This window comes from Arctopsyche grandis, chromosome 12 (genome assembly GCF_051622035.1).
Source record: "Arctopsyche grandis isolate Sample6627 chromosome 12, ASM5162203v2, whole genome shotgun sequence".
In the NCBI taxonomy this organism is placed as follows: domain Eukaryota; kingdom Metazoa; phylum Arthropoda; class Insecta; order Trichoptera; family Hydropsychidae; genus Arctopsyche; species Arctopsyche grandis.
In genome coordinates this window covers 28,584,876-28,706,771 of record NC_135366.1, presented here as the reverse complement: position 1 = coordinate 28,706,771, position 121,896 = coordinate 28,584,876, and the positions used below count along the sequence as shown (strand labels likewise).

General features: G+C 32.6%; 3 protein-coding genes across 10 annotated transcripts; all 3 read left to right on the top strand.

Annotated features, from left to right (window-relative positions):
* The first annotated feature begins 1,686 nt into the window (after positions 1 to 1,686).
* LOC143920123 (peptidyl-prolyl cis-trans isomerase D-like) lies at positions 1,687 to 8,982 on the top strand. The gene is made up of 7 exons (XM_077442835.1): positions 1,687 to 1,875; positions 4,109 to 4,249; positions 4,355 to 4,461; positions 5,612 to 5,803; positions 5,888 to 6,010; positions 6,122 to 6,400; positions 7,841 to 8,982. Exons 1-7 carry the CDS (start codon positions 1,806 to 1,808, stop codon positions 8,060 to 8,062), a joined length of 1,134 nt encoding a protein of 377 aa, XP_077298961.1. The 5' UTR covers positions 1,687 to 1,805; the 3' UTR covers positions 8,063 to 8,982.
* Positions 8,983 to 19,959: 10,977 nt separating this feature from the next.
* LOC143920574 (uncharacterized) lies at positions 19,960 to 60,404 on the top strand. 8 transcript variants are annotated; one of them, XM_077443500.1, is made up of 8 exons: positions 19,962 to 20,386; positions 25,963 to 26,007; positions 26,094 to 26,164; positions 26,253 to 26,338; positions 42,986 to 43,451; positions 52,953 to 53,072; positions 55,718 to 55,822; positions 55,930 to 60,404. In XM_077443500.1, the coding sequence occupies exon 8, from the start codon at positions 56,031 to 56,033 to the stop codon at positions 60,150 to 60,152; it is 4,122 nt and encodes a 1,373-aa protein (XP_077299626.1). In that variant the 5' UTR covers positions 19,962 to 20,386; positions 25,963 to 26,007; positions 26,094 to 26,164; positions 26,253 to 26,338; positions 42,986 to 43,451; positions 52,953 to 53,072; positions 55,718 to 55,822; positions 55,930 to 56,030; the 3' UTR covers positions 60,153 to 60,404. The 8 variants fall into 8 exon arrangements, with proteins under 8 accessions (XP_077299625.1, XP_077299626.1, XP_077299628.1 ...); XM_077443502.1 differs by having other exon boundaries at positions 19,962 to 20,505; XM_077443499.1 differs by lacking the exon at positions 42,986 to 43,451 and having other exon boundaries at positions 19,960 to 20,386.
* Positions 60,405 to 78,157: 17,753 nt separating this feature from the next.
* Positions 78,158 to 91,363, top strand: LOC143920572 (uncharacterized). Its single transcript, XM_077443498.1, has 3 exons — positions 78,158 to 78,367; positions 83,950 to 89,487; positions 90,239 to 91,363. The coding sequence occupies exons 2-3, from the start codon at positions 84,072 to 84,074 to the stop codon at positions 90,277 to 90,279; spliced, it is 5,457 nt and encodes a 1,818-aa protein (XP_077299624.1). The 5' UTR covers positions 78,158 to 78,367; positions 83,950 to 84,071; the 3' UTR covers positions 90,280 to 91,363.
* The last annotated feature ends 30,533 nt before the right edge of the window (positions 91,364 to 121,896 follow it).

Sequence of the window (121,896 nt, the reverse complement as noted above, 5' to 3'; positions counted from 1 at the left end):
CAAAAATATTATAAAGTGTATAATACAAATATTCAACAGCATCACCAGTATTCATGAGGTACATTTGGCGCCAGTCAATTGAACGAAACCAGTCAATTGAATTGGAAATGAAACGTGCGTTTCAATAGATAAGATTAGATAAAACGTGAGATTAAACATATGCTGTGGGATAAATCACATAAAAGTCTTAGAACGTTTGAGATACTCAAAGTCTAATAAATAATAAGATATAAATTTAAGAGGAAACTTCAATAGTGTTCATTGTACATAAGAGAAAATGCCAAAAGATAAAAGAGAATTAAAATATCTGAGACGGTAACACAATAACTAAAAGAAAACAAAAATATAGAAAAGATATTTGAAAAGAAGAATTACAAAAATCTTCAGGTTTAAAAAATGCTTCTTAAGGTTTTCAGAATTTACTACGTTGTTGGGAAGACTATTCCAAACTTTAACCACTCTGTTTGAAAAGAAGGAATCTCTGATCAATTTATTCGATTTTTCTTTTTGGAGTTTGAGAGTGTGACCTCTAAGATGAGTGTTTTCATTGAACGTAATGAGTTTGGACATAGGACAATTATTATGATTATTTGCTATTTTAAAGACTTCGATTAAGTCGCCTCTTATTCTTTTCCTTTTCCTATTAATATTAGCCAAAATATTTTTAAAGTTTACTCATAAAACAATTTTCATATCAATCAAAGTGCCAGGGCGGCGACCTGCCCCGACCTGGCCCGACTACACTACTGGACATACCACATAACAATAGATAGTGTTAAAGCTTTATTTGGGATTATTATGTGGGCACACAGAGAAGTATCTATCGTTGTTTGTACAGTATAATTTAGTATTTTAATTCAAATTCATAAGTATTTTAGTTCAAATTCATAATAATACATTAAACAACATGGATAATCCCGTTCAAATCTAGATCTTTTTTTATCTTTCGACTTAAGATCTTTCGATTTTCGATCTTTGCCTTCTAATATTGAACCCGATATCGATTTATTATGTAAAAACATGTGACCTCATCTATCGTATTAAATTGTTTCATGTGTGTATAGTTTTTATTTTAAAAAAAAGTTTTTAAGCGAGTTCCTATAATTTTGTGCTGAATATAAATATGTCGACGCGGTGCAAACGATCGAAAAGCGCCAGACAGACTGAACCACAGATTAACTGTATGTGTACCTTATGCGTGCGCACTGCTCGCACTTACACTAAGCGAAATCTACCCGAAGTCCCAACATACTTACCCTGTATACGTCCTGTGCTTCTGATACTTATGTTCCGAATTTTGCCTTATTAAACTCGCCAGAAAGACCCAACTCAATTTTAATAATTACCATCGAAAGATTACTCGTCATCTGATGTGCAATTTTTCATTCGTGAAGTCGAGAATTGCGTTTAAAGCAGCCATCTAGTTAACCTGTGGTTCAATCTGTCTGGCGCTCTTCGATCGTTTGCACAAAACCCAAATATGTGTATTATAATTGTAATAATTACTGCCAAATAATCCTTTTCACTAGAAAAAAAATTTTTTTAGGGAATTAATTCTTTCAGACTTAGGGGGTCGTGACATGAAAGTAATTGGGAAGCACTGATATAGAGGGTTTATTTTCGTCGAGAGGAGAGATTGCGCAACAACACAATGGCTGCGAAACGAGCTGTTAAGTTCCCGCTGTCAGTTTAGTGTTTAGTGTGAGTGCGAGAGTGGGCGGGTTCGGTTGACTCGCCGGGTCGCTCTCGCTCTTGGACTCGAGCTGGTCTCCAGGTCTCCAGGTTAGCCGAGGATATCCACAGCCATGAAGGATCCCATGAAGCGGCTGGACAACCCCATCGTCTACATGGACATCGCCATCGAAGGGGAGAAGGGTAACGCAACACTTCCTTCTCGTACATTACATTACATTACACTACATTACATTACATTACGATGACTAATGTCTTTCGCTATCGCAATGTAAACATTCCAACGAAGAAGCGAACCGAAAAGAACCACATCAGGGCTGTGGAGTTGGAGTCGTGGCTCCGTTTTCGCGCATTTTTCCTTTCACTTAATGTGTCCATGTACATATATTGAATAATCAACCAATACCAAATGTATGCAGATTCGAGGCAGTGTTTCTATTTCCGTCGTTTTCTCATGTTCAGATCGAACAAAGGAGATTGCTCGGTATACAAATCAGCTCTGCAAAATGCGCACATTCTATTAGTTTATGTATGTATTCACAAATTAAAAAAAATATGTGTCGATATTCCGAGTCATGTTTTTCGACTGTTTTTTTGTGTGTATTATCGCTTTGACCCATCTCTGCCCAGCATTGCATTGATTTGCTCACACAAAATAAAGCTCGTATAAAATAAACGCAAATTTATTCTAGAATACATGAATTTTGTATGTAATATATGCGTATGTATATGATTGAAGTCTTTCTTCTATTTATATAAAGTTAAATATTTGTTTTTGGTCCACTATGCAATTCTAGACTCGCGTTGTATCACATAGTCCAATTTATGTATTTTACATTTTAAATTTTCGTCCGTTTGAATGAATCAAACTGAGCAGTTCTCGGATACAATATTTATATAAGGTAATGAGAACGGGGCGGCTGGAAAGTATAACGATTTATTATGACTACTTTATGTATAAATAGTGTGGGATTTAGTTTTGTAGCCTAGAAGATTGCATATAGACTATATATTGCATATAATAGAGTGGTCTCAGGTTCAAATCCCACTGGTTTCCGCTGGCCTGCCCTTGGATTTCCTATCAGAGTTTGCCAATTCGTGTGATTTTCATTGAAACGATTCCAATGAATTGGCATCCTCGTCCATTTTCTTGAAAATCTCGAGTTTTCAGCAACCTCGGATTTCGCTGAATTGTATAAAATGCTGCAAATTTAGAAATTTGACCATAGATGTCTCTGTGGATGCTAATTTATGTATTTACTTGTATCAAAAGTGCATTGGTTAACTGTTAGGCCTTCCTGATTTAAATTAATAATAAATAAATATACGAATGGTTAGGTTGGCATGCATGAGTTGAAGAATGGTTGAGTTGTAATCTTGTACATATGTACATGTAACGCGTCAAGCGATTTAGTTCGTTGCGGCTCTCCGACTATTAAACAATGTCTTAAACCGAACAACGAGTCTTATTTTACTCTATTGCGTATGTCTCCTGACGATCAGATCCTGCCGTAGTCAAAATAAAACCAGCAACATAGTGGTTAGCGTATAACAACTGAGTGGTCATGAGTTCGAGCCCTAATTCATTGTTGCTAGCCAGACCTTAGATATATTTTATTATTTTATTTTATTTCATACAACACTAATTTTCTTTAAACAGATAAATACAGTCAATCAATACAATATATAAGCATTTTATACAATGCGAATTCATACAAACATCCACAGTGACATCTATGGAGAAATTCTTACAGCATTTTATAGTCAAATTGGCGAACCTCAAGACGCTGAATAACTTGAGATTAGAAAGAGAGATAAGGAAGGAGATGCCAATTTTACAGGAACCGTTTCAAAGAAAATCAAAAAAATTGGCAAACTCTGATTAGAAACAATCGAGCTGGAGTCACAAACCAAAGTCTGGCCAGCAGCGGGACTCTAGTGGTAATCGAACCTTTGACACTCTGCTCGAAAGCATAATAATATGCTAAACACTAGTCCATATCACTGGTTGTGCCGCTATGTGACTCCAGGTCGATCGTTTCATATCAGAGTTTGTCAATGTATCTGATTTAATTTTTGAAACGGTTCCTATAAAATTGGCCACCTATTCTCATTTTTCACTATTATTTAAAATTTATAATAATATAAAAACATTTTTATACAAAGTTGGCTATAGATATCGCATTGGGACAATTCACTTTGATCCAAATAGTATCTTATAATTATATCTCACTTTATAGCATTTGAAATTCGAAGAACTTGCATTTTGAGCAATATGACATTCGAGAAATTCGTTTTAGAGCAATATGACATTCGAGAACTTCGCTTTCGAGCAATTTGCTTCGAATATATCTGAAATATCCACTATTTTTTTTGATCTACATGCATATAACTCATTTAAACATATGTATTTCAGTTGGACGAGTTATTATCCTTCTAAGGAAAGACATCGTTCCAAAAACGTGCGAGAACTTCAGAGCATTATGCACCGGCGAACGTGGGCTAGGAGCCCACTCCGGAAAGCCTTTGCATTTTAAAGGTTCAAGATTCCATAAAGGTATATGAGTATAATATATACATATATTATCTGATTTTTGTTTATATTTTTCAACTATTATATGTATGTAATATATTATACAATAACCATTCTATTTTTTTTTAGCCATAACTCAATTTATGGTACAAGGCGGTGATATTGTGGCAAAGACGGGTAGCAGTGGTGAAAGTATATATGGACCAGCATTCGAAGATGAAAATTTTACATTACCGGTATGTTATAGAGATCCAATACCGACACTACTGAAACCGGTAGTACCGGTTTTTGGTCAGAAATTGGTTTTTCGGTACTATGTTGCATCAGCTAATTTGTATGGATTAACCCCCCCCCCTCCACTCACCGAAGTGGGGTATGCAAGTGCCCCATTTTTTACGTTTTTCGTAATAACTATGTGGTTTCCAAAGCTAATACACCCTATATTTCTTGTATTCCTAGAATGAACTACAAGAAATTTATTTTAATAGATTTTGTATGATTAAGAAAAGGGATACATCGTAAAAAAATACATTTCTACGTTTCAAAGTATGATTTAAAGGCGGTAGCGATAAGTCATGTTTTTGACTGCTCGCTAGCATACTCTTGTTGATCTATGAATCAATGCGAGACAAAGAGACAGCTATATTTTCGTAAGCTATTGTTTTCGTCGCTTTCGGCGCGTGGCTATTGAGTTGTGCTGTCGCCTGTTGGCCTTACCTATGCGTGTTGATGCTTGTCATTATTTTTTAATACAAAAATAGTTAAAAACATGCTATATGACTGAAACTTTTTTATGTTGATGTATAAAATGACTAATAAGATATATATTGAACCCATTTGTATTGAGAAAAGCCGTATTTTGATTAAAAAATACTGGTCTTACTCGACCTCGGTTCGGGACACTCGTTCGATCTCGACGCTCCGTCCTTCAAAGGTTAAGTTCTGTTGATACAGGCACAGCATATACCGGCTCTGCTCTCATTGGGTGTGTGTCCACGCGTCTGCCACATACCCACACATGTTTCGTCCGTTTTTTTATATTATATATATTCCAATAATTAACCTCGCAGATTTTGTATTATTTTAGCTCTTAAACATACATTTTCAACTGGACGCTTGGCGTCCACCACGGTGGCTAGCGGATTTTTTTTAGCACAGCATAGCAAGTGTTTAATGTCTTCATAAATATGTCAGCTATGCATTTTTTAATTATTGGTTTTTCAAACAACATAAGCAGTAACGTATTCTTGGATCTCAATACTGATTGTAAATAGGGTTTTTGTACCTGCAGTATGTATCGGAATAAATGTTGGAAACTTGCTCTTTTATGCAATATTGAAAGGAATTGAATTTAATTATTCTAAAATGACATTTAAATGATTTTAGCACTGTGTCGGTGCGGTTAGTATGGCCAACGAGGATAAACCTCACACGAATTCGTCTCAGTTCTTCATCACGACTGTGCCGTGTTCTCATTTGAACGGTAGGAACGTCGTGTTCGGAAGGGTGCTCAAAGGCATGAATATCATCTTGGAGATAGACAAGTGCGAACAAAACGAGAATAATATGCTTTTGGAGGTGAGGAATTCTCATCTGAGATGTTTTTGTTCTGTAGTCCGACGTGTCCGAATTGTATGTAAATAATCGCGGTTTGTTTGGCAGCATTGTGTTATACACTCCTGCGGTGAAATTCCGTCTGGAGGCGATTGGAATATCGGCGATAATGATGCTACTGGCGATACTCTGCCGCCGTATCCTGAAGACTTGGACATCAGAGATATCGAAGTAAATATATATATAATATTTAAGCACTACTTTTATCGTGCATTGTTGTTTTTTTGGGTGCTGTTTTAATTTATGAATCTCGTCACATTTAATTTTTTATCGTAATTTCAGGAGATGGAATTCAGAGCAAAGGTGTTGGCCGTCAAAGATAGCGGAAACACATTCTACACTCTCGGCTACTATAAGATTGCTTCACGCAAATACATGAAATCCGTAAGATACCTCAAATGGATGTCTACAAACATGTCCAAAAAGTACAATTATGCCAATCTTAAATTATCGATGATAGCTCCCGAGTATCAAAAATTGATACTCAACTCTTTATCAAATTTGTCTGCATCCAGACTTAAGCTGTTGAAGTATAAGGAAGTCACCAAAATATGTAATGAGGTAAGTCATCATTTGCTCAATCCTATTCTTCTTCTTCTCAATGCCCTGTCCGCATCTGGACGTTGTCGACCACCTCGTCGATTATTTGAAGATATCCGCATCGGTCATCAGCGGCTCAGAACAGATCTTCGGTGCTCATATCGGTCCATATGCGCATGTTTCGAAGCCAAGACAGTTTTTTCCTGCCTATCCATTTTTTACCTTCTATTTTCCCCATGGTTATCGAATGGAGAAATTCTTATTTTGGACCCCGCATCATGTGTCCGAGGTACTCCATCTTTCTCCGCTTGATGACAGAAACAAGTTCCCTGCCTCTCCCTATCATGCCGAGGACAGCTTCATTTGATATTTTTTTGATCCACGGGATCTTCAGCATACGCCTGTAGACTCACATCTCAAAAGTTTCGATGCGGCTGATCATCCTGGTCTTCAGAGTCCACGTCTCACATCCGTGTAGTAATAATGTCCAGACGTAGCTCTTCGCGAATCTCAACCGCGTGCAAAGATTTAGATGCTTGTTTGTAAGCGCCGCCTCCATTTTGATAAATGCTGTTCTAGCCATCTCGATGCGGATTCTTAGATCTTCATCTGGGTCCATCTCTTCATTCAGCCAGGTACCCAGGTATTTTAATCTTTTCACTCTTTCTAACACCTCTCCATCCAACGTTAGATCACCGGTGTCTGTTTGCATTCTATCTACTATCATAAACTTTGTCTTCTTTAGATTTATGCGCAGATCTCTTCGATTGCTTTCTTGATGTACACGGTCTAGAGATCTTTGCAGGTCTGCTAAATTTTCAGCGACTAGTGCCGTGTCATCAGCATATCTTATATTGGTGATCGTCTCGCCGCCCACCTTGATACCCTCCGCTTCTTGGAGAGCATCGTGGAAGATGGATTCGGTGTAGGTGTTAAAAATAGTAGGTGATAGGATGCATCCTTGCCTGATGCCTCGCCCTATAGGAATCTCATCAGTGAATTGATCATCGACGCGCACTACTGCAGTCTGATTCCAATAAATATTTCGTAGCAATCTGACATATCTGTCATTCAGGCCAATATTTTCATCAGGCGAGCGTGTTGAACACGATCAAACGCCTTTTCAAAGTCTATAAAGCTGATGTACACAGGTTTACGGACTTCTCTGCATCTTTGGAGTAGTGTTTTCATGCAGAAATGGGCCTCTCGGGTACCCGAGCCTCGTCTGAATCCAAATTGCTCTGCCAATCGCCTCTTCACACCGTGGGTAAATTCTGCCCAATCCTTTACTTATGTATAAACGAGCAATTCACGTAAGATTTTGGTTAAATTATTCTTACTACCCTTTTCTGACTTGAAAAATCCATTGAAATAGGTATTGACTTTGGGAAAACTTGTTTTGGGGCGATATTACTTAGTCCAGCACCCAAATGAATATATTATACGTTTTGACTGTTGCAGATTTTACAGTTCGAGCCTAGTAATCCGAAGGTTCTGTTCAGACGAGGGCGAGCGCATATGATGCTCAATAATTACACCAAGGGAATCAACGATCTGATCTACGCCAAGACTTTGTGTCCGAACGACGTCCTGATACAGAGGGAGCTGAAGAATTTTTTGAAGATCAATGGCAAATACAGGGAATACGAAAGGAAAGCTTACAAGAAAATGTTCAAATATTAACTACATATATTGGTACATATGTATTCAATATGTACATACATATATATATATATATATATATATATATATATATATATATATATATATATATTTTTTTTTATTTGAATCTCTAAAGGCGAAAACACACTGAGTGGTACGTGTTACGTGATTTTTTTTAGATACTTTTAAACATGCCGCACCCCTAACCCATATACATACATGGTACGCAGTTCCAAAAATCACCCCCTGGAGTGTTTCCGGTGTTATTTTATCCTTGCTTGACAGTGATCGATAACGGTGAATCCCATATTTGAAGAAATATAGGAGTAACATATGCACTCTGCACGTGCAACTATACCCGAATTCGGTTTGGGGAGACATTCCATGCCACTCAGTGTGTTTTCGCCCTAAATGTAATTGACTATACCGGGAGCATCTAACTATACATATATATTTAAAAAAATATGTATTATACGATACATTCAAATTAAGACTAATATAAATGTATTTTTGATATTATATTGAGGATATTTTTTAGTGATTAATGTAATGTTTTTTTTTTATTGGTACGTTTTACTTGAAGATATTTTTACTGTTTAATTGGAGCATTTTATTCGTTAGTTTTTTATTTTTAATTTTAAGGTACATATATTTTAATTTATGTTTGTTCCTTTACATTTTTTAAGCGTGCCAATTTGTATTTTTTTTAAATTGGTGTGTAAATTGTCGTCTCTGAACGTTTTACATGTCATACGCTGAAGCTAAATGTTAAATGTTTGTTCTCAATATGTTCTCATTATGGATAAATGTAATATTATATTATAATACAACTATGAATTAATATAATTTCTTATTGTTATATATACGATTCCTATGTTACTTAATATTTAATTTTTGGAATTTTAGTACCTTGAAGTTCTAAATAAAGTTTAATAAAAATTTTTCAATGTTTTTATTTTGTTGTGATTTTTTTGTGAACTTCTGAAGGGATGGTAAATTCATACAGGATTTACATCATGACACGTAAAACCTATGCAATACGAAATATCTATCGCGCTGCCTTGCGGTTGTTTAGAGAAGTTCGACAATTTCCGCTTGGTATAACAATATGGTAATAAAATAATATAAATAATATGTTCAAGCAACATTATTTGGATAAACTTAAAAGAAAAACACGCCTCAGCCGAAATATTTCAAAAAGACGTGTCAGGCCACATTCAAAGTGGAAATTTGGCAGTTTGTGGTCACTGAGTTGAAAAGAAACAAAGGAGGTATGTAAAAATAGCAGAGGACACATCCCCCCTATTCTCGTTCCTTACAATATTTTTCGTCCTTTTGGCCTGGTGCTTGTGCTAATGCACCTGATAATATTAATTTCACAGCTGTTTGCACGGAGAAAAATACTTGATTCCTATAGATCGGACAATATTTATTTCATTTATTTATTTTTAAGTTTGTATCGTTGTGGCACTACAGATAATAAATACATAAAGCGTGGCACTTTATGTATTAATGGTCTAAAATAAATCATAAGAAAAAAATGCTAAAAGAATAAACATACATATGTATGTATGTAGGGTTAGAATTGAACGAAAAGCTGATGTATGGGCTATTGCTGATGGTGAGAAGGGGATGAAAAGGTGTAGATATGTAACGGTTAGTTGCAGTTGGACCTGTGCTCCGCGCGGTTGGTCGTTAAGTCTCTTAATAAACAACATGACTGAAAACGCACGTGTTTGGTCTTCGCCTCAACCGCCACATCCTAACCGTGGTCCTGAACAGCGTCATCTGTCAGGATTCTCTACCACATGTATGTAGGAACTTAGTACAATTTGTACTATCCCGAATCGAGGTCGATGATCTCATCTACTTATTAAACTACTAAAAATAAGTCGCACAATTGAATCAGCCGACCTTGTCCGAAATATCTTCGTTCACACGAGATAAAAGACAAGATTCGAATTGCTCTATATAAACAACTTCGAGCCTAAAGGAATCCCTGAAAGCATGATCTCACCATACAGCTACGCACAAAACAACATTGATCACACCAGGAAGCTACACATTGCACAACCAACCAGGATATATGTAAACCAGCACACCAGCCACGGATGGCAGTGAACTTCTGAAGTTCAGCCTGCTCACTCCTAAGAAGTCGAGCAACTACCTTCTTCGTCGTACATACAATAATTAACACTTGTATCGACTGAAAATACTCTTCCAAACATATACGTGTTCCTATAGGTTGCAACACTGGGCAACACACCTCTCAGCCTAAATGTATATAAGAAAAACATAAGCTGCATTAAACATTAAACATTTTTCGCCAGGCCCAAGTGGAAGAATGTAGATCATAGATGTTCTCGTGAATAGTGCATCTATAAATGATTTAATTAAACAAGATTTATAGGGCTAAACGAGTCTCATTGACTACCCACCGCGTGCTCATCATGAACTGAATCTTATGTACATTTATGTATGCTTATAATCAAAGTCATGGATGTCGATGTGAAAATTGGACATTTAGTGTAAGAATTTTGTTTAAAATTTAGTGCCATCATGGATGAATGCAGTGTCAGTCAAATTTCCGTAAAACGGCTTCCAACAAAAAATTCTTCCTATATTTTTAATCAGACCAGGAAGGCCTAACAGGTAGCACAAATGTGCTTTCCTGGCCAGAAAGATTATACATTTGATACAAGTATTATAGAAAGTAAATACATATTGATTAACACCCACAGAGACATCTTTGGTCAAATTAACATTAACGGTCAAATTTGTGCATTTTATACAATTCAGCGAATTAAAAATTCACTATAATTTTAATTGCTGAATTTAATTCAGCAAATTAAATTCAGCAATTAAAAATACAGTACTATTTACCTTTAATTCACTTTTCCACAAAAATATTACCAATAGTTCAAAAATACATTGTTTTACAAGAAAACGCTTATTGATGTTTAATAACACTGTTCGACACGAAAAATGGTTCAGAGTCGAGATATGACTTTTCTTAGTAGATCCCTTTTCTTATACTAGATCTATGCCCAGTAAACACGAATCTGGTAATAAATAATGTTGATTGGCTCGATATTCGGAGATATATGTGTTTTTTAAATCACGTGATTTTTCTATATCTTGGTGTTGTTCGGTCGATGTCTCAAAATCTGTCAATTTCCTGTTCAAAATGAATATTGCAAACTATAGTCGGGTATTTTATCTTTCATTTGTAGTACTTTTCAGCTTTCAAATCTCTCTAAGTAGTCGTCCAGTTCAAATCAAAAGTCAAAAGTACGTATTTTCACTTGGGATTTTTTCCCACTGTTAATACTATTCATCACATTGATACCAGAATTATACTTGAATTTTTTCGTGAAGAACACACATGTTTACATAACTTGGTATTACGCTTGAACTTCTAGATATGAAATTTCAGTTGAATAAGCCAAAAGTTTTCTGAGAAAAACATAAAAAACCTCGATTCTCTAGAGCAGTGGTTCTTAACCTGGGTTCGATCGAACCCCAGGGGTTCGGTGAGTCAGTCTCAGGGGTTCGGCGGAAGTCAAGTCACACAACCGAATCATATGATTCAGGTGCCAATTAGGTAAACGGACTACTAGTCATCTGTGAACCAGTCACAGGACAACCGGTCGCTCTAGATCGGTCACACGTGATCACCCGTCACACTAAAACTGGTCACGAGAAAACTGGTCACACCCTAAAACTGGTCACGAGAAAACTGGTCACACCCTAAAATTGGTCAACCACTTTTCTCGTGACCAGTTTTAGGGTGTGACCAGTTTTCTCGTGAACAGTTTTAGTGTGACGGGTGATCACGTGTGACCGATCTAGAGCGACCGGTTGTCCTGTGACCGGTTCACATTTGACTAGTAATCACCGAACCGCCAATTAAGAAGGGTTCGGTGAATGCGCATATGAAAATGGTGGGGTTCAGTACCTCCAACAAGGTTAAGAAACACTGCTCTAGAGTAAAAGTACTACTTCCGGTTCAGATAAAAATATTTAAAAAATATTGAGTTATAAAGCTTATTATTTCTATTACATGTAAAAAAATTCAGTCCGATTCAGTTAGTTGGGAGATAATTGAATTCAAAAACTTTAAAAAAGAGGACACCTATAAGGGGTGGTACCATTTTCGGTCGTATCGATAAGAATTTCAGTAACCGATACTAAGTTTCAGTTCGATAGGACTAACGGTGTTCAAAAAATCCCCAAAATACACAGACACACACACACACATATTTCTATATCATGAAAACGTGATCAGTATTCGATTCTGAGTTCGAATCAGTCAAAATGTCGAGTTGGAATTTTCGCATGATTACAAAACTTCATCTATTGTTACTACGTACATAGTAAGGCTTCCAATCCCGGGATCCCGGTGTTTTCTGGTACCATGAATCCCGGTGCTGAAACTAGTCTAAATACCGGGATTACGGTGCTGGCAGAAATTTCTTTAAAAATATTATTTTTACAAAAATAATATGGAAAAAAGACGAAACAACACTATATAATAAACAATGGTGGGATGAGCAATGAGTCATAGTCCATTTGTTTGCCACCCATTTCTTCCACCCGTTTCGATGCCGGCTCGCCGTTTCCACGAAATGGTATGAAAGTAGTACTTTTAATTTAAAGAATCAAGCTTTTTTATATTTTTCTAAGAAATCCTTTAATTTATTGAACTGAAATTTTATATCTAGAGTTTTAAGTTTAATACCAAGTTATATATATATATATATATATATATATATATATATATATATATATATATATATATATATATATATATATATATATATATATATATATATATATATATATATATATATATATATATATATATATATATATATATATATATATATATATATATATATATAAAAGTTAGTAATCAGCCATCAACCGGAAGTGGCAGTTTACTCTTGTTCAATTTTATCTTCCACTATTTTTTTCGACCCCTTTAACATGTGTGCTCTTCACGTAAAAAATTAAGTATAATTGTTGTAGCGGGATTTTATCCTCTTAGAAAAGTCAAAAATGTTGTGACAACGATTCTTTCCACGCCCTGAACATATTTAGCTGAAAAATTATATTTGTATTCTTTTTTGGTCGGAATTCGTAAGCCGGAAGTAGAACTTTTGTCTTGTGTAAGTTTTCCTACATTTGTGTTCAATTTGTATTGAAAATGCTCATAGCCGGTATGTGTGAACATGTATGTACATACATATGTATGTATGTTCGATTATCGAATTGTGTTTTTTATCCTTCTTATATTCCTCAAATACATAGATAAAGTCGTAGGTTGGTCACATCCGAATTTTTTACATAAAGTAAATGTAATTGAAGTTTTTTTTATATTAGGTGGGTTGTTTCGATGAATAATTACTAGACGGTACAAACTATTTGTAAAAAACGAATCAATGAATCAAAGCGATGTTTTTTACTTTATTTAATTACATTTTCGGATGTGTTTTATTTAATCTTAGAAATTTATGGATGCGAACCGAAAATTTAAAGAATGTAGCCAAACTCCCAAAATTAGTACGCCAATATGGGGGTATGTTTTGCGTGAAACATCGGGTGAGTTTGCAAAATGCAATTGAACGTTTTTGAAATATGAAAACATGCAATTGAACTTATTTTTCTTATACATTTGAAATCCCGGTGCTAGCACCGGGATCCCGGGATCGGAAATTCCCAGCACCGCAATCTCGGTGCTGAAGTAACCTTCCGGGATTGGAAGCCCTAGTACATAGTAAAAAGTAGGTACATATGCATTTCTCGACTTTAACCAGTTGAAATACAGGAACGGCCGATGAAATGATTTGAAGTGAGAGTTTCGATGTTGAATTTACAATTGAGCTTTTAGTTTCAATATGAAACGATGATTTTAGTGTTCGAATAGTTTACATATGGCGCCACCAGATAGCGTCGTTGTCGTCGACTACCATCTTGATTTAACCTCAAATTGTTACGACATAACCTCTAATCCCTGTTTTTGATAGTTTGCGCATTCTATTCGTTTAGTTACGGCCTCGTTTGACCCGTTAGCCTCCACCTACTACCCACCTTCTCCCCTCGACCTCTTCGCCGCCGTCTCGGCCTCATTACGCGCAGTTGTACAAAATTTATGATAACACAAAAGTTTGCGAATCTCGAGACGAGAAATGGAATGCTCAAGTTTCTCAACGAGTTTCACCCCCTCGGATACATTTGTTGCGGCCGCCGTCGTCGTTGGAACAACCCCTTACCCCCCCCCCCTTTAGGTACCTACCCTAAGACCCCTTCACCCTCCCAAGCCGGCACTTTCTCTCCACGTTTCACTTCCGGCGTTCGCCCCCGTTTCCACACTTCACTTTCATATTTAAATAGAACCTAAAAAGTCATTTTCGATCGGAGGACTGAAATAGAAAGGGAAGAAAAAAAAATGGAGCAACGGAAGCGAAGTTGGTAATTACCTGCCTTTTTTGCTTATGGAATTTTCCAATTTCCCGATTCAGCTTCTCCCACTCTTTACCTTTACACGGCTGGAAAAGGTGTAGCATAATTTCGTTTACCCCTTGTTCGAGGAGCGAACGTGAGAAATCTGATCAGACGCCATTTTTTAATAACAGTTTGTTTTGATGGGCGAAGAATCGTTTTGACAAGCGGGTGAACTTAAATACGTCAAACGTGAATGATTACACCGATAAGATCAATACATATATGCATATTCTACATATACAATCTCGTTCCGTTTACTCGACAAATGTGGACATCGATTTGCATTGGTCGACGATTTTTATTGTGAACTTCGCACACAATCTAAATAAATTTTCATTGTCTAGTGTTATGGGGAGTGTACATACATACAATGAAAGGAATAATATTTTTTGCACGGCTCTAAAATAAATAACACGACATACATTCCGCGCAAAGCGAATCTTATGGGTCATACATTTTAACCGGAACGACACGCCGAAATTGTTCGCCCTGTTGAGTCTCACTTTCTTGCAATTTTGTTTTTATATTTTTACAATTGTTTTCAACATATATCAACGTATCGTTAACAAAAAGTTTTAAGGTCAGTTTCTTCCAGACTTTCAAGTAGTGCGTGTCTTTTTGTAGTGGTTTGAGTGTTGAGTTTAAAATGACATTTTTGTCGATCGTCGAGAAATCAAAATTTGTCACTTTTTGGGAGGAAAATAATTATTTTGCGGAAATTTCTCGACGAACGGGGATGCATTTGACCTATAATAAGTATACTTATTAAGAAGTATATAAAAACAAAGTACCTAACACCTGCCAAAAGAGGAAAAACGGCGAGAAAACTGACTTAGCGAGACGAACGAATTTAAAGAGAATCTCACTTGAAAACAGTTTTAAAACTGCGTCTGAAAATAGGTCTGAGTTTATAAGTCGGGAAAAATGTTTAGCCTTAGAAAATTTCAACATAAATTTAATGAACTATGGCTAATTTCATGGCGCCGTGCAAAAAAACCACTCCCCATGAAGAAAATGAAGTATATTCGTCTTCGGTGGGCCAAGGAGAAGAAAAATTATGTATGTGTGAACATGTATGTATGAGTCACAAAACCTCCAAATCTAACCAGCAGTTTTTTGGCGGATTGAACCAGTGATCGCAGAGGTGCTAAATATATACGCTACTATTCAGCCAAACTGCCGGTTATATATGTATTTAATTATATTTAATTGTATATTTAATTATCGAATTTTGTTTTGTGACCTTCTTATATTCCTGAAATACATAGATTAAGTCATGGGTTGGTCCCATCCGAATTTTTTACATAATCTGATAAATACCTTTCGAATGAAATAATTAATGAAGTTAATGTAAAATTTTTGTTTTATAAGGATATTTTTTTCAATTGTTTTGTATCATAATACAATGCCATAATATTACCTTTTTGTTACTTTCAAAATTTCCGTTAAATTACCGGTGAACTGGTAATGACTGATATTTTTTTATAGATTTACCGGTAATGCAAATTTTCGGTAATTAGCATGTCCTAAAAATCATGCCATATGACGGGTTGAAAACCAGACTGGAACAAGTGACATTTTTAAAAAAAATCTGGTTTAAGTGCTAAAATAATAGCATATATGAAATGCTATTATTTTAGCACTTAAACCAGCTTTTTTTTTAAATTTCACTTGTACCAGTCTGGTTTTCAGCGCGTCATATGAAGTTTTACTTTGACCGTGCTTTAGTGTCACACACACACAAGCACTTGATCATTTTCAAAATCGCCATTTTATGAGTCTGGTGTCATTTTGTAAGTTGGGCGCCATTTTGTGAGTGAAACGTCGCCTTGCGATTTGGTTTGTTGAATAACGTTCTGTGCGATTTACCGATTCGGGTCGACCTTTTAATTTTGCAACGCGAAAATGCGATGGTGCTGTTGTCGGAGATTTAAGGGCAATTGGCCCTCTCTGTAAAAAACAGGTAATATTAAGGGATGGGGCCCTGGAAATGGGAGAGGGGGTGGATAGTAAATGGATTCAGGTTCCTCCCCTCCTCCGTCTTTGCATTTCAGCTTCAAAGATAATTTCGTTCAGTGTACTGTGGTGGGTAGTAGCTGGTGAAAAAAAACGTGAAGAAATGTTACGAATGTGCTCACTTTAAACTTTAAGATTGCTTTAACTTTCGCCTGAGATCATTTCGTGTTGGATTTTTTCCTTCAGGTGGGAGGGGGTGGTTCTGAAGAAAGAGTCTGAACCTTACTGTATCTATTATACATACATATACCACTATACATTTGAAAAATATCAATGAAAATAAAATATTTCGTAAATAATTTTCTCGTAAAGTGAATTCCCCGAAGAGAAAAAATAATATTTTAATATGGTGCTTTCGCGAAAATTTTGTTATCATAAAAATTCTTATGTTGTCTTTAATGTTATATTTAGCAACGGATTGGCAAGTGAAACAAATATTCTTATTTTGTATTGTATTAGTTAATAATAATTTTATTATATTGTGTTAATGAAATAAATAGACGAATTTTCAATTTATGTATGTAAATAAAATATCAATAACACTGTTCGACACGAAAAATGGTTCAGAGACGAGATATGACTTTTCTTATAGATATATGCCCAGTGAACACGAATCTGGTAATAAAAAATGTCGATTCGGAGATACATATGTATGTGTTTTTTAAATCGCGCGATTTTTCTATATCTTGGTGTTGTTCGGTCGATGTCTCAAAATGGATGCGGTGCGTCCGCTCTAAAATCGCTCTAAAATCGCTCTAAAATCGCCAGACAAATTGAACGACAGATTGACGGACGGCTGCTTTAAATGCAATTCTCATCTTCTCGAATGATAGATTGCACATCAGATGACGGGTAACCTTTCGATGTGCACAGATGCAATTATTAAAATGGTAATAATTAAAATTGAGTTGGATCTTTCAGGCGAGTTTAATAAGGCAAGATTCGATAAGTTCCGAATCTTGCCTTATTAAACTCGCCAGAAAGATCCAACTCAATTTTAATAATTGCATCTGTACACATCGAAAGGTTACTCGTCATCTGATGTGCAATCTATCATTTGAGAAAACGAGAATTACGTTTAAAGCTGCCGTTCTGTTAATCTGGCGATTTTAGAGCGGATGCACCAAACCCCTCAAAATCTGTCAATTTCCTGTTCAAAATGAATATTGCAAACTATAGTCGGGTATTTTATCTTTCATTTATAGTACTTTTCAGCTTTTAAATCTCTCTAAGTAGTCGTCCAGTTAAAATCAAAAGTCAAAAGTACGTATTTTTACTTCTGTTAATTTTTTTGATTTTTTTCCCGCTGTTAATAATATTTTATATTGAGTATTTTCTATTGAAACATGTTTATTGGGATAGTTTTCTGGCCATAATATTTTTTGTTTCCGTTTAAAAGGGTTAATTGGAAGTGTGCTGAATTTTAAATCGATAATATTTCGAGCTAAAAGCTCGTACTAGTATTTACTCGTATTTACACGAATCTGAATTGAATTAATAGGGATAATATAATAAATTGTCTTTATATGAGAATTAAATAAAATTCCATTTAGAAAAATCATATTTCGACTATTATTGCGGATTAATAACAAAAATTCGTTTATTTTATCGAGGTAAGCCAATTTTCAACAGAATTTTTGTTATTAATTCACTAGAATAGTCGAAATATGTGGAATTTTACATAATTATTACATACATACACATGTAAATCGAAACAACACCTGAAATCTATGGTCAGACATTACAAATATCGTGAAGAATACGATCAATAACATTTTTCATGTAACAATACGATTTTTACATTCAATAATCATCCACAGAGACATCTATGGAGAGAGCCTGGCGAAACCTGAGATATAACAATAACTCAAAGTTTGCAATAGAGAATTGGATAGGAAAAGCCAATTTTACAGGAACCGTTTCAATGACAATCAGAAAAATTGGCTAATTCTGATAAACCAAAGTTTGGCCGACAGCGAGACTCTAGTGGGAATCAAACCCGTGACACCTTGCACGAAAGAATACAATATTCACCACTAGACCACGCTGCTGGTTTCTGCTGGTCTAGTTTCTCGTTTCCCATCCATTTCCAATATCCATGTGGTTTTTAACGAAATTGAACTCTTAACTTAAAGTAACCTGTTTAATCAACTTTAAAATGTGGTCATTTAATCTTTTGGACGAATGACAAGACATTGGACAAGTCCAAAACTTACCTTAAGTCTTTAGCTCATTTGGATTATATTATATAAACTTCCGGGTAACCGTTCACTCTCTATCTTCCTTTGCACACAATTTATAGAACATAACAAGCATGTAGTTAAAACCGAAGCTTGCAGCCTTTTTAATTTGCTACTCTCTGCTTTAGGTGATCGACTTTAGAGAGTCTTTAATTAATATTATGTATTAGATGTATTATGAGCATTTATAAGAATTGTAAATAGGTGTTTGAGCTCTTTTTCCTATTAAGCTGTACATTAAAATTAGAATAATATAATACTATGATTACTAACCAAATTAAATTAAATTGTAAAATAGAAAATGATCAGTAGATCAGTAGCTATTAAAATAGATATAAGATGCATTGTGAACATAATTCGTAATTATAAAAAGCATTTAAAAATAAAAAATAAATAAAATTTGCTACTTATTTTTTCTAGAACAGTCCTTGCTTTCTTAGCAAATGAACTTTTCGCTCCTTTAGCTCTGTAGTTAAAATTGGAGTTAGAAGTTTCTTTAATTTGTTTATTTCTACTTTCGAGTGATTGTCATCTTCTTCGTTTGCCCCGAACACAATTTAGTCATCTATGTACATAAGTTTGCAGCTAATTTGACTTCCGTAACTTCCTTCATATTTTGGTTGACAGTCATCAGTTTCACTAGCTTCCCTGTCTTGTCAGTGCTAACTTAAGGTCTGTAATCTTTTTCATTTGGAACTTACATCTTCCGAGTTCTTTACGTCATAATTGTAATCTTGTACAATGTCTACATATACATAGGTATATTTTACAGCAATAAAGTTTGTTTATTTCATATGTTGGGTGATTGTTTTCTTTCTCAATTTCCTAGAACATAATTTAATCATGCTAATATCTACCCAGTCTATAATATCAATGCATCTTCTGAGTGGCTGTCCTATTATTTACTTGCAAACTTGGTATTTAAATCATCTTGTCTAAGGTTTGAGTATTTCGATCTGTCACATATTTATTTCTGTCACTTAATCTGCTGGGTATGTCTTATTCCTCGCTTCCACAATCGTCATTTAAAGTTACTGGAAGAATTTTTGTTGCGTTCGATGACCTCCCACAGTTTGAGACACCTTGGAGCGTGCGAAACTATGGGAGGAGGGGGTCGGACAATTATTATAAATAGCGTGCGCACCAATAAATCAATCAGTCACGGTTAAGGCCGCACGCTCGTGCCACCTCTCCGGCGTCGGGCTCTACTGCCGCGACGTCCGTGTCTCACCCCCCCTCACCCGCTCCTCGTACTCCTTCCCCCCCTCACACCCCCCCGGTGTCGCCACCCCTTCACGTGTTGTATCTTCGCCCCAGCCATCTTTGGCTTTCTTGGTGCTCGCCCGCCACCATCTTTGAAACCATGTGTGTGTGTTATTCTGTGACAATAAACGACGAGTACAAAACCCGCAATATCTTTTACTTCTCTACATCTTCTACTCCACGAGCCGCCGATTCTGGATGAACTTTCACCCGTTAAGAAAGCGGAAACCAGCAACCTATCAAAATACAGTCCACACCAATCCATCTACACCACCTACGAAGAACCCCACACCAACCCCCTGTGCAGTCAACACGAACGGTAAATTTGACTGTCCAGTTCCCTTGATTATATATAGCCCCACTCAACAGCGCTTGGACAACACAGTTCCAACGTCTGATTTTATCATCGTTAAATAGAAAATGCGGCCAGCAGAGAGGGTGAACAAATTAAATTTAAAAGTTTACACCCCCCCCTCCACAGAGGACCCTCTGTCGACCCTACACCTAGGACCACCATTCCGATATGACGAGCTCGTTTTATCGAGTTATCTCGTAAACACGCGCCCCACCGAATCAAGACCTCACGAAGAGTAGCGTCACTTTTTTGCCGTCAACCCTCATTTGGGTCCGAAGCTGCGAGACGGGCCATCTCAAATATTTGGCCTCGTTAATGGGGCAGCATCCCCATAGAGTCCCCACCCCCTATTTAACCCGTCGCCACCCCTTAACACTAGCCCGCCCCCGCGTTTAATTAGATCTTATTCACGAAGTTTTCGCCCTTCGAGCCCCCGCATTAATTCGATCATCCGAGCCGTGGAATTGAGAAGCGCCGATTTTACGCCGTCTTCTCTTTCTCATCCCCTTATTTGCACCCCCCCCCCTCCCACCCATTATTTTGGGGGTCATCTTCTCAATGGGGAATAAATAAACCTCTCTGGGTCGTTCGGTCGGTCGGCGCGTTCCTTTTGATTAGAAACTGATTACGTATGTGTGTCTAATGTGTACGAAATGATTATATTTTCGGCTCGGTGGAAATGTTGGGAAATTTCGGATCGCATCGGATTGCTTTTGACCCTTTAGAATCGCAAGCGTGTGTGCTTTGAGCGGTAATGTTCTATTTTATAATGATTCGATTTTGTAATTGAGTCGATAATGATGATAATAATAAGCGCTAAAGGATGTATACATTGAAATAAATAATGATGATATATTTATGTATATACTAATATACATATAGATTAATGGTTAGCATATTATGCGTTCGAGCAGAGTGATCACGGGTTCAAGTTCTACTAGAGTCCAACTGCTGGAAAGACTTTGGTTTGTGACTCCAGGTCGATTGTTTCATATCAGAGTTTGCCATATTGAAACGATTCCTGTAAAATTGACTTCTCCTCCCTACCTCTCTTCTTTATTTCAAGTTTTTCAGCGTCTTGAGGCTCGCCAATTTGATTATAAAATGCTGCAAAAAATTCTGCATAGATGTCACTGTGGATGTTTGTATGAATTCGCATTGTATACAATGCTTATGTATATTGACTGGATTGTATCTGTATAAGTGCACTCGTTGCTTTAGAGCGATTTGAAAAGGCGAGTGTTCATGTTCTATGAAATAAAAAATAAATAAATAGCATATGTATATACAATTGAATTATTTATATAAAGCTATCCGCTGATGGAAAGATTTGCTTGCGAAAAAATCAACAGACGGAATTGGAGTTGTGTAGTCGCAGCTTTATGGCTGAAGTCAGAATCGTTAAATATTCGAGCGACTGACTAAAGTTTCACGTTTAAATATCATACAATATATATTTTACTTAATAATTTACGTACATGAATATTGAATTACTAGCCAATAGTGACTCATTGGCTAGTAATTCAAAGATATGAGACTCAATGTTTCTATCTTTGTATTTTGTACATACCTCTTCTTATTTCATGTTTAAGTAAAATTTAGGAGATGCATGATATTTGACAAATTTTCTACGCCAAATGCGTACATTTTATTTGTTTTATTATTTATAAATAAAAATATACAAAAAAATCTAAGATTAACATTAGCTGAAAATATATTTCATTTTTTCGAATTTATATTTTTTTAAGTTCAATTCGATAGGACGAACGGTGTTCAAATATGTATATACATAGATAAAGTCATGGGTTTGTCACATCTGATTTATTTTAATGTACATACATATGTACATGAACATTGGGGAATTCAACTCGATATTCCCTTTTTACTTTCGAACGTGCTCACACGTACCTAACATTAGTAATAAAGCACCTCTGTAAAATTCAATTTATAAAATATATAATTACACAAATACCAACTTTTTGAGTATATGAAATTTTTACCATTTTAAATCGTAAGTGTTTCTTTTTATTTTTATTGTATTTTAAAATTAAATTATACAAAATGTATATAAAAAAACAATGTAGTGAGAGTTTCAAATTTATATTATTTCTTAACATATTTTTCAACGTCATTAATTAATGAGTGTTCATCATCTACATACAACAGCATTAGTACAAGTAAAGTCTACAGTAATAATACAGTAATCTGACCATTAAAATGAGCAAATACATACATATCTGTACATTTGATTTAAATCCTTTTTCATATTATATAATATTTATATTTATTTAAGTTTTAGGTATTATTTCTTAAGTCTTGACCATTGGCGTAGCGAAAGGGGAGGGGGGGGGGGGTTGAAGGTTTTCCACCATTTTAATTGAAGCTAAATATAGTAGAATATATTATTTTTGTTCAGTTATTTTTTTATCCCAAATACAAGACGGATATTTAGGACATAAAAACATACTTTCCGACGTATGTTTTATGATAGAAAAAGCACTCGGCCATCAAGCGTATTAAAAAAATCAGATAAAAACTTTGGGGGAAATTTACAACTAAGGTTCTAATAACAATGAATCTTTCCCACATTACGACGACTAAAAACAAATTTACAAACAAATACGATGTCCAAAAATTAGCTAAATAAAAATATAAAATATTAAAAATACTAAATATTAAATATTCACTGGGATGTAAATGCTCAGAATTATTAAAAAAAAATACTAGATACGTTTACAATAAAGACGCAAAGATTGGATATGTAAATTTGATAATTTTTTTAAGTATTTATTGTTTACTTTATTCGTATTTTGCTTATATGTAGCATATTTTTATGACGAATTCCTACATGCTGTAATTTTATATTGATTATAATTATGAAAATTGGTAAATATATTTCATTGAAAGTCCACGAGAAAATCTAACAGCCCTCGCCTAAGAACAAAAATAGTTAAATGGTCGAGATTGTTTTTTTAATTCATTCAATTAAATTAATTACACAGTGTATAGATCTTCAAAAAAAAATATGGATATAAATGAAATCGTAAAACCAATTATATTACCAATATGTTCAAGGTAGAACGTATGTAACTCTAATCTAATCTAATCTTATCAGTTGGCCCATATTTACCCACAGTTGCCCCATGTAATTACGCCAGCGGTTTCCAAACTGGGAGGCGCGCCTCCTTAGGGAGGCGCGGACTATTGCCAGGGGAGGCGCCAAAACTTGAGAACAATGTCCTATGGAAGCTAATTATACCTCACTTTTGTATTATTGTGAAGTTCGCTGGCTATCCCGTGCAAAATTGATTCAAAGGGTGTTTGAACTCAAAGAAGAAATAGCAACCTTTCTCGAAGAAAACCAACACGAAGAGGCACATTTGTGGACGAACGATAATTTTATTCTTAAACTTGCCTATTTGGTTGAAATTTTTGGAAAATTGTGCGGTTTAAATAAATCAATGCAGGGATCACAAACACATCCACTTGTTCAAAAAGACAAAGAAAAGCTTTCATTAAAAAATTAAAGTTATGGAAATCAAATTTACAAAAGAATGGGTTGGATGGGTTTTCACTTTCCAAAGATTTCTGGGCCACAGCCAATATTGAAGCAAGTAAAAATATTTTTACCAACCACTTGGATGTTGTAGTGCTGCATTTTTCCGATTATTTCAAAGACCTTGATTACTCAAAGTTTTTGTGGATATAGAATCCATTTAACTACAATGAAGAAGACGAATTCGAGCTGACAACCATCGAAAAATAAAAATTGATAGAATTATCATGCGATAGCTCACTAAAACAAAAGTTTCAAAATGAAACCATAATTAAATTTTGGATGAATCTTAGTGGAGAGTATGAATCTTTGTATTACAAAGCAATGTAAGTACTTCTACCGTTTGTAACGTCTTATTTATGCGAAACGGGCTTTTAGGCACTAGCTGCAATGAAAACCAAATATCAAGCCAGTTTAATAGTCGAAAAGGAGTTACGAGTGGCACTCTCCATATTGCCCCCAAGATTTGATAAACAACAACATCCTTCGCATTAAATTTTGATGTGTTAGATTTAGTTTAATTAGTAATTTAATATAAAAATAAATATACGCGTTCGTATAAATTTATGTTATAGCTAGGGTTGCCATAATTGTCAAGCATTGATACGGGACATTTAAGTGCTACATAAATAAAATATGGAAAAGTAGGTTGGTAATAGTTTATTTTAAAAAAATAGTATTTTTTAGACCAGTCGTATTTTAACGATGATTTAACTTTTATAATTAAATCGTTTTCTTCTTTTATATGATGATAAAATTGGGCGCAAGTCATTTTAAAATTATACTGGCAAACCAAAATTGCCTCAACTGTCTCAACTGCCAGCTTATTTCTTTCATCCGACCATTGTGTTGACATCAGGGAAAATATTCTCTCCACATTGGCATTGTAGGCTGGAATGGCAAATATATACTCACATAGTTTTATAAAACATGACTTCTGTTCAATATGCTTGGTATCTCTAAAAAACTTCAGCCGTTTCTCTTCCATACTCAATTTCAGCGTTGTCTCCCACTTTTCGTTGGTACTATTTTTATTTAAATAATCTTTTAAATATACGAACTGGTTGAAAAGAAGCTCATTGTTTCCAACATCGATGTTCCTTACTTTCATTTTTACATTAACGGTTCATTCTATTTCCCCCCATTCAGGAACTTGCTTGAGAGTCATCCAATCGAAAGCATTAAATTTTTTGAATGATTGGCACCACTTATCAATGCAGTGTTAAAGAAATCGACAGTCTGTTTTTGTAGAAAAGTTTAGGGAAAAAACGGGACAAATTTTAATACGGGACCGAGTAGTGAAATATGGCACGTATGGCAACCCTAGTTAAAACCTAGCAAAATCTTTTTATTATTCTGTCTATTGCAGTGTTCAGTATGTTTTTTTTAAATAAAGGTTTATTATTTAAAACGTGTTTATATTATTATATCTATTAAAAAATAAAAGGTAGGGAGGCGCGGAAAAAAAAATTTTTTTTTAGGGAGGCGCAGTAGCATAAAGTTTGGAAACCGCTGATTTACGCAAAAGCCATTTTACAGCAGTTTAGACACTACATATGCGCATTTCATCATTTTTAAATTAAGTAAATATGTCATTCAAAATGTGTGTGATATACATATGTAAATATATACTATTGTTTAGGCATGTACCCGGATATGAATTCTCACGAAATTCGCGTTGTCAGTTCTAAGAACTCCACGGGAATGTGACCGAGAGCCGTTACCGCCACTAAGTGCATTCGGGGGTATCTCATTGTTAGCCGACTTGCACTTAAGCCTGGAGATAATCCTCGAAATCAATTATAACGGCGGCTCCTTTTAGCATACGCTACACTATTTATTTGGACGATGGGGAATATTCTCCCTATCGTCTGGAATAAAAAAAGTTATTATTATTATAATTATTTAACATTACTTATTTACTAGACGTATTCTATTGAAACTTCAATTGTAATTCCAATTTCAATTGTTTTGAATATTTTAGCGATTTTCAGTCAGCAGCCATTGCCTTGTGAAAGAACAGTCTCAAGTATGTAGTAATATATATTTTTAACAAATTTACATCAATATTTTTATTATGGATTCTATTCTATGAAAAATATAATATTATTTCAGGTGTTGTCTCCATCAACGTCATTCAAAGTCAATACCTTGCCAATAGTTATCGCCCAATATATCAATTTGAGGTAAATATAGCACATTAGAGATATTACTTGCTTAATAAATTCAATTAACATTCAATATTCATTCAAATTTACTTATTAATTATTTCAGTAATATTGATTGTATCATCTGGCAGCCAACATCCATCACCTTGCCACAAAAATTCGAGTTAAGTTCAGCTCCGGCATTATTCTGAGGTAAGTCTCAAAGTTGAGTAATATTTTAAAAATTTTACTCGTATACTATGCCGAATAGAAATATAAAATATAACATTGTATGTAGATTAGGGTTTCTGATTTCCCGGACTTTTTCAATTCTCGGGACACGGGACGGAGCCCGGGGTCGTTCCCGGGATTCCCGGGATCCCGGGACACACGTAAAATTTTTTTTTCAATTTAATATATTTTTTATAAATAAAAAATATTTATTTATATATAATATATCTATTAACTCGAAAAAATGTAATTATAAAAGTAACTTATTTAAAATAGCTTCTTAAGAATACTAAAATATTTAAATGAGAATCTGAAAGTCTAATTCTAGATTTGGTACAAAAATTTCCAACAATATTAAAAATTCTTTCAGTTTCGGTCGAAGTCGGTTTTATTGTTAAAAATGAGGAAAACAATTTTTTTAAATTATCGGTTTTTTCTCCTGTCAGCATGTATATTTTAATTTCTTTTTTAAAGTCGAGGTTATCTTTATTTACGTTATTTTGTATATTCTTATTTGATAACTCCTTATTTAATTCTTCATTCATCGTTAAACACTCAATTGTTTCGTCTTCATCCAAATCTAAAAGAGTTTCTTCCATTGTGGAATCGTCAATACAAGAAGGATATACTCGCTTCATAATAACTATTGTGTGAAACTTCACCGTAGGATATATAATATAATACATTCAATTTTATTACAACATTGAAAGAATGTTTTGTTCGGTATAAAATCAGAATTATTTAAATTTTGTGTTAAAAAAATGAGTTTTAGGCTTCTTCTTTCTTCGATTTTAATTTTGAAGAATATTTTACGATTCTTTGTGTATTTGATTTATTATTTCCCTTCGTGCAGCCGTGAAAATGTTGTATGTTTAAAAGATTTTTTTAAATCCAATTCCCGGGATTCGAGATAAAAATTCCCGGGACGCGGGACAACAAAAATTCCGTGAATTCCCGGGAATGTCTGTCCCGGGTCGACCCGGGTCAGAAACCCTAATGTAGATATCATAAAATTTGAGTGTTCCCAAATCGATGATACTGTAGCGCGGACGTGCATTAAAATGAAGCTTACTAAGGGCGAAAACACACTGAGAGGTACTCGGTACGTGTTTATTTTATGATACTTTTAAACATGCGAAAAAAACGCATAAAAAACTCCTAGTTCATATACGAGGTACAAAGTCACGTGATATTTTATCCTTACAATCCCAAAAGTGTTTTCGGTTGTCCTACAAAGCAAGAGAGCAAAAACAAAGGTTGACAATAGTAATTGTCAATAATGAACCATTTTTTGTGGGCAAAAGAGTCTTGTTCGCCGATTTATGCTTATAAGCGCGTATTTGTAGCCAGCAGCGTGGTCTAGTGGTGAGTATTGTATTATTTCGTGCAAGGTATCACGGGTTCGATTCCCACTAGAGTCTCGTTGTCGGCCAGACCTTGGTTTGCCGAGGACGATCGTTTCTTCTCAGAATTTGCCAATTTTTCTGATTTTCATTTAAACAGTTCCTGTAAAATTGGCTTTTCCTCTCCAATTTTCTATTGAAAACCTTGAGTTGTTGTTATATCTCAAGTTTCGCCAGATTTCTCTCCATAAATGTCTCTGTGGATGTTTATTGAATGTAAAAATTCGTATTGTTACATGAAAAATGTTATTGATCGTATTGTATACGATGTTTGTAATGTCTGACCATAGATGTCAGGTATTGTTTCAATTTACACGTGTATGTATATAATAATTATGTATTTAATATATGTAATATATAGAGGTAGGATAGCCAAGGTGCCGCTCATTGTTCCATTGTTGTAAATCCTTTGTAAAAAAGGTTCGGCAAACCTTTAACAATGCATTTACAACATTTGAACAATATGCGGCACCCTCTTGGTCCGGGCTTTAGTAATATATCATTTCTAGAGTCTTTATCTGTTTAGCACACTCGAGTCTTAATCTGTTAGGCGAGTGTTTATGATTAATTGAAAAATAAAATAAAATTTGACCTTTTATAGCGAATGTTTGAAAATAAGTCAGTGTTAGTGAATTTCATTACATTTCATTTCCGCAACGACATTTTGTTGAATTGCTCGTTTAATATATATAAAAGTTTTTAAACAAAAAATTAAATTAAATTAAATTAAATTGTATTGCGAGTATTTTTATATAAATTCAATCGGTTTTGATGCGAGTATGAATCTTGTTGACCTGTGAAGCGCGCGCCTTCAAATTACGCGCATACTGAGAAAACTTCAATATTGCCTTCCATTATATTGAAAGCAGTAGAGGCGGTTGAGCTTCGATAGGTCTTATAATAGCGTGGGATGGGGTCGTTAATATCGCTCGGTGACAATGCGATTTTTCGCTAAATGTATCGGATATTTCGCGTCTCATTTTGCGCGGCGCGCACAAAAAGTCTAGCCGAGAAAACCATTAAAGTCGAATAACACACATGGGTGACTGATGGCAATAATATTATTCGACTTTCGGGTGATGTGAAATTTCACTATTATCCAAAAGAAAATGAAAAAAAAAATACATAAAATATAATATGAATATCGTATGTATCGATTTTTAAAAATTTATTTTTTTATACAGCATAAATCTGTAGTTAAAAGTTATTAATTCATTGAAACATCCTCTGATGGGATTGGTCGCAATACAGTTATGGATTTATTAGTGAATGTACAAACGACTTACTCAAAGTATGGAACGTTGTGTGCTTGGCATAAAGAGAAAAGACAGGAGGCAATATACATGGGTGATAAGTAAAGCGTGCTTTTTCCAGGAATTAGGGCGTTTTGGGTCTATTTACAAAGCTAGAGTGCAAAGAAAAAGGTACTTCATAAAATTGGACAAAGTACAGCGACCAATTAACAATGAACGGCACGCTTCCGGTCCGATCTCTAGTTATAAGTATGACAAGGGTAGTGGACATAGAGAATAGAATAAAGATATTGAAATGGCAATGGATAGGCCACGTGGCTAGAAGAATGGATTGAAGATTGGTGGACAAATGAAGTGTTAGAATGGTACCCGAGAGAATGCAAAAGGGAAAAAGGAAGACCGCAGGGAAGATGGGTAGACGAAATTAGGAAAATGTGTGGGGTGAGATGGATGAGAGTTGCGTAAAACAGAGATGAGTGGAAGCGTTTTGGCTGTAGATGATGATGATGATGATGTACAAACGACTCATGTAAATATGTACATATGTATGTATGTATATTTTACAGTTGAAGTGTTCACGCCGCACAGTGTGGCCGTTTGCAGATCTTCCTAGACATTAATGATTTTAATATTTTCCGAAAAACTAATAAAATATCATCGTTTTGTATAATATTTTTGAATATCTAGTATTTGATGCATTTTTAGTACAATTTTATCAAGTCTTGTCAAAAGTCCCTCACACTTAATCACACTTGTGACTCGTGATATGCAACGAAAGAAGTGTGTACTGGGTGTGTCTGTGTCTTCCAGATTGGAGATCAATTATGGTCTAATCGTAAGCTTTATTGCTACATTTTTGAAAGAATATTAGCCCTAATTTATGCTCTAATTTATTTCATTAAAATTTTACCGAAAATTTAATTTCTTTTGTAGAAATTCTGATTAGAGTATCTATCCCCATATTTTTTTGTACAAATTAAAAACTTCACAAAGATTTTTTAAAGTAAACCTCTGCTCGACTTCGCCATGGTTTTAATCAATTACACAGAACAAAAAAAATTCCAAAGTGGCATTTAATCAATTTATAAGTTTGGCCCACTAAATTCGAATATCAAAATGATTTTTATTGGCTTCTTCCCGTTTATGAGATATAAGGGTTTAAAAAAATTGGCGTTTGCAGTCGTTAACTCAAAATCTTTATTTATTACAGCTTTAAAATATATAATATATAATTAATTATTTAGCGAATTTTATAAGTCAAAAATATATTTTTTTATAATTATGATGAGCTTATTTCACTAATTTGTCACTTAACCACTTTTATAAGGATTGGTTTTTTATATTGATGTTTTTTTTATTGTTATATAAACTCACCAGTTCGAGCGGTAAATCATGAGTTAATGTATCAGATTGCTTAGAATCAAGAGCGAGATAAAGAATAGAGAGCGCATCACTCCATCTCACTCGCTCACGTTCACAAACTAACGAGTGATGATCGTCCCGCTTAGGAGATGTCATATTTTAATTTAAAATCAATAACCGCTTGAATTAGTACGTTCAGATAAAATAAAATAAAAAATTAGATTGAATCCCAATCCTTGAAAATGTAGTGAAATATGGAACTAGTCCAATAAATGCATGATGGCCCGAGAAAAAAAGTCGACTTTTAAAATTCGTTAGATAATTAATTATAAAGCAATAAAATATCACAATCAATAGAAAATTACATCTTTATACACTAAATTATTAAACTTTAAAAAACACGCAAACTTTTGTGGGAATATAACACAATTTGTACTATCCCGAATCGAGGTCGATGATCTCACCTATTTCCCCATCGAACTTGAGCTGTACAATTGCATCATCGTGACCTGTACGAACAGGTAAAATCAACCCCAGCCGAAATACCTTCGTCCAAACTAGTGCAAATACACTATTAACTCGCCCCAGATACGCAATCAAGAGTCTTAGGAGTTCAGCCTGCTCACTCTTCCGAAGCCGAGCGACTATCTCCTTTGTCGTATATACAATAACACTAGTATCAACTGAACAATAAACATCCTTTTCCAAACACACATGTGCTTCTATAGGCCGGGACACGGTTAACATACCTTCCCTGCCTATACTTTTATATACATACACTATAATTGGCTAGATGACAAAGTAGTATATGTATTCATTAACGAACGAAATGTAACATATATGTACATATGTACATATTTGGACTAGTGACTGATTATGACATCCAAATTAAAGCATCTCATCAAAATTTAAATCGTTTCCAAAGCTTTCGAAATCTATATGTATGAGAGTGTATGAAAAGAACGTTTTCTTTAATATGAAAATTTTTACTTATATCCAAGTATCGGTTTGAAGTGGCTGTCTGTAAATTACACAACGTAGTCAATTTCCTCCGGTGTCGTTATTTCGGTCAAAATATACGAATACACGTTTATTTATATGTATGTGTTATGTTTTATATATACATACATATATAATGTATAAAGTTGTCGAAGTTTACTGGCAACAGACCGTTCAGTGATATATTTCTCGATCGGCGCAACTTCTTACTTCCTACGTTTGATTTATTCACCGTGATTTATGGTTCAATTTATTTTTCCTCCAACAACTTTTAATCCTTCCTAATCTCGGGGAATAAACACGCGAAGAATCATTTGCGATTTTTCCTAAGAAATTTTCGCATTAGTGCACTTTTAATTTGATTTTTTTTATTTGAATCTTTAATATACATACAATACCAGTCGGAAAGTTTCCAACGTCGTGAAGAAGATTTAATCCTAGAATGGAACCCTCCTAGCCGCGAAGGTGGTTTCATGAGTGGACACCTTTATACTTTCACCACCTCATACAATCTTTTCAATCATCATTATATATATTTTAACAATAATAGAAAAACAAATAAATATAATCATCATTATATTTATTTGTTTTTCTATTATTGTTGTTTTATTTTTTCTTATGTATTTGATCTTTTATGTATTGTCTGGCCACAGTGTCATATTGGGGTGACCTGTAAAGACTCTGTGGTATACTTGTATATTAAAATAAATAAATAAATAAATATATATATATATATATATATATATATATATATATATATATATATATATATATATATATATATATATATATATATATATATATATATATATATATATATATATATATATATATATATATATATATATATATATATATATATATATATATATATATATATATATATATATATATATATATATATATATATATATATATATATATATATATATATATATATATATATATATATATATATATATATATATATATATATATATATATATATATATATATATATATATATATATATATATATATAGGAAGTCCGCTGGGTAGTAGGGAGGATTGCAGGAGAGAGACAAGTAAAAGTGATCTCAATTCAATCTTATACGTTTATTTAGAACAATAGGTACTCGATGCGCATACGCACCCGGACTGACGTCACAGCGCGACGCTACTGTCACTACCGGACAAGGTTCGGTAGTACCAACCTTAACATTAATACATACAGTGCATAATACCAACTGTTCGGCATGAGCCACATCATTATACATAATTATAATCATTTTATATTAATATCCTACATTCGGCCATATCTGACAAAACATTCGTCCTCGAATGACATTCATCATCTTTCATTCTTTATAATGTTTCATATTTCATTCAAATAAAACAGTATCACTTCAATCTCCAAGCATTCATCACTTCTATTGAAGATTTAACAAAATTTGACCTATCGAGTTCTCCCACTTCATATACATCATACTGATTGTTGTCTCTTACTTTACAATCAACCCGATACGGTCCCATGAATTTAGGTCATAGTTTCATTCCCGATTCAAATTGTGAATCCTTTTCTATTCCAACCAAATCTTCTTCTTTGTACTGCTTTTCTGATGTTCGTGTCTTATTGTATGTCCGTCTGTTTTTCTTCTTGAATTTATTATACAAAATATCTTTATTCGATAAAATATTTTTATCTGAAACATTTTCTTTCTGCACGCTGTTAGTCAATCTCTTTTTCCAAGTTTCTTTTTTTGAAACAGCATGCAATTCTCCCGGCTCCATCTAATATTCTGATATTTCAACAGACACCTCCGCCTGTAGATCAGTCTTCCTTCTCGGTATAATGCTTTTTGAAGAACACTCCTTGTTTGATATCAAGTCTTCAAGCTGTTCCAAGCGTAACTTCATAAAATTTCTCTCCGTTCTGAGCTGTGAAATTTCTTTGTTTCTCTCCGCTAGCTCTTCTTGTACTGTATTGAGATTCTCGCTGAGAACAATCAGTTCCTCACTATTATTCTTCTGTTTTTCTTCCGTTGACCCGACATCTCCGGTCATCGTTTGTTTTCTTTTCTCGGTGACAACTATGTTCGCAAATAGAATTTGTGTCATCTTCTTTTCTTCCTCATCGGTGACAAGTTCTTCACCAATATTCTCTCTTGGCAGTTTTTCCATATCGGACTCTATACAGATTTCCATTAAAGGTATATTTACATTATCTATTGTATTTACAGTAGATTCCGATACATCTTTTCCTTTTCTCATCGGACATTTTGCATATACATGTCCAAAGCTGTTGCATTTGTAACATTTCGGTCCTCTGTGCTTATTTCTACACTCTGATGACCTATGTCCTTTCCTGTTACAATTGAAACAAACTATACTGTATTTGTTTTCTTCTGTATCCTTCTTTTGATACATGTGTTTGTTTGACACTCCGTCGTCTTTCCTCAAATTCCAGGGAACATCTTTTCTAACATTAATTTTTTCATATGTCTCCGCTTTCTCTTTGAATTCTTTAAAGTTTTTAGCTCCATATAAAATTATTTTATTTGAGCTTTCGTCTTGAATACCATCAATAACATACTGGATGATTACTTCTGCTTCTAGGTTTATCCGACTACCTATTTCTCGCATATTTATTATATATTCTTTGATGCTCTCTTCTCGTCGTTTTACTCTAGTCATTAATAATTTATGTATCCATGCACTATTTGTAACTGTTTTGAATTCTTCTATTAGAATATTTTTCAATTTTCTCCATGTTGTTATTCCCCGTTGAGATTGTATTAACAACTTTGCTACTCCCGTCAATGACTTTTTGGCATACATGAGCTTCCTTAAGTCGTCCAAATTCGTCATCTGGGCCAGCTCTTCAAATTCTGCTATCCATTTCTCCACAGGATAGTCTTCATTTCCGTTAAACGGCGATATAGAGTCTTCTACATATCGAAATGACAATAAAGGCACATCTCGCCTTGATACTGGGATCTGCTTAAAACTTCCTAAGCTTTGTTCATCTTCTTGGTCGTTGTCCTCAGCTTGGTTCGATTCTTCATCGTCTTCATCTTGGACCAAATTTTTTAAGAATGATCCAATATGATCAGCAATATCGTTCATTGTCCCGATCATTTTTATATTTAAAATCCGACATATCATTATGAGATTATTTACAGGCATATTCTTTACTTTTTCTATTATCTTTTCATATTCTTCCGATGAAGTATCTAATCTATAACCCGAAAATGCTTTCAAATTCTTTTTCAACTGTCTCGATTGTCCAATTTCTCCAAACATAAACAAATATAACGCTCTTATCTCACTCAGTTCCGCTTCATTCAAACTCCGCTTAACATTCTCAAACGATTCTAACGTCGCCATTTTGCAAATAAAATTAAATACAATGACAAATGAACAAATAGAATGGTAAATAAACAAATAGAATGTCAATTATAACCTAAAGAGTTTCAACACAACTCATCAAAATCGTTGCACTAATATACGGTGGGGCATATAGACTTATGCACACAGCACTGAACCGTAATCACTGAACACACACACAAACACTGATATAGCATCAGGTGATCAGCTCTCGATGAAATCGTCGCAGCTGATATCCTCGTCGTGGTGGTGGTCATCGGTCATCAGTCATCAGGTCGTCTTAGCTAGTCATTTGCTAATGTGGTGAATTTCGGCGAAAGAAACCTTTCTTGACACAGCTGTCCTCGCGCCCATCTCGTGACAATAATAAAATGCTGCATTGTTTGTAATTAATTGTACAGGAAGGTGTATTGGGGTCTTCCTGTCAAGCCTTCCTGGTATACATATGTATATCTATGTAAAAAATAAAATAAATAAATGAAGTTTTGTGTTCGGGCTTTCACATTATATTTTATATTTCAAAATGAGCCTTTTTATTAGACTTGAACAGCATCGTTATACATACATTTACCGTGTAGTAGCAAATCTCGTTCATTCTAATATCCTAATTCCGCAAATTTGTAATTTGAATATATTATACAGTTAATAAGTACAGGGTGTAGAAGTAATAGGTGTCCATTGCCCAACGCTGCAGAGACCGTCGTCTAATAATAATTAAACTTCATTAACTTTAATTTATTAATCCAACTTTGCAACGTTACATTGTTTTAGCGCAATTAGATATTAAGGACGATTCCCCGCCACACCTCGCACCCCCTCCTCTCCAGACAAATATTAAATTCTTAGCCCATTATCTTAATTAAATTTTCACCGGGTGCTATTTCAAAAATAGCTTAGCTCAAAGCTTACAGCGGAGAAAAAAAATGTTCTAATTAATAATTCACTTCTTTTTTTCCTACCGTTTTCCATCCGAGTTGAATATAATGATTGCTTAAAGGCGGATGAGATTATTGTCAACTTTGACGACTCGTATATTGTTGAAAATAAATAACGAGAAGATTTTTGTGACAAAATTTAATATACATATACTATGTTCATTTTTATTGTATTTAAAAAAATAATAATTTGTTAATTTATATTAGAAAAATTTGGGATTTTCCACGGAGTAATTACGATGCAATTTGCTTATTTTAAACTTTAATTTATTTTTTTATTTTAATTTACATATAAGCCACAGTAGCATTTCTGAATAAACTAACGCGTCACTGACCAGACATACATATAAGCATAAATACAAATACTATATATATATATATAAGCAAATTAGCAATATGTCATAGATAAAAAAAAATTAAATCATATTCAAATAGTGGTGACATAGTGGGTATGATGGTTTTTGCAAATTCCATGGAGGAATCGCTTCAACAATGAAATCAGATAAATTGGCAAACTCTGATAGGAAATGATCGGCTTTGAGTCACAAATATCCAAGTCTGACCAGAAGCATTTAAAGATTATACTCAGAATAAATTCTTTTCAATTGCGGTCAGCTCGCGGGATTGAACCCGGTGACCTCTCTGTGCTTAGTATCAATGCAACCATTGAGCCACGCTACTGGCTAAATATATATGTATGTACATATATGTGTTAATTACGTATTTTGAAAATTTCGTAGTCTCTAAGATATGATGTGATGTACTAAATTTTATATTTTTTGAATCAAGATTTAAAATTGTAGATCTTGTACATCTTTAAATACATACAAACATACGTATGTGTTAGAATAAGGCTAGTAAAATTGTCCAGCACTGCCCAGGTCGGTGAAAATTGAAAGAAAAATAAAAAGCGATACTTTTTCAGAACTTATTGTAGACGGCTAAATTAAATCAGCTAAATATGAAAATTTTGTAAATTTGCATTTAGAATAAATAAACACATATGAAGCTTAATTTTAATCTTATTAGTAGACCGAATATTTGTCATGTATGTATATTTCTTTGGCACATTTTTTTTATATTTTAGTATTTTAATATACCATGTTTATAATTTTATACCAAATAGAATATTCAGTTTTAGCATATGTGCATGTATATTTCTTTTACATATACATAATTATAAAACTTATTGTACATCAATTTCAATGCTTTTTAGCACAATATTTGAAATACACACAGATTTGTACTTAAAATCAAAACGTAAAATGACAGAAAATATTGATATGAGAAGATATACAAATAAATGTGCTTACTAGCAGAAAAATGAAGCTAAATGATAAGAATGCAGTTTTAATCATTTACACAATCGGTTATTGAAGAAAAACTCAAGGCTTTCTCAAATAAAATTTGAAATTGAATATCAGACCCACCTTTCGTGTATTCATCGGTTCCCAACGGTTGAAAAACCTCAAAGTTTTCCCGGAAAATTCACGCATGGGGGTTGACTCCGACTGTTGACTCATCGACTGCAATAACCGACATAATGACGCACAAAGTCCGACACGAGGAAAAATCGACACTGCTCGTATTAGAGAGGACCCAAATTTGAATAAGCCAAGCCCCAAGACTTTGACGAGGGAGAAAAAAAGGCCAAACCGCACAACAATAGGGAACGGTAGAAGAAGAAGAAAAAAATGAGCACAAGAGGATAACTGAAATTATCATTTTTCTTCCCGAGAATACGTCTTTTATCCGGAGAGCCGCTGCCACGACAGCTGTGTCGCATTATAATGAGATATTTATATTTTTCCTCCTCTCTGTGGATATTTGAATTTTAAATAACGAATGGATCGCGAACGGCGGACAGTCGAGAGACGAATGGGCAGGCTCTTTGGGGAGGATATGGGGGGGGGGGGGGGGTAACCCCTTAATAGATTCGCATTTAGGGTATTATGTCCTTAATCAGGTTTTCCCCGTCTCGGCGTTTTGTTAAGGGGTTGTCGTCGTTCTTTGAAGCATTTTCTCCTCCCTCATCCCCCCATGTACCGATGAATATCGACAACGCCAGTCAAAGTGATCGGTTTATCTAGAGCAAATATTCGTACTGATAAAAACGTATCTTTGCATCTCTATTAAATTAAGTTTTACAATTTAATTTAATTTGGTTAGTAATTATAGTATTATATTATTCTAATGTTAATCTACAGCATAATAGGAAAAAGAGCTCAAAAACCTATTTACAATCCTTATAAATTCTCAAAATACATCTAATACATAATATTAATTAAAGACTCTCTAAAGTCGATGACCTAAAGCAGATTGTATTTAGGTAATCTGTGTTTATACCTGAAGCGTATAGACATTTTGTTGTAATCACCGAGTATAGACATTTCGTTGTAATAATTTGTTGTAACTATTTAGTAGTAGTATTGGTAAAACAAATTTAGAGAGTCATTTTTATCAATACTTTTAGATATTTTGTATTTTATTGGGCCAAAACTTTCCATATCTGCATATGTCTGAGCTGGAATATATTTTATATATTAATTATACAATAAAAAATACAACCCATACACAATTATTTAAAAAATTCGCCAATTCTATACTGAGAAATGCAACAATTATTGGGATTGATATCTACTTCGTTTTGGACTTTTGCACACATATGTACATAGATTATCAATTTCAACCAGTGTGCGTCGCTTTTATTTTGACTTATTTAATTTTTGAATTAAACTACAGTTTGTTGGATTTATGGGACTGAAATGATAATGAATATATTTCATAGAAAATATATACATACATATTGCCGTTTACCATGCATACACTTTTCAATCTTTCGACTTAAGATCTTAACATTTTCGATCTTTGCTTTTCGATCTTTCGACTGTTGATGCAGTGAACCAGACCCAATTATGTAAACGTGAAAATAAATTTAATATAATTTTTGGAATATTAAATTTGAAATGAAAAATATTTAGAGACGTAGACGTCTCTAAAAGTTAAAAACTTTTAGGGACGTCTACGGATAAATTTGATAAATTTATTCGAATTTCTATTAAACTCGATTTTTTGCGAGAAATAAATAGGACAGAGTTTCCAATTTGTTCGATTCCTTTCAACGAAACTAGATAAGTTGATAAACTGTGATGAGAAACATACAAGATCTGGCCAGCAGTACAGCCAGGGATTGAAGCCGTGACCATTCAGTTGAAAGCATTATACGCGTTAAAGCGTTTATTGCTGTCTATAAAAATCGGGCACAAATGTATGCAATCATCCAATATTATTAAAAAAACAAAATTCGTTAATGACAAAATCTAATTATTTCTGAGATGACACACAAAAAATATAAATTTAAATGTTGGCACAATCCGTTTAATAATGTAAAAATAAATTGTATGGTAGCTACCTTTTTGACTTTTATAGGAGGAAAAAGTTCCGGTTTACCTAATTTTTTGTATTTGTTTTTATTACCTGATATTAATGTAAAGGATTATACTGTAATTTTCTAGTGAAAAACACACACATGTTAACAGGAAAAATCTCCAAAGTCAATAGCAATAGTACTAAATTCGTTTGAGATAACTTCGGACGCTTAATCCAACCCGGAGACACTATTTGCAGGGCATATTTTACTTATTAGATGTTATCATAAGTTAAACCGTTAAATGTTAATAGTATTATCCATTAATTCAATTTAATTGTATTGTATGTATGTACAATTTAAACTTTTTTCATGTTAACATTCGGCAGTATATATCTCCGAATTTAATCTAATTGTTTTGTCTTTATAATGTAAGACTTGTCTCATGTTTATCACTCGGCAGTATTTATCTCCGAGTTAAAATTTACTGTTTAATTTCACCAGTTAAATTTCATACTCATGATCTTGGCAGCATTCGTCTCCAAGCTAATTCAATGTAGCATTGTAATCAGTTCATGTTTACATGTTTATAACCTGACGGTAGTTATCCGCAGGTATTATGAATACATAGGTTAAATTTTACTGTTTACATTATCTATGTGACTCATAGAGTAGATAAATGTCATAACAAGGAACATCTCAATTTTTAATGTCGAGATACATATTTGTAATCATAGCTCACATTTATGTCCTGTTTGTAGGAATGAACTGGTTAACGTTCTAACGTTTACTTTTAATTCAGCAACGTTGTTTTGCGGATTTATGAAATTTGAAATCAATTTTAACTTTTTTTTTAACTTTTTGATCATTACACTCACTCGTTAATGTTTAAAGGGTTGTAGTGGTTTCACTGTTTGTATTATCTAAGTTAACACTCAAGATTAAGAATGCTTTAATGTTTTAAATCATATTCAATTACGGTCCACTTGCTTTTACTCAAAGTATACTTATTTTGGAAGACTTACTCATAGCTTCATTAAGGATTTCAAAAATTTTAATGTAAATAAAAAAATATAATATTCAAACAGAGGTATATTTCATATTCTAAATGTTATTGAATCAATAAATTAATTTTATCCTCTCATTGGATGAGGCAAAAGGTTTCATTTCCCATCCTCTATTGAATTATTGTAAGAACTATATAACTTGTTGTAAACGATTCACCAGTGATGCTATAACTCTTTGTAGATGAACTGTATTAAAAACAGGTCTTCTAAGTGGGACTATGTTCCGACTTGGTTTGACGTGTTGCAGTAGACTGTCGGGTCAATGCATTTGTTTCGAGGAAAATTATTTCATTGGATCTCTTCGTATATACTAAATCGTCACCAAATCATAATTCTCAATGGTTTTAAATCATCACTTAGACATATTCCTTCCGGTGTTCCACAAGGGTCGCATTTAGGTCCCTTATTCTTTTTACTCTATATTAATGATATCTCATACATCTCCAAACATTCCTTTATACTTCTTTACGCTGATGATTTAAAAATTTACAAACCAATATACACCATAGACGATTGTCTATATGTTGTTTAAAAAGTGATCTTTTTATTAATCTAGAAAAATGCTCTATTTTAAATTTCACTAGAAATTATTACCAATCACTATCAATTAAATCATTCAATCCTTAACACGTCATCTTCTATTAAGGATCTTGGTGTAATACTCAATAATAAACTAGATTTCTCTGAACATATGTATTTCTTTTATTACCAACAAATCATTTAAATCTCTTGGATTCCTACTCCGCTCAACAAAACCCTTTAATGATCCTTATGTACTTAAATTACTTTATTTTTCCTTTGTAAGGTCTCACCTTGAATTTGCCTCAATTATCTGGTCACTTTTTTATTTATCCCATATTAATTGTATTGAGATAGTTCAACTTAAATTTATTAAATCCTTACGCTACCTTTTTCCTACCTATACCCATTCTACTGTTTCCGACACTTTTAAAATCCTATCTTTTAACAATCTTTCTGTCAGGCGACGACATACTGATGCTATATTCTTCTTTAAGCTCATAAATGGTTTCCTTGATTGTTCTGATTTACTGAATAAGCTTAATTTCAGAATCCCAGTTCGGTACTCTAGATACGTTGCACTCTTTTCACTTGATCCTTTCAATACTAATTCCCAAAAATATTCTTATCTGCAGCGCGTTTATCTTATGTTTAATGGAGAGCTGAATGAGGTTGATCTATTTGGTATTTCCCTACATCAATTCAGGTCTAACATCAAGAGAATCTTGACCGATTGATTAATTTCTTCTCCTATTCTATTATATTTCATATAATAGATCACGCTGGGGCGCATTGTGCCCGAGAATGATGCGGACTCATATTCCCCACGTGTAAATTTTATATCTCAATAAATCTTCATCAAAACCAATTACCGAAGGCTACAATATATTTAAAAAAATAAATTGAATGAAACTTATGATACCTATTATACAAGTATAAAAAGTTTTAGCTCAATAAATCGAGCGATTTAGGAGACAATTAAATTCAAAGAAATATATAAAAGGAGACCCACAGGAAGGAATCACATTCATTGGTATTTCAGTAACTGATAAGTTTCAATTTGATAAGATTAGTGGTGTTCAAATATGTAATCTACAAAATACACACACACATCAGTCAAAGCCATGGGGTCGAATTTTCTAAAACTCAACGCCTCTGTCTAAATTTAAAATCACGACCAATAAGTGGACCATATCGGCGTTTGTAACTTCCGGGTCCTTATTTGAGCTCTGATTCAATTTGGATCAGAGTTGTGGGCAAAGCTGGATGGGATGGGTGTGTGCGTTCTCCGCACAGGGCTCGTATTTCACCGTTAGCGCGCCAAAACCACCCCTTTGGCTGAGCTATAAAACAAATAAACTACCCCTGAGTGGGTGGTTGGGCATGAGGAGGGAGGGGGGTGGTAGGGGGTAGTAAGTAACTGCGATCTTTGGAAAACTACTTCGCAGGAAACTAACCAATCGGCCTCGGGGCCAATTGAAACACTTGTACGGTCGTCAAGCAATCTTCATACCTGAGCTCGTCTCACATGGTTTAAAATAATTTTCAAAATTTGAAAATTTCATTCGGTCCGGGGGGTTGCGAAAGTCCACTAAAACCTTGGCACGTGCCTAGGGCGCCATAGACAAGGGGCGCTGCGAGGCACCCCCAATTTCTTTTTTTGATTATTTAAATGAAAAAATAATTTGGCTTTCTTTGAACCTGTAAAACATTCTATATTTAACTTAATTTTCCTACTCGAAGTAATAATACCTATGGTAAAAAATTATAAGTTTCGAGTAACGCAGGATGTTGACTGTCAAATATCATCGACTCACGAAAAAACTACAAACTGTCGTCGGTACACATGGTAATTTGGAATTTTATTTTATATAAAATACAACTAAAATATATGTATGTATATATATACATGTGTTTGGATGGATTTGCTTCACGAAATTAAATATCTTGACCAATCATATTCGAAAGAAGAAATGTTACTCTACAAAATTTTTCAATTCATTGTTTAATATAAATTAATGTCTAGAGTACGGATAGCCAAGGTGCCGCTCCTTGTTCCGTTGTTGTAAATGCTTTGTAAAAAAGGTTCGGCAAACCTTTAACAATACATTTACAACATTTGAACAATAAACGGCACCTTGGTTATCCGGGCTCTATTAATATCTTCATTTCGGAATTGATTCACAATATTTTTTTTTCTTTTCTTTTAATTTCTTTTCTAATAATGCCAAAACTACGCTTTTCCAACGGTGCAAATTAATAAATACATGGGAACTGTGTCATCATGTGAATTATTGACAAACATGTCAACTTATAATTGCGTCATTTGAGTATAGAAGTGTTTCCTCTTCCCTAAAGGACTCTACATCGAGGAGAATAATCGAATACATCAAAACGCGGAATAAAGACAGGAAAATGGAATATTTTGAATGTAGCTGGCTGGAAAGGCAGAGTAACGTTTAGCAAGGCGTGGTTTGTAATAAGACAAACGTTGTTGCGGCGGGCGGCTGCCTCCCACCACCCACTGCTCTCAGCCCATTGCCCACAGCCCACAGCCAACGCCCACAACTGCCGATCGTCTCGGAGACAAGACCCTCGCGTTTGCAACGTCTGCCCCAGGGATAACGAGACGTTCGCCATCGTCGAAGAGGACATCTTTGAGTGCTAAATCCCATGCCCGAGTCATCACATCGGCATCCGAGTCATCACATCGGCATCCGAGTCATCAACTCGGGCCACCACATTTAATTGAACGCGTCAACACGTGCGGTCCCGACATAAACTTTTGTAGTTTATTTAATATTTTTTAACGCATTGTAACCGAGTGAGTATCATTAGTCATTACAACATTGACAATGTGAAACGCGAAAGATTTAACTTTTTCCATTACCATAATAGTTTCGAAATTAAATCTATCCAGTGATTGAAAAAGATGTATTCTATGTATCTACACAAATAACTGGTATATAGGTACTTGGGTACTAATTGGAAAAAGTCCACAAATATTTCTGTCGGTTTCTCTACTTTAAAATGTACGGATGCTCCATCCAAAGTATATTTTGTGATCGCAATTGCAAGAATGTCGCTATAAATATCGTTCTTAATCGGACTCTTTATTGAGAATTCAATACTTGATACAGCCTCGTTTGATCATTTTCGGTAACTTTTCTTCAAATACGTGTCTTAACCAGCTTAATTGTAAAGGGCTTGTGTATCGATTTCAAAGTTTGGATCCTAAATCACTGTCCCCAAGGACAATTTTGGGACTTCAAAATGTCCGGTTTTCAAAAAGAGAGCAACCACTGTAACAATTAAAAAAAAAGTTCGAGAAATCCGGCGGTTCTTAAAGCAATGTTAGTTACCAAAATAAATTTCTGCAATTTCATTACAAGGCTCTTTTTTATTTTAGTTTTACTTCGCCTTTTGGTCTGACACTATTTCCTACATTTTTCCAATCGGTTTTATCTTATTTGAAATCAACACCAATAAAAAAAAATGTTTTTTAAAAACTAACCTCTTCTAAGTTTTGTATATAATATTAAGATATATAAAAATAATTATAAAATGAAAATAATGTACTAAAATAACAAAAAACAATTATTAAATAATTAAATAAAATAAAAAGGCAATTTAAACAATATTTCAACAACAAATGCGACCTGTTATTAAGACAAGCGATTCGCTGGTTTATCTCTACTCTTGTGTGACCCCCGGCATTATCGCCAAAACCACACCAGACCTCTAAGGTCAGTCGAAATCTATACGATGGTATGTATTTTTAATTATTTATTCGATTTATTGTAACATGTGTTTGTGAATTTTGTAGATTTTTTGATCACCGTTAGTCCTATCGATAAGAATTATATTTTGACCTCAACCAGAAGTAGTATTTTTACTCTAAAGCAGGCCTGGGCAAACTTTTTGGATGAAGGGCCACATTAGAAATTAAAAATGAGCGGCGGGCCGCAAGTAAAATACTGTTTTTAGATATACATCGTAAAAGGAATTAGAACATAATTTTTTTTTAAATTTCATACAAAAAATAATTTAATTTGACGAATGAAACTGTTTTACGTCTTTAACAGTTTTTTTTAATTTCGGGAGGAAATTTTGTAGTTGAAATTCTTAAAAATGCTTGTAAAATTTCATCTGTGATGCTTTATTGTAAAGAATTTTTATTAATATTCACGATTGAAAATGTTTGTTTACATATGTATGTAGGTTGAGCAAAATCTCTAAGTTTGTCGAATTTTTCCGTATTAGGGCGTTGTAAAATTTTTAAAATTTCTTCATGATGGTGTAATTCTCTTAAATCAGCTGTAAATATATAATCTTAATTTATATCTCCGTCGATACGCTGTCAATATATATTGACATATGCAATTGATTGCTTATAATTCTCAAGCCTATCTCAATTTTTCAGAAGTCGCCAAATCTTCATGGAAACTCACCACTTAAATCGTTGATAATTTCACCATATTCTTCAAATTTATTTTCTGCTATCATCAACAATTTCATGGTTGAAAAGTGGTCTACCCGTTTAATAAATAAATAGTGAAGAAACAGTCGTAGTCTTAATTTAGATCCATTCAAACTTTTCACCATATCATGGACATATAAATTTTTCCCTTGGAACACTGTGTTGAAAGTATTTAAATGTTTCACGATGTCCAAAGTAAATGCAAAATCACGCAGTCAGTAATTATCAGTTAATTCTGGAAAGTCGATAGTATTTTCATTTTTAAAAATAGAACGATTTCTTCTTTTGTATCTCATACTCGGCCTCGAATAAACCACGGCCCCGAGTCTCCGGCGTCCCTTCAATGGGACAGGGGTGCTAAGAATCCCCGGACTCAAAGTGGTGAACGTACGAAAAATTGGTACATGGAACGTTAGGACCATGTATCAAGCAGGTGAAATTGAAAATCTGCAAATAGAAATGAAAAAAAAACCAAATACAGATGCCAAATACAGAAACTTTATTCCGTTATCTGAACGAGTCATGATGATACAATTAGCAGGAAAACCTATAAATATTAACATAATATAAGTGTATGCCCCCACTTTCGATAAAGAAGAAAATGAGATTGAAGAATTTTATCAACAAATCAAAGAATTGATGACATATACGAAAAAACATGATGTTAACATTATAATGGGAGATTTAAACGCCAAAGTTGGAGACGAAGAAACAATGGGTATAAATGGTCGCTTCGGACTTGGAGAAAGAAATGAGAGAGGAGACAGACTAGTTCAGTTTTGCCAGGAAGAGCAGTATGTTATCTTGAATACTTTCTTTAAGCTACCTAAAAGAAGATTATACACATGGAAATCCCCAATGGACTGTCCTGAAAATATTGTGCGAAACCAAATTGACTTTATTTTGATAAACAGTAGATTTAAAAATAGTATAAAATCGGTGAAAACCTACCCTGGTGCAGACGTGGCATCCGATCATAATCTACTTTGTGGGAAATTGAAGATAAGACTTAAAAAAAATATTTTAAGAGCATCAAAACCTAAACCAAGATTGGATTTAGAGCTGCTTAAAAATCTTACGACCCACGAACAATTTACAAAAGATCTCAATAAAAATTTAAAAAAAAAATGTATTGAAGAAAATAGTAATGTAAACTTTAAGTGGGAAGGTATGAAATCAGCAATGACCCAATCTGGGAAAAAGTTTCTTGAAACAAATCAAATAATTAATAAAAAACAACCTTGGATGACGGATGAAATTATACATTTAATGGAAGAACGTAGAAAACACAAACATAATAATCCAACACAATATAAAAATATTCACCGCCAAATTCAAAGGAAAATTAAAGAAATCAAAGAAAAATGGATGGAAAATAAATGTAACGAAATTGAAAAATTACAAGAAAAACACGACGAATTTAACGTACATAAAAAACTAAAAGAAGCAACAGAATCATTCAGAAAAAAAGATTTCATACTCCTTAGGAATAAAAATGGAAAAATCATTTTAAATATGGATGAGAAGAAATCAGAATGGACGAGTACACAAAATTGCTCTTTAAAGACAATAGAGAAACCGGAGGGCATATTGAAGATCCAGAAACGGGACCATATATATTGAAATCCGAAGTGGAACATGCTATAAAACTAGCAAAGAGTCGGAAAGCTACTGGACCGGATCTGATTCCTGCCGAATTTCTCAAGTTATTGGACGAAGATAACATAGAAGATCTAACAAAACTCTTCAATAAAATATATTTATCAGGCGAAGTACCTAGCGATTGGTTACAAGCCATATTTATCCCGTTGCCCAAAAAGAGTAACGCGAGGACGTGTAGCGACTTCAGAATAATTAGCCTAATGAGTCACACATTGAAGATAATACAGGGCAGAATTTACTCACGGTGTGAAGAGGCGATTAGCAGAGCTAACAAGGCTTGGGTACCCGAGAGGCCCTTTTCTGTATGAAAACACTACTCCAAAGATGCAGAGAAGTCCGTAAACCTGTGTACATCTGCTTTATAGACTTTGAAAAGGCCTTTGACCGTGTCCAACACGCTCGCCTGATGGAAACATTAAAAAATATTGGCCTGGATGACAGAGATGTCAGATTGCTACGAAATATTTATTGGAATCAGACTGCAGTAGTACGTGTCGATGATCAATTCACTGATGAGATTCCTATAGAACGGGGCGTCAGGCAAGGATGCATCCTATCACCTACTCTTTTTAACACCTGCACCGAATCCATCTTCCACGATGCTCTCCAAGAGGCAGAGGGCATCAAGGTGGGCGGCGAGACGATCACCAATATAAGATATGCTGATGACACGGCACTAGTCGCTGAAAATTTAGCAGACCTGCAAACATCTCTAGACCGTGTACATCAAGAAAGCAATCGAAGAGGTCTGCGCATAAATCTAAAGAAGACAAAATTTATGATAGTAGATAGAATGCAAACAGACACCGGGAATCTAACCTTGGATGGAGAGGTGATAGAAAGAGTAAAAAGATTCAAATACCTGGGTACCTGGCTGAATGAAGAGATGGACCCAGATGAAGATTTAAGAATCCGCATCGAGATGGCTAGAACAGCATTTGTAAAAATGAAGGCGGCGCTTACAAACAAGCATCTCAATCTTCATACGCGGTTGAGATTCGCGAAGAGCTACGTCTGGACAGTATTACTACACGGATGTGAGACGTGGACTTTTGAGATGTGGGTCTATAGGCGTATGCTGAAGATTCCGTGGACCAAAAAGATATCAAACGAAGCTGTCCTCGGCATGATGGGGAGAGGCAGGGAACTTGTTTCTGTCATTAAGCGGAGAAAGATGGAGTACCTCGGACACATGATACGGGGTCCAAAATACGAATTTCTCCGTTTGATAACCATGGGGAAAATAGAAGGAAAAAAATGGATTGGCAGGAAAAAGTTATCTTGGCTTCGAAACATGTGCATGTGGACCGATATGAGCGCCGAAGATCTGTTCCGAGCCGCTGAAGACCGATGCGGATATATTCAAATAATCGACGAGGTGGTCGCCAACGTCCGGATGCGGACAAGGCATTAACAAGAAGAAGAATCTCATACTCGCCGAAGTATTTTTCCTAGGCTAAGCCATCGAATATGATAAATAACATCTGTGAACTCAGATTCAATATCTTGAAGAAAATCAATGAATTGTCTGTGTTTCAAGCCACTCGATCGTATTAAATTTACGAGTTTAATAATACAAGATATCACATGTTCAACTTTTAACACATTTTTGTACAATACTTGTTGATGTGTAATACAATGATTTATAATTAAATTGTAATCAGGACAATTTTCGCAAATTTTATCCTAGATAAAATTTGATCTTTAAGTGATTCCAATGACAAAACTCTTCAATAATTTCAAATTTAGAGTTACATCCGCGTATGAAAATTAATAACTGTGCGGTATCCTTTCGATCATTAATTTCGTCGAGAGCTATCGAGTACCTTGTGATCGATTATAATATTGATGATAATTGATCATTAAAGTTTGTGGTCTAGTTTGGCCTAAATTCGAATTGTATCTTATGTCAGAAACGATAAAACATTTAACAAATCAACATAAAAAATTTTAGATCAGAAAATAGTCAATTTTTTTGAATTTTGCTCGTGAGCTGCACCAAAATACTTGGCGGGCCGCATGCTCTAGAGAATCTATGTTATCAAAATCCTTTAGATGTATTGAACTGAAATATATGTAAAATTTGGTGAACCGGAAGTGGCAGTTTACCCTTAAAACATGCGTTTTTTTTTCACACCACTGAACGTATTGAACTGAAAATTTATATTTGTATTTTTTATGTACTTTTTAAGAGTTTAAAAGGTTTTGGGTAGATAGCATAAACCGGAAGTAGTAATTTTTTTTAAAAATAATATTTCATTATTTTATTTTGACCTTTTAAATTATTTTAATATTCTTGATATTTACTGTGTATAGTATTGATACTGATTTTAAGTAATAAAAAAAATTTGAACAAAATCCGACAATCGGAAGTAGAAGTTTTGTCTTGTGCAAGTTTCCATACATTTGCACTCAATATGTATCGAAAATGCTGTCATAGTTATTAGTATTTCATAATCTGTCTGTACGGTTCAATATCGAATTTTGTTTTAAAACTTTCTTATATTCCTCATATAGATAAAGTCATGGGTTGGTCATACTCGAATTTTTTTTTTAATGACCTAATGCATATTAGAGTTGATTCTGACTGTGAGGTCATTCAGAATAATTTAAACTCTTTGTGCGGTTGGGCGACTGGAGACCAGACCCTCGTGTCTGCAACGTCTGTCCCAGGGACTACGAGACACTCGCCACTGTCGAAGAAGACATCTTCATGGTGAGTGCTAATCCCATGCCCAAGACATCGTATAGACATCCCAGTTCAGGCCCCCCACATCGAATCGTACGGTCAGCACGTGCAACCTTGGCCCGACATTCCACAAGATACTGCTACTGATTCAATAATAGCCAAAATCATCACAACGAAAAAAAAATCGGATGTGACCAACCTACGACTTTATCTATGTATTCGATGAATATAAGAAGGTTACAAAACAAAATTCGATAATTAAACATACATACACGTTCATATATACTGGCTATGAGAGTGTTTTCGATAAAAATTGAGCGCAAATGTAGGGGAACTTACAAAAGACAAAAGTTTTACTTCAGGTTAACTGATTTTGTATTAATTACTTAAAATTTCTATAAATATTATACACATTTAAATATCAAGATGGTCAAAATAATTTAAAAGGTCAAAATAAAATAATGAAATATTGTTTTAAAAAAAATTACGACTTCCGAATTACGAATTCTGATCAAAACCGTATCAAATCTAAATACATAAAGAATACAAATATAAATTTTCAGCTTGATGCGTTCAGCGGTGCGGAAAAACCCGTGTGGTCACAACATGTTCAACTTTTCTTAGAAGAAAATATCTCTAAATATTTTTTTGTTTTCCATAACATTGATATAAGGATTAAATAAACTTGAATTTTCTCGTGAAGAGCACACATATTAAAATGGTCTAAAAAATAGTGGAAGAAAAATCAAACAAGAGTAAACTGCCACTTTTTATATATAATTTGGTATTAAAAAATGTTTATAATATTTAATATATTATTTATTTAAAATACTTGGGGGAGGCGGCAAAGCCGATAGACCCAAGGGATATATACATATTTTATCAATTTATGCAGAATTGCAGATTAAATGAGAAACAAATATATACATATATTAAAAATGACAATATTAAAATAAAAATAAAAATAAGAACTAATAATTATATAAGATTTTGTGAAAGAAGAATTACAGAAATCCTTTAGTTTTAAAAAATATATCAAGCTTATTCTTAAAAATATTAACGTTATCAGAGATTACCATATCATTGGGATGACTATTCCAAACTGAAACCACTTTGTTTGAAAATAAGGAATCTCTGATCAATTAATTAGATTTTTACTAACCTCTTCTTACTTTTTCATTTTGGAGTTTAAGCGAGTGACCTCTGAGGTGAGTGTTTTCGTTGAACGTAATAAAATTGGACATATGACGTTTATAATGATTATTTAGTAGTTTAAAGACTTTGATTTAGTCGCCTCTTGTTCTTCTCGTCTCCAGGTGTAGTGAGATTCATTCTTTTCAATCTTTCGTTATAAGAAAGTGACTTGAAAGTGAAAGTTCGGAAGGAATCTTTGTAATTCTCCTTTGTACCCTTTCGATACATGTAATATATTTTAAAATGAGGATTCCATATGCTAAAAGAGTATTCTAATAAAGTTTTGTATATTTTTGATAAAATAGTTAAGGTCAGAAAATTGAATACACGTTTTATTACATACAAAAAATTAATTTATTACTTCATTACTTACAATATGGTTTTATTTGCTCGCCACAGAAAAGAGTTTTGTCTATAATTAGAGCTCGCATGCGGAATTGAAATTGGGGCATAGGTACGCAACGATCTGCTCGCAATTTTAAAATATAGTTTAGATAGGAGTAACGGAAAATTGATTAAACCAGATAATATTTTCATAAGATATGTAATATCTGCTATTTCTCTTCTATGCTCGAGTGGAAGAATGTGATGATTTTTACATACATCTAAGTAATTATTGGAATGATATATATCTTTAGTGCGATAACAAAAGTAGCGTATAAATTTCTTTTGAACGTTCTCAATTCTATCAATGTAGGTGGCATATCTCGGATTCCACGCTTGGGACTCATATTCTGATTTTGATTTTTAAATGCTTTTTATTATTACGAAATTATGTTCACAATACATCTTATATCTTTTTTAATAGCTACTGATCTACTGATCATTTTCTATTTTACAATTTGATTTAATTTGGTTAGTAATCACAGTATTATATTATTCTAATGTTAATCTAAAGCATAATAGGAAAAAGAGCTCAAAAACCTATTTACAATCCTTATAAATGTTCATAATACATCTAATACATAATATTAATTAAAGACTCTCTAAAGTCAATGACCTAAAGCAGATTGTGTTTAGGTAATCTGTGTTTATACCTGAAGGGTATAGACATTTTGTTGTAATCAGTAATCACCGAGACTCTTGACAAGTGTGTTAGTATGGTTATTAGTGATTCTGTCATAGAATCTACTGGTTAGTTTGTTAGTAATGTCTCTAACAAACGGAATATTATATATGGCATGCAGTTTTTTCAGGTTAGTATATATGGGTGTATTATAAATTATTTTTAGGGATTTATTTTGTATTACTTGGAGCTTGGAAAGGTTAGTATTCGAGGCGTTATTCCATACAGGTGAAGCATAGGTTAATAATGGTAATATGAGCGCGCGATATAATTTTATTTTATTTAGCGTTGATAAAGAACTATGGCGATTAAATATTGGATATATTGAGGATATACCCCGCATCGCCTTGCATTTCGCTGCCTCAATGTGAGATGCCCATCTCATTCTTTTATCAAACGTTGCTCCTAAATATTTTATTACTGACTGCCATTTCAGACTTTCTCCAGAGGGGGTTTTCAGATCTGAACTTGGACTCATATTCTAAATTACTTCGAACCAAGGCATAATATAATATTTTGATGGATTTTAAACATTTAAAATCTGTAAAAAGACGTAAGATAAACCGTAATGACTGAAGCGCCTTCGAGACGATATAATCGGTGTGTTTATCGAACAGTAAGTGCGAATCATGGAGCACACCCAGGTCACGAATTACCGTGTTTCTTTACAAACGTTCTCCCTTTAGTATATAACCGTTCTATAAGGGATCATGTTTTCGACTGAAAGTGACAACGCTGCATTTGGTGGGATTGACTTCCAGTTGATTAAAGGTGTAGTGTTTCTCTAGATTAATAATATCAGATTGAAGAGCCTTGACATCTTCAGAAGATGCAACGGCCGATTATATTTATATCACAATCATAAAAAAATACGTCGTATCGATAAGCATTTCAGTATCTGATACAAGTTTCAGTCCGATAGAACAACGGTATTCAAAATATCTCCAAAATACACATCCACACATACTAACACACACAGCCAAATATAACTTGTATCGAAAATGCTCTCATAGCCGGTATGTGTGTTTCATTATCAAATTTTGTTGATTATACTTCTTATATTCCCTAAAAACAGACACGAGTCCTGGGTTGTTCACAGTCGCATTTCTTTTTACACATATTATTACGTATTTAAATTCAATTGCTTCGTATATGTATGTTTTATATGTAGCATTAAAATGTATATACTGCAATGTTTCACTTGTAATTAAATTTTAATCATTTAATATTTCAGCTCTATTTACTGCAACATCGTATCTTCATTTCTCAGCCAGTGAATGAACATAAATTTGGACAAAGGTCACGAATCGAACCCTTTCCAGTCTTACTTCTACATTTATGCATCCAATTTGAGGTGAGTTTGACAAATATGTATGTAGATAATAATTTAGCAATCGCAATCGTTTAAAAGCAGGTAGGTTCAAGTCCGTGTCTTTATTTTCTCTTAGTATAAAAAAAAGTGCAAACCACTATAACAATGTTTACTATTTCTAATATACCTACGGTGACCATGTTTTTTTGAAGAAAATGAAGGACAACAAAGAATCGTTTTATAGCTTAAAAAATGCTCTTTAAGTTTAAATTATTCATTATGATATACTAACAAACAAAATTTAGAATTTTAAACAATCATATTAATGATACATTGTTGATATATTGAATTTAAGACAATTTGATAATTTTCACATTCTTAACCTTTTTATAATGATGTAACTTTAAAAAATCAAAAAAAAGTATGTATATATACAGCTCATTTGAAATTTTTATTTGGTAAAAATGCATGCTTCTAATGGGTCTATTTTTAATTGGTTCACGTATTGTTACGATACAGTGAATAAAACGATTAAGATACTTTTTCGTTACATCTAATATATTTACATATATATTTATTCAAGTTATCGTATAAAAATAACAATTTTAATTTCAATAAACGTCAGATGGGATGTTTCTTTACTTTGCCAAGGTGTGAAAAAAAATTTAAAATTTTGACACGTGTACTTACCTACCTCAAGCGACAGTATCGGCAAGTCACCAGTGCAATGTGAATTTTTCTTAAACGTTTATTACGTCTACTATTTACTAAATATAATATTATTTTCAAATAATTTAATATTTTAAAAAAACCAAATTTAATTTTTAATATAAAACGATTAAAATGAATAATGGCGCATCAAAATACTATAGTACATTGTTTCAATATGTGTAATACATTGTTCGGATAGAAGAACATTATGACAGTTAAATGAATTATAAAATAAAAAAAAAACTCGAGTAAAAAAAAACTGTAGTAAAAAATAAATGTATTTAATAAAACTGTAGTAATAAAATAATGTACTAAAATATAAATAAAATAAAAAGGCAATTTAAACAATATTTCAACAACAAATGTACAAATATGTGGGATTTCATGATAAATATTTCAATCAAAGGGTTTTCAATGATTGGGGTTTCAATCAAAATTATGATCCTGGCTCCTGACTCTTTTATTACCAACAAAGCATTTAAATCTCTTGGATTCCTACTCCGCTCAACAAAACCTTTAATGATCCTTATGTACTTAAATTACTTTATTTTTCCTTTGTAAGGTCTCACCTTGAATTTGCCTCAATTATCTGGTCACCTTTTTATTTATCCCATATTAATTGTATTGAGAAAGTTCAACTTAAATTTATTAAATCCTTACGCTACCTTTTTCCTACCTATACCCATTCTACTGTTTCCGACATTTTAAAAATCCTATCTTTTAACAATCTTTCTGTCAGGCGACGACATACTGATGCTATATTCTTCTTTAAGCTCATAAATGGTTTCCTTGATTGTTCTGATTTACTGAATAAGATTAATTTCAGAATCCCAGTTCGGTACTCTAGATACGTTGCACTCTTTTCACTTGATCCTTTCAATACTAATTCCCAAAAATATTCTTATCTGCAGCGCATTTATCGTATGTTTAACGGAGAGCTGAATGAGGTTGATCTATTTGGTATTTCCCTACATCAATTCAGGTCTAACATCAAGAGAATCTTGACCGATTGATTCATTTCTTCTCCTATTCTATTATATTTTATAACCTTTTTCCAATATGTCCAATATTTTTATACTTTATTTTAGTTATGTAATGTGCTATTTAATCATATTATAGCTTTCATTCTTTTCCTTTTCATTTGTTTATTTTGTATTTACCTTTTTCATTTATTTTATATTTGTAAATTTCAATTTCTTCTTATATTCTATTTTATAACCTTTTCCCAATATTTTAATACTATAGTTTAATTATGTAATGTTCTACATATTTTGTCATGTTATAGCCTATATTCTTTTCTTTTTCATTTGTTTTCCTTATATTTATCTTTTTCATTTTTTTATATTATCTTTGTAAAAATCAGTTATTGGACTCGGATGTTACATATATTATATATTTACTATTTTTTTTTATACATATGTATCTATGTACATCCGGTTGTCTGTTGATTTTTCAATTAATAAAATAAAATAAAATAAAATATTAAGCCTGTATTGGTTAGAAAGTTTGTTTTGATTTGAGGTTATAGGTTAAACGTAAACCGAACAGTGTTGCCACCCTGCATAAAGGCTGGTGTGGCAACACCCAAGACCATTGGCTCAGATAGCCTCCACAAAACTATAAATATTTATATATTAGAGATAACGAGAACCTATAAAGCAAATTTTATAAAATATAGAGTCAAAAAAGAAAAAGTTATAGGCGTTTAAATAATTAAATTTGACAGCGAGATGGCAGGGTGAAAAGTAATGAAACTACCGATGTGAATGATGAATGTGACAGATAAACGTCACCGTGTAATACGATGCAGTATTTTCAAACGTGTCTAATACGATATTTTTTCACCATCGTAATTGCGGATGATACCTTAACTTATATTGATGACCAAAATGAGCAATATGGCAATTGTTCTGTACCAAAATGTTATTACGAATATGATTAATATTAAGAGGTTTTTTCCCTTTTTATTTTCACAGTAATCTTTCTGGACATGCATACAAAAAATCCTGAAAGTTTCATCGTAATCAGTTCTTTGGTTTAGGAGCCTATTCGAGACAGACAGACATTGATTATATATATAGGTAAATAAAGTAGTAAATTTGAAACAATTGACTTATTTCATATTTAATACTTTTTTTTAAATTGAACGATCAAAAAAAATTAACTTGATTTTTTTCTTTGATTACAGTGTTAGCAGAGAATTTCAAATTGGATGCATTAGTTGAAAAACTGCAAGTCTAATATTTCTTATATTGTAAGTGAAGATTTTCGCTCGACTTCGTGTCAAAAATGGAACCCAGCAGTTCGAAAACCTCCGGAGAAAATCCTGAATTTTCTCTAGAACAGAGATTGGAATATTTTGTAACGAGCTTCGTCACAGAACTGGAATCTGCATTGACTTCCCATCAAGATGGAGGAATAATTGAGAAATCGGGAAAAAATCCAGAAGTTTCGACAACTGTTCCAGGAATTTCACAAATCAAAAAAGGAGTGGACGAATTAGTGAAATTTTCCCAGCTTGTGTTTGAAAAGCCCTTTCAAGTCTTAGAAAAAAACAAATCATTACAGTATCATGAGATAGTCTACGGCTTTCACAAAAATAAAGATAAAGGCAGACAATTGTTTGTGGATATTGCCGTTGATGTATTTGAAAGTTATGAATCGCAGTTTAATGGAATCACTTCTAAGCGAGGACCTCACAAGGCAATTCAAAGAGTAGCAAAGGATGCTGCCCAGCGTTTTCTGAACAGTTTTAAAATTTATGGAGAATCAGATAGTGAACACGGCTTCAAGGATAAATTCCAAAAAAAAATGAGATCTTTAAAACAAACTTTCAAACCTCAATTGTCCCCGTCAAAAAGCGATTTTGAATTAAATGCTCAGAAGGTAATAGAGGGGAGATCCAATACACGATTGGGTATAGCCCCAGGTATTCAATTCAAACCCGGTTACGACATTCAATATAAATGTAAAGAATTTGGCAAAGGGTGTGAAAAGATACACAATGATTGGAGAACGTCCAGTCTATTCGACAAAGTTGGAGTTGTAGTAAAAATAGAAGATTTAGAAGATTATGATGTGCTTGATAGAAATATATCTAAATGCGATAAATACGGTTATCGACGTCTTTTACCAGATGAAATTTTAAATACAGAATATGGATATACTGGAAAATGTCAAAGAACGTGCATGCATCCACAGTATTCACAAAATAGAGACTTTTATGACTCAAAGCGCACAACAATATTGAAATCAATAAATGAAAACGACGGAGTAGCTGTTAATGAAGCAAAAGCTGATTTGGAAAATATCAAAGATGAAGTTCAAAAACAAGGACATGAGAGCAGAAATAATGTGTTGATGTTAGTGGACAACATTAGTAGTAAGGAGCACCGGGAGAATAAATTAGAAAAACTTGGTCAAACTAATATACATATAGAGACGACATGTAGCGGAAATAGGGATATTCCGCATGAAATAGAAAAAGTTAAATCAATGATCACAAATCAAAAACAATCTAATGATCCTATTTTATTTTGCATTACGCCTCCCGTGAAATCATTTGAGGGAAGAATAGAAGAATTGAAAAAAATACATGATGCATTAATGGAAAAATCAACCGCCGTAATTTCTCGGGCAGTTTTCGTCGTTGGACTGGGAGGCATTGGCAAAACGGAACTGTCAAAAAAATATGCACTCAAATACAAAGAATATTATTATAATCGTGTTTTTATTAATTCTGAAAAGAGCGAAACTATACAGAATTCTTTTAAAGAGTTAGCGAAACAAATGAAAATTCAGATATCTTTTGAGGAAGAACGAGATAGCGTTGTTACAGAAATTTACTCACGTTTACACAAAAGTGGGAAAACACTCGTGATATTTGATAACGTAGAAGAATACAAAGACATTAAACCGTTTATTTTCAATAATTCCGCTGATGATAATTGCGTACATACCTTGATCACTTCTAGATGCCAAAAGTGGGACATCGGAGAAAAAGGTGATATTAAATTAATATATTTAAATAAATTCACCGAAGATGAAGCTGTGGCCTATTTTATGAAATATTTAAAAGACGAAGATGAGGCCGATCTTAAATTGTTAAATAGTTTATTGGATGGGCTTCCGTTAGCGATTTGGCAAGTGGTTGGATATATAAATCAGCAAAATGAAGACAGTATATGGGAAGATAGCGAAATATGCAAAGTAAAAGATTATGTTCAGTTATATACAGAACAATGGAAAAGACTACTCAGCGAGGGCCCCAATGGAGAAGATAATGTGTGTGAGAAAACAATTGCGACGACTTGGTCAATCACAATGCGAAAATTTGTTCAGATTGGAGAATGCGGGGAATCGGCTTTGTCAATATTAAAAATCATTTCATACCTGGCACCTCACGATATCGATGTCAAAAAAATATTTTTAAAATTTGAAAAAGACGAAAAAAAACTTGAGAAGGCCTTCAAACTGCTTAGAGATTATAGTATGGTGAATGTCGAGAAAGGAAAAGTCAGCGTCCATCGTTTGGTACAACGAGCTGTTAAAATGTATTTAATTGAAAAGAAGGAGGATGAAAAGTATTTGTTAAAAGCGTTGAAGCTATTAGAAGAAAGCTATTTTCGAGAGCATATAATGAGTGTATGGGAATATTTATCTAATTACCCCCAAATAGTGAAAAAACATTATGGTAAATCCAAGTATTGTTATACTAAGCTAACTCCCATGCATTTATTAGTTTGTTATCGGAATGATGTTACTGTGATGGTTAAAATATCTAAAATATGTGAAAGTGACTGTATCAATTGTAAAGATATTATTGGAAGAACACCTTTGGACATTGCGACGAAACGTGAAAATATGTCGTTAGATGTCGTTAGATATTTAGTTAAAACGGGGGCTGATGTTAATTGTAAAAATGATTCTGACAATACTCCTTTGCACAATGCGACTGAACACGGGGATATAAATGTCATTCAATATTTGGTCGACAATGGGGCTGATGTTAATTGTAAAAATGACGATGACGATACTCCTTTGCACAATGCGACTAAACACGGGGATATAAATGTCATTACATTTTTACTTCAAAATGGGGCTGTTGTTAATTGTAAAAATAGTAATGGCGATATTCCTTTGTACAATGCGATTATAAAAGGCGATATAAATGTCATTCAATATTTGGTAGAAAATGGGTCTGATGTTAATTGTCAAAATAAGTTAGACGATACTCCTTTGCACAATGCGATTAAACACGGCGATATAAATGTAATTAAATATTTTGTAAAAAATGGGGCTGAAGTTAATTGTCAAAATGTTTTTGATGAAACGCCGTTTTATTTTGCCGCACGTAATGGGAATGAAGAAATTGTAAAATTTCTCGTTGCCAAGAAAGCAAAGAAATCAAATTGTTACAAAAACGACACTCCATTAGACGTGGCTGTATTTCAAGGTCACGATATGGTCGTTGATATTCTGATGTCAAATTGCAACGATGATGATTTGTTCTACGCCCGTTTAAAAAAAGCAGCAAGAATGGGTGATATCGATAAATGTGGGGAAATTCTTCAAACATTTAAAGTGACGAAACCCGATCTCTTCGAATCGCTGTTTAAAGCAAGCGATGATTTTCATTTTGCGTTAAAAGATTCTACCGCTTACATCACTCAATATCTATTAAACTGCAGAATGAACGTAGATAAGTTTGATAAAAACAAAAACTCACCTCTGGTTTTGGCGGCATTAAAAAATAGCAGTATTGAAGTATTTATAAATCTTTTAAATCCTGGTACAATAAATGAAGAGATCGAAACAGCGCTTTTCTACACTGCGAGAAATGGTGATGAGGATGTATTCAAATTGCTAATGAGCAAGATAACAAATCTAAATATTCGAGATGAAGCCAATCGCTCGCTGCTTCATTGGGCTGCAGAAGGGGGCAATGTTAATATTCTACAACTACTTTACGATAATGGAGTCCGTATACACACGTTTGATAAATATTACGAAACACCACTCTTCATTGCTGTAAGATGTAGTCATTATGAAGCGATAAATTATCTAATGAAATTGGGAGCTTCTACAAATCTAGTGAACCAAAGATACGAAACAATGATTCATTATGCTGCAATATATTGTGATGTGGATTTATCTGAACTACTTTTAAGTAAAGTAAAATATTTAGGCATTATGTTGGATAGAGCGTATCGCTCGCCAATGCATTGCGCTGCAGAAGGGGGTAATGTTAAAATTTTGCAATTGTTAGTCGACAAAGGAGTGGAAATAGATCTTCCTGATGAATTCGGCGAAACACCACTCCTCATTGCTAAAAGACGTAATAATTCTGAAGCGATAAATTATCTAATAAAAGTGGGAGCAAATCCAAATCAAATAATTAAAAAAACGTAATTAAACCATAAAGTAATTTAATGAAATAAAAAAGTACTGAAATGTATAAAGTAATTATGAAATCGGCCTAAATGACCATTTCAGAAGAATATTATGAACTAAATAGTATTTACTAAAAACTGTTATGATTCATGTTTAATATTACGTTTTTCATCTACAAAAAAAAAAAAATCAAATTAAATACTATTTAACGAGGATTTTTTTCAAACACTGCAGATAATTTTTGACTTTCAACAAGAACGAGTCTTAAAAATTTCCAAGAAAAAAAATTGAGCAATAATTAATCAATTTTGGCCAAATGACCTTTAACTATATTTAACCAAAGGGTTTGTATGTTTTATTTAATCAAAAGTATGTACATACATATGTACCTATACATACATACATAGAAAGTCTAACTTTTACAAAGCATAAGTTTTAAACCAATATAATTATAATATGGCAATATTTTACATTAAAACAAACAAATAGCTTCATTAATGGTTATGCATAGCTCGGCGGAGATTCATTAAATGGACTTTTCGCGTACACAGTGCACATGCATACTAAATATAAACTTAACAGTCACTTTATTCTATATTTATATTTTTTCAATTAAGTTAGATTTTTTTAATTATTTTATAATTGTTGACTTACATATGTTATTAAGATTTTTTGTTAAATTTTAATTTATTTGGAGTGATTGAAATTTAATATATCTTTCATGATTGCTTTTTTATATTTATTTATTCTTTAAAAATTTAGAAATTCATTACAGGTAATTATTAATAATATTGTAATTAGTTATTATCAATAATATTATATATTATAATAATGTTATATTTAATAAAAACTCTAGACATAACAGGTTACTTTAAAATGGTTTTAAAAGTTGACCTGAGTCAAAAATTTCAATCCACACATGCAAAAATCCAAAATTGAGAAATAAAAATGAGTCATTTATTTAGAAATAATTTTTAATTTTGTAGTTATTAAGAAATTCATTTTAATTTTAATCTATTTAGAGTGGTTGAAATTTTAATACTTCTTTTATCATTTTATCATTGCTTATTTTTTATATTAATTTATTCATAAAATTTTAGAAATTTGTATAAAAATTCTCCTGTTTAAACCTAAATTTCTAACCAAAAGAGGTAATAATTAATAATATTGAAATAATTTTTAATCAATAATAATATAATCGGTCATGATTATTAATATTTCTAGACATTTAAGGTTTCTTTCAAATTATTTTTAAAGTTAACTTAAGCCAAAATTTCAATAGACACATGCAATAATCAAAAATTAAGTGAAACATACAGTTTTGTGTATACAAATATATCTTCCAGATCATTAGAACATATATTACATAATAAACATGTGTATGTATAATATCTCAGATTTCACCTCATTCTTTTATATGTAATATATATTTAAATACAATGGATATAATCCAATTAGAATGATTATTTTGCTATCGGATTTGCAATATTTATTTTCATGATAAATGAGTGTTGATTTTCGTTAAACTTTATGATTTCAAAGCTTTAAATTGTTCAATTCAAGACTAATTTGGAAAATTGTTTTCTTACATAATTTAAACGAAATGTAACAAAGAACCATTCATTTTTATTTTCAATTTTGTGCCTGACTATTGTAGTATGAGGGGGCACATATGTATGTAATATAAGTAAATAGAAGGATATATGTAATGTAATATGTATATTTAATATACGTGTGTAGTAATATTAAGAAAGAACTTAAGCCATTTTTGTTGGAGGTGTATTCATTTGTCTTATATTTTTATAAATATTATCTTTATAACATACAAAGGTTGTTTCATTTAAAACTCTGCCAACAAAATCTGCAATAAAATGCGAATATGAATGAGGAATTGTAAAAAAGTGTTTGCTTTTTGGTGGAATGGGTAAAGTATCACAGATGTTCTAATTCAAGGTCGATGAGCAATAGGTTTGTATGGGAAGTATTGAATAAACAGTTTTTAGATTAAATTTTACCAACTCAGCTGATTCTTTTCTTATTATTCGGTCTGAAATGCAAGAAGAAGGAAGGATCTTCGAAGACCCATTATGATTAAAAAATGCAACATTGTAATACGTTTTTAAGGTACTATTTGAAAACCAAATACATTTAAAGAAAATCAAATCATTGAAAGGCATAACAATTAACACTTCGATTCTTCTAAATAAATATTTACGACATTATTTCGCGATGGTACATCAAATTTATATGAAAAAATACAAAATCCACATAGATAATTCAATGGATCACAAAAAACAATTCCATTTGTGTGTTCAAAATGAAATTCGGCTCATAAAGAATGGATAAGTAAATTTAAATTGCAAAGGGTAGATATACCCACGATAGAAATCTTAAATTTTAAGTTGAACTTGTTAAATGCTTAAAATAGCATAATCTAAATGGCCTTCATTTGCGTCGAAAACAAAATAAAAAAAACATATTTTTTTAATTAATTGGCTTTTTTTAAATTAAGTAGATTTCAATAAAAAAATAATATCTATTATATTTAGGACATTTTAATTAAGAAAATTATATTTCAAAGTTGACATATACCTTATAGACAAATTATGCAAAATTATAAACCAAGTATTTTTTCTCAGCTTCCATTAAGTTTTCATCCAGATGTACATATGTAGGTACAGTCAATTACTACTGTTACATATATTTTTAATGTGATGTTGGTTGCACAGATATTAAATAACTTATAACAGAGATGTATTTATGCGTTTAACATCTGAATAATTGCCCATCAGCGAATATACTTACATACTTATGAATGTATATGTAAATACGAAAGCACACATTCATTGACGAACAAGTTAATAAGAAATGAAAACTCACTAAACGAATCGTCGAATCATACACACATAAGAGTGTTTACTTAATTGTATAAACATGTCTAGATTCTCCTACACAATAAGTATCCACCGGCAAAGATAAATATTTCGCATAAGTCAAATTCGCAATTCGTTAACCATCATCGAACTATGATAATTTTGCGTAGGGGTGAGTTCAGGATCCAAATGAAAGGCCAAAGTCGCTTCACAGCATTTACTTCACGATTTAAGAAGTTCACACGGATCCAGCGCTCACTTCAGAATAATCTGCTCTACCGTCTATACCTCCTTATAAAGGACGAGTTGCCCATCACAGCTTCCCCGATCCATTAATGTGTCTATTGTGTAGGCTCGTAGGTCTACCCTGGCGAATTACACGCTTCTAAAAATTCTATCGGGCACTTTTTGAGTCCCATTTAGCCTAATCCGGGGTCTCTATTGTTCACTCCCGAATGCACCTAGACAGTGGATACTCTCTCCCGTGTTCTCATGTTACAATAATAATGTCGCGACAAATTGTCAAGTAGCGAGCGAAAGTCAATCGTATCTAAACATGTCTTCAAAGTTTTATACAATACGAAAACGCACTTTTTAACATTAAATCAGAAATATTTGAAAGTGAAACTTTCTTTATGCACGGTATAGTGAATTGTTTTGACACGTCATGAAAATTTACAAAGCTGAAACGTAGCACGAAACGATCTTTGATAATTTGATAACACACCTTGCCCGTTTATTATCTGGTATGTATAGGTACATATGTATGTCATGAAGTTTTACTTCTGTTCTGTGTGATATAAAATCTAATATGTAATTTCTACAGAGACTTTGTATGTAAATATGTATGTAAGATTTGTAGGAAACATCGTAAACAAATATAATTTACTTTATTCCAGTTAATTTGGCCGTAGATAGTAGTCTACTGAAAATTCAACAATTTACATTCGGGGTTTGTAAATAGATTACAGGAGATCTGTGATCGATCTGCATTGGAATTTAGCATTATTTTTATTTATGAATTGGTCAGAGCATTAATACTTAAATTGAAGCGTTACTTTTTGATAATTCTAATGGTACCTTAGAACAGACTTTCTCCGTTGTATTAACTGAGCTACAGAAGTTTTGAGAAATAATATAATAATACATCGTTCAATAAAAAAAAAAAGATATTTATTATTACCAAAAAATTCGGATGCGGTTTTATCTATTATATTATTTGAGGACTATAAGATGTATTAATAACAAAATTCGATAATTCAACATCGTTCATGTTTAATAAAAAAAATGATAATTATGAAATCGAATGTGATTTTATTTATGCATTTGAGGAATAAAAGAAATATAAAAAAAAAATTCGACAATGAAACATTTGTAAAGACACGTTCACGCATACCGGTTATGCGAGGATTTTCGATACAAATTGAGCGTAAATATATGTAAACTTACACAAGACAAAAGTACTACTTATAGCTGTCGGATTTTGTTCAAAATTTTTTGATTTTTTATTACCTAATATCACTATAAAATTTTAAAATTCAAATTTCAAGAATATAGAAAAGAATTAAAAAGTTAAAATAAAAAAATGAAATATCGTTTTAAAAATACTACTCTCAGTTAACGAATTCTTGCCATAACTTTATAAACTCAACTAAATACATACATATATATATATACATATACATATAAATATACATATAAATATAATATAAACATGAATACATACATATACATATAAATATAAATATGTATATTCTATAATATAAATACATTTTTGACTTTTTTTGAAAAGGAAAAAATCCCACTTTCAGTTTATACAATTTATTTTTTTATTTATTCTTATCACATTGGTATTAGAATTATTCATGAAGAGCAAAAGTAAACAGAAACATTGAGAAAGAGTAAACTTTTTCCGGTTAATTTAAAAATATTTATATATCCATAAGTTTTAAATATTATTTTGATTATAATTTATTTATTTTTTAGATACAAGTGTTCGAAATCAAAAGTGTTCGGAATAAAGTTTCGTGTACTTAGTGGATTATGTTAAAAAGCTTATCAAAATTCAATTATATATTCCTCCATTTAATTTTTAATGTTAATTTTCAATAATGCTAAAATTACGTGATTCGAAAGCTCCAAATTACTACTAAAAATATCCAAACTACTACATGGGAACTGTGACATTATGTGAATTAAAGACAAACATGTGAACTTATAATTGCGTAATTTGAGTAAGGATTTTTTTTTCTCCTCCCAAAAATACTCGCACTCTATACCTAGGAGAATACTTGCAGAAAACAAAGAGAAGAAAATGGTATGGTATTCTTTCAACGCACTATAACCATGTTTACATCAACACAACATTGACAATGTGGAATGCGTCAAACTTATGTAACTCTTTTCATAGCCTTGCGATGAGTTTGAAATGAAAAGGTATGATAGTTTCAAAATTAAATCTTTTCAGTGATCAAGATATATTCCATATATCTACATAAATAACTGCATAATGTGAGCACAATATAACGTATTGGAAAAAGTCCACAAAAAATCCTGCCGGTTTCTCTAATTTAAAATATGTCAATACTATTCTTGGTCTATCTAATGTAGATTTTACTATGGCAACTGCAAAAATATCGTTCTTAACCAGACTCATTATTACGAACCCAACATTTGCTACAGCCTCGTTTGATAATTTTCGGTAACTTTTCTTCAAATACTTGTCTTATCCAGCTGTAAAGGGCTTGTGTATCCAGCTGTCTACTGTGGCCTTGTGTATAGATTTCTAGAATTTCAACGAATTGAATAAATAACTTTAGGGAAAGGGGAAAGTTGTATTAATGATGTTTGAAAATATCAAAATATTTATGACTGAACTTGACATCTTCACAAAAGATTGGAAACCAAAAATATCAAATATTTTCCACAACCACAGAAAGATTTCCAGAATACAGTAAGTTTTGAAAATACACCTGATATTCAAAAAAATGCAATTAAAACATATCAAATTATCATACAGGAAATAAAACAAGCTTTTCAGGATAAATTTAACCAATTCAAATGTTTGGAAAATACAATTCATTTTCTTTTATATCCACACAAAACGGATTTAGAAATAATTCAGTTAAACAATTTAATGTGGCTAAGTATCAATGACTTTACCTCCTGCATAACCTTCACCAGAAAACTATGTCCAGTTGACTTTCCTCATTCAATCAACGGACATAGACTCACAAGGGTATCGGAAATTAGGGATTTGGGAGTCTTTTTAAACTCTGATCTATCCTTTAGTAAACATATTGACAATGTTGTAGCTCGAGCGTCGAAGGCCCTCGGGTTCGTCATCCGGTCCTCCAAATGCTTTACTTCTATAAAATCATACAAAATACTATATTGTGCATACGTAAGAAGTATTGTTGAGTTTGCATCCCAAGTTTGGAACCCAGAGTACTCTGGTGCAAGAGACAGATTGGAGCGCATTCAGAAGAGATTCTTGAGGTACGTCAGTAGCCGTTTTGGATTAACCTATACTTCCTATGAAGATGCTTGTAGGTGTCAGCATATACTTCCTCTTGTCAAAAGAAGGGAGATAGCTGACATCTCAACAATTTTGAACATCCTTAACGGCTCGATCGACTGTCCTCAATTATTGAGCAGACTATCATTGCGTGTACCAAATAGAATGACTAGATGTAATGAGCTCCTTTACATACCTAATACTTTTTCTAATTATGGAAGAAGCTCATTCATCTGGCGTGCAAGCTCCACCGTCAACACACTAATCTTAACAATTTCTATGTTTGACTTATTTAATATTAATGCTATACAAGCTAGAGTAATTATTGCAAATTTGTTTTTCGATGATTAATTTTAATGAAAATTTACGATTGTGATTATGAATTTTTATTTTGATGTATTTATTTTGTCTTTTTGTTTTTTGTTATATATTATATTTTTTTTATTATTTCATAATTTTTATCATATTATTATTCTTATTATTTTGATATTTTTATTATACTGTTATTTCTATTTTTTTTCTTTTTTTGTTTTCTTTAACTATCTTACTCTATTATCATTTTTGTTTCTTATTTTAAATGTTTGAGCTTTTCTTTTTTTTACCTATATGTGAAAATTATTAATGGTTTACTTAACATAATTATTTTTTTTTTTACTATCAATCTACATATGTAACTTAATAAACTGTAAATTTTCCAAATAAATAAATAAATAAATAAATAAAAATTTCAAGCATAAGTTGGAAAAATAAATTTTAAAACTTGATTTTCGAAGTAAATGGGAAAATTTCTGAAAGTAGTGCAGATAATAATAATCCAACTTTGAAAATTGATATCATGATATTACACGTGTGGGATTCTATGCCAGACAATAATAAATCAATGAATAAATTTGAAAATGCTGTTTTAACGTTTTTTGTAACCACTTTTTTCATCAATGAACTTCACAAAAACCTACAAAACGACTTGGGAATGAATTAACTGCAAAATGCGTTAAACTGATAAATACGGACATAATATTAAGAAACTATATGAAAATAAGCAACAACAGATTTCACATTAAATATACTTATATAAATTTAATTATACATGCAACTATGTATGTGTAAAAATTTTTACTAATAAATAAGATTTCATAATATATTTTAAATATATTCTTTATTTATTTATTCCTTGTTCATCCAAATACTCAATAGAGGCGCTACTAGTCATGTTGTCACACGAGAGGGAGTTCTAAGCATAACTCCATAAATATAAATTTTTGACGTTGACCTTAATTTTTTTGCTCTTCACTTGTAAAAGTATAGTAAAATAATAAAAAAAGTAAACCGTCTTGGAGGGTCAACTGTTTAACTTTTCTGTTAACAAATCTATGCATTACCAAATTTATTAGTATTCTTTTTACTCTCCTCCCGCCTTCAAATGACTTCAATGGGTAGTTCTAACAAAAATAATTAACGAAATTTGACACCTATGTACTTTTCAAAAAGGTTCGCCATCACTTCTCTATACTATACATTACATTTCACTAAGTACATGCATTTGAAATTGAATACATATTATAGATTGTTATCTTAACCGCCGTAAGTATGTAGTTGTGGTATATCGACATACATAGCATTTGTTAGATATGTACATATGTATGTATGCACAATGTACATATGTATGTACAGTGTTGGCAACAAATGCGGTCGGCTTAATTAAGCGATATGCGTCCTAAACTCCGTCATATTATAATATTAGTACAAATTGTGTCACTTGTAAAAAGTGCGTAGCTGATTGTTATAAAATGATAGTAATATCGCATCTAAATTACTTTAAACTCTCAATATATAGTATTTCTATAAATCATAGTCATCAAGTCCAGTTGCAAAGATGCTTGAATCTTAAAATTGTAAAACGAGAGCTGCAGTATTACATAATTTATTGAAAAAGTTTAATTTGAAATTTGAGGTATTGAGTTGCTGCCGGAAATATGTATACTCATTTATGCCGGGAACCTTACAGTTTAGAATAGTTTATTAATACTATGATTGCTTTAATGATAAAATTGAAGTTGTAATCATATTAACAATGAAATTGTAATGTAATCCATACAGTTAAGAATAGTTTATCAATGTATGATTGTCCATAAATGAGTTTATGTATTTACAGAAATGAACTTTTCAATCATCAGATAAATTAAATCAGCTGATAACTAAAAATAAAACTATCACTGTTTGATCTGTGTACATATGTAGCTTGTATTGGTTAGAAAGTTTGTTTTGGAGGAATAAACAATGAAATTTGAGGTTATGAGTTGCTGCCGGACATACATATTTATACTCATTTATGCCGGGAACCTTTAGAATAGTTTATTAATATTAAGATTGCTTTAAGAATAGTTTATCAATATATGATTGTCCATAAATGAGTTTATGTATTTACAGAAATGAACTTTTCAATCATCAGATAAATTAAATCAGCTGATAACTAAAAATAATTGTATGTATGTAAGCTTATTGTAATAAACTAAATGTATATAAGCTTATTGCAAATCATATTAACAATTAGATACAATATAACTTCTTATTGAATACTTATCTCGCAGATAAAACTCTGTGAAGAGATATACTTTTAGCCGTGAAATGTCAGATCTGATATATTTGGCCGAAAATCAATATATATCGTGTATTACATTACATGAAGCTAGACGCCAAATTTGAAATTTATATATACATATGAGAGTTAAAACTATAAATATTTAAATATTAGAGATAACGAGAACCTATAGATCAAATTTTATAAAATACAGAGTGAATTATATGCGTTTAAACAATTAAAATCTGATATCGCCATATCAAGGCGAAAAGGTTGAAGATAGATTATGGTAGTTTGCCGTACCGTCATAGACGTCACCGTACCCGAGATTCTGGATATTTGATACGCATTGTATACGATATTTTATCTCCAACGTAATGGCAGACGATACATTAACGTATATTGATGACCAAAATGAGCAATATGGCAAAGTATGAAAACGATCGGATAAGAGATAAGAGATATAAAAAATGACCACTAACACGAAAACCACGTGAACTTAATAAGAGGTAAGTAAAAATGTCCTATCTGAAATGCGAGGGAATATAAAGAGTGTAAGTAGAAACCTAGAAACTGAAAGGGGTTTAATTGCTGCAACCGAAGAACGACAAATCTACTTAAGTTAATAAAGTCTTTAAGTTAATTGAGTTAAATGAGTTAAGAAGTGGCAGATTTTGAGTTATAAAGAAAAATAAAATTTATAAAAACACAACAAAATATTCGGTTGTTCCCAAACCATGACTTTATTTATTTATTTGACGAATATAATAAATATTGAAAACAAAATTTAAAAATCATTTTTGATAAAAGTTTGAGTGCTAATGTAGGGAAATTCACACACGACAAAAGTTCTACTTATATTTGTCGGATTTTATTCAAAAAAATTTCAAGGTACATGGAAATCTCTAGAATACGTGCTTAATTATTTTTTCGATATAATATAATATTAAAATTCGTTCTAAAATATACTGCGAATTTTTAGCAGTCATCAATTCATCGTATTAATCGCTTCAGTCCTCTCCCCAGCAGTCCAAGCACCAAGAATAATACTTGAATTTTCTCATGAAGGCACACATATTAAAAGGTCTGAAACAAACAGTGGAAGAAAGATCAAGCAAAAGTAAACTCCTTTCGGTTAGGTTAAGATTAAAATATTTATATCTAGAAGTTTATTTAATTATTTTTATTATAATTTATTTAATTTCAAAGTTAATTTTATTCGAAATAAAGTTAAAAGTATTCGAAATAACGTTAAAAGTTTTCGGAATAAGATTTCGTGTACTTGGTGGATACTATTAAAAAGCTTGTAAAAATAAAATTCAATTATATGTATGTACATTAAGGCTTCTAATCCCGGGATCCCGGTGTTTTCTGGTACCGTGAATCCCGGTGCTGAAACTAGTCTGAATACCGGGATTACGGTGCTGGCAGAAATTTCTTTTAAAATATTATTTTTACAAAAATAATATGGAAAATAACATATTTGAAACAAATTTTAACTGATTCGAACTCAGAATCGACCACTGATCACGTTTTCGTGATCTAGAAAAAATGTGTGTGTGTCTGTGTTTCTGTGTGAGTGTATGTATTTTTATTGCGTGTCAGTGTATTTTGGGCATTTTTTGAACACTGTTCGTCCTATCGAACTGAAACTTAGTAATGGTTACAGAAATTTTTATCGATTCACCGTAATTTTTTTTCAAATTTTCAGTTTGACCGGAAATGGTACCTACTCTTATAGGTGTCCTCTTTCTTTTTAAGTTTTTGAATTAAATTATCTCCCAAACCACTCATGAAATCGGACTGAAATTTATTACTTGTAATATAAATTATTAATATTATACCCCAATATTTTTTCCTAAACCGAAAGTAGTACTTTTAATTTAGAGAATCAAGGTTTTTTTTATGTTTTTCTAAGAAATTCTTTAATTTATTGAACTGAAATTTTACCAAGTTATGTATAAAAGTTGGTAAGCATCCGTCAACCAGAAGTGGCAGTATACCCTTGTTCAATTTTTTATTCCACTATCTTTTTCGACCCCTTTAACATGTGTGCTCTTCACGTAAAAATTCAAGTATAATTGTTGTATCAATGTGATGAAAATAAAAAAAAAATCACTAAATATAATAAACCGGAAGCGAGATTTTTTCCTCTCAGAAAAGTCAAAAATGTTGTGACAATGATTCTTTCCACGCCCTGAACATATTTAGCTGAAAATTTATATTTGTATTATTTTTGTAGTAACATAGAATTGATAAGTTTTTGGTCGAAATTCGTAGGCCGGAAGTAGAACTTTAGTCTTGGGTAAGTTTTCCTACATTTGTGTTCAATTTGTATTGAAAATGCTCATAGCCGGTATGTGTGAACGTGTATGTACATACATGCATATGTTCGATTATCGAATTTTGTTTTTTATCCATCTTATATTCCTCAAATACATACATAGATAAAGTCGTAGGTTTGTCACTTCCGAATTTTTTACATAAAGTAAATATAATTGGAGTTTTTTTATATTAAGTGGATTGCGGGCGGCTGCCTCCCACCACCCACTGCTCTCAGCCCATTGCCCACAGCCCACTGCCAACGCCCACGACTGCCGATCGTCTCGGAGACCAGCCCCTCGCGTTTGCAACGTCTGCCCCAGGGATAACGAGACGTTCGCCATCGACGAAGAGGACATCTTCGTGGTGAGGGCTAAATCCCATGCCCGAGTCATCACATCGGCATCCGAATCATCAACTCGGGCCCCCACATTTAATCGAACACGTCAACACGTGCGGTCCCGACATACACTTTTGTAGTTTATTTAATATTTTTTAACGCATTGTAACCGAGTGAGTATCATTAGTCATTACAACATTGACAATGTGAAACGCGAAAGATTTAACTTTTTCCATTACCATAATAGTTTCGAAATTAAATCTATTCAGTGATTGAAAAGTATATATTCTATGTATCTACACAAATAACTGGTATATAGGTACTTGGGTACTAATTGGAAAAAGTCCACAAAAATTTCTATCGGTTTCTCTACTTTAAAATGTACGAATGCTCCATCCGAAGTATATTTTGTGATCGCAATTGCAAGAATGTCGCTATTAATATCGTTCTTAATCGGACTCTTTATTGTGAATCCAACACTTGATACAGCCTCGTTTGATCATTTTCGGTAACTTTTCTTCAAATATGTACGTGTCTTAACCAGCTTAACTGTAAAGGGCTTGTGTATCGATTTCCAAGTTTGGATCCTAAATCACTGTCCCCAAGCACAACTTTGGGACGTCAAAATGTCCCGTTTTCAAAATGAGAGCAACCACCGTAACAATTAAAAAAAAAGTTCGAGAAATCCGACGGTTCTTAAAGCATTGTTAGTTACCGAAGTAAATTTTAAGAAATTCTGCAATTTCATTACACGGCTCTTTTTTTTAGTTTTACTTCGCCTTATGGTCTGACATTATTTCCTACATTCTTCTAATCGGTTTTTCTTATTTGAAATAAACACCAATTCAAAAAAATAAACACCAATAAAAACTAACCTCTTCTTAGTTTTGTATATAATATTAAGATACATATATAAAATAGTTATGAAATAAAAATAATGTACTAAAATAACAAAAAATAATTATTAAATAATAAAATAAAATAAAAAGGCAATTTAAACAATATTTCAACAACAAATGCAACCTGTCATTAAGACTAGCGATTCGCTGGTTTATCTCTACTCTTGTGTGACCCCCGGCATTATCGCCAAAACCACACCAGACCTCTAAGGTCAGTCGAAATCTATACGATGGTGTGTATTTTTAATTATTTATTCAATTTATTGTAACATGTGTCTGTGAATTTCGGAGATTTTTTGAACACCGTTAGTCCTATCGATAAGACTTATATTTTTACCTCAACCAGAAGTTGTATTTATACTCTAGAGAATTGAGGCTATCAAAAACCTTTAGATGTATTGAACTGAAATATATGTATATAAAATTTGGTGAACCGGAACCGTCAACCGAAAGTGGCAGTTTACCCTTAAAATATGTGTTTTTTTTCACACCGCTAAACGTATTGAACTGAAAATTTATATTTGTATTTTTTATGTTTAAAAGGTTTTGGCTAGATAGCATAAACCGGAAGTAGTAGTTTTTTTTTTAAATAATTTTTCATTATTTTATTTTATTTTTAAATTATTTACTTTTAAATTATTTCTATGTTTTTGATATTTTATGTTTATAATATTTAAAATAATATTTTTTTTTCAACAAAATCCGACAACCGGAAGTAGAACTTTTGTTTTGTGTAAGTTTCCCTACATTTGCGCTTAATTTGTAAGAAAAAAATGATCTCATGGCCGGTACGTGTACTTGGTTATCGAATTTTGTTTTCTTTGTTGATTTTTTTTTATTTATTTATTTATTTTTTTTTCAATATCTCATTTAATACTTCTGAAGAATGTAGGAAATGGAGTCCGACCAAAAGTCGAAGTAAAACTAATATAACCATTGTAAAAATACATTGACTCCTCTGAACTAAAAGTTTGTCCCCTCTTACCCTAGTTCAAATATGCGAATAATAACAATTATTCCATCATTTGAAATATAACATACATAATATTTAGTAACGTGACATTGAGATGTAATTTTGCTGTAACAAAAATTAACAATCTGGGAGCTTTGTTTTACATATGTACATACAAACATATTAATTTGTATGTACATATGTAATCAAAGTACATATGTACAAACATAAACATTATTAACTTTTGGTAGGCATATTATTGAAGCTGTTTGCTATAAATCTTTCAAAATTATGGGTTTAATTTTGACTATTCGCTAATCCCTTACGACGACCAATAGCATTTCATGGCAATGTCCTGTTATACATATGTATGTATGTATTTAATAAAATATTGTGCAAAAGAACGAAAAGAGTTTTAAGAGAACAATAAAAAGTAAAAAGAACGAACGCAGTTGAAATTAAAAGACGAATGTTTTTTTTTATTTTCTTCACATTGATACAAGAATTATACTTGAATTTTCTCGTGAAGAGCACACATGTTTAATGGTTCGAAACACACAGTGGAAGAAAGATCGAACAAGAGTTATCTCCTTCCGGTTAATGTAAAAATATATTTATATTTAGAAGTTTATTTATTTATTTTCATTATAATGTATTTATTTTAAAGTCAAAAGCATTCGAAATCAAGTTAAAAGTTTTCGGAACAAAGCTTCGTGTACTTAAAGTACGCGATTCGAATGCTCCAAATTAACTACTACATGGGAACTGTGACGTTATGTGAATTAAAGACAAACATGTCAACTTATAATTGCATCATTTGAGTAAGGATTTTTTTCCTCCCAAAAGGATTCGGTGCTTTTACAAAATACTCAAATCAAATCATATGGTATATTTTATGTAGCTGGTTCAGTGGCGTAGGCCCCCCCCCGAAAATTATTTTAAGGCGCCCCCCCCCCCCCATATATTCATATTATTTCCTTACAGCAAAATAACTTTCCAAATTAATAATTCATACCTCTTTTACGTAGAAAAACTTTTTTCTGGACTCATTGGCAAACACGACTATTTTGTTAAAATTTAATACTAATCATTGCTAATACTTTAAGACGATGTTGTGACATAGTTGACCTTAAGTAATTTTTAATAAGTTTCAACTTGTGAACGAGCGCTCCGTAGTGGCTACAGTTACCGGAAGCGTGAGGAACAAGATGATTTAAATGACGAATTTAAATTATAAAAATTACAAATGAAGAGATTTGCCATATTATGAACACGTTGATCTTCTTTATTTTTACAAGGTTTATTTTATTTAAGCACGAACGGAAATCAAGTATCTGATCAGGCAATGATTTGTCAAAATCATTGACATATTAGTTGGCTAGAGACATAACTTCATGCTATACATACAGTCACGAAAATGGAAAGTGGAACAAGGTTCTGAGAGTTTTGATAGATTCCATGCCTAGTAGAATAAAATATGTGATAAAAGCAAAAGGAGCCGCAACCAAATATTAATTTATTTTTTATTAATTTGTAAATAGTTTATATGACCGGAATAAAATGAAAAATGTACATGTAAACTGTTATTTTAATCCCAAATATCATTCTTGCGCGACATCGACACACCGTCGTTAAAACCAATCAGCCATAAAACTTTTCTCGCCCCCTTTCTGCAATATATTTTTAACACTTCTCTTTTTTAAATAGTGCAATACGATATCATCTACTATTTTAACAACTTTGGGTGTTGGTTTTAAACATTTAAAGCTGAAATTTTACGCATAATCTCCTTGTTCCACTTTCCATTTTCGTGACTGTATGTACATATATATATGTACATATGTATATGTAAATCGTCATCTAATAAGTGTGCAGGAAAGCGAACTTTGAAACAATGTTTAAATAACGTGATACGAACCTTCATTTGCACTTACTTAGGTTACGTTTAGTGCCGCATTAAAAATTGTTCAAAATTTATTTTAATGGATCCTGGAATAGTATATCATGACTAAGTTCATCGAAATGCTTTTAGATTCAATTTTGGGTTCAATCCTAATATTGTTGAAATTGTTACGAATCTTTCAAATTTATTTCTAAAATTACTGATCTCGCAATAAGCATTTCTAATCATAGACTGAGCACTGATATCATGAGCGTTTTTTGATTGAAGGAACTTTGAAACAAAGTTGAGAAACCGAAGAATTTTTCAAGAAGCACGAGTAGGAGAATAAATTCGAATCTTTCCATTTTCTTTTTTAGTCACTTTTCTTTTGATTGTTCATCATTTCTTTTACTAATTTAAAATTATTTCTGTAAGAAAATTTAAAACATCTGTACATATATGTACCTACATATATATCGAAGTGCATTAATAGAGTCTAATCTGGACGACCAACAAGCAGTGCACAATCTGTTTAAAGTAACTGATGATGAATTTTCCTTAAAAACTTCCCACCTGTTAATGTTGACAGCTAAAAATTTATAAATTTATAAATTTTTACGTTTTTACGTTTTTACGCCTCATATAATTTTATTTTATTGTTTTAACACGTTGTTTTAAAAAAATATATACAAGAATAAGAGAGAATTGTCAGCTATATATAAATACAATAAAACGAGATGCAAATAGGTTAAAAAAAATTTAAAAAAATTATTGCAAAGAAATTACAGAACAAATTAAAAAATCTGCAAAAAAGGCACGCCGCCTTGCGGCGCCCCCCCGCATTGCGGGGTCTGCGGGCGCGGTAGTTACGCCACTGAGCTGGTTGGATATTAAGAGTAACGATTACAAAAGGTGTGGTTTATAATTAGACCTAGCACCACCCACTGCCCACCGCTCACAGGCAACATCCCACAGCCAACGCCCACAACTGCCGATCGTCTCGGAGACCAGACCCTCGCGTCCTCAACGTGTGCCCCAAGGATTATGAGACGCTTGCTTTCGTCAAAGTTGACATCCTCATGGTGAGTGTTAATCCTATGCCTGTGTCATCGCATCGGCATCCCAGCTCGGGCCCCCCACATCGAATCGAACGTGTCAACACGTGTGGTCCCCAAATACCACGCAACACTTTTGTACTTTATTTAATATTCTTTCAACGCACTGTAACCAAGTTTACATCATCGACAATGTGGAACACGTCAAACTTACATAACTCTTTCCATAGCCTTGCGCTGAGTTTGAAATGAAAATCATAATTGTTTCAAAATTAAATCTTTTCACTGATCAAATAGATATACATATACATATTCTATACAGGTATTCCTCGACTTACGACGGAGATACGTTCCTGAACCTCGGTCGTAAGTCGAATCCGTCGAGGAATATATTTATTTTTTTCGGTGATTTTACTCACTTTTATTAATACAGTAATTCAAATGAATTCATATTTAAATTAAAAAAATTAAACATCTACATCATCCGTACTTCTTAATTATAAATTATAAATCCTCATCATTTATCACATAAGTACAATCCATTTCTTCATCTTCAGTATCCTGTTTTTTTTCTCTATATATTTCTTGGTAGCATGCGAGATTTTCTTGAATCCTGCGGTTCACATTTGAAAATCTTTCACTGTCTGGGTCCAATATTTCAAACTTTTGTATTCCTTAATTAATTAAATTAAAAGAAGCAGCCATTTCTTTATATATATATTTATATATACTTTCCTCGTTATGCCAAGCATACAGCGTTCCATACTTTTTTTAGTGCATTGGATTTTATATAGCATCTTGGCGTTCAGTGTCCATGTTTCACATCCATACGTCATCACTGGCAAAACGCATTGATCAAAGATCCTTTTCTTCAGGCAGAGTGGCATTTTTGATTTAAAAACAGCATTCATCCGTCCAAATGCACTCCATCCTAATTTCATACGTCTCTTTATCTCTTCATTTTTACTACCAGACATGTCAATTATTTGACCTATCTGGTAATAAAAATTTTGACTTTTTAAGAGAAAAATCCCACTTGCAGTTTATAAAATTTAATAATTTTTTTATTTTATTTTATCACACATATTTAAAGGTCCGAAACAAAAAGCGGTAGAAAGATCGAACAACAGTAAATTACTACCGGGTAAGGTAAAAATATTTATATATAGAATTTTTTTTAATTTATTTATATTTTATTTAAAAGTATTCGAAATAAAGTTAAAATTATGTGAAATCAAGTTAAAAGTTTTCAGAATAAAGTTTCGCCTACTATTAAAAATCGTGTAAAAATAAAATTCAATTAAATATTCCCCTATTTAAATATCACGCTCGTTGATTTGTAATAATCCTAGAACTACGCGATTTGAACGCTTTAAATCAACTACTAAACGTGGATTGTGTGACCTTATGTGAATTATTGACAAACATTTGAACTTATAATTGCGTCATTTGAGAAAGGAAACTTTTTTCCTTCCCAAAAGTACTCGATATTGTTGCACATTTACATATGTATATGTATACATACGCTGAGGAGAATACTACATCAAATGGCAGAAAATAAAGAGAGGGAAATGGTATAGTTTTATCGCGGCTGGCTCGAGAGGCAGAGTATCGTTTAACAAAACGAGTATCATTTTTAATCACACACACGTTGTTGTGGTGGGCGGCCGCCTCGCACCACCCACTGCCCACAGCCCACAGCCCACAGCCAACGCCCACTACTGCCGATCGTTTCGGAGATCAGACCCTCGTGTCTGCAACGTCTGCCCCAGGGACTACGAGACACTCACCATTGTCGAAGAAGACATCTTCATGGTGAGTGCTAATTCCATGCCCAAGATATCGCATAGGCATCCCAGTTCGGGCCCCCCACATCGAATCGGGCGTGTCAGCACGTGCGACCTTGTCCCGACATTCCACAAGATACTGCTACTGATTTGATAATAGCCAAAATCATCACAACGAAAAAAAAAATCGGATGTGACCAACCCACGACTTTATCTTTTATGTAAATTAAACATACATACACGTTCATATATACTGGCTATGAGAGTGTTTTAGATACAAATTGAGCGCAAATGTAGGGAAACTTACAAAAGACAAAAGTTTTACTTCAGGTTGTCGGATTTTGTATTATTTACTTAAAATTTTTATAAATATTATACACATTAAATATCAAGATGGTCAAAATAACTTAAAAGGTCAAAATAAAATAATGAAATATTGTTTGAAAAAAATTACTACTTCCGGATTACGAATTCTGATCAAAACCGTATCAACTCTAAATTAGTACATAAAGAATACAATTATAACTAACAAACTATCCAGTAGATTCTATGACACAATCATCATATATATAAAGACGGTAATCTGTGTGTGTGTGTGTCCTAACTCTCGCCGAACATAATGAACGAATCGATAAAAATCGATTAATTCATTTTTCGACTAGACGACTTTGTCGCGACTCGAACCGATCACCCCAAATAGCCTGAATATGGATCTAAATTGAGCTAATGGTCTCGAACATCACGCCAAATCCAATTTTTCATTTCGCCTTTTTTTTTAAACATTAATTGAAATATTCCTTCTCGCCATATAAAAATACGTAATTTTAATAATTTCATTTAGCGAGGTTTTGAACCATTTTTTTTCTTTTCATATAAAACAATTAAATATATATTTTTAATTGAAATTATTGAAATTAATTTATATTTTAGCGATATTTGAAAAATAAAATAAATTCCAAATCACGGAATCGAACTAAGGCCCCCTCGCCCAGAACAGGTCGCTAGCCATTAGACTACAGCCTCGACAGAAAAAACGCTCTAAAATTACTTAATATTCGATAATCCTATAGAAGTATGGGGAATCAATCATTCGCGTATCTTCGGCTTTCGTCGACAATCTTTTTTGATTTCCGATTTCTTATGATCAACCATCAACCAGTATGGGGAACAAATTTTTTTTTTTCATATTTTTCATTTTTCTCAAATTTTTATTATTTTCAGTTTTTTTCAAATTTTTCATCTTTTTCATTATTTCCATTTTTTTTCCATTATTTTCAGTTTTTTCATTTTTACTTTATCTATGTACGTAGTAACAATAGATAAAGTTTTGTGATCATGCGAAAATTCGAACTCAAAATCGATTACTGATCACGTTTTCATGATCTAGAAAAAACGTGTGTGTGTGTGTGTCTGTGTGTGTGTCTGTGTACTTTGGGGATTTTTTTCAACACCGTTAGTCCTATCGAACTGAAACTTTGTATCGGTTACTGAAATTCTTATCGACACTACGTTAATTTTTTTCAAATTTTTAAGTTGACCGGAAATGGTACCTCCCCTTATAGGTGTCCTCTTTTTTTTAAGTTTTTGAATTCGATTTCCTCCCAAACTACTAACTGAATCGGACTGATTTTTTTTTACATGTACTAAAAATAATAATTTTTATAATTTTATATTTTTTAAATATTTTTATCTGAACCGGAAGTAGTACTTTTACTCTAGAGAATCGAGGTTTTTTATGTTTTTCTCAAAAGCTTTTTAATTTATCGAACTGAAATTTCATATCGATCAGTTTAAGCTCAATACCAAGTTATGTATAAAATTTGGTAAGCGTCCGTCGACCGGAAGTGGCAGTTTACTCTTGTTCGATTTGTCTTCCACTATTTTTTTCGACCCCTTAAACATGTGTGGTCATCACAAAAAAATTCAAGTATAATTCTTGTATCAATGTGATTAAAATAAAAAAAAAATCACTAAATTTAATAAACCGGAAGTGGGATTTTTCCCTTCCGGAAGCATCCGGAAGGAAGGTCAAAAATGTTGTCGCCTGGATCCTGTCCACACCCCTGAACGTATTAAGCTGAAAATTTATATTTGTGTTGTTTATGTACTAACTTAGATTTGGTAACGTTTTGGTCAGAATTCGTAAACCGGAAGTAGTATTTTTTTTAAAAACAATATTTCATTATTTTATTTTGACCTTGTAAATTATTTTTATCCTCTTGATAATAAATGTGTATAATAATTATACTGATTTTAAATAATTAAAAAATTTGAACAAAATCCGCCAACCGGTAGTAGAAATTTTGTCTTGTGCAAGTATTTGCATATATTTGCGCTCAATTTGTATCGCTATCATAGTTATTAGTTCAATATCGAATTTTGTTTTGTAACCTTCTTATATTCCTCAAATACATAGATAAAGTCATGGGTTGGTCACACCCGAATTTTTTTTCATTTTTTTCATATTTTTAATTATTTTCATATTTTTCATTTTTTTCATAATTTTCATTTTTTTGTGCCTTTGTCTTTCCGAAACCAGTTGATTCCGTATCTTTAACTTTATTTTTATTCGAGTTTCAATTTCTTTTCGAAACCACCCGTTGAAATCAACGGGCCCTACACTAGTCACTAATAACTAGAGGTCGGAATCTGAAGGGGCCGGAAACGTCCCGCCTATTGTTCCATTGTTGTAAATCAAAAAAGGTTCGGCAAACCTTTAACAATGCATTTACAATCTTTGAACAATAAACAGCCCCTTCAGATTCCGGGCTCTACTAATAACCATACTAACATACTTCTTTATCAACCCAAAATAAAATAAAATTATATCGCGCGCTCATACTACCATTATTAACCTATGCTTCACCTGTATGGAATTAACGCCTCGAATACTAATCTTTCCAAGCTCCAAGTAATACAAAATAAATCCCTAAAAATAATTTATAATACACCCAGATATACTAACTTGAAACAACTGCATGCCATATATAATATTCCGTTTGTTACAGACATTACTAACAAACTAACCAGTAGATTCTATGACAGAATCACTAGTAACCAGGGCTGTGGAGTCGGAGTCGGAGTCGTGGAGTCGCGCTGTTTTGGCCGGAGTCAGAGTTGGAGTCGGAGTCAGAATTGGAGTCGGAGTCGTGAAAAATGAGCGACTCCGACCATTTTTTAATTACGAAATTTATGAAATTTCAATTTATTTATTTATATATATTTTAGCTATCAAGTTAATTTAAAATACATCTTAATTATTATACTTAACTCTAAAATTTATAATTAACTTATATGTACTGTCCCTCACAGAGGTGTCTCTTCGCACCTCGCAGGAATGCATCCATGTTCTTAGCAGACCTGATGCACTCAGGGAGGGCATTATACATGAGCACACCCCTGTGAAAAACACCCCCAGCTGTCTTATTTTTTCTTACTCTACTTACTACTAGTTTGTCCTTATTTCTAGTATAAAAACTATGTTTATCTCTATTCCTTATTATATAATCATCAAAATACTTAGGTAATAACTTATGATCTAACTTATAAATAAAAGACAATGTACTAATATTTATACTAATTCTTTTACTCATCTATCCTAATTCATCTAACATACTTCCAAAACTCTTTAATCTACTCACATTCAAAATACCTCTCATAGCTTTATTCTCTATTTTTTCTAAATTTTGGCCACTAAACAAATTAATCACGGTGGCACAATAAACCACACGTGGCAAGACAATTGAATTAAACACTAAAATTTTAGTTTTTTTTACTTGGAATATTTCTTAATCTAGATTATATACCAACCTTTCTAGCCATTTTTTTATTATATTTATTTATTTATTTAATTTAATTTATTATTATTTTAAAATAATAACAACAACAATAAAATGACCGATGTGACCTGACAGGTTGCCCCAAAGCGTCACACCGGTCTTTATATATAGTCAGCGTGCATTTTAAAAAAAGTATTTTATATTTTCAACTTTTTCAATTAACTTATCATCAATTCTAATTTCATTCAATATATTTTTATTTTTACCATTCAACCACATCATTTTTGTTTTATTCACATTCAGCTTTAATTTATTTTCACACAACCAGTCATTCACATAATTTAATTCTATATTTAAAATCTCAGACATTACATCAACATTCTTTCCAATTATATATATATATATATATATATATATATATATATCAATGTATCATCTGCAAACAGATGTATTTTACACTTCTTAATTACCTTAACAATATCGTTTATATATAAAATAAATAATAAGGGTCTCAATTTGGACCCTTGGGGCACTCCATGAGGTGTTACAAATTCAGAGGATAACACCTTATCAATTTTTACTATTTGTCGTCTATTATTTAAGTATAATTGAAGCCACTTTAATACTATACCATTTATTCCTAAATGTTTCACTCTAAATCCAGACTGTTCCACAACCAAACAATCATTTATACTAATGAACTCTTTCAATTGAATCATAACGATTTCCTCCAGCATCTTCTCAACAATTGGTAACATATTGATGGGCCTCATTTCACTGGCTTTATGTGTACCAGTAACCTTTGGTACCGGTACAATAGTAGATACCTTCCATGCATCCGGGACGGATCCCACTTCTAACGATTTATTTATTAATATCAGTAACTGAGGTCCAACAATGTCCCAAGTGTTGATTAAAATATCTAGAGTCAATCCATCCATACGAGAAACTGATTTCATGCCTTTCAATACACCATTTAATCCCCCATTTCTACTAATTTAAACCTTTCTAACTTATTTAAGCCGATACTAATATCATCATTCACACTATTATGCCTCGTTTGTATTGAATTAACTATATCATTCGCGCTATTGATGTAAAACTCATTCAATCTTTCAACCATATCGTTTTTATCACTATGTACTACCCCCTCGACTTCTAATTCATTCAAAGAAAGATTTTTTCCCCCGGAAATCAAAGTTTTAATTATTTGCCACATTTTTGTGGGATCTTTTTTTGCACCATCAATATTTCTTTGATGCCAATCCCTCTTCGCATTACGCAAAACATTCACACATTTATTCCTCTTTCTTTTATACTCTAACCAAGCATAATCAGCACTATTTTCGTCAATTGCTTTAAGAGTCTTGAATTTATTGTAACTACGATTTTTTTCAGCTAAAATCTGTTTTACTTCTCTGGTGAACCAGGGCTTTAGTGTATAATTATGATTTATTCTCTTGGTTTGCACATACTTATTTTTAGCATCCATTATATTACTAATCATTCTGTTCCACATTGAATCTACACTACAAATATCATTCTCCCATTCACATTTTTGTAACAGATCATTTAATATTTCATAATTACAACTTTCCCGTATAGAAACTTTCGTTGTTAAACCACCTCTCTCACCAAACAGAGGTCCTAGTAAAATTTCAATATTTGGGTGATCACTTATTTTTACTACATCATTAACTTCACAATATAACTAATATATATATATATATATATATATATATATATATATATATATATATATATATATATATATATATATATATATATATATATATATATATGTATATATTTTTTTTTCCATTGATTACAGCGATAGCAGAGATCTTCAAATTGAATGCATTAGTTGAAAAAGCTTTCTGGCCCTCTGAAGAACTGTAAGTCTAATATATCATATATTGTAAGCGGAGAATTTCGCTCGATTTCGTGATAACAATGGAACCCAGTAGTTCGAAAACCCCCGAAAAAAGTCCTGAATTGTCCCTAGAACAGAGATTGAAACACTTTGCAACGAGTTTCGTCACAGAACTAGAATCTATATTGACCTTTCATCACGGTATTTTGGAAGGCACAATTCAGAAATCGGGAAAAATTCCTGAAGTTGCGACAACCGTTGTTGGATTGATAGTCGGACAAATTCCAGGAATTTCAGAAATCAAAGGAGTGGACAAACTAGTGAAATTCTCCCAGCCTGTGTTTGAAAAGCCCTTTCAAGTCTTAGAAAAAAACAAATCATTAAAGTATCATGATATTGTCTACGGCTATCATGAAGATAAAGATAAAGGAAGACAATTGTTTGTGGATATTGCCTTTGATGTCTTTGAAAGTTATGAATCGCAGTTCAATGGAATCACTTCTCAGCGAGGACCTCACAAGGCAATTCAAAGGGTAGCAAAGGATGCTGCCCAGCGTTTTCTGAACAGTTTCAAAAGTTATGGAGAATCATACAGTGAAAAAAAATTCCAAAAATTCTCGAGATCAACAAAACAAACGTTCAAACCTCAATTGCCCCCATCAAAAAATGATTTTAAATTAAATGCTCAGAAGGTAATAGAGGGAAAATCAAAGTCCCAATCAGATATAGTTCCAGATAAAGTTTGGAAACCCGGTTACGAGATTCAATATAAATGTAAAGATGGGTGTGAAAAGATACACAATGATTGGAGAACGTCAAATTTATTTGATGAAGTTGGAGTTTCAATAAAAAAAGAAGATTCTGAAGATTATTACGTGCATGTTAGAAATATATCTAATTCCGATAAATACGGTTATCGACGTCTTTTACGAGATGAAATTTTAAATACAAAATATGGATGTACTGTAAAATGTCAAAGAACGTGCATGCATCCACAGTATTTACAACATAGAGACTTTTATGACTCAAAACGCACAACAATATTGAAATCAATTAATGCAGGCGATGGAGCTGCTGTCAACCGAAGGATTCTAAAATTCGTTGATCAAGCAAAAACTGATTTGGAAAATATTAAAGATGAAGTTCAAAAACAAGGAAATGAGAGCAGAAATCATGTATTGATGTTAATAGACTCACTAAAGCAGTCGTTGGACAACATTAGTATTGAGCATAAGCAGATTTTGGAAAAAATTTCAAATAAATTAGATGAAGTTAAAAAATTTTGTCAAACTAATATGGAGATGACATGTACCGGAAATAGGGACATTCTGCACGAAGTTAAAATAACCCAAGAGCAAATAGAAAAGGTAACATCAATAATCACAAACGAGAAAAAAACAAATGATCCAATTTTATTTCACATTATGGCTCCCGTGAAATCATTTGAGGGAAGAAAAGAAGAGTTGAAAATAATACATGAAGCATTAATGAAAAAATCAACAGCCATGATTTCACAGGCAGCTTCCGTCGTTGGACTGGGAGGCATTGGCAAAACGGAATTGTCAAAAAAATATGCACACGAATACCAAGGATATTATTGTAATCGAGTTTTCATTAATTCTGAAAAGAGCGAAACTATACAGAATTCTTTCAAGGAGTTAGCGACACAGATTGGAATTCGGAGATGTTTTGAGAAAGAACGAGATATCTTTGTTAGAGAAATTTACTCACATTTAAACAAAAATGGAAAATCACTTGTGATATTTGATAATGTTGAAGATTATAAAACCATTAAACCGTTTATTTTTAATGGTTCCACTGATGATAATTTCATACATACCTTGATCACTTCTAGATGCCAAAAGTGGGACATTGGAGAAAAGGGTGATATTAAAGTGATAGGTTTAAATAAATTCACCGAATATGAAGCTGTGGCCTATTTGAGCAAATATTTGAAAGATGAAGATGAGGCCGATCTAAAATCGTTAAATAGTTTATTGGATGGGCTACCGTTGGCAATTAGGCAAGTAGTTGGATATATCAATCAGCAAAATGAAGACAGTATATGGGATGATAGCGAAATATTCAAAGTTAAAGATTATGTTCAATTATATAAAGACCAATGGACAGTATTACTAAGCAAGGGCCCCGACGGGGAAGATGATGTGTGTGATAAAACAATTGCGACGACTTGGACAATCACAATGACAAAATTTGAACAGATTGGAGAATACGGGCAATCGGCTTTATCGATATTAAAAATCATTTCATATCTGGCACCTGACGATATCGATGTCAAAAAAATATTTTTGAAATTTGAAACAGACAAACCTAAACTTGAGAAGGCCGTTAAACTGCTTAGAGATTACAGTATGGTGAATGTCGAGAAAGGAATAGTCGGCGTCCATCGACTGGTGCAGCGAGCTGTTCAAATGTATTTAATTGAGAAGAATGAGGATGAGAAGTATTTGTTAAAAGCGTTGAAGCTATTAGAAGAAAGCTATTTTCAAGAGCATATAGTGAGTGTATGGGAACATTTATCTAATTACCCCCAAATAGTGAAAGATGTTTATGATTGTTCTAAGTATAGTTGTTGGAGAGTAACTCCCATGCATTTATTAGCTTATTATAGGAATGATGTAATTGCGATGGCTAAAATATGTAAACATGTTAGTTATTGTGTCAATTGTGAAGATGTGGATGGTAATTTTCCTTTGCACAATGCGACGAGAAATAAAAATATGTCGTTAGATGTCGTAAAATTTTTAGTCGAACAAGGGGCTGATGTTAATTGTAAAGATTACGCCAATGATACTCCTTTAAATTGTGCGATTAATCACGCCGATATAAATGTCGTAAGATTTCTAGTTGAAAATGGGGCTGATTTAAATTTTAATAAAAATTCTAATAATCCAATACCTTTAAATTTGGCCATACGAAAAGGATATGAAGAAATTGTTAAATATCTTGTTACCAAAACACCAAAGAACTTAAAAGATAACGCAAACGACACTTCATTAGATGTGGCTGTATTTCAAGGTCATGATAAGATCGTTGAAATTATGAGGATAAATTACAACAGTATGGATTTTTTTCACGCTTGTTTAAAAAAAGCATTAAAAATGAGAGATATCGAGAAATGCCTAGAAATTATTCAAAATCTAAAAATGACGGAATCTCATTCCTCTGAATCGCTGCTAAATGAAAGCGCTGCTCTTCATATCGCCGTACAATATTCTAACGTAAACGTCATTGAATATTTATTATACTGTGGAATGGACGTAGATAAGCTTGATGAAAATAAAAATACACCTCTATGTTTCGCTGTCAAAAATAATAAAAGTAATATTAAAATATTTGAAAACCTCTTATATCACGGAGCCAATCCGAATAGAAAATTCAAAAACGGCGAAACAGGGCTGCACTATACTGCGAGAAATGGTGCTGTGGATGTACTCAAGTTACTTATAAGCAAAGGAGCTGATCCAAATACTCGAGATGAAAAGGATCGCTCACCATTCCACTGGGCTGCAGAAGGGGGTAATGTTGTTATTTTGCAATTTTTGATCGACATAGGAGTCGATATAGACATGCCCGATATTTACGGTGAAACACCACTCTTCATTGCTGCAAGATATAATAAGTGTGAAGCATTGCATTATATTTTAAAATTGGGAGCTAATCCAAATGTAATAAATAAAAAGGGCGAAACATTGCTTCACTATACTGCGAAAAACGGTGCTGTGGATGTATTCGAGTTACTTTTAAGCAAAGGAGCCGATCCAAATATTCGAGATGAAAAGAATCGTTCGACACTTCATTGGGCTGCAGAAGGGACACTCGTTGATATTGAACATAAAAATGTTGATACTCTGCATTTTTTGATCGACAAAGGAGTCGATATAGACATGCCCGATAAAGACGGTGAAACACCACTCCTCATTGCTGCACTTAAGTATAAAGATAAAGCGACTGAGTATCTATTAGAATTGGGAGCTAATCCAAATTCAAGAAATAAAAAGGGACAAACAGTGCTTCACTATGTTGCGAGAACTGGTCATGTGTTTTTATTCGAATCACTTTTAAGTAAAGGAGCCGATCCAAATATTCGAGATAAAGACGATCGCTCACCGTTCCATTGTGCTGCAGAAATAGGAAGTGTTCACATTTTGAAGTTGTTTATTGATAAAGGCTTCGATATAGATATGCCCGATAAAGACGGCGTTACACCACTCTGCATTGCTGCAAGTAATTATAGATTTGATGCGGTCGAGTATCTAATTAAATCGAAAGCCAATCCAAATGCAAAAAATAAAAAGGGCGAAACAGTGCTTCACTGTTCTGCGAGAAAGGGTGCTTTGTATATATCCGCAGTACTTTTAGGCAAAGGAGCCGATCCAAATATTCAAGATAAAGTGGGTCGCTTGCCTATCCATTGTGCTGCAGAAGGGGGCAATGTTAACATTCTGCAAATTTTCATCAACAAAGGAGTCAAAGTAGACACGGCCGATAATAGCGGCGAAACGCCACTTTTTTTAGCTGCTTATCATGGTCAGTTTGAAGCAATAAAACACCTAATCAAGAACGGCGCTAATTCGAAAATTGTCTCCAAGCGAGGTATGACTTTATTGCAAAAAGCAGCTAACAAATGTGACGTAAATGCCCTTAAATTCGTCGAAGAATTGGGCTTTGAACTCACAGCTGTTGATAAATTTGGAAAAACTTTATTACATTTAGCTGCACATGGAGGGAATAAAGCTGCGATCGAGTATTTGATTGAACGAGGAATAAATCCAAACATCACCGATAAGTTTGAACGGACTCCACTTCACGATATTCCCTATGGTTCTAGTTTCAATATGACTTCATTTGAAATATTGATTAAACTAGGTGCTAACCCAAATGCAATGAGCGAATCCAACCACACACCCCTGCACTTTGCAGCAATCAAAAATAATAAATTTGCAGCTTCTTTACTTATAGAAGAGGGTGCTGCAATCAATGCATGTAGTAAACTTGGTCGAACTGCTTTGCATTATGCTTCAGCAAAATGCCATGACTGGATGATTGGTTTTCTATTGGAAAAAGGCGCTGAAGTTAGCGTGTTTGATTCGAAAGGACGATCACCATTATACCACCTTTCACATAATGGTGAATTTAAACTTGTGAAACGATTGCTGAAACGTGGCGCCGATCCCCGAAAATTGGATAAGGCAGGCCACTCACTGCTGCATCTGGCCGCCGTGCACTTTAGATACTGCGCTGTAGATGAGATCATCAGAGAAGTAGTGGGCATTGACGTGAATGCCCGAGATGTCAGGCTACAAACTCCTCTACATTTAGCAGCCAAGAGCGGAAGAGTCGTCATTGTTGGTCTACTCGTGCGCCATGGGGCCAACACTAGCGCAACGGACAAAAGTGGAAACACGCCCTTGGACTATACAGTCAAGTTTAATCGAACCAAAGCCATGAACTTCTTGAAGTCAAAGTCCTCAGGTGAGCTTATTGCATTGTAATGATCAGTGCCGTAGCAACGCATTGGCAACGGGGTGGTTGCCAAGGGCGCCAGATGCGGGGGGGGCGCCCTGAAATTATCAAAAACTATTTAAGATCGACCAGCGGTCAAGATTGTACATACAATTTAAGAATATTAACAATAGAATATGAATTAGCGAATAATATAAATTTTGATAACATAATATGGATGAATATTCGTTTGGAACTTTAAAGTTACAATATTCTAATAGAACAAGGAAAAATATTTTAGTTTCATTTTTAAATCTTTCATGGAACTTCATCATCAATTTAAATCTAATAATAATAAATAAATCTAAATAAAAAAAAATAAAAAAAATCATCAATTTTCTTTCTAAGGCTTTCTTTCGTTGTAATTTTTTTTACCTATCACTTTTTCGCCTGTGAAGCCTTTTTTTCCTTACATTATACAATTAATAAATAAATTAAAAAGAAAATACACCTTTATACTATCCAATATGTATATATTTTTTTAATTTCGCAAAACATTTGCGTCATTGGCAATGTTGTATATTTAATTAGAAATGTAGTATTTATTATTAATAATAATTAATAGTTTTATTTCCTTTCATTTAATACATTACAAATTTAAGGGCCGCCAAATTAGATATTTGCCGAGGGCTCCAAAAACATTGCTACGGCTCTGGTAATGATGTTTCTTTTGCACGTCGAATTGATTTATGTCATTTTAACTGGTTTTATGGTTTTACAGGAACGCAAGAATCGCATGCAGAAATTTCAACATCGAATTAATTGCAATGTATTTGAAGTACATTCGGGTTTCATATTTTCGTATATCATTTGGCTTGTTTTAATTTTAATGTAAATGAATCTAATATTGCACAAGCATCTACCAAATTATTTTTACTTATTTATTTAACGTTACTATTTATATTTTTACTATTCACAAAAATCTTAAAAAGTTTCGAGGTTTTTCATGACTCCAAAACTGTTCAGTATGTCGAACTGAAATTTGAATCTGCATATGTAAAAAAATATGAATAAAATCCGACAGCGGGAAGTAGAAATTTTGTCTTAGTGGTCTTTAATCCTAAACGAGTCTTATGTTTATGTAACACATATTTGCTGATTCCTCAAATATAAACCAAATATGTACATTTATTCAAATAAATTTAATAAATAAACAAATTAATATTTACTATTAGATACACCATGTTTAAGCTGTTTATATTACAAATACAAATACAAATAGAAAAATAAATGTTTCTCAAAAAACAATTTTATGTATATTCAAAATGAAATTTAGATCATAAAATACTGTTGCGTAGGCTCGAGATCAGGATCCAAATGAAAGGCCAAAGTCGTTTCACAACATTTATTCAACGATTCAGAAGGTCCATACGCAATCGCCACTCACTCTAGAATATTTGATCTACGTGTGTATCTCCTTATAAAGGACAAGTTGCACAACACAGCTTTCCCGATCCGTTCGCGTGTCTATTGCACGAGCTAAGGGCTGAAGACAACCCTCTACCATTGTACTCATGTACTCGCAAATTCATCATTTCTATGATGCCATCATATGATTCCTTCATTGTCACATGATTAATATTAAGAAAAAACGACTAACCAAGAGAGATAAGACGCACCTAATATTATAAGTACACCATTGATTAATGACACACGTAGTTAATGAATAACACTATTATATTCCCCACACCCATGCACTGACTAACCAAGATTATACAACACGTGTCTTCAACACATTCATTGTTTGCTAAAGTATATAAACTCAATATTGTTAGAATTTAAGTTAGTCCGTAATCAACTATTGTACCGAATATTGAAATAAATTGTTTTTTTTTATTCAAACCGTTCGTCTGCAATTCTTTATTCACGCAAAGTTCTACGAATTTATTGTTTACACACAAAATCACCCAGGTCTGTGAGAAGTCCAGTGTATCCTTTGTTCGGGCACTTATTCAGTCCCGTTAAGTTAATCCAGGGTCTTTATTGTTCATCCACAAATCCACTTAGGCAGTGGATTTGTTAATAATTAATAGAAACACATAATAGAAATGTTAACTTTTAAATTTAAATTGTTAAATGCTACAAGTAACACGATCTAAGCAGCCTTCATTTGTGTCGCAAGCTACATAAAAAGTTGTGTTTTTAAATAATTATATATATATATATATATATATATATATATATATATATATATATATATATATATATATATATATATATATATATATATATATATATATATATATATATATATATATATATATATATATATAAATATATAATTATTTATTGTAATCGTAAGTGAAACGTAAAGGAGGTTTGTAAAAATTAGCCATATGCAATGCTCAAATTTAGCTAAATATTTATACATGCACACACACAGATATTAACCTTATAACTGAGCTTTGTTTATGTACCTTATAACTGAGCTTTGTTTATGCGTTCTAAATACGAATATTACACGTACACGTGTAATATTCGTATTTGTTTCAAAAAGCGATCCAATTAGCAACGACGAAGAAATGCACGTTAATAATAACCCATCAGCGAATATACAAACATACATACATAGTATGAATGTACAAATTCGATTTGCTTACGAAGCGCGAGCTTTCATCAAAGCACACATTTGTTGACGAGCAAGTTAATAAGAAATGAAAACTCATTAAACGAGTCGTCGAATCATACACCCACACACACATAAGAGTGTTTGCTTAATTGTATAAGCATGTCTAGATTCTCCTACACAATAAGTATCCACCAACAAAGTTGAATATTTCGCACAAATCAAACTCGCAGCTCGTTAACCGTTGTCGAACGATGATAATAATGAAACGCCAATTTTCCACGAAGCGAGTGAGGGTATGTATGTACATATGTAAATCGTATCTAAACATGTCTTCAAAGTATACGAATACGCACTCGTATACAGTAAATCAGAGGTGTGTATATCAAACATTCAAAACCTGTAACAGTTAAAAGAAAGAGTCAAAATGGGAAAGGTTGCCAATTTGTTGGAACCGTTTCAGTGAAAATCAGATAGATTGGCAAACTCTGATGGGAAACGATCGACATGGAGTCGTAAATCCAAGGTCTGGCCCGTAGAAACCAGTGGGATTCAAACCCGTGATCACTTTGTTCAAAGCATTATGTATGTATCTATATGCTAACCAACTGGACAATTCTGATAGTTTACATTCATGGTTGGGATCTTATGTACCTTGAACAAGAATGAACCAAGGTATTTATTTATTGAATAATTTTGTTTGTTGGTGGAAAACTTTTTGTAAATGATATTAACAATTAGATACAACATAACTTCTTATTGAATATTTATCTCGCAGATTGAATACGATCAGTGAAGAGATGTAGTTCTAGCAGTGAAATGTGAGATCTGACACATTTGGCCGTAAATCGATATATAGCGGCTATATGCCATTACACGAAGCTATACGCCAAATTTGAAATTTATATATACATATGAGAGTTAAAACTATAAATATTTATATATGAGAGATAACGAGAACCTATAAATCAAATTTTATAAAATAAAGAGTTAATTATAGGCGTTTAAAAAATTTAAATCGAATAGTCTAACCAAACGGTAGATAAACGTCAACGACTATCTCGCCGGGCAGATTTCAAACGCGTCTTACACGATATGTTTGCACCGCCGTAATGGCGGAGGATCCATTTACTTATATTGATGACCAAAATGAGCAATATGGCAAAGTATGAAAACGATCGGATAAGAGATAAGAGATATAAAAAAGTCGTCTTAAAGTGAAACGTAAAAGAGGTTTGTAAAAAAATCAACTGGCCACAGATGTGGAAATTCATAAAAACAAAGAATTAATATAAAAAAATAACATCTGAGCCTAATTATTGATTTTTACAAAACACATAACATATATATGTAGTACATATACATAGACAAAAAAATGAGAAAAAAAAAACAATAAAAACTAAAATATTGTTACGTACGCAGCGGATTGAGCGAATTGCACTTAGACCAACGGATATCTGTTATCGGGTTAACTAAGTGCTCGCACTTACTTCCAAAGATTATATCTGGACTCGTAAGTGCATTTAGGCTAAACAATGACCGTTATTAGTTATTTTTCAGAATCGGTACGGGGAGACCCAATGTCGTGGAAATACATCCGAATACGTGACTATACAACAGGTAAACAGATTAGGCGTCCTGAGAGATCTACCCTTTATAAGGCGGTACGTAGGCGATATCATGTCATTCTGGACTTAGCACTGACAATGCGTGTATCTCCTTAATCATCAATAAATGCTGTGAAACGACTGTTGGCCTTTTACTTGGATCCTCCACCCACCCCTACGCAACAATACCTTGTATGGAAGTATGTACGTATGTATTTTTATTTTATTTTATTTTACATAGATGTATACCAGGAAGGCTTGACAGGAAGACCCCAATGCGCCTTCCTGGACAATTAATTACAAATAATGCAGCATTTTATTATTATACAAATCACTGAATTTCCAGAAGTTAACAAACACGAAATAACAATTAATTAATTTATTTATTACAGAATTAATCCATTGAGACATGTATGGATTTATATTTTGTACATAACTTTTACAAATTATACACACAATAAATACAGAAGATTTTCAAAAAACACGAAAGATGATTTTTTACCAATTTTGAGGAACCGTTTCAACAATGATCAGATAAAATTGACAAACTCTGATCGATTTGGAGTCACAAATACCCCCAAATCTAACCAGCAGTATGGCGGATCGAACCCACTGATCACTTGGTGCTAAATATATACGCTACCGTTAAGCCATACTGCTGGCTATGTATGTATGTATGTGGAACTTCGTAAACAAAACAAAGTTGCTGTGACGATTGGTTGAATATTATATTTTTTTCGATTCAAATAAATTTAATAAAAAACAAATGAATATTTACTATTAGATTCGCCACGTTTAAGCTGTTTATATTACAAACACTGAACGAAGCCGGGTAAAAAGTGATATAAAGGTATCTGACTACTTTGGCTCAAAATACATGTCAGTAGGTTTTTTTGACGTTATGTTGAATGGGCTAGCATTTTAAACACAATTTCCAGTATGTGAACTATGAAGAGTTATAGTTAGCTGGATAATTTATGAATTTCACGCCAAATTGAGTATTCGTAGCTGAAATACAATTGAGACGGATGAGGCTCGATAAATTGGCGTGGATTTATGGCGAAAAATTTCCCATCGGCATCTCTTCATTCAGACATCAATATCGAAAGTCATTTGTCCACGAGGAGAGGAACGTCGGGAGATTTTTCATTTCGAAAGTAACCGTTCAAGAATGGGTGAAAGCGATCAAACACCATTGAATTCGCAGATAAAGTCTCAATTTACGTTCGACTAATCTGTCCGCCTTTTGGGTTCGATATTATGCGCGAAATCGCATCGCGAAAAGCTTTTCATCTCCGGCGTGTAATAAATTTCAGATCGGCAGACATTAAAACACTTAATCCAAATTATTCAATGTCGAGTTGCGATAAAGATTTAATTAAATTTTACGCATGCATGCAACGGAATTATATCGGGAAGATCGGGTCTGAACATTGCTCTGTAAAGAGATGATGATTTATTTACAATATGGTAGAGGTGGGCCTAAAAGATTGTCTCGACACGTTCGGACAGCTTCAACACGTCCAGACATATTTTATTTCATATTTTTAATTTATACCAGGAAGGCCTAACGGGTAGTCCCAATGCGCCTTCCTAGCTAGAAACATTGTACATTTGATACAAATATTATTAGTATTATACAAAGTACATAAATAAATATCAATCCACAGAGATATCTATGGTCAAATTTGTGAATTTGTATCATTTTTAAACAATTCAGAGAAATTCAGTAAACACATATCAATTAACATCCATAGAGATATTTATGGTCAAATTTGTAAATTTGCAGCATTTTTTTTATACAATTCAGCGAAATTCGAGATTGCTGAAGACTCACCTTACCATTTTGCGAGAAAATGGGTAAGGTTGCCAATTTGTTGGAAATGTTTTAATGAAAATCAGATAAATTGACAAACTCTGATAGGAAACGATCGACCTGGAGTCACAAATCCAAGTTCTGGCCAGCAGAAACCAGTGGGATTTGAACCCGTGACTAGTCTGTGGAAAGCATTATATGCTATGTAACTACTAGTACATATATTCTGCTGGTTAAAAATTAAAGCTTATGTATAAAAATTAAAGCTTATATATAAAATTAAATATGTCTTCTTGTCCCGACTTTACAGTATATTATGCTCATAGTCTTACTAACATTGGTTAAAAAAGTTATTAATCCCCGTAAATATGTATCTCCAAGGACAATTGTGATTATTAAAACAGAATGAAAACAGAAGAAATAGGGGACGAGAAAAAATCGGCAAAATTTAAAAACAGACAAATATATTAATATACTAGCTGAACCCGGCATACGATGCAACGTCACAATAACGCATGCAATTCCCGTTCCCATTTGTCGGAAAAACGCAGGCAGCGAACACGTTGGTCGCGACGCGAAAACATTTGAAATTATAGCATTGCAATGACACCCATTCCCGTTTTTCTTGTTTCCGTTCCCATTTTTTCCCATTTTTTTTCACAGTAATCTTCCCGGACATGCATACAACAAATCCTGAAAGTTCCATCGTAATCGGTTCAGTAGTTTAGGAGCCTATTAGAGACACACACACAGACATTCATTTTTATATATATATATATATATATATATATATATATATATATATATATATATATATATATATATATATATATATATATATATATATATATATATATATATATATATATATATATATATATATATATATACTATCAATTATCCGTGCTTAAACAAATTATGTCCCACACTGCTAATTGAATCGGACGGAAAGCTTTTTACATACCTCCTTTGCATTTCACATGGTTTTCGTGTTAGTGGTAATTTTTATATCTCTTATCTCTTATCAGATCGTTTTCATACTTTGCCACATTGCTCATTTTGGTCATCAATATACGTTAATGTATCGTCTGCCATTATGCTGGAGATAAAATATCGTATACAATGCGTATCAAATATCCACAATCTCGGGTACGGTGACGTCTTGCAAGCTACCATAATCTATCTTCAACCTTTTCGCCGTGATATGGCCATATCAGATTTTAATTGTTTAAACGCCTATAATTTACTCTATATTTTATAAAATTTACTCTATAGGTTCTCGTTATCTCTAATATATAAATATTTATAGTTTTAACTCTCATATGTATATATAAATTTTTACATGTAATAGAAACAATAATATATATAACCTTATATTTTTAAATATTTTTATCTGAACCGGAAGTAGTATGTACTTTTACTCTAGTGAATCGAGGTTTTTTATGTTTTTCTCAGAAATCTTTTGGTTTATTGAACTGAAATTTCTTATCTAGAATTTTAAGCGTAGTAAAAAGTTATGTATAAAATTTGGTAAGTATCCCTCAACTGAAAGTAGCAGTTTACTCTTGTTCGATTTTTCTTCCACTATTTTTTTCGACCCCTTTAACACGCGTGTTCTTCACGAAAAAATTCAAGTATAATTTTTCTATCAATTTGACGAAAATAAAAAAAAATCACTAAATTTAATAAACAGGAAGTGGGATTTTTTTCCTCTTAGAAAGATCAAAAATGTTGTCGCTTCGATTCTGTCCACACCCCTGAACGTATTAAGCTGAAAATTTATATTTGTACTAACTTAGAGTTGATAAGGTTTTGGTCAGAATTCGTAAACCGGAAGTAGTATTTTTTTAAAACAATATTTCATTATTTTTTTTGACCTTTTAAATTATTTTCATCTTCTTGATATTTATGTTATACAATTCTCATAGTATGTATTAAAAAAAATTGAACAAAATCCGACAACCGGAAGTAGAACTTTTGTCTTGTGTGAGTTTCAATTTATATCGAAAATGCTCTCAGAGCCAGTACATATGTACATTTGTTTAAATATTGAATTTTGTTTTGTAACCTTCTTACATATATTTCCCAAATAAAACAATAAAGTCGTGAGTTGGTCACATCCGAATTTTTTTTATTTCATTACAGGTAAACGCATTTCCATATTTCTACTTACATATGTAAGTACCTTTTAGCAATTTCAAACATTTTTACAAATACAATTATATATTTTTGTATACAATTTTATAGAGACATCTATGAACAAATTCGATTCGATTAGAAAAAATTGAACAAAATCCGTCAACCAGAAGTAGAACTTTTGTCTTGTGCAAGTTTCTATAAATTTTCGTTCAATTTGTATCGAAAATGCCGTCATAGTATTTAATTTAGTATTTCATAAATCATATTTCATATTAGCCAGCAGTTTGGCTTAGTGATAGCGTATATATTTAGCATCACTGAGGTCATAGGTTCGAGTCCTCGCCACTGCTGGTTAGATTTGGGGGTTTTGTGACTCCAAATCGATCGTTTCTCTATCAGACTTTGCCAATTTGTAAGTAGTTGTAAGTAGAGTAAGAAAGAATAAGACGGCTGGGGGTGTTTTTCACAGGGGTGTGCTCATGTATAATGCCCTCCCTGAGTGCGTCAGGTCTGCTAAAAACATGGATGCATTCCTGCGAGGTGCGAAGAGACACCTCTGTGAGGGACAGTACATATAAGTTAATTATAAATTTTAGAGTTAAGTATAATAATTAAGATGTATTTTTTTTTTAAATTAGCTTGATAGCTAAAATATATATAAATAAATAAATAAATAAATTTTATCTGATCATTGCTGAAACGGTTCCTGAAAATGGGTATTAAATCTAATCCTGTTGTCACAAAAATCTGCCTGTGTATAATTTGTATTAATTATACACAGAAATCTGAAATCTATAGATATCTCTATCGACATCTCTATAATTTCGTATTTATTGTATGTATAAAAATTGTATACAAAAAAAAAAAAAATCTAAAAATAATCCATAGATGTCACTATGATTATTATTTCTGATTAATTGTTATATTCTATATATCTTCTGATTGTATATGTATGTATTACTGTATTTCTGATTTCTGAATGTTTATGTATTTCATTAACGTACACCCGTCGCATTGGAGCAAATCTGTAATGGCGAGTGTGTATTGATTTGTGACAATAAATAAAATAAATAAAATAATGCTGTCGGTATGTGTGAATGTGTCCGTACGGTTCAATATTGAATTTTGTTTTGTAACCTTCTTATATTCCTCAAATACATAGATAAAATCAGGGGTTGGTCACATCCGAATTTTTTTTTATAATATGGATTTGTAAAAATATTTACAATATAAAAATAAACCACATTGTCGTTTGTGACGTTGCGACTCCGAAGCACATCTGCGGCTTGCGAAACCATTTGCATGTGTGTGTCGGAAATTTGCATTTTAAACGAGTGGAGCCTCGCTAACGAATCGACAACCGGCCGACCGGAAGCAATCAACCGGCCGTTTGTCCAGCATCGGTCCGGTTTCCGGTCGGAACTGGGAAATTGTGACGCAGAAGCGGCCGCGAAATTTAGCGCCCCTGGCGATAGCGCCTATCATATAGCAGGTCACTAATTTCGCAAGCCTTGTGGAATGTTGACCTGGAATATTGGCGGATTTTAATACACGTCAAGGGATGCAGTGGAGATGTCAAGTCGAAAGTGAATGTACTGACGTTGCATCACGATAAGGAGATCATATACTAGCGTTTTATTAATCCGGGTATAATATACATATTTTTATAAGGATCAATATAAAAAAAATATCATACATATATAATATCGCTATTTTGTCTGTCCAAGATAATGCTCACCGTACTATAATAGTCATTGCGATTCGACATATGTACATATGTACGTTACAGCTGAACCACTGCCAAAACGTATACGAAGATATAATAACAAAAGAAAAAAACTTCTATATATACTGATCGCTACTAATGTTTCCCCTAGGCTGAGAATTTACCGCTATCTATTTAAAATTTATTTAATTAATTTTTCTATCGGTGTATTATATTGTTTATATGTAAGTAGGTAGGTAGTTTTTATCATATTTTTTTCATAATAAACAATCTAATATATAATTTTGAAAGAGACTTCGTATATATGTTATGTATATGAACATATGTGTTGTTCGTTCGTAAGTTTCTATGACGATATATTTTCTTTTACATTCGGATTCTGGATTCTGGTATACATATAATTTCGAAAGAGACTTAGTATATATGTTTATTTGTTCGTGACAGTTAATTTAATAAAAAAAACAAATAAATATTCAAATAAATTTATATTAAATAAAGCTATTCAAATAAATTTAATAAAATGTTTACTATAAGATTAGTCTTGTTTAAGCAGTTTATATTACAAATACCGAGCAAATCCGGGTAAAACCACTAGTAAATAATAAAATAAAAACAAAAATATTCATCACAATAGTAAGATAAAAGAAAAAAATGAGTAAACATGAAAAAAAAAACAAAATAAGAGAAAATACAAAAAAATAAAAAAATTCTGGGACGGTAACATAATAACTGAAAGAAAACAAAAATATAGAAAAGATATTGGAAAAGAAGAATTACAAAAATCCTTTTACATAAGTTTGATAACGACATCTATTTGTTTTTAAAAATATAAAGGTTTTCAGAATTTACTACATTATTGGGAAGACTTTTCCGAATTTTAACCACTCTATTTGAAAATAATTTCAATTTCTTAGATTTTTCTTTTTGGAGTCTGAGAGTATGACCTCTAAAATAGCTGTTTTCAGAGTTTGGTCATAGGACAATTATAATGATTATTTATTATTTTAAGAATTTCGATTAAGTCTCCAGTGTATGTAGTGAGATTCGTCTGTTCAACCTCTCGTTAAAAGAAAATGATTTAAATTCAGAAGGTATCTTTGTAATTCTGCATTGTATCTTTTAGATATATACATATGTAAATATATAACATCGTTTTTAAAATGAACATTCCATGTACTAAAAGCGTATAATATGATTTCTATTATAAAATATGTGCGACCACTTTTACGACATGTAGAGAATCATCATCATTAATCGACTTTTGAACCAGACAATGACCAAACGCAACAAGTGCTCTCCACAAAATATTTTTGATTTTTAAATGCTTTTTATTATTACGAAATTATGTTCACAATACATCTTATATCTATTTTAGTAGCTACTGATCTACTGATCATTTTCTATTTTACAATTTAATTTAATTTGGTTAGTAATCATAGTATTATATTATTCTAATGTTAATCTACAGCATAATAGGAAAAAGAGCTCAAAAACCTATTAACAATCCTTATAAATGTTCATAATACATCTAATACATAATATTAATTAAAGACTATCTAATGTCGATGACCTAAAGCAGATTGTGTTTAGGTAATCTGTGTGTTATACCTGAAGGGTATAGACATTTTGTTGTAATCACCGAGACTCTTCACAAGTGTGTTAGTATGGTTATTAGTGATTCTGTCATAGAATCTACTGGTTAGTTTGTTAGTAATGTCTGTAACAAACGGAATATTATATATGGCATGCAGTTTTTTCAAGTTAGTATATATGGGTGTATTATAAATTATTTTTAGGGATTTATTTTGTATTACTTGGAGCTTGGAAAGATTAGTACTCGAGGCGTTATTCCATACAGGTGAAGCATAAGTTAATAATGGTAATATGAGCGCGCGATATAATTTTATTTTATTTTGAGTTGATAAAGAACTATGGCGATTAAATATTGGATATATTGAGGATATACCCCGCATCGCCTTGCATTTCGCTCCCTCAATGTGATGTGGCCATCTCATTATTTTATCGAACGTTACTCCTAAATATTTTATTACTGACTGCCATTTCAGACTTTCTCTCCACAAAATATGTAGGACTAAATACAACCCTTGCATGTGGCACGACAACCCCTATGCACCATATGTTTTCCTCGGTCATCAGAGTTTCAATCCAACCACCAGTTAATCAGTCGATTCAGAGAGGTACAGAAACTCGCACTTACGAACAAGGGAAATATTTTTTGTTTTGTTTTTCAATCTTTCACAGAACTTCAGGTGGGGGTGGTGGTTAGGGGGAGGAGATACATATGTTCAGTGTTCCAGCACTTTTTTTTACAAGCTTCGTCTATATTTTGCTTCACTCGTTCGTTTTGGATTTGATATCCTACATTCTTCCGAACGTTTTGAAACTTTGTTAATTTTGCGCGGATTTTATTTATTTATGGCAAATTGCTAATGAATATATATAATAAAAGTAACAACTACAATATTATATAATTAACAAAAAAAAACTATAATTAGTAACCATTACATAAAATTATAATGCCAAACATTGCATTTATTAACTTATATATGTAATTACATCAACTTCCAAAAAGGTATCGATTAACACCCTTCAAGAAGGCACCAATGTTATAAGAACTTCTAATGATCTCAGGAAGGGCATTATAGATTTGAATACCTCTGTGAAAAACACCTTCTACAGTTCTTGCTTTCTAAATTCTGCTTATAATTAATTTATTCCTATTTCTAGTTTTATAATTATGTAAATCTCTGTTCCTTACTATGTAATTATTAAAAGATTTGGATAATATATTCTTATCTAGCTTATATACACATTTTAAAGCGCCTAATTTAAGACTATTTATAATATCCAACCATTTCAATTCATTTAACATTCTTACGTATCCTCACATTCAAAAATTGCAAGCATTGCTCAATTCTGCACTTTCTGCAGTTTATCAATACACAATCCACTAAATAGATTGAGAACTATACCACAATATACAGTATGAGGCCGTACAATACAATTATATATTAATATTTTACTTTTTAAACTTAATAAATTTCTTAACCTACAAAGTACACCAACTTTTATCGCCATTTTTTTAATAATATAATCTGCGTGCACCTGAAAACTTAATTTACAATCCGAATAAAGCCTAAATACTTAATATTATCTACTGCTTCTACCACATTCCCATTCATGAATCACATCACTCTATTTATTATTCATCCACATCAATATTTTTATTTAATAACAATTTAATTGTTTAAACACCTAGTTCATTTTCTTTTTCAAACTATATCTTATAAAATTTTCATTATTGGCTATCATTAACTCTCATATACATATATATTTTTACTTCACTGATACATACATAGGTTATATAATGGATGTTAAAATGTATAAATTATATTTTTGTTAATTTAGCACTACACTACTGGGAGTCGGAGTCGTGAAAAATCGAGGGACTCCGACTCCGATTTCACAATCCAAATATCATTATGAAAGTAATGGAATAATTAACAATCGTTTGTACATATGTATATGTAGAATAAACGTCAAATAAACGCACATACTTGCACGTGTATAATTAATATAACGAAGGTGGGGGAGTAATTTTCCTTCACATTTCGAACATGATGAATTAAAATTTTCAAATTTTCGTACAATATCGTTTTCATGAGAAAAGTTAACGAAGTTCCGCGTTACACGTTACAGGCCTAATTTAGGCAAGAGTAATAAATCACGAAACGTACGTTTCAAAGGTGAGAGACTATACATATGTACATACGGATACACATATTAAATGTGTATTTTATTATACATGCAAACACGACTTATGTACATACACATTATTATATTTTCGCAAAGTTTGCCCACTGTTTAATTATTACCAAAACAGTGGAAATTTATTTGGCCAGATACACAACAGTATACATTCGACGTATATAAACAAACGCATGTGCGAATATTATATTATAAATACATACATACATACATGTACCTATATACATATATATATATATATATATATATATATATATATATATATATATATATATATATATATATATATCTAATCTATAATTTGGAAAGAGACTTTGTATATATGTATGTATGTATCCTTGGTCGTCGTCGTCGTCCGTAGATCGGTGACGTCATCGAACACGTGATTCGATTTTTTTTTTTTTTCGATCCATGGGCGCCGATTTGTTTTTTTCGATTCAATGGATTCACCCCCGCGGGGGCGCAAGGCGAGTAGTTTAATGGGGCCCCGCCAGGGGCGCCACAAGGGGCGCAGCCCCGTGGGGCCCCAGCCTCATGGGGCGCAGCCCCATGGGGATCAAAAGGGGGCGCCACAAGGGGCGCAGCCCCGTGGGGCCCAGCCTCATGGGGCGCAGCCCCATGGGGCTCAAAAGGGGGTGCCACAAGGGGCGCAGCCCCATGGGGCTCAAAAGGGGGCGCCACAAGGGGCGCAGCCCCGTGGGGCCCCGAAGGGGGCCCGGGGGGCCCAGCCTCATGGGGCGCAGCCCCATGAGGCTCAAAAGGGGGCGCCACAAGGGGCGCAGCCCCGTGGGGCCCCGAAGGGGGCCCGGGGGGCCCAGCCTCATGGGGCGCAGCCCCATGGGGCTCAAAAGGGGGCGCCACAAGGGGCGCAGCCCCGTGGGGCCCCGAAGGGGGCCCGGGGGGCCCAGCCTCATGGGGCGCAGCCCCATGGGGCTCAAAAGGGGGCGCCACAAGGGGCACAGCCCCGTGGGGGCCCGGGGGGCCTAGCCTCATGGGGCGCAGCCCCATGGGGCTCAAAAGGGGGTGCCACAAGGGGCGCAGCCCCGTGAAGCCCCGAAGGGGGCGCGGGGGGCCCAGCCTCATGGGGCGCAGCCCCATGGGGCTCAAAAGGGGGCGCCACAAGGGGCGCAGCCCCGTGGGGCCCCGAAGGGGGCCCGGGGGGCCCAGCCTCATGGGGCGCAGCCCCATGGGGCTCAAAAGGGGGCGCCACAAGGGGCGCAGCCCCGTGGGGCCCCGAAGGGGGCCCGGGGGGCCCAGCCTCATGGGGCGCAAGCCCTAATAGGCATTAACTAAGGGGGGCGAAGCCCTAGACGGCAATTAATCATGGGGGCGCGGAGGGGCGAAGCCCTAAAAGGCAACTGATCATGGGGGCGAAGCCTTAGACGGCATTTAATCATGGGGGCGCGGAGGGGCGAAGCCCTAAAAGGCATTAACTAAGGGGGGCGAAGCCCTAAACGGCAATTAATCTTGGGGGCGCGGGGGGCGAAGCCCTAAAAGGCAACTGATCATGGGGGCGAAGCCTTAGACGGCATTTAATCATGGGGGCGCGGAGGGGCGAAGCCCTAAAAGGCATTAACTAAAGGGGGCGAAGCCCTAAACGGCAATTAATCTTGGGGGCGCGGGGGGCGAAGCCCTAAAAGGCATTAACTAAGGGGGGCGAAGCCCTAGACGGCATTTAATCATGGGGGTGCGGAGGGGCGAAGCCCTAAAAGGCATTAACTAAGGGGGGCGAAGCCCTAAACGGCAATTAATCTTTGGGGCGCGGGGGGCGAAGCCCTAAAAGGCATTAACTTAGGGGGGCGAAGCCCTAGACGGCTTTTAATCATGGGGGCGCGGAGGGGCGAAGCCCTAAAAGGCAACTGATCATGGGGGCGAAGCCCTAAACGGCAATTGCTCATGGGGCGTGTAGGGGCGAAGCCCTAGAAGGCAAAGGCTCAGGGGGGCGCCGAGGGCGAAGCCCTAGAAGGCAAAAAAAAATTTTGATTTTTTTTTTTGATTTTTTAAAAATTTTTTTTTGATTTTTTTTTTATTTTTTTTTTATTTTTTTTTTTTTTTTGATTTTTTTTTTATTTTTTTTTATTTTTTTTTTTGATTTTTTTTTTATTTTTTTTTTATTTTTTTTTTAAATTTTTAAATTTTTTTTTAATTTTTTTTTTTTTTTAATTTAATTAGCTTAGTCATGTTTAAGCGGTTTATTAATACAGCTAGTATATATATATATATATATATATATATATATATATATATATATATATATATATATATATATATATATATATATATATATATATATATATATATATATATATATATCAGTGGCGTGCGGTCCATGGATGCGGTGGATGCGGCGCATCCCCTATAACTTTAAAAAGCCAAGAGTATTTTTAATAAATATTTGAATTTCGCTTCGATGTATTCTTAGTGATGTACGTGATTATGATGTAGTATATGATATATATTTCACATATCACGTGTTTTTTGTTACATGATGCATTATATAGGATCTTTTGATAATTTTTATTAAGGATTCGCATAGGCCGCATTCGCATAGGCCGGCCACAGGCGAGTGACGCTGGCGAGTAGACGCTGAGTGAAGTGCGCGCGCGTCATGGATTCGGAGTCGCGACCGATCCCATTTGCGCATGCGCACTATGAGGCTGTCTTATTCGCGCGGACGCGTTGACACTTGTTTAACCTCTACGGTGGATTCGGTTTCTCTGTTTGCTTATCTATTGAGTTTCACTTGGAAGCCGCTGTTGATCGATATTTCCGCACGCTACGCCCCAAGTTATTTATCAAAAAGCTAGCCGATTCATTTCTTTAGACGAAGTTAATCATTTATACTGTAAGTTGGTTATTTTTTACTTTTGAATTAAGTTTTCATTTTAATTAGTTTCGTCTAACTTTATTTTTAGTTTACTGTTCCACTACTTACGAGTTTTCATTATTGCCTTTAATATGGATATCGAAAATAACAATGAGAGTGGACTTGTCGTCGAGATCAATAATAATTGCAATTGTTTAATTGAAAATGTGCTGAAAAGAAGATTTGCTTCTCTCCCATTTAATGAAAAGGAGATTATTGTTAAGAGCCCCAAACCCACACCAATATTAAATATTCAGTCTAAAACAAAAACATTTAAAAGGTATTTTAACACAGAAACATACGAAAAAATTTCATGGATTTGTGGATGTGCTCACTTAACGAAATTATTCTGTTGGCCATGTATTTTATTTTCTCAAGAAGTGAATGTCTGGAGTAAATTTGGATTTTCTGACCTAAACAATTTAAGTAAATCGCGCAAGAGACATGAATGTTCTCAAGCTCACATATGTTCTGCTGCTCAATTTAAAAAATTTGGAAAGGGACCTCGTATAGAAAATTTTTTAAGTGCTCAATTTAAAGCAAATATTGAAATGCACAACAAAGAAGTTACTGCAAATAGATACATTTTGTCGAAATTAATAAGCGCGATCTATTTTTTAGCAAAACAAGAACAACCTTTACGAGGACATTTTGAGCACCAGGAATCGGAAAATAGAGGGAATTATATTGAATTGCTGTATCTGTTGAGTGAATCAGACATAAAATTGAAAACTCATTTAGATAACTCTACGGTGTTTACTGGACTATCGAACCATATACAAAATGACTTGGTATCCGCAATATCAAAAGTCTTGCTAGATGAGATTAAAACTGAAATACGTGCATCAAAATTTGTTTCCATAATTGTGGACGAATCTACAGATATCAGTCGCAAAGCTCAGCTATCTACTATTTTTAGATATGTAGATGAAAATAATGAAATTCAGGAGAGATTTGTTGGATTTGTCGATGTTAGTCCCAATAGAACAGCCAATGCTCTTTTTCAGCACATACGTGAAACCTTGGAAGAATTTGGTTGTTTGGACAAATTAATTGCACAAACGTACGATGGAGCGGCTGTAATGTCCGGGGAGCATAATGGAGTGCAACGAAAAATTCGAGATATTTGTCCTAATTCTTTATTTGTCCATTGTTACGCTCACAGATTGAATTTAGTTTTGTCGCAATCTGTTAAACATATATCCGGATGCAAACGTTTTTTCAGCCGTATGTTGTCATTTTCAACTTTTTTTTGTAAGTCTTCAAGAAGAATTTCCCTTCTCGATTGTCAAATAAAAAAACGATTTCCCACTGCTGCCCCTACACGATGGAACTACAATAGCAAAATTTTAAATATGATATTAGAATATCAAACAGAATTAATGGAAATATTTAATCAAATAATTAATGACGAAGACGAATGGGATACTGATGCTGTCATAAATGCTGAAGTCCTTCATCGTTATTTAAAAGAGTTTGAATTCAATTTCAATTTGCATTTATTTTCTGCAATATTTAATTCGGCAGATTTTTTATTTGAAATTTTACAAAAAAAAACCTTTGACATATCGTATTGCGTAAGTGAAATTAAAAAATTTGTAAAATATTTAGATAACAAAAAAGAGGATTTTGATTCATTGTGGAACAAAGTAATAACTAAAAATTTTAATAGAAAAAGAAAATATGCTGAATGTGAAGAAGATGTGAAAACAACGTATAAACTTCACTATTCTGAAATTTTAGAAACTCTTTCAGTAAATACAACCAATCGATTTCGAGATATCGAAAATTTAAAATTTCTCGAATTTTTTAACGTCAAAAAATTTAAAGAATATGAAAATAATTTTCCAGATTTCCTATTTAAATCACTCCACCTAACTTATGGAAAATACTTTGATTTTATGAAATTAAAAAGCGAATTAATTTACATGTACTCAACGCAAGATTTTCATTTGAAATGTATAAATGACGTAAAGGAATTAATTGTGAAAGATGATCTAATAGACGTTTTGGAACAAGTATTTAGTTTAATACAATTAATTTGTACGATACCTTCCACGAGCGCATCGGCTGAACGATCATTTTCGACTATGAAAAGAATTAAAACGTTCACCAGAAGTAGTCAAAGTGAAGAAAGACTCTCTGGTCTTACTAAAATTGCAATCGAAAAGAAAATAATGTCAAATTTAAAAAACAATAAAAAATTCTATGATGCGGTTATCGATGAATTTTGTAAAAAGGAACGAAGAATAAAATTAAATTTTAAAAAATAAATTGGTCGGTTTTTTTTTTCAAACAAGGGACAGCATCCCTTGTTTGAAAAGTCACCGCCCGCCACTGATATATATATATATATATATATATTTATATATATATATATATATATATATATATATATATATATATATATATATATATATATATATATATATAAATGTATATAGGTACATGTATGTATGTATGTATTTATAATATATATGTATATATATATATATATATTTATTTATTTTATTACAGTTAAGTATATATATATATATATATATATTTATTTATTTTATTACAGTTAAGTCCATAATTTTAAACATAATTACTAGCAATTCTAAACATTTAACAAATATAGGGGGTGGCTTACTAACGAACGAAGTGGAACTACGCAATATAAAACCTTTAATTAAAAATGAATGTATTTCTCGCAAAAACATCCTGCTTATCGAATTTGTTCATAGATGTCTATATAAAATTGTATACAAAAATATATAATTGTATTTGTAAAAATGTTTGAAATTGTTAAAAGGTACTTACATATGTAAGTAGAAATATGAAAATGCGTTTAGCTGTAATGAAATAAAAAAAATTCGGATGTGACCAACCCACGACTTTATTGTTTTATTTGGGAAATATATGTAAGAAGGTTACAAAACAAAATTCAATATTTAAACATATGTACATTCATACACCTACTGGCTCTGAGAGCATTTCCGATTCAAATTGAAACTCACACAAGACAAAAGTTCTACTGCGGTTGTCGGATTTTGTTCATTTTTTTTTATTACTTAACATTGCTGTATATATTATACACATTAAATATCATGAGGATAGAGATAATTTAAAAAATCATGCGGTCATAAAATTTTTGACTTTTCTTAGAAGAAAAAATCCCACTTCCGGTTTATTAAATCGAATGATTATTTTCATTAAAGAATTGTACCTGAATTTTTTCGTGAAGGGCACACGTGTTTAAGGGGCCAAAAAAATAGTGGAAGAAAAATCGAACAAGATTAAATTGACACTTTCAGTTGACAAGTGCTCACGAATTTTATATGTAGCTTGGTATTAAGCTTAAACTTTAGATATAAAGTTTCAATTCAATAAAGCAAAAGTTTTCTGAGACAAACATAGAAAACCTCAATTATCTAGAGTAAAAGTATTACTTCCAGTTGAGATACTTAGAAATATATCAGGGTATAAAATTTATAATTTAAATTACACGTAAAACATAAATAAAGTAAAAATTCAGTCTGATTCAGTTAGCGGTTTGGGAGATAATTGAATTCAAAAACTTAAAAATAAGAGGACACCCATAAGTGGAGGTACCATTTTCAATCAACTTAAACTATTAACTGATACTAAGTTTCAGTTTGATAGGACCAAAGGTGTTCAAAAAATCCCCAAAATACACAGAACACACACACATTTTTTCTAGATCATAAAAACGTGATCAGTGAGTTCAAATCAGTCAAAATCTCGAGTTCGAATTTTCACATGATCACAAAACTTCATCTATTGTTACTACATCTGTAAAAGTAAAAATAATATTAACATAGATAAAGTAAAAATAATATTAAAAATGCTGTATTTTAAATTTCACTAGAAATAAGTCAATTATTACCAATCACTATCAATTAAATCATTCAATCCTTAACACGTCATCTTCTATTAAGGATCTTGGTGTAATACTCAATAATAAACTAGATTTCTCTGAACATATTTATTTTATTACCAACAAAGCATTTAAATCTCTTGGACTCCTACTCCGCTCAACAAAACCCTTTAATGATCCTTATGTACTTAAATTACTTTATTTTTCCTTTGTAAGGTCTCACCTTGAATTTGCCTCAATTATCTGGTCACCTTTTTATTTATCCCATATTAATTGTATTGAGAAAGTTCAACTTAAATTTATTAAATCCTTACGCTACCTTTTTCCTACCTATACCCATTCTACTGTTTCCGACATTTTAAAAATCCTATCTTTTAACAATCTTTCTATCAGGCGACGACATACTGATGCTACATATATTCTTCTTTAAGCTCATAAATGGTTTCCTTGATTGTTCTGATTTACTGAATAAGGTTAATTTCAGAATCCCAGTTCGGCACTCTAGACATGTTGCACTATTTTCGCTTGATCCTTTCAATACTAATTCCCAAAAATATTATTATCTCAAGTCAAGTCTAACATCAAGAAAATCTTGACCGATTGATTCATTTCTTCTCCTATTCCATTCTATAACCTTTTTCCAATATTTCCAATATTTTTATACTTTAGTTTAGTTATGTAAATCATGTTTAGTTATCTATTAAATCATGTTATAGCTTTCATTATTTTCCTTTTAATTTGTTTATTTTGTATTTACCTTTTTCATTTGTTTTATATTTGTAAATTTCAATTTCTTCTTATATTCTATTTTATAACCTTTTTCCAATATTTTAATACTATAGTTTAATTATGCAATGTTCTACATATTTTGTCATGTTATAGCCTTTATTCTTTTCTTTTTCATTTGTTTTCCTTATATTTATCTTTTTCATTTTTTTTATAATCTTTGTAAAAATCTGTTATTGGACTCGGATGTTACATATATTATCTATTTACTATTTGTTTTTTATACATCTATGTACATTCTGGTGTCTGTTGATTTTTCAATAAATAAAATAAAATAAAATATTCTGCATATAAATATGTACATATATACATTGGTTTACAAAAGATAAAGTCGTTTTATAATAAAGGAAAGGATCGGATACCGACACGTTGGTCCTTTCAGACTCGAAGCTTAGAAATATCGCGAGGATTTTTAATTAAGCGGTTTTAACCAAAGCAATCTGCCGACGACGTATGTATTATATTAATATTTATCTACATATTCACCGGCGACAAATCTATTTATTTAAATCGAAAAATAAATCATACAACACGCCCGAAAAGCCGGAATTCGTCGTTTGAATATAGAGAATAAAAAATGATAAAAAAAAAACAAAATAATTTCCAATAAAGCGTGTATAAATGTGCTTTTGAAACGCGAGGCGGATTAAGGGTCGGCATACAGCGGAAGCACATTTGTATAAACAAAATGAAAGCTCAGCGCAGAATTGAAAATTGATGGATTATCTTAAACGTCTGAATGTGTATTTTTTTTTATTTTTTTTTTTTTATGTATTTTTTCGTTCTCTTCGTTTGAACAAAGCGAGTCGAATGGAGGGGGCTTTATCCAAAATGAAAACAGGCACTTTACCGATTAAATGCCTCTCGTAGAGAGAGAGTGAGGTCTTCCTCCGGAGGGTAGAGGGCTTATATCGAATTCCCTCTAAATTATTTTCGATGCAAACAAATACGCAAAGTCGCATTTAATGCCGGGCAAGAACAAAAGACATGTTTTATATATTCATACGCAAGATAACGAACTCAGTCTCCGTCAGGTTAAGACAAATTTCACCGGAGATATATCAACTATTCGTATTTCCCGATGAAATATCATCGCATGGGTTATGGCATTTATTTATTTATGTATTTATTGAAAAATGAACAGGCCTCATATTTAGAAATTCATAAAAACAAAGAATAAATATAACAAAATAACATCTGAGCCCAATTATAGATTTTAACAAAATACATAATATATCTAGTATAAACAAACTATCAGAAATAAAAGAATAAAAACTAAAATATAACTAAATAGGACAATGCATAATTAAACATAATATAATTGGACAAATAATATATAATCGAAATAGAAATATGAATGGATCAATCATTTAAGACTCTCCTGATGGCAGTCCTGAATTGATGTAAGGAAATACCGAATAGATCAACCTCATTCAGGTCCCCGTTAAGCATACGATAAACACGCTGCAGGTAGGAATATTTTACGGAATTAGTTTTGAAAGGATTAAGTGAAAAGAGTGCAACGTGTCTAGAATACCTAACTGGGATCCCGAAACCAACCTTACTCAGAAAATCGGAACAATCAAGGAAACCATTTAGGAGCTTAAAAAAGAATGTAGCATCAGTGAGTCGTCGCCTGACAGAAAGATTGTTAAAGGATAGGATTTAATAAAATATCGGGAACAGTTGTATGGGCGTAGGTAGGAAAACGGTAGCATGAGAATTTAATACATTTTAGTTGGACTTTTTCAATACAATTAATATGGGATAAATAAAAAGGTGACCAGATAATTAAGGCAAATTCAAGTTGAGACCTTACAAGTGATAAATAAATAAATTTAAGTACATAAGAATCATTAAAGGGTTTTGTTGAGCGGAGTAGGAATCCAAGAGATTTATATGCTTTATTAGTAATGAAGGAAATGTGTTCAAAGAAATCGAGTTTATTATTAAGTATTACACCAAGATCCTTAATAGAAGATGATGTATTTAGAATTGTATGGTTTAATTGATGATGATAGGTGATAATATATTTAATTAAGTTATCAAATAAAAAATGTGTCGGTCCTGTGTTCGCACGGGGTCGTATTTTTATTATCAATAGCTCGCTTTCGATTTTTTCGTCTAACAAATTTTGGGTTCTAATCCGATCGTTTTCAAACTTAGTCATTTTACTCGGTTTAGTCATCAATATATGTATGTGGAAATCAAATCCGCCACGACGATGGTGAAAAATAATCGTAATAGACACGTTTGAAAATACTCCATTGTCGTTCTCGGTGACGTTTATTAGTAACTTGCCGTATTTATCCACACTCTTCCGATCGTTTTTTTTCCTTTTCGCCATCTTCTCGCTATGTCAGATTTTAATTGTTTAAACTCCTATAACTTTTTCTTTTTTCACTCTTTATTTTATAAAATTTGCATTATAGGCTCTCTTTATCTCTCTTATATATTTTTACTTTACTCGTAGGTTATACATATAATGATTGTTAAAATGAATGTGTAACGAACGGTTTTACGCGCGCTTATCTGATCTCGCGGGGGAAGATCTAGAGGGCGTTTACGTCGTTCTTCTTCCAAGGGTCGGCAAAAGTTTTAAAGTTGAATTATATAAATATGTATGCTATGTTTTAATACAAATTAACCAGCAGCGTGGACTAGTGAGTTAGCATATGCTTTCGAGGGGAGTGGTCATGGTTCGATTCTCACTAAATAAATTGAAATAAAAATAAAAATAAAATAAAATTATCAAAATGCTGCTTGTATATATATACATATGTATGTATATTACCCAAATACAATTACCGTTTGATCGTCGACTTTTATCAGTTTTTAATTGAAAATAATACCCATATATGTTTGTATTAGAAACTATAATGTATTCCATTAGAAACTATCGCCCGGTTGCTATAATATCCTCTTCTGCAAAACTTTTTGAAATTATACTTTATAGGTATATTTTCAATCATTGCCAGAATATGATTATTGATCAGCAACATGGATTTCGTCCACAACGTTCAACGACCACAAATTTGTTGTCATTTTCTGGTTTTGTAACAGGTTCCTTGGATGCTAATATTCAAACAGATACTGTTTACACGGATTTCGAAAAGGCTTTCGACAAAGTAAATCACTCCATCCTTATCAATAAACTAATTGGTTATGGTTTCTCATATGGTCTCTCTCAGTTATTCACAAATTATCTCAAGGATCGACGTCAGTTTGTAAAATATGGAATTTATTCTTCTGTTGAATACCCAACCTGCTCTGGTGTTCCACAGGGTTCTAATCTCGGCCCCTTACTATTCATTTTATTTGTTAATGATATTAGGGAAATATTCCACAACTGCAACTTCTTATTATATGCAGATGATCTAAAACTTTTTAGGTGCGTTGAATCTTCTTCCGATGCTCTACTGCTACAGAGCGATTTAGATTCACTCGTTATTTGGTCACACTCAAATTGTATTCCGATAAGCGTTGACAAGTGTCACATTATCTCTTTTTCCAGATCTCGATCATCAATTGAATTTGGTTACAATATTGATGGCTCTATTCTTGCCCGTCACACACATATCAAGGATTTGGGAATTACTTTTTCAAATATCTGGAATTTTAATTCTCATATCCAAGATGTGTGCAATAGGGCTACAAAAACTTTAGGCTTCGTCATCAGAAACTCACGCGCCTTTAATAGCACCAGAGTGACGCGTTTACTGTATACTACATTGGTGCGCAGTTTGCTTGAATCTGGCTCGGCCATATGTAGTCCTAATCATTTAAGGTACACGCTAATGTTAGAGAGGGTGCAAAGAAAATTTCTTCGCTATCTCTACATGAGAGAGTTTGGGCGCTATCCCTACTTATTTCCCAGTAAGTTTGTCATGGGCTCCTTGGGCTTTGACTCCTTAGCTTCACGTAGAAACAATCATCTTGGTAAGCTTTTTCTAAAAATTCTAAGGGGTGAATGTCATCTTCCTGAAGTTCTGTGTAATCTTAAACTTAAAGTACCTGAGAAACTGAGAGAATCTCGCTCCAGAACTCTATTCCTGCCTATTCGGGCCAGAACTAATGTGCTTGATGACTCACCCCTTTCAAGAGCCATTCGACTATTTAACCTGCTTTCTGGGAGCCTTGATGTTTTTACTTCATCATACAGTTCTGTCAGGCAGCATATTTTAAATGACTTCTAGCTACATACATGTTGTTTTCATTTTGTAATGTTATTATTTAGCATAATGTGTATGTATGTTGGTTTTATCTTTATTTATATATGTATGCTATTTTTTGTTTATATATATATATATATATATATATATATATATATATATATATATATATATATATACACATACACATACACATACATTACATACATCCATAAACATACAAACATTATACATGCATATACACATAAACACATAAATTCACATAAATAAAGATAAATTGTTTATGGATGTATGTAATGTATGTGTATGTGTATGTGTATATATATATATATATATATATATATATATATATATATATATATATATATATATATATATATATATATATATATATATATATATATATATATATATATATATATATATATATATATATATATATATATATATATAAAGTTCTATATATATATATATATAAATATATATATATATATATATATATATATATATATATATATATATATATATATATATATATATATATATATATATATATATATATATATATATATATATATATATATATATATATATATATATATATATATATATATATATGAGTAATTTATCTTTATTTATGTGAATTTATGTGTTTATGTGTATATGCATGTATAATGTTTGTATGTTTATGGATGTATGTAATGTATGTGTATGTGTATGTGTATATGTATATGTATGTGTGTATGTATGTATATGTGAATATATATATGTGTAGGTGTGTATGTATGTATATGTATATATGTGTATTTTTATATTTATGAATGTATGTATGTGTATTTGTGTATACATGTAAGAATTTGTGTATATATGGATGGTGTACATATATGTTTATATAATTGTCTTTGGCCAGGAAGGTGCATTGGGTTTACCTGTTAGGCCTTCTTGGTGTAAATTAAATAAAAATAAATAAATAAAATAAATAAATAAATGTATACATTGAGAAATTTTCTTCTTTGTTTTACTTCAGTTTTTGGTCCATTTATCCGTCTTATTTTCGTCTCATTTTACTGGTGAATCAATTATATAAGAGCGATTTGTAAATAATTCATAGCCGACATAAACAGAACTTTTTTTACATAACGACGAGTAATGTTATTGAAATTATATAATGTATTAATGTATGTACATATGTAAAAAAAAAAAATTAATTACCATTTGAATTAATTTAAAATATGAAAAGGCTACATACGTTTTGTACACGACAATCTTTTTGTCTATTAGAAGTGACAGTGAATATAATAAAAAATATATTTCGTAAAAGGAAACTTTCCTTTTGGGAATTATTCCGGTGGAGTCTTTCAGTATCGTTTTCGCAGAGTGTTTATTTATTTTATTTTAGTTGTGTAGAACACGCTAGAAGCTAAAGCGAAATTGACATTTTTTCCGGAGAAGACTCCCAAGACGTGAAAGAGAATATGTATTTTTCTCGGGCGTGAAAATGCAGAAGAGTTAAATTTTCATTCGCGTTTTAAAATATTTGGAATGTGTGTGAAAATAAGTGGATTCTTTTTTAGACGGCGTACGTGCCTTATTTTATCCGTTATTTTAGGACAACTTTCCAAACGTCCCTTTAAAGAGATTCTGCTTTGAGGTGAATGGTGGATTTTTATTAAAAGACTTTGAAAAAGTCATGAAAGTTAAATCCTCTCGCTTTCGAACATAACCGTAACATTATTTTCGTTTTTTTTTTTCTAGAGAGTGAATAAAATTGTCAAAAATGAACGGGTATAAATTTTCAAACCATCACAAAGTTGAAAGAATCACAGACTTATTCAAATACATATATTAAAAGATTAGTGCGACATCATATAAAATATAAAAATATATTATAGTTAATGGATTTAAAACATTCAAAATTACTGAAGAATTAAATACAATATTAGCCAGCAGCATAGTTCAATCGTTAAGCTTCCGCTTAGCGTCGAGAGGCGCCGGGTTCGATCCCATGAGCTGACCTCGATTGAAAATAATTTTTCTGAGTATATCTGTAGTGCTGCTGATCAGACCTGGATATTTGTGACTCCAGGTCGATCGTTTCCTATCAGAGTTTGTCAATTTTCTCTGATTTCATTGTTGAAACGGTTCCCGGTAAAATTGGCTAAATATCCTTCCTACCGACTATGTCACCACTATTTTTTAATTGATTAACGTACAATAAAATGTATGTAAAATTCATAGATGTCTCGTTAATTTGCGAGTTTAAGTCAGTGTCTCGTGATTCAGCGACTTGTATAATAAAAAAAATATGTTGCAATGTTTGTAATTGGCCAGGAAGGCGCATTGGGGTTACCTGTAAGGCCTTCCTGGTATATATGTAAAAAAATAAATAAATAAATATTCACGTTTCAATATTGATTGAGAATCATCGAGCTAAGAAATACACAATGATTTTTACTTTATCTATGATACATCCATATATGTAAAAAATAATCAATAGACAACGCTTTGTGAAAACGACTTATTTGAACTGATCATGTTTAATGTTTTTAAAATTAAAATTTATTATTCGGGCAAACAAATGTGATACAGGGTTAAATAAAAATTCCGAAAAGTCCACTTTTCAATTGCAGCACGTAAAGCAGTAATTGAAAAATTCGACGGAAAAAAATTAAATAAAAATTCTTCCAATATCAAAAAACCATAGAGAGCATTTGCACAAAGCTTCCCCACATATTATACATACATAGATACAGGGTGTCCTTTACGCATTATAATGACCAACAGATGTTTGATCTGGCGACCCCAGTAGCTGTCATCCGATAGCCCGCGGGCCAAACCCCCTGCAAAAGCATCCCCAAAATCCACAAACGGGAGACGAGGGTATCCCAAACGGGAACAGAATACATATATGTATGTATACATATGTACATATATACTCGTTTATTTGGCAAACGAAGCACCTACTCACTTGGATACATTCGTCGACTTCCGTATCCAATTTCCGCACACGCATTAAGCTATTTTCTTTCGGTCTCTCGTGACCTCGACATACAGTGTGTGTGTGCGTGTGTGTGCTTTGGATCTAAATTTGGGATGTATCGTTATAAATGTGCATTCAAATGTGACGAGTTTGGGTCGTTTGAATTGTTGTAATTTTCAATGTAAATTTTATGTTGATTTATCGGTATGATGATCCGACACAATTTTGGTTATGTATTTATTTATTTATTTAACATACTTGGGGAAGGCGGCAAAGCCGATAGACCCAAGGGGTTTTTGATTTTGATTTTTAAATGCTTTTTATTATTACGAAATTATGTTCACAATACATCTTATATCTATTTTAATAGCTACTGATCTACTAATCATTTTCTATTTTACAATTTAATTTAATTTGGTTAGTAATCATAGTATTATATTATTCTAATGTTAATCTACAGCATAATAGGAAAAAGAGCTCAAAAACCTATTTACAATTCTTATAAATGCTCATAATACATCTAATACATAATATTAATTAAAGAGTCTCTAAAGTCGATCACCTAGAGCAGAGTGTGTTTAGGTAATCTGTGTTTATACCTGTAGGGTATAGACATTTTGTTGTAATCACCGAGACTCTTCACAAGTGTGTAAGTATGGTTATTAGTGCTTCTGTCATAGAATCTACTGGTTAGTTTGTTAGTAATGTCTGTAACAGACGGAATATTATATATGGCATGCAGTTTTTTCAAGTTAGTATATATGGGTGTATTATAAATTATTTTTAGGGATTTAGTTTTTGTTACTTGGAGCTTGGAAAGATCAGTATTCGAGGCGTTATTCCATACAGGTGAAGCATAAGTTAATAATGGTAATATGAAGCTTATTCTTAAAAATATTAAGGTTGTCAGAAATTACAATATCATTTGGAAGACTATTCCAAACAGAAACCACTCTGTTTGAAAAGAAGGAATCTCTGATCAATTTATTAGATTTTTCTTTTTGGAGTCTATGCGAGTGACCTCTGAGGTGAGTGTTTTCTTTGAATGTAAAAATATTAGACGTATGACATTTATAATGATTATATAGTATTTTGAAGACTTCGATTAAGTCGCCCTTATTCTTCTTGTCTCCAGTGTAGTGAGATTCATTATTTTCAAGAAAATGAACTAATTTCAGAAGGAATCTTTGCAATTCTCCTTGTGCCCTTTCGATACATATAATATATTTTTTGAAATGAGGATTCCATATGCTAAAAGCGTATTCTAGTTTAGGTCTGATAAAAGTTTTGTATATTTTTAAGTACAGAAAATTGAATACACGTTTAATTACATACAAAAATAAGTAACATTTGTTCACAATTTGGTTAATATATGATAGGACCATTTTAGGTCGCAAGTGGTGATGATAACTAGATCTAATTGATGTTGGACGCAATTGACGAAATGTTTGTTTATTTTGTAGGGGAGATTTGGGTTATTTTTGCCTAGGTGTATTTTTGCCTATTTTATATGCATTATATGCAAAAAGTTGCAGTTTTCAAAATTTAAATTTAGCATAATATGAATTACATCAGGTTTTTGAAAAGGGCTAGATCCTGGGGTCAAGGTACATACATACAAAAATTTAATCTTCAAGAGCAACGTCGGGTAATTCATTTGATTTTAACTACATAAGTATCAACTTCCCACGAAGAGTTTGCATTGAAAACCCGGTCCATAAGTTTACCAAAGCGTTTTTTTAGAAGTGTGTATAATATGATATGTAGGCCCTACATTGCGTATGGTGACCATCGGTTATAGGTATGACTTTTATAGGTTTTCGTCGTCGGAAATCAAAGGTTTTCGGCCCGTGTAGAACAGAGGGCGCCATATGCTCTGGCAATAACCCACCATATCGGAGAGAGGAAAATTTAATGTACGGCCGGTCGTAACTCGGAACGACCACTTTGCCCCGAGAAAAACTAAGCGAAAATGCCTCGTTTTTCAATACCGAAGTTTCACCTCGCTGCTGCGACATCGTCTGAGACCATAAACAATGCCAGAACTTGCAACGCCACGGTTAATTATAAAACATACTAAATTAAACGGAGTTACTTTTAAAGTATTCCTCGAAACTGCAGGTGAAATTAATATTTTGTAATTATGTTATAGGCATTGGTGGAAAGATTTCCCTTTATAAATTCAATTGAATTAAAAAAACTTTATTGAACAATTAAATTGTATTTAATCCCACTGTAACCATCAGGATTTGGCAGATCGCTGTTTGGCTGACTATATGATATCCAATTATTCTCTAGAATATGTCATCAATGCTTTTATAAACAAACCACATAGTTCGACGGTTGATTTTTTGATTTTTGATTTTTAAATGCTTTTTATTATTACTAAATTATGTTCACAATACATCTTATATCCATTTTAATAGCTATTGATATACTGAGCATTTTCTATTTTACAATTTTAATTTAATTTTGTTAGTAATCATAGTATTATATTATTCTAATGTTAATATGTACAGTGTAATAGGAAAAAGAGCTCAAAAACCTACTTACAATTTTATTCTCTTGAATATTTCATCAATGCTATTAATTAAAAACAAACCACATAGTTCAACGGTTGATGTTTTGATTTTTGATTTTTAAATGATTTTTGTAATACTAAGTTATGTTCACAATACATCTTATATCCATTTTAATAGCTATTGATCTACTGATCATTTTCTATTTTACAATTTTAATTTAATTTTGTTAGTAATCATAGTATTATATTATTCTAATGTTAATATGTACAGCGTAATAGGAAAAAGAGCTCAAAAACCTATGTACAAATTTTTTGGGTTGATGTTTAAACATTTCATGTCTTTTTGAATTTCTTTTAAAATTTAACTCAACTTTAAAATTTGATCCTCTTGAAGGTTTAATCGTCTACATGATTGTTAATATGTTTGTTAAATAGTTCTTTGGTAACGAAGATAATAATTAGTTTATGCTAAAATATTATAATAGATGTTGATTTTCAGTGATTTTTCGCATATATTTAATGTAAAATGTTTGAGAAGGCGACAAAGTCGATGAATCCAAGAGGTTTGTCATTTGTTAATTTGGTTTTTAAAGAGGGTTGTCAATTTATCTGTATTTTGAAAAATATATACATATAGGTACATATGTATGTCTTAAAGCAACACACAAATGCTAAAACTGAACATTTTATTTACTGAAATGAAACATGAAAATGATGAGTCTCATTTTAAGAGCTTTTATACATATGTACATACATATACATATGCATATGCAAGTAACACGAAATTGCGAACATTCTATTTGTATCATTTCTAAAAATTAGTGTTTTTAAAATAAAATTTTCTCGTATTGATACACCAAAGAGGCTCTTACTTTCATTTGATCTTGTTTGAAAATTTATTTATTTTTTAATTTTGAAGCGTGTATGTATGTATATATTTATATACATAAAGCCTGCAACTATGAACCTCCTACATATGTTGTTCTTGTATTTGCTATTTTCTTTTTTTGTAAGATTGGTGTGACAATTTGGGGCAACCTGTCAGGTCACATGGGTCATATTATTGTTATTGTTATTATAAAATAATAAATAAATATGTATGTTCATTTGGATATTGCGTTTCCAAATGTACATACATATTTATTTATTATTAAAAAGTGAGAAACGAACGTTGTCGTTTTAATTAAATTAGATCGTGCAATGATTATAAATTCAAATATACATAGTTCATAAACCGTTTGCAGTAGTTTAATTGCTATTCGCATATTTTAGTTAGTCATATGCATGCACTTGTGTGTATCGTGCTTTAACAGAATCTGGGTCGTAGTGACGTTAACCCCTTGCCTGCCAGTCGACGTGCGAGAGCGCTCTGCATGAAATTAAGCCCCGTTTCCCCGGTGCATTCTTCAATATGCACTGCAGCATTGTGTCACTGGACCCCAGACTCCCCGGGAGTATAACTCACCGATACAGCTCCTTTAGCCGTGCCGGGCACGCAATATTTAACTCACAAGTTTGAGCTCACTCAGCT

Excerpts from the sequence above, each read along its gene's own strand:
- LOC143920123 (XM_077442835.1), top strand. The coding sequence starts at position 1,806 with ATGAAGGATCCCATGAAGCGGCTGGACAACCCCATCGTCTACATGGAC. Across the intron at positions 4,250-4,354 it reads AGGTTCAAGATTCCATAAAG|CCATAACTCAATTTATGGTA; the intron begins GTATATGAGTAT and ends ATTTTTTTTTAG. Across the intron at positions 5,804-5,887 it reads AGAATAATATGCTTTTGGAG|CATTGTGTTATACACTCCTG; the intron begins GTGAGGAATTCT and ends TTTGTTTGGCAG.
- LOC143920574 (XM_077443499.1), top strand. The coding sequence starts at position 56,031 with ATGGAACCCAGCAGTTCGAAAACCTCCGGAGAAAATCCTGAATTTTCT.
- LOC143920572 (XM_077443498.1), top strand. The coding sequence starts at position 84,072 with ATGGAACCCAGTAGTTCGAAAACCCCCGAAAAAAGTCCTGAATTGTCC. Across the intron at positions 89,488-90,238 it reads CTTGAAGTCAAAGTCCTCAG|GAACGCAAGAATCGCATGCA; the intron begins GTGAGCTTATTG and ends ATGGTTTTACAG.